The following is a 141,680-nucleotide window of genomic DNA, read 5'->3' as shown; positions in this document are numbered from 1 at the left end:
TTTGTCTAAGAAAGTGTGCAAGGATTCCAGAAACAGTCTTTTGTTCTTGCCGCTCACACCTGTTTCAAGAATGTTGGCGTAAATAGGATGTATATCGTGGCCGGTTTCCGCATGCTGTTTAATTGCGGAATTGACATTTCCATTGGTTCCGGGCTTGTGTTCGGGCCCCCGAGATTTCCAATTTCTTCTGCTTATTAAAAGCTTATTAAAATTAGATCTGTTTTAAACGTTTTTTAAAGAACTATGAGCACAGATCGCTCCAACAGTTTTATTGTTATTATGGTTTTGACCTTCAATTAAGTATTCTCTATTCAAAATATCTCAGTTGTGAAAATGACTAACCTGTGTTCTTTGTATGTCTTGTTATATGCTTGCTTTTTGTGTGTTTGATGCTATTTATTTTTCATTTTGACCCATTTAAATCTACCTAAGCCTTGTTTTAAATCGTAAGCTACAAGCCTTTGTTGAAACACTTCAGTTTTCACACATTTTGCCCCTGTTCACCCCAGTGCAATGTGAACGGACACACGAATGCATTTTGCCATTTTCCAACATTGAAAGGAGGGAAGGGGTTTTGGCACATGTTTTTGCTAGTTGCTATGATCGAAATTTGAAACATTTGCATGCGTTTCAATTAAATGTGACGAGACTTGAAGATAAACTGGGGTTCAAGGTCGGAACATGGAGATAACATACATGTGAGGTGTAATATGTTCAACTTTAATTTACATTGTGTGTATGCTGACGCTGAAAACAGTTAATGTTGAGTAAATTTTACACAGATATAATAATTAAAAACTGACAACAGACAACGAAATAATCAATATCAACATGATTGCTTTGAGGTGGGCTTTGAACCACGCCACCTGGGGACGAAATCGCGTGTAACACGTGCGCTAGTATGTTTCGTGTTGCGGATTCATTCTTTCACGCTATGTAGTTTTACAAACTTCAATGTTCTGTTGTCTTTCTATTCTACCACGTTGTGGTAAATACGTTACAAACGTAACAAAACAAACAGCTAAACAGGGCCATGTTACAAGAGATTCATCATATCCTAGAAAAGCCCTGGTCTTGTTCTAGTCCTTTGCTCATATGTGTAGAGGCATATTTTGGATTTGTTCTTGAAATATTACTTTAAATTATCTATTCCATGTAATGTCTTCAAACACAGTTACAGGCCTTCGAATCTTCCGAAATATGCGAAATTTAGAAGCTAGTCCCTCATTCAGGACTCTTTACTGTATTTCTCGGACCACAAGCAGCTCAGCTGAAACTGTCCAATAAATTAAACCTAAACATGTTATTTATCTTTAGTATTAACAATTAACAGTTATGAATATAATAAAAGCTTCGATAGCTAGGATTAATTAGATAGTTTGAGCTAGTAACAGCAAAAGCCAAGAGAAAGACTCAGAGCAGACTTCATAGTGGTGATCTGACCCCCTATAAGATTTCCTCGCCGGCCATGAGAGCTGAAAATATTAACGTTATGACTAAGGGAATTATTCCCGGTACTCAGTAGTGTGTCCTATATACATGTGTTTGAATGGTAGCAGATACATTTTTTTTTTGAAGTGAAAACGTTATAAAAGAGATGACTAATTCAAACAGATAATTACTCATAGGTTTAAAGGATCAAACGACCATGGATTTACTAACTTGACACTTCAGGAGTTTCGTCGCTTTCAGAGAAGGAATCAGACCGGCCACGAAGAGAGATCCTTCTTCACTCAGTAGAGTAGAATCTTCAGCTGTCGACAAATTCAACGATGTCAGTCTCTACAGTCAGCTTCCAGGACTCGAGTATTTAAAGATTCCAGACCAAATTTATACCAGAACAGCTCGCGTGCTTTCCAGGCGCTTTTCTTACAAAAACTTATTCAAGTCTCACTATGACACTGTTATGGATGACCGCTCAGTAATGGGAAGATTGTTATCAATGTGAAAAAATACAAAAAAAAGTCAATGTGAATGAAGATCAATTCGTTTTAAACTCATTCAAAACGGTTGTTACAATGGTAAATAAACCTAATATTTTCTCTTTTTGTATTGTCTAATGTCTCGGTAAATGGCTTTGAAACTTAATACACTGCGCGAAAAGCCAAATATTCGGGCCCGAATTCGCTCGAATACGGATCGGCGTACGCCGCGTATGCCGCAATGTTCTGACGTATTCGATTACGGCTGACTCGAAATACACCTGGAATATTCCAGAGGAATCCGGCCTGTTTTTCCGTATTCAAATTTAATACTCGTGAATGACTCGAAGTGTTCGATAAATCATACGGGCCACGTTTTGGTAGATTAATGTTGCATTAGATGTTCTTCGAAGATATAGCGATCATTTATGACTCGAACATTTTCGAATACTCTCAGTTGTTCGAGAGTTTGCGACTGAAACACGCGATGCACGACGCCACTTCTGACGTGAACGTCTTCGAATACTAATAAATACGTCAAGTATGCTCTAATTTTCGAGAATCGCACGCTATGAATACGAAAGTTATGTCACATTTTTCACAGCCAAAGATGTATTGCGTCGTCAAGAACGGGTTTTATGCAGGTAATATACGCTACCGCGTAGTTCATTTAGACAACACGCCAGTGTTCCGAAGCGTCCGACTGGAACACGAGACTCGTGCGAAGTATGAAACGTGCTCATGTTTGAATACTGAGGCATACGTGAGGTTTTAAGGTATTCTAAACGACACACTTCAAGTGTTCTGTGGTGTTCGACTGGAACATGAGACTCGTGCAAAGTATGAAACGTGTTCATGTTTGATTACTGAGGAATACGTGAAGTTTTAAGGTATTCTAAACGACACACTTCAAGTGTTCTGTGGTGTTGGACTGGAACACGAGACTCATGCGAAGTATGAAACGTGTTCATGTTTGAATACTGAGGCATACGTGAGGTTTTAAGGTATTCTAAACGACACACTTCAATTCATGTCTCCTGTTCGACTGGAACACGAGACTCATGTAAAGTATGAAACGTATTCGTGATTGAATACTGACGACAACGTGAAGTACATAGGACCCATACCAAAGCTTGTATATCCCCCAAACTGTGTTCAAACTGCCGAGTGTAACACACTTTTAAATTCCTTTGGATTCCTAACAAAACCCACCCAAAAGAAAGAAAATTACCAGGACAATATGCATGTTATCCCAACAAAAAGTAAACAACTGCCGTTATGACATCTTCAGTTCATTTCAAATAATACTTTATTAATACTGAAATAATAAGGCTTATGTTACTTGTTCGTGTATGTTTATTTTCATCAAACTATGGAAGAATTTATATTGCCAAGACCCTATTTTATGAAAAAGTATAAGGAACCATCTGAGAAGCAAAACCTAAAAAAATACTATAACATTTTGTATGCATTTACTTTTTATCTAGATGCTGCTTTGTTATGAAAAAGCATAACCATCTGAGAAGCAAAGTCTTTAAAAAAAACTATGACATTTTTTTTGCAAACTTTATAACTAGATGTTGCTGTGTTATGAAAAGGCATAATGAAGCATTTGAGAAGCATTGAAAGTCTAAAAAAACACTTCTATAACATTTTGCATGCACCTTTCTAACTAGTTGCTGCTATATTATGAAAAAGCAGAAGGAACCATCTGAGGAGCAGTCTAAAAAACGTTTATATTTTGTATGCAAACTTTAGAACTAGATGCTGCTATGTTACGAAAGAGAATTAGGGATGAATTAATGAATTGCTGCTTTGCATATTTAGAGCGGTTTTCAGTTGAGTGTCGAAAGTAATTAGACAATTACTCTGGTTTTGGTTTCGGTTTTTCTACAGCTCGAGATTAGCTGAGAAGTCTAATTGGTAAGTAATTGGTTTTGGTTTTGGTTTTGGTTTTACGACACTCAATTGAAAACCACTCTAACATCATTATTATTTGGTTGAACAATTGGAACCCTCTTAACATTACCATATACCTTTAGAAGTGTCTCACACAAAAGGGATGTAGTGCATCTGATTTAATCTGTAGATATTGTATGTAAACCCCAAATCAAATTAAAACTTATAGAGCTGGCTATCAAACTATACCAAGGACTTTCAAATAAAATGAATTGCCAAATTTTTCTAGACATTTTAGTGCTGGCGTCCAAATCATTATTATTATTATCACTTTTTGAAAGCTGCATATACAAGTCAAAGTGAACTTTGTTTCTTGTTAATTTAATTTGTTTCTCAGTTTCTGGACACAAAACACTAAAAAAATTGCCTGTGTGCTGCCATATTCAACCGCAGTAAAAAGTTACAGAACATTTCCAAAACAGGATTAAAGAATGGTGGAGTAATCATTCAAAAATCACTCTCAGAGAAAAAATACTGATTTCAAAATAAAATTAACAGACATGGATGATAAACTAGCTACTGTCCAAAATTTGAGGCAGACTCACTTTGACTTAGCTTTCAAAAAGTGATTTGAATGCTCGCATAGAGAAGCCCTGAAAAATTTGACAATTCATTTTATTTCCAAATTCTTGGTATAGATGTACGTGTAGATTGATAGCCAGCTTTATTGGCTTTAATTAGACATGCTAAATGGCGTGGGTGCAAGACACTCTGAAAGATATAGGGTAACCTCAAGACAAAGAGCTGAAAATTCAAACCAAGACCTGAGATCAGCACTAACTGTTGACAGGATTGATGACCAAAAAGTTTTACAGTCACATTTGGAAAGCTACACTGTAAGCACCTGGGTTTCTAGTGCATGCAAAAACATACTTAAGATGCCTTTGAGATAAGAGAGAGTTGTGTTGCACATTAATCAAGTTTACAGTGCAAACAAAGTATGAAAGGATGTGAGGGCCAGAGTTTGTGGGATAAAAACATTAAAAACGATTCAAGCAACAATGATCAAGGTTACAGATTATGTTTCATTTTGCACTGACAAAGGTAGGCAAGCTCTAGAAGCCTTTCATTTTTTGCTAGATATGGCGCAAACTTTTTATGCATTAATTAATCCAATCAAAATTTGAGTATCAAATTCAATATTGTTCTGAATTTTCAGCTCTTAACCTGAAATGAGTGGCTAATAGTCACTCTGAACAAACAGAATGAACTGATCAGATAACTTCATGTAGACATGCAAACAAATTCCTCCTTAGGCTAATAACCTAAATGAGTAATAAAACTCAATTTTCAATATTTACCTTTGGAAGGAATATGGTTAGTACAGTGGAACCTCGATTTAACGAGCCTCTATATAACTAGGTCCTCAGTATAACGAATGATTTTCATGGCCCCAGTGATAGTAGACTATACGGAAAAGAACCTTGATACAAAACCCTGTTATAGTGAACATACTTTGCCAATTCCTTGGCACTTCATTATATCAAAGTTTCACTGTAGTTTGACATTACTATAGCAAATTGTCTTGAAATTTGTAGTGGTCATCAATGAAACAGGGTTTACATGTACCTTAATATAATGTATGTATAAAATAACAGATGACGAACTGATCAAATGTAGATTTGACTTGACATTTTATTACTATTTAGTTTCGTACTACACAACTTGTGTGCAGTACTCATCAGATAAAATTGCCAAATGGGAATTTACATCATTACACTGATTTGAAATACACAAGCGACCATTGGAAATGTAGTCTACCCACAGAGAAAGGATATTTGTCTGAAGGTCTCGGGACTTTCTTCACTGAATACACCAAAACTTCTCCGAAACGAACTTGATTCCTCTTACTAACCAAACTTTGCGCAGCTTTACGTGTCTCTAGTCAGTTTAACTTTGCGGAACTTTACGTATCCCGTAGTGTCCAATTTGTGGTTTCGTGCTGTGTTAACCACTTCAGACGAGACGGGTCACACAAAGAGAAATCGCTTTGTAGTGATTATCCCGAAAACGTCGGTCAAAACCGAATGAGCGGAATTCGAAGTTGCAACAAAGTGTGTAAATTTCTTGACTCAAGCAAAACACATGCGCTGCGCCGACAACATGAACCAAAAAAGTACAAGTCAATCAACACTTGCAGCCAAACCGACGTCATACTGCTTGATTTCTCTAAAGCATTTGATTCTGTCCCCCACCAAAGACTTCTAATGAAGCTCGACTACTATGGTACTCGTGGGAACATGCTTATGTGGATTAAAGCTTTTCTGTCAAACCGCTCCCAATCAGTCTCAGTAAATGGCATTCAGTCTTCTTCCAAACCAGTACTCTCCGGGGTCCCGCAAGGCTCAATTTTGGGCCCTGTATTATTTTTACTATATATAAATGACATCTCTTCTTCTGTAAAGTCACGTCTACGCCTCTTTGCAGATGATTGCATCCTCTGTAGTGAAATCCGTGAAGTACAGGACTGTTGGGCTCTGCAGGATGATCTTGAACAATTGTCACTCTGGTCAAACACTTGGCAACTTAACTTTAATGTCAAGAAGTGTTATCAACTTGGTATAACGTGTAAGAAAATTCCAACCATGTTCCAATATTCATTGGCTGGCCAGCCCATTTCTAGAGTTTCCTCAGCCCAGTACCTTGGAGTCACCGTGACAGACAATCTGTCCTGGAACGAGCATATCAATCAGATCTGTAAAAAGGCAAATTCTACTCTTAGGCTACTGCGTCGTATTCTAAGTGGTTGTGATACTAAAGTCAAAGATACGGCCTATCGCACGCTAGTCCGCCCAAAACTCGAATATGCGTGTTGCGCTTGGAACCCTTTCACCAAACAGAACATCACTCAAATAGAGATGGTTCAACGCCGAGCAGCAAGATTTGTATTAAATTAGCCTGCGTAGCAAGCGTTTCCGTGGGGTTTGGAAGCAAAGAAAGACCGAGGAACGGGATTTTCGGTGTTTTGTCTGCGCGGAAAATGGGGCGAGAACCAAAAAAAAGAAGGAGGGGGGTGGGAGAGGGGAAGGAAGGAAACGCTTGCAGACAAACCCCTGGATTTTGAAAACCTCCGTTCGCCAGCGAACGGAGCTCGTGATTGGCTGGGCTAGTCCAATATTATTGACATGTGTCGATCAAAGGTATTTTAATACCTTTGAGTGCCAGACAAAGGGGGAAGACGCGTTCGAAGCTTGGTTACAAAACGCTTTAACTTTTCTCGCTGAACGAGGATTTAGTCGTCAGCTTCGACAGTACGGTAGAAATCCTGTAATGCAATGCCGACGCTTTGGTTTTTCGAAACCTGCACATTATAGCAGAAGCAAGCGCGACACAATTTGCAGCTGTTCCTTTAATTTTAACATCACTTTTTTGAATGCTACATGCGGCAAGGACAAGATAATAAACCACGGGACAGAAAATTAGCACTACTGCGTGGGAAAACTTAGTGATTTCGTCTGGCTTGTTACAAGGCAACATGTTGTCGAAAGTACTCCGACATTTCATTAAAAGCATTTTTGTTGACAGCATTTAGAACCTCTGGGTACAATTCTGAATGATTTGTTATAGTGTTAGCTGCGGCATGCCAGTTTTTGTCACATATTTGCCTTACCAAAAATTTAGTCGTCTCGTCGCGGGGAATTCTTACGAGGACATTTTATAAACAACTTTGACTTGGAGGTCGCCTAGGGGAAGATTATCTTTATTCAGATACTGGTCAAGATTATCGTTATTTCTCCTCTAAGATGTTTGAAGCCTCTCCTGCCCAAATTCCAAAGTTTGCCGAGGAGACTTTCCGTTGTTTGTTTTTTTTGCATTGCAGCGATAACAGTCGAACCGATTTGCGGATCTGGCGTTTCCAGCAAACGCTTCTTTACTGGAATTGCCTTTGTGGGAGTTGACTTGCTAACTTTACTTTGTATCGATTCCTGGACGAATGAATACAGTGATCCAAGATTTCGAATCATGCGAGCACAAGGATTACTAACGCGACTGGAATACTTCTCACAGTTTAACTTTCAGGCAGATTTGTGCTAAAACTTCACCCTTGCAGTCCTTCCTTTAAGACGGATTGAGTAGCTTGATTAAAAATTACCAAATTTAATTCATCGAGATTTCTCCGTTCCCACCGTGCGCTCGTTGTTTCAGACATATTTTGACACGTAAAGTTTATTTTGGTTCAAAGTTCACTTCCGCTACGGAAGGCCGAAGATTTTATTGGTTAATTTATGACAGCCGATGACAGCACGAAATCTCAGTGTGCGCACTCCGACATGAAAGGCCAAGTGGGCGGTTTTCAAAATCCAGGGGTTTGTCTGCAAGCGTTTCCTTCCTTACTTCCCCTCCCCATCTCCCCTCTTTTACTCGCTCTATTTTTCGCGCTGTAATATTCTTTGCTCCCGAACCCTACAGAAACGCTTGCTACGCAGGCTAGTATTAAATGACTATTCAAGATTTAGCCATGTTACTCCAATGATTGAACATCTTGGTTGGGACTCCCTTCAAGATCGTCGACTCCTCTTTCAAACTACTATGTTCTACAAGATCTTAATGGGACATGTTGGTATTAGCTTTCCTCCTGAAGTCCACGAAATAACAAGGGCCACCAGATTACTGAACAGTCGTCCTTTCCAACAAATCCGTGTATCAAATGATCTCTATAAGTTTTCCTTTTATCCAAGGACAATAGTAGCATGGAACAATTTACCTATTTATGAAGATGTTAATATAAATAATTTTAAGACTATTGCTCTTGCAGCCATTAAATCTTTTGTATAATGTATATTCAGACGTCCTAACTTATCTCGACGAGATTATACTTAATCTATTTTATTTTATCTTTTACTAACTTATAATTTTACTGTATACATACATATTGTAATTATTTATTACGTGCTTTTATTATGTTATTTTAAACTCCTAGTATAGTTCCACTGTTTAAGGAGTATACTTATTAAAGATCAAATGTACACGCCATGAATACTCTAGAATTCTATAGCTTTAATTTGGCGTCAAGATCACGTATTCGAGGATAAACGTATACATGCGCAGATCGCATATACTTTGAATTCATAGTCTAAAATTTGCTTCCAGGAGAATGCTATGCACCCGAACTGTTACCTTCTTTTATAAAGTTCTTTTTACAAAGGGTTCGCCATCATACTCTAGGATTACGACAGATGTGTGGTATACTTTAATGAAAATCCTCGAACGATTATGAACGGAGCGTATTCCACCATATTCGACACGAATATTCCAGGTGTACGTCACGTGTTGTGTGCGGCTTGAATACTCTAGGATTCTATTGCGTCACAATCACATATTCGAGTCTAGAATACTCTAGAATATTTTGGCTTTCACGCAGTGATATTTGTGTCAAATACGAAGCTTTCACACAATTCGACGCGGCCACGACAAAGGGGTCGACGAAGGAAATCAATACTGGTAATCTGAAATCGCGAGAGTCAAAAATCGTAGAACTGAACCTTTGGTGACAATAAATATACAAACTCTAGTATTGTCGGTCTCCTTGAAATGTTTTAAATGAATTAGAATTCGCCAATAAATCAGGTGTCTATTTTGGGGAAACCATTGGGCAAAAATGATAAGGACTTAGTTTTTTGTCGTGGCTCAGAGTACACAGAAAAATCATGCAACAGGAATTTCACCTTATTTCTTAGTTACGTTGATGTGACGTGGTGTTGTGAACGTCATAATCAGCCTAAGAAGTTCTTTTTAGCCATGGCACCTTCTATCGCTGCGAAAGTTTGGCATTTCACTTGGAGCTGACAGGAACTGGAAGAAAAAAAGCTCTTTCACGGTTGACTCGTTAACAACGGTTGCCACTTTAGTTACAGTAAATTAAAAGCGTCTTTTTTTTATTTTCACACTGAGAAAAAATAAACAATATACAATGATATGAAAAAGTGTAACGGGAAAATAAGAAATACAACAACTAAATTTACATACAAAGAATAACGAAAACAATGCACCAAAGAAATACAAGGTCTCGAATATTGCTTATCTCGAGGTTTCAAAAATTTAAGGCGAGCAGTAAAGCATTCGCAGCGATACATATGAGTGATGTTTTGCGACAAGTGAACAGTAGGTAATTCCGGAATGGGGATGAAGGCAAAATAAATCCAATATCCTGTTGTTGAAGGTGTTTCTGAATGTTATTTTTAGGGTCTCACCAAAGAGAAAACTCGCTGTTTGGATATCTGAACTCAATTGGCATAGATTTTTACGATTTTATTTCTCCATTTTCTCTCTCGATCGAGAAGATATATCCGGCAAACACTCAAGATAGTGTTTAACCACATTTCCAAACAAGTCCTCGAAGTTCGTCAAAAATATTCCGCTGCGCGTCGTGTTTTCAACGAGCTCGTCTCGGTGTTTTGCAAGTGAGGGCAAACACGTTCTTTCATGTTGTTATACAGTACTAGACAAAATAGATTCTGACTTTCAGAGTTAGCATTTAAAAAAACCCTCATAAATAAGGACAATTTTCTTCCAGAAAATAAAAGCGTCCTCAAGTTAGATGCATGATGGAAAAATTTACTTCAAATTGTGGTCTGCTGCATGATTTTTTGACCAAACACTTAACGAATTTCGATTGAATAGGAGATTAAATGCCGTGAAAGAGAGTAACCTACATATCTCGTCACATAAATCACGAAAGAGAGGAACGCCATACAAGAAAAGAGTCGCATGAGAACTTATAAGAGGTCTTACTGTTTCAAAAATCAATTACTTACATTGTATTAACCGAGAGTGCGGTCTTCACAGAAAAATCTCAAGACCTTGTCGTATTGACTCGGTGATAGCGAGGTCAATACGGCAAGTCCGCGGTTTGAGATTTTCCCGTAAAGACCGAACGTTCGAGGTTAATGAGTTGTTTATTATATGTTTTTTTGCTTTGCTTTGCAACGTACAACAGCTGGCGTAAACGACATGACAATCTGGTGAGTACCCTCACTTTGACACGGTGTGACCCCCCTTTGAAAAATCCTGATTACGCCCCTGATAATGCCCTAGAATTAGCCAATCAGAGTTCGCGTTATATCGGCTGCAAACACAAGCCATATAATAATACTTTCTATTCAGGTTTTGTATTTTGTGAGAAGTTTATAACCATGTACAAACACAACTGGGACAACAATGGTCAGAAAGCCGCGACTGGGTGACAGACACACGAGCACCCAGCGGGTTGAATGCCCGAGGAGGATTCCCATATGAAAAGGTAGAGGAGACCAATCTGGCCTAGACTGCGAGCAGTCTCTCTTCTCCTCGAAAGAAAGCAAAATAAGTAAGCGTGCGAGCGTGACTAAGAGCGTGACGTGCTAGTAGAGATGCTGCGAGCCGCTGTGCGAGCGAGCGACGCCCGCGCTTCTAGCGGCTAGCGGCATCGCCGTTCGCACGTCACACTCACAGTCACGCTCACCGTCACGCTCGCACGCTTACTTGTTTTGCGTTCTTCCCCGCGGTTTTCGAGGAAAAGAGAGACTGCTCGCCGTCTAATCTGCCCAGGTGTGGCTTGAACTTTATTTGACCCCTAAAAGATACAGATACCACTTAAAATGGAATAGACATGATTACCTGTCCATACTGTTCAGGAAAGGAGCCAGCGCTAGCACGACCGGACGGGAGAGACCGACGGAAATCGAACCTAAAAACAGAAATGACAGCGATTTTTTCATTATTATTTCTTCGAGTACACCTCAGAATATAGTTTGACAGATAAAGTTAGCGGCGTTTCGTCATAAACACTCTAAGTGATTGTTGTTACCGTTTTATAGGGATTGCGTGAAGTCCGGGAGACTAAGTATGTATAGCTTACACCATGTGACCTAATTGGTTTTCGAAGTCGTCGATCGATTGTAATCGGGGGTTTTATCCTGAGTTTTACCCAGGAGTTTTAGTATTAAAATCGTTGAGTTTCAAGAGTTTTGAGTCAAGTTGACAGTGGAATCAACAGTGATACCAGAATCCTTGATTTGTACCCCTAAGCGAGACGAATAACATTTCTGACCTGCCTCACGCGATGCTAGTGTTTATGTTACTCAGTTGAATGTGTGCGCTTAATGGCAGAAATGGCAATAGCTTTTAATAACCTTGACCGTGATTGACGAACAAGTTCGCTGTTCTTGGAAATGATGATCCAGAGATATTGTTTATTGTTTACCGGAAGCTCGTTTATTGTCCGTCACCTTTACTGTTTGAATTACTTGTTTGTGTGTGCCAGTCTATGCGAGTGAGGAGAACCTTGACTTGTAAACAAAAATCATCATGCCACTTGCTCTCTTTCTGCCATTCTACCTTTTACGCAAGCATTTATTACGGAGCAGATAAGCTTTGCACGTCAGATCATGCCAATTTAACAACAACAATTTATTGGTATTCCCATATAGATGGTGTTACCTAAATGCAGAATCGCTAAATAAAAATTCAAGAACGAAACAAAATACAACAGCAACCAGAAAGAAAAATAAAAATAGTTAGTTACAAGATTCTTCAAACAGATCCCATGTTGCTGTGCGTCTGTTCTGTAATAAATCACAAATGACATCAAAATGTGGTAAGAACCAAAAAAGTATTTCACGAGGCATAGCCGAGTGTGTCGCTGATGTTCTTACTACATTTTGACGTCTTTTGTGATCTTTTACTGAACAGACGCACGGTGACATGGAATCTATTTGCTTTATATGAAAAAGAAACAACAAAGGATGTTACTGACGTCATCTTTGCGTCTGTCCTCCAATTGATCATAAGTAAGAACCAATCAAAACGCGAGAGTAATTTGACTTATTATATAAATAGATATGTCACAGTATTGCTAACTTAAGTGTAAGCGCCTGTCTAAAAGAAACTGAAAAAGCTAATAGCACTGTTCTTTCTAGCCAAGATTAACTAAACTCTTACAAATCAGAAACTGAAAAATCAGATACCTCTTAACGTGGCAACGTTTGAGTGCATTGCTTGAAGCAGATTCACTAACCCATTAACTTTCACACTTGACAGCTAAAACTGTGAAGGTTTGATTGCTTCGTATGTTTGAAACATCTGTTGTTAATCGAGTGAGTTGAGTGAACTTCTCAATTCGAGAATAAATAATGACGAATCAAGAGTCAATCAAGGAAGCTTTTACAATGTTTGTATTGGAATTTTCTTTTGACGAATAAGGATATCCAGAAGAAAATAATTATCTCGAAGTTTTACATCCTCGAAAGTCAATTAATACAGGAGCTATTTTTCATACATGAACCGAATGACTGTTTATGTTGAATCCAGTTTTCCTTCTGGTTAAAAACTGAAATGTGGAAGAATTTGACCCTTTCATTATCAAATAATCTATGACTTATTCAGAATTTCATACTTACCAACCATGTAGGATTACAGGAAGAAAGTAACGAAGTAATTATGGCGTTCGATGCTTTCTTTGCAGCACGAGGTTCGCTCGACTGTGGCAAGGTGCACAAATTTCCCGCCATCTAAGTGCTCGAGCCCACGATATGAAGCCACTGGCCAGATGGATGCGTACAAGCTGATGCGTAGTATGACATTGCGCAATTTTGAATTAGGAGATAGCGCGAAATAATTTTGCTTCCTTGAACAGTTTGCAAACCGGCTTGCACACTCTCGTAATATCTTGATCATCTTGACCTCGACAGTACACAATGAGCAACGAAAAGGTAGCTTTGTGTTTTTTGCATTCTTCTATGTGTTCATTTTTAAAATGTGTGTAAGTTTCAATGCTCAACAGATGAAATTCTAAACAGGTATCTGAAGAGGCTCCTGTCAGTCCAGAAATTCACTTCGAACCGCTCGTCAGCCTTCCTAAGGTTGATGTCAAATCACTTGAGGAAGACGAAGAGGCCCTCCTGAAACTGTAAGTGTATTTATCTCTTGAAATGTTTAAACTTGAAGTTCAACTGACTTTGCAAATGCTCAATCGTTACGTGGTAATATTTGTCCGTTTTAATTTGTGAACCCAAACAGTCGCGCCAAACTGTACCGATTTGAAACAAGCGGTGAAGAAAACGAATGGAAAGAAAGAGGTGTCGGTGAGGTGAAGATCTTGAAACATGGCGATAAGGGAACACACAGAATCCTCATGAGAAGAGACAAGACGTTTAAAATCTGTGCAAATCATTACAGTAAGTTTATGTTTCTCAAAAAATTCAACTCATAATCGCCACGATGGCGATATTAAATTTTGTATTGAACGTCCTGTTTACAGTCGAGCTTTTCCCAAAGTGTTTGCTAAGCACGTTATTTTCCTGCACTGAGTCGTGGTAAGTCTCTATCAATGTAAGAATTCTATCCATTTGAAAGCCACTATCTCAAACTCCCAAGGGAAATTTAACAAAAGAGCGAGATAGTGGAGGTTATAGATAGCTAATGGCTGAAAAAGCACATCCAAGGGAAATGTTGTGAGTTCAAGTTAGTGGGAGTGCAAGATATCTGAGTTAGAGATCTAGTGATAACAATCAAACTTCGGTTCAGTTTCTGCAGCTTGCAAGAACCTATGGAAAGTATTTTTTCATTTCTTTACCACACAGTCATTCACACAGAGTTTATTATAAAGAAATGGAACAGATTTAAACTTTTGCATTCTAATATAACCTGAATATAACATGTGTATTTCTCTACTGTCCTAGTCACAAAAGGCATGGAACTTAAAACAAATTGTGGTAGCGACAGAGCGTGGGTTTGGACTGCGCTGGACTTTGCCGATGAGGAAATGAAAACTGAAACACTGGCTATTAGATTTGCCAATGCAGAAAGTAAGTATTACTAACCCTGTCAAAAGAACATCCAGTTTGACTGTTCTTTTGACGGGAACTTTGGAGTATCGCAGCTCAATATGCCAATATTGATTGACAGTTTGCTTCATGCAACTTGCAATCATTGATTCAAATTAGCTTTTCAAGCAAGAACTGTCAAGTTCTGTTTGAGTTTTGATAGGTTTTGGTTTTCACTTTTTCCAAATAAGAAATTATACTGCTTATTGTCAAAGGCATATTACAGAGTAGGAGAAAATAGTGGCAGTTTGAGTTCAAATTGGGATCCATGCATTAAAATTGAATTGCCAAGCAAATTTGAATTTTTTAGCCTAATTTCCAGTTTGGCGATCTCTACTCAAAGGGTCTGATATTTCTTTTAATCTGTTGATAAACTGTCAACCAATGAGTTATTATTTTATCTCTCTCTGTAGTATTGTTTACTGCTGTCAGGAAAAATGAAAGCCAGAACTTCTTAAGGTTATTTCCCAGAATTGCATTGTGCATCCTTACTGCGCATAATTTCACGCGTGATTAGCACGTGGGCATTAAAAAATGGCGGCTTTTTCTTTACAGCTGGACCTCACCAAAAAAGTAAATCATCATTTTCTCGCAAACGAGTATGGTGACCTATCATTTTTTTCTGTTGTTTTGAATTGACTAATAAATTTCTCTGTGTAAAATAAATATGGACCAATTCTTAGTGTAGAACAAAAAGCAATCATTGGAGACGTGAATTTAGCACGCAATTGTGACTACAATCATGGTGTATGGGTATAACACATAATATACATGGGTATAAACAAGGTGCTGTTGCTCCTAAACAAACATGGGGACCCCTCATTTTTATTTCAAAATTTAAGTTCCCATAATATAAAAAATCAATAGGCAAAGTTTGACAAAAATCTCAGTGAAGGTTCTATTTCAGTGGAATGACCTTAAAAGTGAAGCAAAACTTGCTAACGTGCTCAAGCAAATTAAAGTGAAAAAACGTTCTTGGTTAAAAAAGATTAAAAAACATAAGCGTTCTGCTATCAGTCTATAGCCTTTAAGGAATGAAAAATGTAAGCACGCAAATGGAATATATACAAAAAGGGGTGCAAAACATTTTATAAAAATAGAATACAAAAAGAAGTGTGAAAAGAGCTAAAAAATAAAAATATAAGTAAGGTCTAATTACAATAAAATGGAGTATTGCTTAGGCAGCGGTTTTGAGTTATTATCCACGTCGACAGTTTTAGCTGTGTGCCAGGGTTCTAGTGTTTTTCAAATGCAGTAATTCCCTTTGTCAATAACACAAGCATTATCAAAGTCAATGGAGTGGTTGTTTTGTCACGCATGGTTTGCAACATCTGAGCCCTTTATATAGTTTTTCAAATTTCATTGATGTTCCTTTTTTCGGGTATGGAAGCATCTTCCGGTTTCTCCTATGTAGTTCCAAGGACAGTCTTTACATTGGATTTTATAAACAACATTACATTGGAGATCTGAAGGTTGTCTGAACTTCAGAGACCGGAATTCTTGTTGAAGGGTTTTGAATGGTTTGTTGACCACACAGATTTCATTGTTGCGGAGTAATCTTGGAAGAGGCTCGGTTAGGCCACTGATGTAAGGGAGGCATGGAAAACCCTGGTACGTATCCGATGGCTTGGCCCATTCGAAAAACATAGAAACCAGTTCTTCTGGTGGAGGAACTGTAGGTGAGGGTGGCTTCTTATTGAGAATGTTAGAAATAAAAGCCGATGGGTACAGGCTGTAGCCATTAGCTTTGAACGCAGCCCTGACGTGGTTTGTTTTCTGTGTTTTTCCTTCATGGCTGCTAGGGAGGCTGGATGCCCGGAACAGAAGGGTCGAGGCTGTACTGATTTTGTGTTTTATTTCACAGTGGGAAGAGAAATCCAAGTATCGATCTGTGTGGGTTGACTTCTGATACACGTCAATGACGGCAACACCATTTCTTCTGGAAACCAAGGTGTCCAAGAAGGCAATTTGACCACTGTTTTCAAGTTCAATAGTGAAAGAAATTTTGGGATCGGAGACATTTAGAGTATTGTGAAAGGAAGAGACAGTGTCCTTCTTGATAATCATGGAAGAATCAACAAAAATTTAACAAGAGTTCAACAAGAATTCCGGTCTCTAAAGTTCAGACAACTTTCAGATCTCCAATGTAATGTAGTTTATAAAATCCCATGCAAAGACTGTCCTTGGAACTACATAGGAGAAACCGGAAGATGCTTCCAAACCCAAAAAAAGGAACATCAACAAAATTTGAAGAACTATACAAAGGGCTCAAATGTCACAAACCACGCGTGGCAAAGCAACTACTCCGTTGACTTCGATAATGCTTGTGTTATTGACAAAAGCAATTACCGCGCTCAAAAAACACTAGAATCCTGGCACACAGCTAAAACCGTCGACACAGACAATAACTCAAAACCGTTCCCTAGGCAATACTCCATTTTACTGTAATTAGACCTTATTTACATTTTTATTTTTTAGCTTTTTTCACACTTCTTTTTGTATTCTATTTTCATAAATTTTTTTTTGCACCCCTTTTCATATATATTCTGTTCGCGTGCTTACATTTTTCATTTATTAAAGGCTATAGACTGATAGCCAAAAACTTATGTTTTTTAATCTTTTTCAACCAGAGAGTGTTTTTTCACTTTAATATGTCTTATCCTGGTTACAGCTCTATTTTATGCTCAAGCAAATTTGAATTGTAAGTTACAGTTTGCCTCAAGAAAACTGTCAATCAATCAACGTTACTAAGTTCCTGTCAAAAGAACGTCTGGTTTGACAGTAATTCAGACTCCAAATAATATATATTTAATCTAATTGACTTTGTCTGGTATATTTGTTTCTTTAACAGTTGTCCTTGCTTTATGATATCACTTACACAGGAAGCTTTTACACATTTTAGAAGTCCAAGTTGTGCTATTTCTATTATCTAAATTTCAATTTAATTCTGGAAAAAAGGACATTGTCTGGCTTTCCCCAAATCCTGTTTTCGTGTTTCCACAATGTTTAAGCCAAAAACAGTTCAGGGTAAAAAATTAATAGTTTGTGCCTTCTTATTGTACTGATGTACTATTTATGACTTAACTTTTGCCAAGTATTATGATGCATGTACATGACACAAACTGAGGAAGGCAAAAGCATCAGTATTGTACATGTTTTCCTTCTTGAGTAATGAATGCTTTTAATGTTACATACAGATGCTAAGAAATTCAAAGACACATTTATCAAGTGCCAAGGAGAGTTGCCAACAGACGAGACAACAGATGAACAAGAGAGCAACAAGCTTGCGAAAGAACTTGAAGGTCTTAAAGTCAAGGAAAGTAATGATGAAGAAGACAAAGAAAACAAGTCAGAAAATAAAGACAATGAAACTGCTAGTAAGAGTAGTGAAACAGAAGAAAGTGAAACTACAAAAGAAGATAAATCAGTGGAAAGCGAGGATACACCAGAAAAATAGAGTGTTAGTAGTATTGTAGAACAGATAACATTGTATGTGTATCGCAAGTATGTCATTTTAGGCTGAAATGAGTTATTCAAGAGTAAGTACTTTGCTCTGCTTTCCAGAGCTTTGGCAAAAAGGCCTTCTTTGGACATTATATACGACCAGTAGTTGACCTTATTCACTAATGCTGCAAAACAGTTACAGTTAATTGTATGCAATCTAGACAGTCTAACTGACGTTAAGGCATTTTAAACCCTCTACTGACAACCTTTTTGTGTCTGCTTGTACATAATACACTTATTTGGACTTACAGCTACTTGTGCAGTGTTGATTAGTGACACTGTTTATTTCAGTCTGCAACTGAAAAGTGTTAAGTGACTCACAGCTCAGTTTAGCTAATCTTCATGGCCAATATTTTATTATGATTGCCTTGAATCTAGATTTCAGTTTGCACCATTCATGAGTAAGGTCTCTTTGCAGCAACCATATTAACAGCTCTTGCAGGTTGAGTAGCTTCACAATCTCATTCCAACTTGATGGATGTTCGCTGTTATGAAACAAACTATGAGGCAAGGCTAACTTCAGAAACTTTCACTGCTCTCAAGATATCAATGTTTATAAGAAAATCAGAATCAATGGCTGAGTTTTACACCCATATACACTGTACAGTATTGTACTGTAGTCAATATTGTTTTGTAATTTAAGTGGTGCACTTTGGGTGTATCTGGGTAGCACTCATTTTGGCCAACAACTAATTCACCAGTTTTCCATATTTACTTTTAGTTGTAATTTTTTTTTGATGTCATCAAATTTTAAAATTCGTAAATTCCTGATCCAGCTGCAAAGCTGTCTTTTGTATATTTTAGGACTACATTATTATATATGCCAACAGTATTACTCAGTATGTACCATTTCGATAGTTTAAGAACATTTTTTTTTTTGGAATTTCCAAGGTCAAGGATGTCATTTTTTGGATTTAATACCAACATGATATTATTAATAAGAAAGCTAATAATATTTATGGCAAACTTTATTTAATTTCACGTTATTTTCCTAGTGTTGTACACCAATTTGGTATTTGCACATACTATATAGCATACATGTAGTTTAAGTTGACATTTCCTTAAAACAATCTCTCTCATTAAGTTTTGAAAGTACCAAAGATTTAAAATTTGTACAGAATATTTTTCTCTGTTAGAACTTCAAATGCATTTTAGAATTTGATGACATCACAACAAAGTAAGGTACATTCATTGTTACCAAGTGTCATTCTCAAAACATGTCCTTGTAACATTTTGCTAACTTGATTTCTAGCTTTTCAGAACTCGAAGGAAGTATTTTTCTTTAATTAAAATGCCTTTGTGTAGATAGTTTGCACTTTCCTCGAAAACTAGATACCTTTCTTTCCTCTCAGATTAAATTTTGATTGCCCCCCTTTGTACAACTGAATTTTAGTTCTCTTTTTCATTTCTTTTCATGTCTATTGTGCTTCAGAGTATAACTCTGTTGTTTCCGAGAGTAGTTGTTGGTTTTGTTTTAGGGACATAAGTAATTTTGGGTTTGAGTTGATTTCAAATACCAGTATTATTGCTCTCCAGTAGTTTGATTTTTAGCTATTATATGATTAAGTGTATACTTTTAAAGATGTTGCTAAAATTTATGAAGCTGAATAGCGATATTTAATTTAATATGCAAAATAAAATTAGCACCTTAACTTGTTGGCAAGTACTTGGTAGAAAATTCAAACAACAATATTTTGCTCTTCTCTGCCTCCTCGGCCTGCGAACACAGACATATTTTCTATCCTTCAAACGAAGACTTATTTCTGGCTGCTGTTGGAAATACTGTCCCCTTGGCTTTTGAAAAGTCGGAAACCTTTGAAATTATTTTATGCTAAGTCTGGGATCAGGTTTACAAATTTTTTTTGACATGTACAGTTATAAGCCTGCAAATGAAGTGAGGCTGTGTTTTGTTAAGAAAACATTAAATAATGAGAGATCTGGCAGATGTTTCTCTTGGGAATGTGTCACAGGGTAGTCACTAATGGTGACAACCTTGACCAGAATATGCATCTGAATTCTAAAAATAACAAAGTTTGATGGAGAATGCACTACAAAGAAACAATTGCCATACTCTTGAAAGACCAGGTTTCTTGAGTAAATAGCACCTGATTAACTTTCTGTCTGGATTTGGGGGCTGAGCAGTTGCTGTCATGTTCTTGGGCAGGCCACTGTTTTGAGGGCCAACACAATGCTGGGCCCAGAGGGTAACCCTCCGATGGACCAGTATCCATCCAACATGGAGTAGAAATACTCTTAGTTGTCTCAAGTTACAAAAACAAAGCGGTTTAAGCACCAACCCAATGTACCACTTGGCTTCAATACTTTCTTCACCTACATTGGAAATTCTGAAATATTGAAAACTTCAAAAACTAATCCTTTCCATACAACACCCCACTACAGAAGAGTATTTTAAAACTGTTAAAAGTAGTAGTAAGCAATTGAAACATCAAAACGTCTGCACACAAATTTAAAATTATGTGGAGTGGGATCTTTTCAACCCAATACCTGCTGCTTTGTTCCTAACTAACGTAAGTTGACAAGAACACTGGTGATAAGAAAATACACATCTTTTTTTTTTATTTTTTACAAATTATTTTATTTTAAGCTCGCTTCCTTGCTTATTTTGTCAGCTTGTGTGAACCCAGTCAAACCTTAGAACTGATTCCAGGGGGCAAAGGGACTCATATGAAAAGAACAGGGAACTCATCACAAGCAGTTTTGGTACCTCTTAGGGTGCTCAGCCTCAAAAGGTCCACAGTGGGAGCTTTTGCAGTACCTTTTAGGGTATCGAGCCAGAAAAAATATGACAGGAGATACACTGTAATGTGTTGTTTTGGAATTGGTAACTCTAAGGGGTGAAACATTTCAAACCATGCCCTCAAAGCAGGATCTCGATACCCCTTAGGGGTTCTTTCAAAATTTCCAATGAGCACCCTCGTCCTTTTCATATGGGGTTCCCCCGAGAACATTGCAGAACAACATACTAGTATGTTTGAAACACAGGTTCATGATTCTTCATCATGCACTACAGACACTGAAGGGTCAGCTTAAAAAATAAATTCCATGTTGCCATGCATTTGTTCAGTAGTAGATCACAGATGACATCAAAATGTGACCAGTACTTCATTTCAGCAGGCTCAAAATGCCAGGACTGTGGGTTGTGATTGGTAGACCTGATCCATTCTCTTTCTTTCATTTATTCACGGTTTGTTGATTGCCATGGTAATCAACATTGGCAGAAGCAAAAAACAATCATATCACCAGTTAATTTTTGAACCTCACAGGGTGCATGTGATAAAAAGGTACAGGTATCTAACACTGCATCGTGCACATGTATGTAGTTTTCATAACATGATTCATTTTGACTACAAAGCCATCTTTCGACAAGACATAATGCTTTTCACAGAATAGATCTGTCTAGTCTAATTCTCTTGTTGCAATGATGACATCTCTGGACAGATCTTTCATCTCAGTTTGCTTCAAAAGGATTTGAAACTTCTTTCAATGTTTCATTTTTACACCCTGCAAAAAAAAAAATCAATCTTGTTATCTCTGTTCTGAGTTTTCAGTCAGAATGTTAATTGCTTATAACATACTGAACAGCTCAGTACAAGTCATTATTTCTTTGGAACTTTCATTTCATTTGTCCATAAAATACCATACTTCTATAAAATTAAGCTTCCATGCTCAAGGTTTCTTTTCACTGATGGTCATCGAGGGATATGGTTCCAAGCCAGTTACATGTATCGACGTTGACAGAAACCTTACATGTAGTAAGGAAAGCAGTCAAACAATCTATTATTGTCCAAGCATAACCCAGTGGCTGAATGACATACTGATAAAACCAATTTACTGATGGTTTTGTTGGGTGCTTTAGCAGTCATCTATCATTCAAATTGTGCCATTACCAATAGTTTCTCTTATGATGCATAACCCATCAGACTTGTCCATAAGTTTAGGTCAAACGCTGAGCTCAGAGCAAGAAAAATTTCAGTGGCACTTGAAACATGAATGCAAAAAGCACAAGGTAGCAAAGTGCAAGTTTGGCTAAGTTGTCTCGCTCGCAAGTGGCTTAGTTTCTCTCACCAGCTGTCTATAATAGTATTGCTTTCAGTCTTTCAGAGCATAATGAAGACCACATAATTAACATGACTTGCCAGGGATCCCAACTCAATATCTATATAGCATATCCGCATTAGAAATTCTGCGGAAGGTTAAAACTTTTCCGCCTCTTCTTCCTCTTTTTAAAGTGAACAGATACATCTGAGGGTGATTGCAGAGTGATCAAACAACCAAACATTTACTTACTTTTTCACTACTTGAACCACATCTTCATCTTGCAGTACATGCTCCTTACCAACTTTTTGTGGACTGAATTTTACAGAAGAGCCCCAAACTAATGCACTGTAAAGGGTAAAGATTGATAAATATACCAGTTCTCCATGTTGTACAAGTACATAACCAAGGAAACGTCACTTGCACCAGTTAGAGTTAATTCAAGAGAGTGGAGGAATTTCTTCTCCCCCGCTGGATGGAAGCTTCAGTAGTCCATTGTAGATCAGAGTTACCCCCAGCATTGAAGTCATAGGTACCCATTCATACCCTCCTCCCTGGCCCTGATTGAAATACACTTAACATTTGAGCACCACACCTGCCAACTTCATACATCCATGCGAGCTTTATTTTTCTACATGATATTCATTCATACAAAATTATGTTCTCTTCCGGCATGTTTTACCTTTAAATTACAATTGAATAATAATCTGTAGATAATAAAATCAAATTAAAAGATAATAATAACATTATCATTAAGAGCTAATATTAATAAATAGAACTGGCTATGTATGCAAGGGTTCCCTCAACCATAAATCACCTGTTTGTTTGTAATAGACTGGATTTATAATGACTTATGAATCGATGTTATGTGCAGGGAAATTAGAGGGTGATAAGTCTGAAATTTAGGAAATCTTACTAGTTATAATTCTGGCATGGTTATACATATGTAAGTGACTTAATAGTAGCAAAGTGTTCTTGACTAGTGACTTACTGTTTGAATTCTTTCATGATGCTCTTGTGTAGAGAGTTACAGAAATCCTCCACACTTGAAAGGCCATTTTTCAGCACCACAGGGGCCTCATAATCTGGTAGCTGACCTTTTGGCTTTGTGTATCTAGCAATGACAGAAAAAAATTCTCAAAACTCCATCTGATACTGTTTTGACACTTATGCCTTGAACAGAGACACCAAGGGATTAGTAATACATGTAGTATTTGGATAGAGTGGAGAACAATTCAGGGAGTAATTGCACAAGTTATTTCAACATCAGACACGAAGTGTGTAGCGCAAGACTGATTTGAGATTACAAGCAAGATTAATTGAATTGAACTGAATTGCACTCCACTTGGTCCAGGTACTAATAGATCGTACCAATAACAAATTTGGAGATTAAAAAACAGTCTTTTACGAATTCCTTTTGAGTGAAAAAGTCAATAGTGTTTTCTATAAGTTTTGTGAACTGTAACTAAAAGAACATTATGAAGGAAGCCATTAAAGTGCAGGTAACTGATGTGCGAGTCACATTAGGTATCCAATTACAGGTATCCAATAACAAAAGGTTACAGCTGGATACCTGTAACTAGACACCCAAGTGATTGCACACTGATTATGTGACAAATAAGCGCATGGGGATCCAATCAAGATCAAGAATTTTGTTACAAATGTGATTAAGCGTGTTATAGCTAAGGCAGGGAATGTTTTAACTTAAAGTCATTTTAAATTCAGGAAAGGAATACGGGAGTTAACCAGAGATTATAATTTAATGATTATTATATTACATGTACATTGATTTGGTCACGTTCAGTACCAAATTTATCACCAATATGACAAACTGGTGGAGGCACGGTGGCCTCATGGTTAGTATGCTCGCCTACAGATCATAGGGTTTGGGTTCAAACCCTGGCCAGGGACATTGTGTTGTGTTCTTGGGCCAGACACTTTACTCTCACAGTGTCTCTCTCCACCCAGGAGTATAAAATTAAATGGGTATCAGCATATTTAATGCTGGGGGCAACCCTGCGATGGACTATCATCCCATCCAGGGGGGAGTAGAAATACTACTAGTCGCTTCATGCTAAGGAAACTGGAGATAAGTGCCAGCCTGATGGGCCACTTGGCTCATGTGCAGGCTTTACATCAACAAAATCCTGAAAGCTATTAATAGAAAATGTTTTAAGTTAAAAGTTTCCACTCACATTCTTATGAGATTGAGATATTCCCAGGTCTTTTCAAGCAGATCGTCAAAGTTCCACTTGTGGTGAGCTGATAATGGTACAGCATGTGGGATCCTGTAGATTAAATCTAATTCTTCGATCGATATTTGATCAATTTTGTTCAGGATATAGATGCAAGGAATGTAAACCCTGCAAAGCAAAAGAGGATTTATTTAATAATTTTTTGGTATAAATTACCTTTTCCAATGACGTTAAGCTAATAAGGCATTCAAATCATATTAAATAATTTCTGTTTTAGGGTCAAACCTCTCAATGCAACATAACTGCAAATTATATGCTATTGGTGATCTTACTGGGGATGCAAGTCCAATTTTGCAGGTTGCATAACCCTAGCTCCTAAAGGAACGTAATATGACAGCCACAACATCGGCCTAACTGATCCTTACTGTCCATGTAAGCTGAACAACACTTTGAGAAACTGTCATCAATGAAAGAAATGCACTGTAACATCTATTCACAGTACAAAATGCAAGGGTTTACCCATGCTCAACAAAGCTCTACATGTATTTCAGAGAAGTACTGCTGCCACTATTTACCTGTTTCCTTCAATGACGTCAATGAGATCATCAGTGGTGGCATCATATCTCAGGGTGATGTCGGCATTAGCAATGCGATATTCACTTAAAATGGATCTCACAGAGTCAATGTCCAGCTCTGATTGGGTGCACTGTGACATAGCAACAAAAAAAGGATATTACAAATTAAAAAATATTTTACAGATCCCATGCATTGTGAATGGTCACTGCTCTTGCAAAAAGTGTTATGTTACATGAATTACCTAAAATTGGTTGAAATATTAAATTCAGATCAAGTATGACAGTGGTTCAGGTGATATTCATACATACTGTAGTTTGGAGATTAATTCCACCCTTTTCTTTCTTTCTGAATGTAATATTTGGTGGTTCCTTGTTGAGCCTGATAAAAGCATGGAACAATTAAGTCAATAAGAGAACAAAGAAAAATAAGAGAAGGCTCTAGAACAAGATGGTCGTATCAAAAAATTGCCTTCTGAACCTCAAGGTCTTATTCACTGGCCTGCAACAAATACAATTCATAAATCATGGAGGCAGGAAACATTTTAAATACACTTACTCTCGACTGGGTATTGGAACAGTTCTACATTTGCTACAAAACAACTGGCATAGTTCTAAACATGTGATAAGCCTCAGGATTCTGGTATGCAGACTGCACAATCATGTAAATCATCATCATCATGTTCAGTGATAATGAAGATAAATTATAAAAGATTTTTATTGTTACCTTATTCCAAACCCTTCAAGTTCATATTCAATAAGTCTCTTGTGCCCCAGTGGTTTCAGTACATCAAGCACAATGAAGATCAAGCTACAGGTTCTAGCAACTGTTTTGCAAATGGAAAGAAAACACACACATGAAATCCATCTGTGCTTGCAGGTTATCTACCTCTGCCAGTATGGATACTTTTTGACAAATTATTTGAATCATAAGAGAACATAGCTCAAACTGATGTTAGAAATGAAGAAGCAGTCAAATTCTTATAAAGCCAGTTTAAGTGCCACCCAAAAAGAATTTCGAAGGCTCTACCAAACAAAATAATTCAAAATCAAGTATAATAATAATAATAATAATAATAATAATAATAATAGTAATAATAATAATAAAGATGATGATGATGATGATAATAATAATAATGATAATGAGGTGAAAAGTTCAATAAGCACACCTGCGATGACCTGTCGCCCTCTTCCTTTACCATCCTTAGCACCCTCAATAATCCCTGGTAAATCAAGGAGTTGGATTTTCGCTCCTTTGTACCGAATAACACCTGGTACAGTAGTAAGGGTTGTGAATTCATAGGCAGCAACCTCTGAATACACACCAGCTAAGTTGGTTAACAGTGTTGATTTGCCAACAGATGGGAATCCTGCAAAGAAAACAGCAACAATATCAGATCATGTGTACTAAAGGCAAAGGCAGGGATTGGGCCGAGCATGGGTAGAGTATAGACGTGTTTTTGCTAGCTCCGCTCAAAATTCGTATATGGAGGCCTCTACATGGCAGAAAAAGGAGAAAAGTTCAGACGAAAAACTCATGTAGAGAGAACTGGGCCAACTTGGAGAAGTGTATCCAACTCGTCGGAAGAAGAATCCCTTTCACCGTTGGAGAAGAAAGCCAAAATCAAGTTGCACATGTCTGACACGGTGCAATCGAGCGAAGAAGACGAAACCGCCGCTGCCGTGGAGTTGGCTAATTCTGTAATGCCGAAGCTAGACCTTGTTCTGCAGAAGTTAGACAACATGGAAAAGAAATTAGACATCCTTGAGGGTTTTGTGAAAGTGGTCGATGGAAAGGTTAACAAGTTACAGGATAAAGCTGAGCAGTTTGAAAGCTTCAGCAGGGACGCCACAACAAAACTGAAGGTGTTAGATGAAGGAATGTCGTTCGCAAATACAGAGATAGAAAATTTAAAGAAGAAAGTAAAGCTTCTGGAACAAACTATCCAAGAAAATACAGTAAACACCGAAAACAAATTCAAGGGAAAGATCGAGGCCTTAAGAAACGAGAAGTTGTATATGGAGGTGTATCAAAGACGGGAAAACCTTCGCTTCTACGGCATTGCTGAATCTTTCCACCTCTCAGAAGAAAATGTCAAAGAGGTGTTAATTGGCTTTATACAGAAGGAACTTAACATCAGCGAGGCGGATTCTTTTGAGTATCAACGAGTGCACCGCATTGGCAAGCGCGACCCATCGCAAGAAAAACCAAGACCAATAATTGCACGTTTTTTGCGATACTCCGACAGAGAGCGAGTCATGTCAAGTGCAAGAAAGCTGAAAGGAACTGGTTTCGGAATATCGCCAGACCTTCCGAAAGAAATTGTGGACCGCAGAAAGGAATTAATGCCTAAGTTCAAAAAAGCAAAAGAAGACGGAAAATCGGCGTTCTTCAAAAGATCAGAGCCGGACAAACTTTTTATTGAGGGTATACGAATCTTCTAATTTCTTTGGAACATAAACTCTCTATCTAGGTATTCATAACATGTAAGCCTCATTCACACTTGTTCTTAAAAATGGAGCTGCATGCGTGTCATCTAGTTAGCGCAATGCGTGCAAGACCTATTCCATTAGTAGCGCAATTAACAGCTTTTATCGCTGGCTACTGTTTTACATACATGTTCAATTGTAGTTGTAGGTGTTATAAATGTTTTTCTTTTGTTTCTTTTTCCTTTTCAATATTAATTAGTTTTACCTTTTTCTTGTTCAAGAGACATGCAAATTTTTTCATTAGCTCATCTACTAAAGATTACTATCTCATTCTCTGCAACTGCTCGCCTTTTCACTTAAATATGTCCTTAAAAAGTTACAAAACTTAATTTAAATTTTGGTATCCTATCCTTAAATGTTCGGGGGATAAGATCTTTTGATAAACGAAAAGCACTTTTTCATTGGTGTATGAAGGATAAAGCTGATATAATTTTTCTACAAGAGACCTACAGCACATCCGAGGTGGAAAACACCTGGAAATCCCAGTGGAGAGGAGACTTGTTTTTTTGTCATGGTTCTGAACACAGCAGAGGTGTCTTAACACTAGTCAAAGAAGGGCTTGACTGTAAATTTGAGGTATGTAAACAAGATAATCTAGGTCGGTATATCATTCTAAAAGGTCTTGTTCAAGGTCAATCTTTTTTATTTTTGAATATCTATGCGCCAAATAAGACCAACGAACAATGCATCTTTTACGACGAAATACAGAACGAATTCGACAAATTGGAAATTGACACTGATTGCAAAATAATAATAGGTGGTGACTTTAATGTTATCCGCGACCCAGATTTGGATGGATCGGGAGGATCTCCAAAATTGAAAGAATCGTCCAAAAAGATAGAAAATCTATGTTTTTCTCTTGACCTAATAGACATCTGGAGAATCAGAAACCCAAAATTAAAACGTTTCTCCTGGAGACAGAAAACTCCAATGATTCAACGGCGGTTAGATTATTGGTTGATATCAAATAATATACAGGAAGAGGTTGATAAGGTCGATATTATCCCTGCTATTAGATCGGACCATTCCGCCATTACGTTGTACATTAATGGTATAGAGAACTCAACCTATGGACCGTCTTTTTGGAAATTCAATGCAAGTTTGTCAGAAGATAAAGAATATGTAGACCTAATTAGAAACAAAATCGGTGAATGGGTAGACGAAAGTAGAGAAATCGAAGACCCGCGGGTTACCTGGGATTATTTAAAATATAAAATACGCTATGAAACGATTGGTTATAGTAAGAAGAAAGCAAAAGAGAGAAGGTCAGAGCTGGTAAATTTGGAAATTAGACTAAAAGAGTGTCAGCGAAAATGTGACGAACACCCAAGTGCTGAAAATCTCTGCGATTTAGAAGTTCTCAAATCAGAATACGAACGCCATTATGATTATATAACACAAGGAGCAATCATAAGATCTCGGGTGAGTTGGTATGAAGAGGGCGAAAAGAATAGCAAGTATTTTTTAAATTTAGAAAGTGCTAAAAAGAAAAAGACATGTATACGGAAATTATCCGTGAATAATGATTCATATATAACAGACCCAAAAGAAATAATGAAAGAGATTCATGATTTCTATGAAAAACTCTATGATAGAGACTCGTATAATTTAGGTGAGAATTCAATTGATCGTTTCCTTAATGAAGTGGATACTAAAAAATTGTCTGATGAAGAGAAAATGACTTTAGATAAACAACTTACTAGATCCGAACTGTACGAAGCATTGAAGACATTTCCGAAAAACAAAACACCTGGAAGTGACGGTTTAACTGTGGAATTTTACTTGGCGTTCTGGCACGTGGTTGCAAAGTATCTCGAAAAGTCTCTAAACTTCTCTCACCAACACGGGCAACTATCAACTTCGCAAAAGCAGGCAATGATTACCCTATTGGAGAAAAAAGATAAAGATAGACGATTTATAAAGAACTGGCGACCTATCTCACTGATCAACGTAGATGTTAAAATTGCATCCAAAGCGTTTGCTAGAAGGCTGGAGCCAATCCTGCCAGAACTTATTCACCATAATCAAAATGGTTTTATCAAAGGAAGGTCTACATTTGATGCAGTTAGAACAATCGATGATTTACTTGAATTGGCAAAACTCACAAATACAACAGGTATTCTAATGGCAATTGACTTTGAAAAGGCATTTGATTCTCTGGACCATACATATCTATTTAAAGTATTGGAAAAATTCAATTTTGGACCGTATTTTTTACAATGGGTAAAAACATTTTATACAAACATATCCAGCTGTATCTTAAATAACGGCTTTACTACAGATCTTTTCTGTATCCATCGTGGTGTACGACAAGGTGACCCTCTATCACCTTTATTATTCATCTTAGCTTTGGAAGTTCTCGCATGTCAAATCAGGCAGGATAAAACCATACAAGGAATAATGGTCAAAAACGTGGAGATCAAACTCACGCTTTTTGCAGATGACATGACTTGTTTTCTAAAAGACATAAATGCATATTCGCGACTTTGTACAACTTTAAAGGTTTTTTCATTGCATTCTGGTCTCCGAATTAACGACGATAAAACAGAAGTTTTTGGTATCGGCCCACATAAACTAGTACAAAATGACTTTACTCACAAAGTGCGAAAATCAATCAAGATATTAGGTACCGTTTTTGACTATCACAAACCATCACGAGACAAAGCAAACTTCGACTCAATATTCAAATCTATTAAAAAAACGCTGAGTATGTGGAAGTGGAGGGGTCTTACCCTGATTGGTAAGATTCAAATAGTTAAGACCTTCATTATTCCAAAATTTTTGAGTAAAGCGACTGCAATCTCAATATCAAACGATCTTGTCAAGGAGATAAACAGACTGATTTTCGGTTTCATTTGGAAAGGTAACGATAAAATTAAACGGACCGCGCTTATCAATGATATTGAAAATGGAGGACTAAAAATGCTTGATATTGAATCCATGATATCGGCTCAAAGAGTGATGACCTTAAAAAAGTATCTAGGAGAGAGCAACAGCACTTGGAAAACTATTTTAGATGATTTCTTTTTTGGAAATATAGGTGGAAAACTCATCCTGTTCTGTGATTTTGAAACTAGTAAACTACCGGTTCATCTTCCAATATTCTACAAAGAGTGTCTAGAGGCATTTCGTAATTTAAAGAAATCCAAGGTAGCCACCTATGAGGATGTTGTAGACCAAATTATTTGGAATAATAGGAATATTGTGATACACGGAAAATCTCTTTTTGAAAAACATTTGTTTACTAAAGGAATTGTTAAAATTGGTGACTTGTTATCCGATACGGGTAAATTTCTTGAAAGCCCTAAAGTGTTGGAAGCGAATCTATCTCCAATCCAGTACTTCAAATTAATAGGAATTGTAGATGCCATACCAAAAGAATGGAGATTAATTATCAAAGAATCACATATTCAACATCAGCAACTATATCCTCAACAGCATTTGGATACAGTGTATATTTATATCGACGAAACCAAATCGGATCTGTTAAAAGCCTCTTCAAAACTTTTGTATAAAGGATTTAAAACAAAGAAACAAACTCCTCCAACCGCCAAAAGGAAGTTGAAGGACAAATATCCAGAGGTTATAGAAGACTGGAAAAAAATTTATTCTTTACCATTCACTGTCACACTTGAAACAAAAATTAGAGAGTTCCAATATAAATTATTAAACGATATAATTTTCACAAATGAGAGGTTATTCCGTTTTAAAATGATTGAATCACCAATGTGCACCTTTTGTTTGAAAGAGGTCGAGTCCCTCGAACATTTGCTCTTTTATTGTGATACAACAAAAGACTTCTGGCGGGCTTTTTCTTCTTGGCTTTCAAACCAGAATGTATCTTTGGACACTTTGACATTTGAAAATATATTGTTTGGAGTGTTCAACAACAACGAAGACTTTATTATCCTGAATCACTTGATACTGCTAGGAAAGTTTTTTATTTATAAATGTAAATTAAATAAAATTAAACCAACATTAACAATATTTTTAGCAAAGACAAAAACCGTTTATTACATTGAAAAAAAAATAGCTACCAAAAATAACCAACTTTATAAACATTACAAAAAGTGGGAAAAACTAATGCCATCTCTTAATAATAGTTGAGCTTAATTTGTAATTTCTCCTTCTCAGCATGTCACTAACTTACTTTCTTTTTTTTTTTTTTTTTTTTTTTCTGTATTTGGGTAGCTGCACTATTGTAAACAACGCATTGTATATTCTTTAGGTATAATTAGGCTACGATTAGTAATTATAATTTGTTGTATGTAATCTATTGTAGTTATGACGTATTGTAAGTATTGTAACTAGTGTTATGTCTTGTGTTGTATTGTATGTATTATAACCCAAAATGTTGAAAAAAAATAAAAATTACAAAAAAAAAAAAAATGTGTACTAAAGGCATCCATGGTCAAGTGTCGATCAATACCCTCCATTGATACCCTCGATCAACCCTCCATCGATACTCGACCGACACTCCATCAACACTTTGGTTGACACTTGATCGACACTCCATCAACATCTCAGTTGACATTCTGTCGAGAGTCAACTAAGTTCTGATCGATTCATACGAGTGTGTCCACCCACACTTGGCCTACTATTGACCGATTGTTGATCAAAATGTCAATAGAGTGTTGATGGAGTATTGATCGAGACGTTGATTGAGGGAATCAATTGAGGGTATCGATTGACACTCAACCACGGATGCCATGACCCACAATATCTGTAACAAAATTCTCTTTGCTCTTTTTAAATAACAGTTTGTTGAAGTATTTCTAGGAGAAGTCATGGGAAAACGTTTTTCAAATCCATATTTCCATTCTCAGCCAACAACTAGGAGTTTGACTACATATCAGCAAACTGTCAGTACAACCAGCAAAAACACTGCGGGGTTCCTGCAATGGACTAGTGTCCCATCTAGTGGGCGTAAAATACTTCTGTAGTTACTTCATTCATGGCTGAGGTCACTGGGGTTGAGTGCTGAACAGTATTTAAATGAGTCACTTGGCTCATAATATAATCTCTCAGACTGGGACAGATCCAATCCCCTAACATAGTTTTCAGAACTACCACCGAAAAAACCATCATGATCATAGTGGCACAATAATACTTTGAGCTTGAGACTGGATTATTAATGCTTACATGGCACACATCAGAATGCATGGAATTTTGAGCAGTGACAAGGTTCTTGAGCCATTTGGTACAAGCAGACATTGTTTTTCAGAAGGGTTTCACCTGACTTACCAACAAAACCTATTCTAGCATCCCCAGTCTTTGCAACATCAAAACCTGTAGAATTACAGAAAGGTAACTTAAGTAAGTTGTGCGAAATCTGCTTCTAAATGAACTTCAACAAAAAGGAAATTTGATAGTATTACAGTGTGTACATGTACGTTAAGCATGATAGAAATATGAGGAAGACGTTAATGAGTATCAGTATCTCAAGTTACTTGGTAAAAAAAAAATCACATTTCTCCCAATAAGGGTAGCACACTTTCTGAAAAAGAACCTCAATGGCAAACATCTAACAATATTGATTACCATGCTGTTTCCAAAAGTATGACTCCAAGCTGAATATAAGCTTACTACAGCTGGCACATTTAGGAACATTTCAGGTATTATGGAAGGAGGGGTGCTTTCAAAAAAAAAAAAAAAAAGACTGCCAGGGCACATAAACTTCCAAAAGGTCAAACCCAACCCCCCCCCCCCTGCCACAAGAAAAAAAAAAATCCTGCCACAACATCAATTCAACAAACACTTTCCTATCAAATTCCATTTAACGTCAAATCACATAAACAGGGTCAAAAATCTGAAAGTTTCCTATTGTAACCCAGAAAATCATGGGGGTAGGATAGGCAGTCAAAACCTCCCCATTAGGGGTAAGGAACAGAGGCCTCGAAAACCGGTCTCTACTGCTCCTCAGAATACCTCGTACCTTTTTCTGCTGTTAAATAGAGAAATAAAGAGTGGGAGAAAATCGCTAAGATAAAAATGTGTTGCTTAGCTTTTACAGCGAGGACACTCGAACCGCGAACACAGTTTGATATTTTTTTTGTACATGTTTTTAGTGACCATAGAATGCGGGTACTTCTTTTAAGAAGAGTATTTAGTGCTTTTACACTTTAAAAATGCTAACATTATACGTTACATGAAGAGCTTTTATCCTATAGTCATCAAAAAATGTTAAGTGTTCACGTTCGTGTCCCTTACACTGTATAAATAAGCTTACGTGTTGATTACAACATGATCACCGTCTCTCAAAATACTGAGATGAATCAGGCGATTCCGCTTCGTATTGACCATAAGCGATCGAACATGACACTAACCCTCTCCTGTCGCACCCCCTCCGCCTTTTGGTGTGATCAGCTCCCTTCGTAACTTGGCCAGTCGTGCTTTTAACAATCCAAGATGGTGGGCTGTCGCCTTGTTCTTCTGTGTTCGCGCCATCTGCAATTGATCGAAATAACGCACGTCTAAGACTTAACTGAGAGACGATTTGTAAATAAGACACAAGATAAACACCTCGCTTTCTATTTCCGCGATTTTTTCAAGGATGCCCATGATGAAACACGCGAAAATAGTAGAGGAAACACAAATCTCTGATTTTTCTCTCCATACACGTGAGCTGGTACTATATATGATATGTGTACCGGCAACACGGAAAACCGCTGACAAGTATTTTTCATGTTCGCGTTCCGGCTGACAATTACACAAAATGAAATGAGAACGAAATGAAACGGGACGACCGCTTGCGGTACCACCCACGTGATAAGAATCCAGCGCTTGGATCCTTTGGAAAGGGTTGCTCTTCTACACCCTAAAATGGAAGCAATAATGGAATATTCCATAATCTTCAAATGTATACCAAAGACAAGAAATTGAGAGAACCATTTGGCGATTTTCGATCTCGATTTGCGCCCACCCTCCTCTGGACCATCTGTACCTGTATCTCTCCGCCGGAATCTATACCACGCCACTTATCTTGAATTTTTGGCTATCCTACATTGAGGAACCTTTATCCAAGTTTTACTTGTTAACTCTCGAGAGAAGTTTTGCAGCCGGGAAATGTGTTTTCTTTTAATTTACTGTAACAACGAAATGCTACGGTAGCGTCGTTTTTTTGTGCCGCGATGCCGCGATCAGAGAGCGGACTGAGCCGAGAGATTGACGTTGAAGCGGAGGACGGAACAACCAATCAAATAAAAGCGCGCGCTTAGAGAATTCAATTGTGACGCTGAGCGCGCGGCTAAAATCTTCAGTCGCACGGAGATTATTCTTGCGATCGGGCGCGTTTTGAAGTGCAGCGAGTGAAACGTTAGAAAAACACGTCTTTCTTGACCATGATCGTTTACAAAGCAACAGTGTGCTTTACACTGGTGATTTGTTGTCCAATTCATTTGTTGTTGACTAACTTTGCCGGAAAAATCCAGTCAAATCAGGAAAAAGGTAACAAAGAAGGGATCCTTGCATTTTCAAAGCATCTTTGATGTTAAGTTACTGTAAGAAAACTGTTATCGTCGACTTCCACGGCTGTTGAGAGAGCCTGCGTCTCGACCAGTTTTGACAATATATTATCATTTTCGTTTAGTTTTTCTCTGAAGTTTGCTTTGTTTTGAAAAGTTTCACCCTTGAATGACTGAGGTTTTTTAAACTTTTGACGTCACAGTCACTACAAAGCGCGCGCGTATCGTGACGTCATCTCTTGTGAAAAGCGCGAGCTTACACTCGTACCCAGGAAATCCGCTTGGAATAATGATGCCCAAGGGTTAAGCCGAAGGGAAGTTCCCATTAGGTAGGGAGTAGAGGGAAGGAGGACCCCTAAAAGAGCTTACTTGTGGAAGGCGAGCCGCGCAATCTCGTAAAAGCTTTAAAATTAAGTTTTTATTCTGGACAAGCAAGTAGATTTCAGTGAGGCCGAAGCTCGTAGTTTTCGCAACAGAAGTGTCACCCTTAAAAGTAAAGTAAAACGCTATATTTTAGAATGCACAATTTTAGTTTTGTGAATAATTTTACCTAAAGCTGATCGCTCGTTTAATTTTTCTTCAGGTATAACAGGTCCCCTCTCTATCCGCACGTTTCGTATTTGCGTGTGGTTATTTGTTCTGTGGTATTTGTACCTTTTCCTCAAGTATTGTTACTCGTATTACGTTCAGTACAAGTGAGTATATACCAGAAGTCCTGATATAGCTATAAGATGTTCAGCTTTCTTATACTATTCTGTCATATTACCTCAACGGATATTCGAGAATACGAGAGCCGAGAAATTTAAAAGGCGCGAATCATAAGCGAGTGACGCCAGTATATTTGCTACGAGCGTCTAAACTTGGGTATTTTATGTCCGAGTAGAGGGTGGCCTGGGCTTTTTTGTTTGCCTTGTGATATAGATTTTCAAGGGCACAAATGACTAAAAAATACTGGGTTTGTACACTCTGATATCCAGACCTAGTCACATTAATGCCAATACTAGTGGACAGATATAGAGTGCATGAAAATCGCAGGAAAGTTAATTGAGCAGAGCGACATTGTGACTGGTATTGGCTTGGTATCTCGTATGGCTTTTTGATTGATCTCATGCTCCTGATTGGATATAGCATGATACCTGCACGCTTTTCTTTAACCAATCACAAAGCTGAGTAACGAACCACTTGTCTTATTGATTTATGTCAATTCTTACTCAACCAAACGTTTTTTTCTTTTCACTAGGATTCGTTATGCTCCAGGCTGGTCTGCTAAAACTCAGAAGATGGGTTACAGTGTCTGCCTGGCACCTGAACTGCCTTACATTGATAGCAGTCGCCAGTTCTGGCCTGACATCGACAGCCACGTGACCAACGAATCGGCCAATCCTATTCTGTCTCATTCGGAGATCCCTGACAAAGAAGAATCAATTCACCTTCAGTTGAACTCTTGTAACCATGCCAAACCACTGTGTCTGAGCGGCAGTGACTGGGCCCGAATCCATGGCTTAATGAACCTGGCGCTCGCGCAACGTCAAAGGCGTGATATTGTCGGGCCCAGGTCACCTCTGACTCCATTCAAGTTAACAGGTGAATAATTTAATTTCTGTCCTCTTGAAAAAAACATTCAGTCTCAAAATTTGTGTTGTCTTATCTTGACCTTTCGCACTTCTGTATGGCTTCCAAGTATCTTGTGCATTCTGTAGTTTTGAGCTTTTACTTGATGTTATGATCAATCTTTTTTCGTGCGTCAGTGAAGCAAAATCACCTAGACTGACAACAACTTCGCCCTTAAGAACGATTTTCATGTTTTAGCCAAGAAAATAATCATATCATAAGCACAGTTTTGTTCACCAATTTCGTTATCTCGTTAACAAGTGCTTGATAAAAGATATAACTATTACGATATTGTGGTTAATGTTGTTTAATTTGTTTTATTTTAGGACCATCAAACTCGGTTACACGATGCCACAGTGTAATGGGCCTGGCGCTAGCCCAGCGTCAAAGGCGAGATTTTATTGGTCCCAGGTCTCTTCTGGTTACAGTCCTGTTATAAGGTAAGAAGCTATGGTAACTTATTATACGTTGTTGATTAAATTATGAGGTGATATTCCGCAACGACTTCCTGCACCCTGCAATACGATAGACGATGTTATTTGTTGTTTTGCTTTGGACTACGAATCAAATCCGTGTCGCAAACAGTCGCATGTTACAGTCGTAAACAAGGTTAACAGCGGGTATCAAAAACCACACCAAGCTCTAAGAAAAAATGAAGTTAAGTCTGCATATGAGCCAAGTGGCTCATCAGGCCGGAGCTTATCTCGGTCTCTGTAGCATGAAGCGACTAGGAGTATTTCTACTCCCCCCTGGATGGGATGCTGGTCCATCGCAGGGCTACCCCCAGCATTAAGTTCGCCGGTACCCATTTATACACCTGGGTGGAGAGAGACACTGTGAGAGTAAAGAGTCTTACCTAAGAACACAACACCATGTCCCCGGCCAGGGCTCGGACCCGGACCTCTCGATCCGGAGTCAAGCACACTAACTATGAGGCCACCGCGCCTCTAAACAAGAAAAAAGATAAAATTCGCCCAAAAATCATGTGACAATTAACAAACATATCCTGCTACAGTGTTTCACAGATAAAGGGATCACTGAAAATTAATTGTTTTCATTCTTTCTTTCAGATTTTAGTCTGCACCGACAAGACACTCTTAAATGAAGACTCACTTTGTACATATTCCAGTTTTGACTAAAATTTTTAAGGAATGAAAAACGATTGTAATTCAATATTACTTTTATAATTGTGTGTAAGTCTGTGAGTTTGTGCTGTGCGTGGTCTTGAAGTGTGTATGTGTGCGGTCTGTGTCTATGTGAATAAAATAAAAGATATGTTTTTCTGTACGGCTTGCCTGATTTCTTGGTCACGTATAGCTATTTCGAGAAAGGTTGTCCTAAAAACGCGACAATGACGAAAAATATTACGGTTAGTGGCAGAAGGGGAAAGCACAAAAACATATGTCCGTTTTCTTTTCCTGCAATCGCCTTCAGAAACACTGAACTTCAGCTCAATAAGCGGCAAACCATCACTACCCATAACACCTTTTGGCACTGTCGTGTTACGCCAACCTTTCTTGTAACCATGCCCCACTGTAAAGGCTGGTTTTCACTAGAGCATAAGCACAAGCACAAGCATAAGCATAAGCAGAAGTGAAAACTGCCACGACATAAACATAAGCATAAGCAGAAACATAAGAAGAACGAACCCACTTATTTGTCTTGTGCAGTTTTCACTAGTAACGCGCTCGACATAAGCATAAGCATAAGCACAAGAAAAACGGAACTAGTTCGTTTTTCTTGTGCTTATGCTTATGCTTATGTCGAGCGCGTTACTAGTGAAAACTGCACAAGGCAAATGAGTGGGTTCGTTCTTCTTATGTTTCTGCTTATGCTTATGTTTATGTCGTGGCTGTTTTCACTTGTGCTTATGCTTATGCTTGTGCTTGTGCTCATGTTCTAGTGAAAACTAGCCTTAAACATATATATAAATAAAGCCTCCATTTGGCGCGAAAATATGCTCGGATATTTGTCAGCGGACATTATCTGTTCCGGGAAGCGAACAGTTTTCCGAGAGCGTAGCTCGAGGAAAACTGTGAGCTTCGAGGAACAGATAATTTCCAAGGACAAATATCCGTGCATATTTTTGCGCAAAATGGAAGCTATTGTGTTTGTTATCCTTCAAATATTTTTCGCATTACGCGTAGTTTTGAAAATTGGGGAATGTCATCATATACTCCCTGGTTTCAGCTGGGGAATATTTGGTCACGTGACGCGTTTAGACCAATTGCGCGTGGGCGAAAATATTTGATGGATTATAAGATGGCGTATTTTAGTAGCCAATGTGATTGTCCAGACTTTTGAAACGCTGACTTTACAGATCATAGCGAGAGAGAATTAAAGAAGTGTCAAGAATGGCGCATCTTAATTTGGCGTAAATTTTTGGAGTCCGTCTTTCCTATCTTAACAGTTCATTTTCCTTTTTGTTTCACCTTCTACTTTTGAGTTTTCCTCTATTCTAGAGAATTTTGTGCGTCGCAAGAAAAAATTACTTAACGTATAGTGGTATAGCTCCTTTAACGGAGATGAGCGTAGAAATGTGCTGCTCACTTGTTAGTGTTGTTCTGGTTCTCCGATACTCCTTTTAGCCTCAACGAAAGCATTACCTTATCTAGCCTGTCAGCAGGCTCCAGCTGGAAGGGTCTGACCGCGGCTGGAAGGGCCGAGAAAGAACTGGGTTAGAGTGAAGTGACCGAGGGGGGAATTGGGTTGGGGTTCAGCTATTCTCTTTTTACCCGCGTTCTTGTTGCCCCATCCTCGAATACAGCGCCCGTTCTCAGGTAATTCCCAAAACAAGTGTGAAGTGCAAACACGTAGGGTTAAGTGTTCTTGAGCCTAGTGACTCACAGAAACTGCGCTGGTTTCCCCCAATCTCTGCAGCAGGTAACGACCAAATGTACTCCTACTTCCCCGGATAGGATCAGCAGTCTATCACGGGCGTGCGAGTTTTTGTCATCGATTTCATGAAACATATTGAACCGTTGTAAACAATGGGAAGACCTCTGTGCTAAAAACTCTTCAAATCGTTCTATGAAGTGCATAATAAAAGCAATTCCTCACAATGGTTCAGTTGAAAACATCTTTTATTTGGGAAACTTAAACTTATCATCAATTTACATTTTATTCTCAAGTGAAAAACAAATCCCCAAACCACACAAAACAGCGCATTCAGTTCAAAAAGGGTTACTAGAAAAATAGACTTCAAACTTTCAATGCTGATTCAACTCTTAAAGTTCACTCGTTTTAAAAACTAAGTGAGAAAACAGATATATACATAATGTACAAAAACGGTGATATAAAATTCTTTATAATAAATAGGAAAAAAATCCTTGTTCTAATGACTTTTGGCAATACAAATGAAACTTTGTGTATAGAGTCTATGTAATATATCGCACAAGAAAAACCGTGTTTGACCACATTTCCAAACACCGAGAAAAGAGTTACGACGCGTAGCGGAGTATTTTAACGAGCGTCGAGGTGTTTGGTGTTTTTACCAGTTTTGAATAGGTTTTTTAATGTTTTTTTTTTCTTTGCATCTTTCTGTTGCCTGTAAGATTAAGGATGTCCTACTTTATGTAAAGCACTCCGGTGGTTTATACTCGGCATATCGTAAAGGGCAAGAGTAATGCAACAGAAGCTACTATCGGAGACAATTTGATTTTCCCAAGGCGCAATGTTAGCAACTAGGGATATCTACAATATCCCTCCATGCAGGAGTGGGGTGGAGCACCAATTTACAATGCCCCGGTTGAATGGACAATAATGCAAAACGGTCTTTCGTGTATCTCCAATCCGGGTATTAGTTTTAACTAGCATCAAAGCGAGACCAACAGATCATTATCATAATCTCGGCATTGGACTGGAACCTAGCTTGCTAGTGCCACATGAGCCTCCACCGCAAGCTAGTTCCAGTCCAATACCGAGAATACGAAAATGGTCCCTAGCTTCTCGATTTGGTATAAAACTACTCGGTCACTTCCGACCTAGTCCATGTATTCTGGGGCGAGGGCCGTCCCTTTCCCATATCGGTGACCACTTCACTCTTGGCTTGCGGGCTCACCACTTTTCCAGGGCGAGTTTCGCTCATCTTTTCAGTGTGTTCAATCAGCGACAAACAAACAAATGCCCAGTTAAACAGATACTGAGCAGGCAATGAACCGTGCTTCGCCACCGCTCCTTGAGGCACATCTGTGAGTAACAAACAAGGGAAAAACAATTAGTCACAAACAAACAGGCCTTGAGGCATATAAAGTTGCCTTTGTGACGGCGCCCTTCAAAACTTGTCACGTACGTCATCTTTCCGTGAGCAGTTTTGAACTCACTGCACTATAAGTAAAAATTCTTAAAAATTCTCACACAGGCTGAAAGAAAAATAGAGGTTATGCTCTGAAGGTAACTGTCATACAATAGAAGGTAAACCCACTTCAAAGCCAACCACAACTATCACAGTAAGTCAAAATAGGTTAATAAAAAAACTCAAAGTGAAAATATATAGCCTAGGCCAAATACGAGCATTTCGCCAAACTCGCTTGCGCCCCCGGCAGCTCTCATCGAATCTCGTACTCTCTCGGCGTCTGTCGTCGACTCTCGTGCTTCCTTGGCGTTTGCCGTCCACTCTCGTGCGCTCTCGGCGTCTGTCGTCAACCCTCGAACGCTCTCGGCGACTCCCGTCGCCTTTCGTGTACTCTCGTCGAATTTGAACCTGTTAAATGTTTGAATCTTTGAAAGTTTTCTATCGCTTAACCGCCTATAAAACTCATGAAAAACAAAGAAAAGGAAGGGCACTACTTACCCTGAAGCTTTCCAGCTAACGACTTAGCGTCTACACCGATAGAATTCTTCTTCGCTGTGGGATCGTAGGACGTTATAAGCTTAACCAGGTCAGGATTAACCATCTGTTTACACATACTCCACTCGTTGAACTTCTCCTGTTGCTGTCGATCCGTGTAGAAGATCCCTAACACGGCTTTCAGGATATCGTGAATCACTTTAGGCGGATCCTTATAGCTCTTGATCTCGGCAAAGGCTCTGCAAATTTCAATAAAGTCGCGTTTACACTAGATTACTGTCTTCTAAGGAATGTCGTTAAACTAACACCATGGCAATCCCAGAGCCACACGATCACTTTGGCGGCAATCGCAAAATAAACCAATAACTGACATGCAAAAACTCTACACGCGGCAAGCGCGGGAAAAATTACGAGATTTGTATAAGTTTCGATCAAATTGGCTGCAAATATATCTGTTGTCTTTGATTGGTTGAGCACCTTGTATGGGAATGTCAACCTATAGCAGAGCACAAAAACTCGTAACCAAAGCAACTACCTTTAGAAACGTAGCGGTAATATTGAAAGTGTTATCGAAGGAAATTAAACTATATAAAAATTTGAATAAGTAAATTACCTGGCGTCCAGCCTTCCCACGTTCTCTCTCAGGTCCAGCAGCATAAGGCGGTCAAATAGCACGTCAATTCGAGCATCTTCGTACTCCTTCTCCACCTCTACATACCCAAAAAGCAATCAGTTAATGATAATTATTAAGTAATGACGAACGTAGGTGCTACATCCTATAGAGTAAATGAGCACGAACAACAGAAAAAGAAATCAGTCATGGGCACGAATTTTCGAGAGGTACAGAGGCTATTCTCACTCTGATAGTCACTAAAAATGCTGCGGTTTTAATGAAACGTCAACTCACCCAACACAATGTTTTTCTCGGCTCCGCCTGTGATCTCTCGCGCTACCTCTCTATGCGCCTTGGCCAGCAGTTTGAGCATGCGCTGTATCTCCTTGTTCTCGTGCGGTGGAAGAGCTTTGAGGTCACCAATGCTAATGTCAACCACAGCAACAGCTCTCCCTTCCCCATCCCTGAGGGGAAAGGCCATGTGACGCTCGCCGTACGCATCTGCAGTGATGGTCTCTGAGCTCTCTACACATTTGAACAAGTAGTCTCTGAAAATAATACGTAAGAAAATTTGCTCAATAGATGGACAACTGTTTTCTTCACATCTGACCAAACAGGAACATGTTCCTCTTACTCAGCCATGAGTATAAATATTTCTTTATAAGTAATGTTAGTTCACTTATTTTCTTCTCACCTGAAGAGATTGTCTCTTCTATCCAGTCTTGGTGGATTTGTATAGTGCTGACTAACCCCGTTGTGAGCCAAAGTCATCATTCGGCGAAGAACTAACCCGTCAGTAGGCTAACGACAAAACAACAAGGGAAATTAAATAATGAAAAACAAAAGTTTAGATAGCGTTTGCAAAGCCGAGTTGAACAAACAGTCACGCTTGTTGTTACACATGTCAAGGTGATATTTAAACACTTTATGCTCACCAAGTCGTGGTTATAGAATTACTTGTAAACCTTAATTAAGCCACCAATTTTCAAAAACCACCCGGAAAGCATTAATTTCTATTGGCTAAGGGGTTATAAGCGTTTCACACAACCCGGTCAAATGGTACAAAATCAGCCATGTTAGGATGCAAGTGGCACCAATCGATTGACTTTCCTTTGTTTTGGAAGTCCCACTATATCCAACTTGCGTCCGAGCGTGACTGATTTCGTAGCACTACCAGGTCGTGCAAAAGGGCCCCTTAACGCGGGACGAATGTTGGAATTTCGTACTATTCGGCCTATTTCTGACCAGAAAAAAATCCTTTACCTTCAATCCAGGCTCCACCATATAGACATTGACATTCTGTACATTAGGACTGCGCCGCAAAATCCAGGAAACTGCTGACTCAGCAACTCTGAGCGTTTTCCGACGGATGTCCACAAACTGGATGGCTTGACTCAAGGCCTTGGCCACGCCTTGGAAGAAGCTGATCTCATGCGTGATAAAAACGGGTTTGTGAGGATCTGCCAGTGTGTCAACACCAAGGACGCCGATCACTCGCCGCTCGTGATCTTTTAGAGGCAGAGCGATGAACGAACCGTCTCCTCCCTGAGAGAGATGACGAATAAGAGAACAGTCATTACGATAGCAAATGGTCCCAAGTTTTCAAGAACCGTGAGCAAAATGACGTGATATCGCTTAGGTAACTGCTTACAGACGAAAAAAGTTTCTCCGTTTCCGTGTTTCTTCAAGGCCCGTTCCAAACTACGCCAGAGGAATTTGAAAACGGAGGTTTCACTATGAAAATGCATCAAATGTTTTCCGCCCACAGCACGCCGGAGGAATTTAAAAACGCATGCTCAATCAACGGTCATTTTGGATTTGTGTTTGAGGAAAAAGCGTGACGTCGTCGTTTTCGAAAGCTTCGTTTTCAAAAAATCAAATCTCTCCGGTTTGAAGAGCGTTTTTGAAAAGCTCCGTCTTCGTGGCGGATTAGTGTGGACGGTAGGTCTAACCGTAGAAATAAAGCTGTGTTTTCAAATTCCTCCGGCGTATTGTGGTAGGTAAAGTCTGCATACGAGCCAAGTGGCCCCACCAGGCCGGAGCTTATCCCGGTTTCTGTAGCATGAAGTGACTAGGAGTATTTCTACTCCCCCCTGGATGGGATGCTAGTCCATCGCAGCGTTACCCCCAGCATTAAGTTTGCCGGTACCATTTATACACCTGGGTGGAGAGAGGCACTGTGAGAGTGAAGTGTCTTGTTCAAGAACACAACAAAATGTCCTCAGCCAGGGCTCGAACCCAACCCGTTCGTTACGAAGGCGAACGCACTAACCATGCGGCCATCGCGCCTCCCACGGCGTAGTGTGGACGCTGGATAAAATTTCATGTTTGTGAGGAAAGACTGAAATAAACATGAGCTAAAGCAGAGTACTCCTTTGATGTGGTCAGACTTATCAGCCTTCGATCTCAAATCCTAAAGCTCTCAATTCTTACCTCTTCTCTTCGGTTAGGATTCCAAATTGTCACCCCAGAGTGGGTCGCCACCTTAGGCACGTGAATGGGTTTCCCAGAGTCCACGGCAGTCCAGCTTAAAGTTTTCACGTCCCTGTACAAAACCTTCCCCAGCACGTGCGGAATATCGTCTACTGTGCAGGACACGTAGCGCAACAATGTCTCTCCACGATGCAGCTGGTTCACGTCGTCATTGTTTTCGAGCATGCAAACTGAAGAACTCACGATCTTTCCTCGTCCATGTTCTTCCGCGTCTTTGAAGAGAACATGGTATACCGCGCGGTAGACTGGATCTAGTTGCGCGCCGCCGGTCTGCGCAGCAGCATCGATCATCGTCATCCATCGCTTTCGTGCATCACCGCGCCTGCGCTCTTCGAAAGACCGCTGTGGAAATGAGTGCAGAGATCTTGTCAGAAAAACGAGATCGAGACCTGGATGAATTATTTGTTGCCGATACACGTACCGCAGCCAGATAATCAAAATGTTTGTCGTAAACACGATTTTTGCAACGCTATAAAATTCTCTCTCCACACCCAATGAACCCATCAAAGTTCACATTTAAGTTTAAGTTTAATAATACTTTGTCATACTAGTACAAGTAAATAAATCACAGAAATTACAAAAAGTACATGACTGGAGAATAACTGGGGGAAACTTAATTCCCTTACAAAGAATATTCTCCGATATTAAACATTCTAAAAAAATTAAGAAGTGAAATTTACAATTTAAGTGCGGCCCAAAACTAGCTTAATTAAACTGCGTACTAAAATTGACACTATAAAATTACGAAATAAGATTTCAATACAGCCCAAAGCTAACCAAATTAAATTGCATACATGTCACTCACGAGTTACATCTAATTTAAAATTGACACAAATGATCTAATAGATAGGATTTAAAACTGCTTAATGAAGGTGCATGCGGAGACAAGAGGACCATTTTGTCAAATCCTGATTAAAATCCTAAACGTCTACTCAACCTATGATAGACTCTGACTCAGATTCTATCATAGGTTGAGTAGAAGTTTAGGAAAACTCCGCCATCATGGGTTATTACTTTATATTATTACGTCATATTACTTCATATTTGACAAAATTGTGTGTGTTTTGGTGACTTGTTATCAATGAGGACACTTTGTGATGCATATCATAAGGAATTCGAATCTCATTAGCGTTCACCCCTGGACATATCTGTCATGGGTCGACTTCAACAGTTGAATTTGGTCCATCTTTGAAATGAACCTTTTTCGTTTTATCTTCTTTATCATCGTTTTTCACCCTGCTTGAGACGTTTGATTTTGTTGAAACTTCCGAATTGAACAACTCTTTCCTGTAGAAAATGTACATTATTTCACCCAATTTCCTCCAAACTTACTAAACTTGACTCTGAAGATGACTTCCGCCAGGGTGGCGAAACGTCAGTCACCAACAACATGCAGTTTTTTCAGAACTACCCACACCCGGACGATCACACTATACGAACTAAACCTTTTCTAGCAGAAAACCAAAAAAGCTTTGAATAAATTGACTCCAACAATACAATTCGGTTCGTTCCAACAGAACGGATGTAGGAAATGCAATACGGGCTTAATACGGTATCAAACCTTACCTCCACGCTTGTGGTGAGAAAGTGAATCAGTGACTCAAACACGTCCTCCTGTGGAAAAGACTTCACTATGGCATCAATGCACTCACGGAAAGAACGCTTGTTAAGTGTGCTGTTCACCTGACCAAACACCTTCAGAGCTGAAATTTTACAACGACAAATAGAACATTAACATCCTTTTAAGATCGAAACGTTAGAGCACAGCCCACGGCAATTGATCGCAATAGGCCTCAAAACTGGTATCTGGAATTTTATTGGGGAAGCTGGAAAAATACTTGGGGAAAGGTAACTCAACAAGAGACATAATGTGGGGGACTGGAGGGGGATTGCATTCTGCGGTGGACTAACATCCCATCCAAGAGGGAAGGGGGTAGCAATTATTCCTAGCCGCTTCATGCTACAGAAACTGAAGTCAGACGCCGGCCTAGGTCAATTCAAGACTTGGCCAGTATCGACGATTAAGTTTCGTAATTTTAGTCAGTTGAAGATAAACTGGCAACTCGCACCTTCTTTGAAGTTGTCGATTCCATCAGAGCGCCATTTGTTCAACACAACGTGAATTTCTTCTACCTCCAGATAACCAGAAGCGTTCACATCCCACAACTCGTACAGCTGATCAACTTGACGGCGCCTCTTGGCTGAACGAGCTTCCATGCGAGCCTGTCAATACAACAAAACGACCAATACGTTAATAAGCTTAGAGTTCTTAAGAGAGCGTACCGCTTATCATCAAAAGAATACATTGTAGTCCTAAAACTTTGTTGAACTTTATTCCTTTTGGCTACAACCTGGGAGGCGCTGAAATATTCCTCTTATAAAACTCGAACTTCAAAACACTAGCTTGGACTTTGAAAGTCAGAAAATTGTGTTTGATTAACGAAAGCTCTTTTTCTTGAAAAGTTACAGTTCAACCCCTATAAGACGGCCACCCTCGGGGAAATGGATAGTGGCCGCTTAAAGGGGGCCGGCCGTTTGATAGGTAAAGGTAAAGGTAAAGTCTGCATGCGAGCCAAGTGGCCCATCAGGCCGGAGCTTATCCCGGTTTCTGTAGCATGAAGCGACTAGGAGTATTTCTACTCCCCCCTGGATGGGATGCTAGTCCATCGCAGGGTTACCCCCAGCATTAAGTTCGCCGGTACCCATTTATACACCTGGGTGGAGAGAGACACTGTGAGAGTAAAGTGTCTTGCCCAAGAACACAACACAATGTCCCCGGGCAGGGCTCGAACCAGGACCGCTCGATCCGGAGACGAACGAACTAACCATGAGGCCACCGCGCCTCCCGTTTGATAGAGGTACAAACAATAGAAAAGCCCTCAACGGGACTTTGATTACTGGCCGCTTAATGGGGGTGGTCGTTCAATAGGTGGCCACTTAATAGGGGTTCGACTGTATACGCATGTTATGGCCGTTTCCCTTTTCTTAATGATAAATCAAAGTGCACTCTCATTGTAAGCTATCACATCGGCGATCATGAACAAGAGTAGGGTCGAACCCCTATTAAGTGGCCACCTATTAAACGGCTACCCATATTAGACGGCCAGTAATCAAAGTCCCGATGAAGGCTTTTCTACTGTTTGAGCCTCTGTCAAACGGCCAGCCTCCTTTAAGAGGCCACTATCCATTTCCCCGAGGGTGGTCATCTAATAGGGGTTGAACTGTAAAAGGTAACCATGTTCAGTCTTTATAGCTCCGCTCGCCATGGCTACCTACACTGGCCACACTAACAAACTAAACCATACACACACCTTGTTCATCCTCGCCATTCGTTCATCATCTGTTTCGACATAACCGGCTCTTACAAAACGGACAAGATCATCAAACACTTGTCTGAAAACGTAAAGCAGAACATTAAAATGTCGTCTTCACTTGTTAAATCAGATTCATGTTACGTGACACATATGCATCAGTCAATGGTTCCAATATAATAAATGACAGCTATAACAATTGATGTAGTGATAACTAGTTGCAACACCACCACTGTTCACGACCTATCGCGTTGCATTCCTTGGGGCAATCTGTTGCCCCAGGGGTTGCCTCAGGGGTTTCTCAGGGCTTGCCCCAGGGTCAGAAGCACTCCCAGTAAAGGGTTTCAGCAATGACGATGGCAGAAATAACCACATGCCTTAAACGTGAAAGTCCCCTCCGGCCCTATTGCACAAAGTTTCAAATTTATCGAACTCTTCATGTAACAATTTATTGCCATCTGGGACGTTTTTTCATGTTGTCATCGTTTAACCACCATGCAACTTTTACGCCTCTGACAACAGTTCAATTTGAAGCACGCCTTTCTACAGTGTACTGTAAGTCGATCACAGATTCAGGACTTACTTGATTGGAGTACTTCCAAGAAACTTCTCCAGTAGATGTATAAACTGTGGCTGGTTGAGTGAGTTTTCATCAAATGCTGATCCTTCAGTCACGGACTTGGGTCTTGGTAGTGTGCTGGCCGATGTCTCTGTGTCTTCTTGATCCGACATCTGATCATCAACTAATTGACATAGCAATGAGAAGAATACAAATCATATACTGCTTTCATATGATGCTGATGTGTTGCTGGGGTATTGTACACTTGGCACAGGATGAGGACCTTACAAAGATCTTGGTACAAGCTTAGCAAAGATGCCGACAAAAATCATTACACAATCCTCAAAGGATAATTTCTTGCAAAAAGCTTGCTCTCAAATTTACCTTCAGGGTCGCTATCAGTGCTTGAACAACTTTACTTTGTTGTATTAAAATCATAATCTAGTGGGTAGATAGCTTGCCTGGGGCTTAGCCTAAAATGTCAATCATGTTTCGCCTTCAGCCTAATCCCCCGGCAACTAAGCTGAGGGTTAGAGATGACTGACACTTCAGGCTACATGTAAGTGAGCACGAAAAGTTACTCGCTAGACAGGCATATCTATTTGTCCTAAACGACCAAGCCCTGACCCTTAAGATGCTCAATAAATGTAATTACTATAGGAACCTCCACAGGTAATCGGAAAGAGCTGTAAAGATCCTTAAAGATCTTTTCAAGATTTCACCAGGGCTTTATAATGCTAATTCTTTCTCAATCATTGACGAGCAAAAGATACATAAAAATAATGATCACATCAGACATACTTTCATCAGGGATTGACTCCAACAACTTCCTGTCTTCTTCTTCATCATCAATTATTTTTTGTTTTATTCTTTCTTTCTCAGCTTCTTCATCTTGAACTTCACCTTGATCGTCATCACCAGCTTTCTCATCTTAAAACATGCATTCAAACCAGAAACAAAACCAAGTAAAATATTTCACTTAAAATTGTCATGCAAAATTATTAGTGCCCCAAACCGAATGAAAAAATCATTATGGGGCAAAGAAAGGGTGCAAATTCAGTACAATTTAGCTCTAGCCCTTCCAAACTGATAACAAAATTTTCTGGTCCAGAAGCGAGTCATTGATTTGTACAAAACAAGTGCAGTCACAAAATGCACCCTGTTGATGGACTAGTAAAGTTCTCTTGGCCTGACTGAGCTATTAAATCTGAATCTCTATGACTGAGTTACTAAATGTTACCTTTGACATTGCACCCTTGTTAAGAATACTTTTTGATGTTGACCTCACCTTCTTTTTCTCCATCACCCTCTCCATCTCCAGGTTGATCCTCAGCATTTTCAACAATTTGATCTTCTTCTCCTCTGTTACTTTCTTGAGGTATTTCCTCTCCTTCTGTTGGTTCGTGAGCTGTTTCTTCCTCCGCAGCTTCTTCTTCTGGTTTCTCTCTCTCCTCACTTTGTGGCTCTTCTGATGTTTGTTCAGGTTCTTTGGCTGTTTCTTGCAGTGGTTTTTTATCAGGCTCTGCTTGTTCTGTTTGTGGTTTTTGCTCTTCATCTGTGCCTGCTCCTGCATCCTGTTTCTGGTTAAGCTCCTCATCTTCATCACTGGTTTCTTCTATCTCCAAAACAGGCCCTGAATACAGAGAAGTTGTTGGTTAGCTTGGGTTAACATCTCTACATCCACTGCAAGTACTTCATTAACATGCCTGTAAATATTATCAGCCAACTTTCCAAAGTTGGATAACAATATGGATCAAAAATACAGATAATTAATATTGTAATTGTAACTACTGTTGATCACCTTTTGACATTTGAATAACATTGGAAGTCCACCGAAAAATTCTAGAATTCAATGTACATTTAGTAGCCTAATAACTACTGGCGAGTGACAAACTTACACTTTCTTGGATTACGTAGAGAGTTCCTCATTGGTTCAACTGCATTATCATAAAATGAACATAGAATATCCAAAATACGCTTTCTGTCGACATGGCCAGCCTAAAGGGAAAGAACAAAAGAAAGAATAGTTATGTTCATGTATCATGTCATAATCATTTAAAATGCCACACATTTGCCAACTTCTTTTCATATACCAACTGGCAACTACTACAACCAATCCTATTGAACACCTCATGCTGGAGCGGAGCATAGGCTAGTGATGGGACCCCTTCATACTCCTTTGTCTCCGGCCATACCAAATGACAAATGATACACATAAACATATGCTGAGGAGAGTGCTGACTGCAGTATTAAGTGCAATTTTCATCAGTGCCCTGCTTATCCAAAATTGTGATCAAGATTAGATTCAGAAACTGGCAAAACAGGAGTGTTTTGTGCTAGGTAATCAAATGGGCTGTGGTTTTTGGTATAAGTCTAATAAAGATGAACATTAAATAATAAACAATCAAGGCAGGTACATTGTAGACACAGTTTTTTTTTGTACAACTTACATTCTTCATGTCACAACTCAAGAAAAGGTTCCTCAGAGTAAGTCTACAAGGAAAAAGACTACTGTTAAAAACTCTTCACATTCCATGGGCGGGCAAGATGATCAAACTTCCCTCCCCTTGATTGGCTACCCAAGCGGGCAAGATGGCAATATCTTGCTGGCTCAGGACCACCCTCTGTGTCCCACAAGAAAAATGTCCCCGAAAGTCATATAATAAAACCTGTATTGACCAAGCTTGTGTGGTCAAGATGGCTGGATATTGGCCTCATTCTTTTTTTGCGAGTTAATGAACCTCTACTCCGTCTAGTCCATAAACATGCAAAAAAAGAACTTGGCCAATATCCAGCCTTCTTGAATGATCAAGTTGGTCAATAAACCATATTCTGGACACTTCAGTTTGAGATAAACTAAGTGATGGTCTGAAAAGGTAACAAACATAACTATTGAACATAACTCACCTCATTGCTTCTTTCACAGTAGCTGCTCTGTAATGTGCTGCACAGCGAGTTAAGTGGTCGATAAAGGCATTGAAAGCTTCCTTGGAAAGATTGCCAGCATAAGGACGAATGTACTATAAACAAAACACAATAAAAGTAAACAGATTGCAATGTTTTTCATCCTGATTGAAGTAATTGAAGGGATTTAGATTATTCTATGATGTTTACAGGTAATGCAAATAATTAAATGAACATGTCGTATGTGTATAATATCTCTTACATCTTTAAATTGCTGCATATTGACCATTTTACCACTAGAATCTGTCGGCTCAAGGGGAATAAGAAAGGATGCACCTGCCAAAATGAATAAATAAAAGATAAGTAAACAGTGTCACATCAAGGTAATGCTGAAAAAAAATTAACTGTGACAATAAAATCAATTCAACACTGCCACATTTTATAAGGGGTGGCAAATGGTCCTTCAAAAACCATGGGTCTTGCAAAATTTTCATCAAATTTCAAGCGTCTCACAATCTTGTATTTTAGAGGTTATGTGCATCTTGCAGTCACAATTTTTGCAAGCTCAGAAAGTCCTGAAATATTGATTTTTTTTTTATAAATGACTTCTGAACGTCTTAGAATCCTGAACATTGTGAGCTTGCATATAAAACACTTTGAAGCAGGGATTTCATTAATGTCTTCAGCAGGAAGGCAACAGGTTTTAACAGGTGACAATACTTTTTGAACTGAAATTCTTTACAGGAAAAACTTTCCTCTAGATGGTCAAACCAGGTAGACAAAATCGTTCTCATGGTTCAGGTCAATTTGCCCTGAATGCCCAACACTTAATGAAACCCCTGTTTTAAAGTCTCAGTCTCACAATCAAAGAAGTCAAACTATCTTGTGCTCACAAAGAAAAATGCTAGTGTCACCTTCCCGCAGAGTCTTGTATTCACTATTCACCACCCCTTTTATAATTTAATTAGTACCTTTCCTGATTTCTTCTGGAAGATTTGCAGCAACTTCTTCAAATGATTTTAGAACATTTTGAACCTATTTAGTAACAGTGCAAAATTAAAAAGTTACAGTGTAGCTCAGTCTTCAAAAGGGACGTGGTTCACAACTGCTAAAAAGGGTTGAACTCTTACATGTAACTCTGGTATTTGTGGCATACCCAGGGATGGGGAGGCTAAACAAAGTCATATAGTGGGGAATCCTTGTCCCTATGTTTACCCTTTTGTATGTTAATTGTACCATTGAAAGTTCACTGCATTTGAGTTCACTCCAATGTACCAAAGAAGATTACTCCTGATATTACAAGTTTGGTGGCAAATGACTTTGCTCCTAACATTAAAAACTTGTTTCCTCAGTCAATAAGAGGGATCTGCCAGAGGTGAGTTTTGCTGGTCTATGTAACAGGTTGCCAGTTGAGAGTTCAATCATAAATTGCTCCTGTTTGACTATGAGTAGTCCCTCTTCGCTTAGTCCATTGTGTGTGACATGAATGAAAATCTGGGGACCAGAAGCACGCAAAAGGAGGGAACCTCCTTTTGCACGCTTCATGTCCCCACGATTTCTTGCCCCCATTTTTTCCTTGAGGTTTTTTACCATCAAGCTTGATGGACTAAGTGAAAGAAGAACTACTTGTAGTCTATGCCCTTGTATCAGCCCTTAACATCTGATCCACTGTTTGTGTATAATCAGAATGTGTTCACACTTTAGTTTTATGGCAACTATAAACTTCCACTGATCCAAGTGCTAAAAACTCACCTAATGACAAGCTGGAGTGGGATGGCAGATATTATATACATTAATTGGGAACAAACTTGTAGGATACAAACTTTTGATGGTGCAAAACCTATAACAGACCCCTTTTACCCTTATCTACCATCCGCCCCCTGTCTAAGCCTTTTAAGTCTGGAAACAATAATTACTACATGTACATACAGTTGAACCTCCACTAATGGCCACCTCTCTACAATGCCCACTTTTTTTCATTGTGGTGGATGGTTCATACATTCACTTATATTTCAACCCATCTACAATGGCCTCCTCTTCACAACAGCAATGGCCAATTTTAAGCATGTCCTTAACTACCAAAATAACCTCTCCACCAAGGCCATCTCTCTATAACGGCCCCTTTCATCTGTCTCCAAGGTGGCCACTGTAGAGAGGTTTGAGTCTGTATATAGTGAATTGTGGATTCATGATGGGAAAACTCTGTAAACTGCGTTTATCATAACTGATAACAGATATATTCACTTACAACTGATAAGGGAAGAACACCATTCCAGTCAGCAGTCCACTCAGGAAACTGCTCCTCCACAGCAATAGAACGACGGCGGTTTTCCATGTTCTTTTGGTGCTCCTCTTTTTCTCTTGCTTCACGCCTTTTCTTGGCATCAGCCTTGAGCTTAACAAGTTTGTTGTCTTCCATTGAAAACACCTCCTTTTTGAGGTCTTCCACTACTTTGCGGATGCCCTTCGCATAGGGTGAAGCTTCCGCAAAGTTACTATACTTAGGATTATTTCTCATAAGAAACTGTGCCAGGTAATCAATGGGATTAAAATCTGGACAGAAACCCTCAGAATCCGCCAGATCTCTCTTTTCAACCTCAGTCAACAGTTTCTCAACTCCCAAAATTAAGGTTGGTAAAAGATTTTCAACCAAATACACTCTCACATCCGAGGTAAGGTCGTTGTCATTAAGCCAGTCTCTAGCTAGAACATCCAGAGGAACTGTTCTAGCAACAAGACGGGAAAGCTCTTTAGATTCAGCATCTCGTTTCTTGCGCTCCGCTTTCACCTCCATCAGCCTACGGGTGATTTTTTTCTCCACGTTGCCTCGCCACCTGTTTATCGCGCTTCGTGTAAAAGCCCTCAAAATTGGAGACGCCATACCGTCCGTTTCCAAAATATGTTGACTGATCACATCAGAAACCGATAACGCTCTCGATCTTCCTTCAAAATGCTCGGGCGACATGCTCTCTGATCTTGCAAGAAAGCCTTCTTGATCGGCGTCCGTTCCTAAATCATCCACTTCAAATTCGATCTCTGTGGCGTTCAGAGGCTCTTTCGATAATGCTACTGCTGCAGCCATTTTGCTAAATGCACCCTGAGTAGATTCTGATTGGAAATCCTGGAGAAGTTCTAAAACAACATGAGAATTAATCACTGTTCTAAGTTCGAGAATGTTATGACTTCAAACATGGCGGAAAAAGAACAGTTGTCTGTTTCTATGACAACTCTTTGACTAATTACCACGCCACCCGCTACTCGGCCGCAAAATACGCCTGGATGTTTCTGCCTGAAGTCACGAAAATTAACGTTTGCTCGTAAATCTGATGCTTTGTACAAACTGGTAGCGTTCTGATCACTTTTGTTAAATTAAAACGGAGTGCAACTGTGAAAGGACTTAGTTTCATCAGGGATCGTATATATTTGGTGAAGTTTTAGGTGGAATTCCAACTGTTTATACTGCGTGTTGACACGTAAGCTTACAATCTAATTTTGCCCAAGGCAGAGTGTGTGATTTTGCAAATAACTTGTGGTCAGATGTCTTCTGCCGATTGCTTCTGTGCTATGTGGCAGTCCCCAATTCAGGGAGCACTGAGACCGGCCATGTGGATTCCTGGAATTAGGAATCTACACTGCAGAAATGAGACGTGAGTATAATAATTCAGTTTTTATAAAGTTTCCTTTATCTCTGCCAGTTCTCTGCATAAATTTAATCATCTTCGGCTTGACTGGCTAGAATATTAGAAAGAATCCAGACACAGCGTGCCCACTCTTATCACTTTATTAATGATGTATTTTAGGTTAACTCTTGCAAATACGTACTTCAGTACTCTTTTCTCCATTGACTGTTAGTTCCACTTCGTCATTGTATTGTCAGCTAGCCATGAGGTTCAGTAAACTGTTTACCTTTCAAACAGAGACTGAGGACTCAAGTAAATTGTCAAAAATATAAATTAAAATATCTAGATGTTACATTTACATTTTGTAATGTTTCCTATTGTTACATAACGTAAAATTATAAAAATGTAAATGAACTGATTTAAGATATAAGTTTTTCCATCAATTTTGAGAGGAAAAAGTTTGAATTAAATTGTTATTCATACTACTAAATCATTATTCATACTTAAAGGTTTGAATTTACCTTCACAAAGTTAAAATTGTTTTGTTTTATCTCAATTTTTTTTTTTTTAAGACATGTCGACTGGCTGGAAAATGTGAACTGTTAGGTAAAAAATGAATTTTTTTATGGTTGTAATAACATAGTAATTCATAAGCAGATCTCGTCGTCCCTTTCCATAATATGCTGACTGACTACATCAGAAAGGCCATCAGGAAACGATAACGCTATCGATCTTCCTACAAATTTTTCGGGTGACATGCTGTCCGATCTTTTTATCAGGATCCGTTCCTAGATCTCGATCTCTGTTGCTTTCAGAATCAGAAACTCTTTAGATAATGATAAGGCTGCAACCATTTTGCTAGAAGCACCCTGAATAGATTCTAACAGGAAATCCTGGAGAGGTTCGAAAAACAACACGAGAATTAATCAGCGCTCTGCCTTCAGAATGTCGTGGCGGAAAAAGAACAGTTGTCTGTTTCTATGAGAACTGTTTGACTAATTACCACGCCACCTATTACTCGGCCACTAAATGCGCCTTGGATGTTTTTGCCTGAAGTCACGAAAATTTGCATTTGCTCGTAAATTCGACGATTTGTATGTTGCTATTACCGGTAGCTTTTTATCCGCTTTAGCTTAAATGAAACGGGATGCAGCTGTATAAATAGGGCTAAAGTTTTATTAGCTTTCATTGGAGATCGTATCGTTATTCGTATATAGCATTTGCTTGTGGATCTTAAACATCTTTAATAGTTGGACCTCCAACTGTATTGTTGACACGAAATTGTCCAAGAGCGAGTGAGTGATTTCGCAAAGCAGTTGTGGTCAAATGGCTTCTGCCGATTGTTGCTGTGCTATGTGGCAGACCCCAATTCAGGGCGCGTTGAGACCGGCTATGTGGGTTCCTGGAATTAGGAATCTACATAGCAGAAACGAAACGTGAGTATGATAATTCGGCTTTACTTTTGTAAAATTGTTGATTGAGTTGCTTCTTTCTTTAACTTCGGTAGTTCTCTGTATAAATTCGATTATCTAGCTTGAAAACTAGGACACCAGACAGAATCTAGACATAGCATTAGCCCATGGTTATCACTTTATTAATGATGTATTTTGGGTTAACTTTTGTAGGCACGTACTTTTACAATTAAATAGTTTATGTTTTCAATACATTGCATTAAGCTTAATTAAAAAGTAACCTGTTTGGTACTGTGACTGTGAGTTCCAGCTTTGTCATTGCATTGTCAGTTAGTAATCAGGTCCTGTAAACTTTTTGCCTTCCAAACAATGATTAAAATAAATCGTCAAAAAATTAATGTTCAGTTTTGTAAATATGTTTCCCTATTGTTACATATAACAAAGCAAAATGTAACAACACTTAACCAAAATATAATTTATAAGCTTTTCATCAGTTTTAAGGAGAAAATCGTTTCGATTAATTCATATTAGAAGTGTAGAATTTTCTTTCACAGAGCTGACAAGTTGCAGTTCATCATTTTAATTTCTAAAACTTTATTTTGTTTTTAATTAAGTTTTATCTCATTTTTTCTTTCTAAGACATGTCTGACAGGAAAATTTGAACTGTTAAGTAAACATTGAATTATTAATGGTTGTAATAATATATATATATAATTTATAAGCAGATCTCATCTCAGTCAAATTTTGTGGAGAAATCAAGAATATAGGCCCTACAAATATATTTAAGTTAAACGCTGAATCAATTAGTGGGGTCATTTTCACGAGTTATTAATGATCATCATGATCCACAGACAATCCTGAGATTGACAAAAAGTAATAGTAACTTAATTGATGGTAACAGTAGATGGGTGTTTGTTTGACATGTGATATTCCTACTATCTTTTGTAACCCTGAAAAATTTGTGGGATATCATTACATTGATGAACTAATATTATTATGAATTATTGTCACATGACAATAATACAAGTGAATATATGAAAGATCATATATTTTAACCGCAGAAAAAGTCTTTATATCTTTCTCTGCAGTTCAAATATACAATCTTTCATATATTCACTTGTATTCTTCATCATCTATGGGTATATTGCAAACTCACAAAATGATCAGCTCCGAGATGGCTTGATAGTTCAGTTGGTAGAGCACTGCACCGGTATCGCAGAGGTCATGGGTTTGAATCCCGTTCAGGTCTGAATATTTTCAGTCTTTAATTTCACAACTGCCTAAGTTGTGTGCATAACTGCGATGATCAATCATGTCTTCACGTGACAATAATGTTGTCTGGTTTCTTATGCATGTTCTCTTCATTAAAAGTTGGGTCATACCAGAAGCAACTCCTGAGGTGTGTTTGGAGCATGTCATATCAGCTGTAGCAATACTTAGCGAAAAGGAAAAAATGCACATCAATAAGGTACGTTCATGTACATGATGATGATGGTGTTTACGATGATTACGCATTCTAAAATATGCGTCTTGCAGAATTTTAGTCAAATTTCTTGGGTCACCTCATCTTGAATTTTCTTGCCGCATTGTCGATCTCGTTCCGAAGGCTGAGATTATATCATTGAGTCTCAGGCTCAGAGGAAATATAATTATGTAAGTCTCACCATCTTGTAAAGTTTGAGATTTACCATGAAGTGATTGGCTATCCCTAATATTGCGGTTAGGTTGAATTGATGAGTTAAAAATCAAAATCATGCTAATGATTTTTACCAGCTGCAAGCAGGCTCTTTGCAGGAAAAATGAAGACTGATGGGGTGCACGTGGGTGTATAATAAAATACATAGTTCGATTATAACTATCATTTGTTGCCTGATATTTAGATGCTGAAGTTTCCTAAGACTTTTGATCAGGACTGTTACTGGCATGGGTTCATGCTGCATACTAATAAGTAAAACCTGTTTAGAATGATGAAGACTAGGTTGCGGTTAAAATTGTTTGACATCTTTTTCATAATTTTGCATTGTTGTCATTTTGATTTTCAGGTTCGACCAGGTAGAAATTTTGTACAAATTTTTAGCTATACAGAATATGAGTGGCTGGATATTGTAGAAATAGAGTTTCAACCAGGCCAAGAAAGGGGAACGCTTGCAAAGGTCAGTAATAAAATGAAGTAAAGCCTTTGCTATGTTAAAGGTATATGGATGTATGCTTCATGGTGGGGTCAGGACCCGGGGGGGGGGGGGGGTACTCCCAGAAAATTGGGTTGGGGGTGTGCACATCGCTTCCCAAACCCTTGCTATATATTTGTGACCAAAATCTGCATTTTTCACGACCCTATTTATGACATGACCTTTAAATCAATACCCTGTTTCAGACCTGCCTTATAATTAGTTTCCTAGTTCAGACCAATGTTAAATCGCCATAAATATAATAAGCAAAGGGGTTTTGTTGATGGTCTTATTGATAATGATCAAAAAGTAGCTTCTTAAAAACATACCCAGTTATAACAGGACTTGAGTGCAAAAACCATACCCTATTTATGAATAAAATGGCCAAAATCAATAACTTAATTATGACCACAAAGGTTGAAAAACTATACCCTTTGGGGCTGCTCATACCTATATAGCCCATTTCAGGGAGTTCTCCCCCTCTGGGGGGTCAGGTTTTGACTTATTGGGTATTCATTTTCAGTCTGGGCCAAGATGAGTATTACATTTGATATCAATAATGTTCTTGTCATCATATAATAAATTTTTGCTTTCCTATCATGTTAATAAGAACATAACTCATACTAATGTATATTTTATTTTTGACAGGCAAGGTCATTTTCTACTGGTCTTCTTCCTCTTATGATTCCATTTGCCTTTCTTCTGAACATGGTAGGAGTTAAATGATCATGAATCATGTGATAATCAGTTTAAAATGAATATTCTCATATCAAAGACATTTTCAAACCCGGGGTCAATCCAAATTATGTGAGCATAGTCAAAACTTTATTTGACTTCTAAAGATACCACTTTGAAACAAACTGACAATTTTTTTTATTATTTCTCTTCGTACAACCCTAAACGATACCTTGATGGCTAAAAATAGTGGCATTTCATCCTGAACATCCTAGGTTAGTGCAAAATTCCTGATTTACGCCCCTAAACGAGATGACAAGCATCCGCAACCTTTTCACTTGCAAGTCCTCCACAGCCTTCAAGTTCGTTCAAGTTCTTTTGAGATGCAATGTTTTGCCATCTACCCGTCCCTTGAGAACTTAATTTCTATTAACCCTAGTATATTATACATCCAGTGAAGGAACATTGTAGTCACAGAGCTAGCTGGACAGAAATGTTAATAAGTTTTAATATTACAGTTCACCATACTACATGTACTTAGATTAAAAATTCTTATTTATTTAATCAAATATAATATTAATTGTTTGATTTATCTTTGTTCTTCAGATATTTTTCTTTGCTCCTTTCTACGACAATAAGTTCAACAAAATGAGGCTGGAGAGAATTCGACAACACATGAAGCTCCACATTGAATTGGCAAAGGATGAACCTTAAAGTTATATAATTATTACCATTTACATTTTAGGATTTAAATTTCTTGCTTTGATGTCAATTAGTCATTGTCAAAATGATGTCGAGATCTGGTAAGAGTCATTTACTCCTGGGTTAGCTACTATTTTTAACTTTTACCATATAGCTAATAAGTTAAAAAAAAAAAAACCCTGAAGGTCTCAAATTATGTTGAGCTCAGATCAGGTTGTCGTCACCAAAATATAATTAAGCTTTATAAAACTTAACATTTTATTGAGCAATGATAATATGGCAAGCATCCAAGCTGTGATCTATTAAAACAAATATATGGGGAGGCTCTGTCAAAGACTTGTAACATTTTCAAGCTGGAGGTATATAAATTAAAAAGGTAGAGATTTCATGGGTTGTAGAATGGGATAGGGTAGAAAATAGTTTGTTTTCTGAGGAAATGTTAGCAGTGATGTCACACCAATGATCTTTTTTTGTACCTGTTTTGAATGTAGTATACCAAACATGACAGACCGTATTTGACAACATTCCCAAACACCAAGAAGGGAGTTGGAAATACGATGCAGAGCAGACTATCTTTGACAAACTTCAAGGTCTTTGGAAATGTGGTCAACTCACAGTCTTGAGTGTTTGATATATCTTCTCAATCGAAACTAAATCTAAGGAGAAAATGGAGAAATAAAATTGTAAAAATCTATGCTAATTAAGATCAGATATCCAAACACTGTCACAGTCATGATTTCGTTTGTTTAAACTTGATGAATTGTTAATGAGTTTGAGAAGCGATTATTTTTTTTAACTCAATAGATCCCAGTTTTTTTTTTTTTAGCTTGAACTGCTCCTGGGAGCCTCGGTTGCTTCATAGTAGTTTGTGACAGATAAGCATACTTGATATGAGTTTAGAGTAATAGAATAATATGAGTTTAGAGTAATTTTTAACTAGGTATACAATCATACAATGATACACTAAGACAGCTTATATTAAGGAATCTTGTATTCTGTTTTAAGCTGTCCTCAAATTCATTGGATTGACTTGTTCAATGTAATGTAATTTGGAATTTTTATTAAAGATTAAAGATTAAAGATTAAAGCATGACACAGTTAATAATAGTTTCTTATTGCAAAACGAACCACTTTTGAAGTAGTTCCATATGTTTTCTATAGGTTTTAGTTTTGGTTTATTATATTAATGAAGATATTCTAGATGGAATGAAAGAGGCAGTGTCTCAGCTGATCGTGGAAAGTTTTCTTTCTTTATCATCCATATTATATATTGCCAAATGGCACCCCAAATACTGACACAGGTAAATTGGACTATTTACTGCAGGACTATGTAGGTTGTAATGTTTTAAAAAAATAATAAAGAAAACTCTTAGAGTGCAAAGGCTTGTTTACACCCGCCTGTTCACGTCAAGAAACCTGGTTGCCGAATGCTGACAGATTCTGACTATACTAACATCCTAACATGACACATTCAATGTGAAAAGATAATTGAACATATGTCAGTCAGTCCTGGGGGGGAGGGTTACTCCCATAAATAAGCTATACGGGTATGTGCCGATGTGAAGGGTGTGGTTTTGAGGCAGTTTAGTATGGGATAGGGTATAGAAATCAGACAGTTTCGGTCTAGAATAGGGTATGATTTACCGGAAAAGTGGCCAGTGTGTGGATGATTTAGTCTAAAACAGGGTTCTTTACCCAGGGTTGTATAATAGAAATTGAAACTCGGAAGACGTTTTAAGGAGGCTTGTAAAATACTCGTTTACTTAACGTATGTCGGAATACGATAGTGATAAAGTTTTTGCATTCAAAATAGCTAGTTTGGGATAGAGTACGGGTTTTTGATGGCTAGTCTAGAATAGGGCTGCAAAATCAAGCTGATCATGGTCTAGTGCAGGGTAAGGGTTTTCAGTGTTCTAGCGGCTCACCCCTACCCAAAGATTTACAGAGTACCACCCCCGGGAGTCAGTCATCAGCTGATGCAGAAGCAAGTATCTAGACTTTCAGAAAAGTCCATTGTCTTGTTTGTCTTCGCAGCCTAGTAAAACATCGAAGATCGCTTCGATGTCTTAGCTATGCGAGAATTTATAGCAAAGTCATCGGCTGAATTCTTCCCATGGGAAAACTCTGTGGAGCATAACTGGAATGCATTCAAAAATGCTGTAATTAAAGGTATTTCCCAGTATGTTCCACAAAAATTGTCCATGCCAAAGTACAAGCTGCCATGGATTACTACTGATATTAAAAGAGAGATGCGCAAAAAGGATCGCCTCCACAAAAAAGCTATTCGCTCTAAAAACCAGCAACATTGGAAAGCTTTCAAGTATCAACGAAATCGAGTGGCAAAACTGGTCAAAGAATCTCACAATCGCTATTTAAACGAAGTTATTGGTGATAACCTGACCGAAAACCCCAAAAAGTTCTGGTCGTATGTTAAACATAGCAAATCTGAAAGCCTTGGAATCCCCCCACTCAAAACCGAAAATGGGGTGAGTATTACAGACAAAGACAAAGCAGAAACTTTGAACTCCCATTTCTTTTCGGTTTTTACCCATGAGCAGAAGCCTCTTCCTCAAATTGGCCTGTCACCATTCACCTCGATTGAAGATTTGCTTTTCTCGCCTGATGGAGTTGCAAAACAGCTAGCCCAGCTGAATCTTCACAAAGCTTGTGGGCCAGACAAACTACCTGCAAGAGTACTCAAAGAGATCTCACAAACAGCCTCTACGTGGCTCGCTTTCATCTTTCAACAATCATTTGATCTTAATGTCGTCCCATCAGATTGGTCCAAAGCCCTCATTACTGCAGTCTTTAAGAAAGAAAATAAATCAGATCCATCCAACTATCGCCCAATTTCGTTGACTTCTATCTGCTGTAAAGTAATGGAACACATTGTTCTTAGTCATATGGCTAAACACTTATCTAGTAACAACATTTTGATAAACGAGCAACATGGTTTCAGACAGCGGTTTTCTTGTGAAACTCAACTGATATCAGCTATACACGATTGGGCCAAGTCAATCAACACTTGCAGCCAAACCGACGTCATACTGCTTGATTTCTCTAAAGCATTTGATTCTGTCCCCCACCAAAGACTTCTAATGAAGCTCGACTTCTATGGTATTCGTGGGAACATGCTTATGTGGATTAAAGCTTTTCTGTCAAACCGCTCCCAATCAGTTTCAGTAAATGGCATTCAGTCTTCTTCCAAACCAGTGCTCTCCGGGGTCCCGCAAGGCTCAATTTTGGGCCCTGTATTATTTTTACTGTATATAAATGACATCTCTTCTTCTGTAAAGTCACGTCTACGCCTTTTTGCAGATGATTGCATCCTCTATAGTGAAATCCGTGAAGTACAGGACTGTTGGGCTCTGCAGGATGATCTTGAACAATTGTCACTCTGGTCAAACACCTGGCAACTTAACTTTAACGTCAAGAAGTGTTATCAACTTGGTATAACGCGTAAGAAAATTCCAACTATGTTCCAATATTCATTGGCTGGCCAGCCCATTTCTAGAGTTTCCTCAGCCCAGTACCTTGGAGTCACCGTGACAGACAATCTGTCCTGGAACGAGCACATCAATCGGATCTGTAAAAAGGCAAATTCTACTCTTGGGCTACTGCGTCGTATTCTAAGTGGTTGTGATACCAAAGTCAAAGATACGGCGTATCGCACGCTAGTCCGCCCAAAACTCGAATATGCGTGTTGTGCTTGGAATCCTTTCACCAAACAGAACATCACTCAAATAGAGATGGTTCAACGCCGAGCAGCAAGATTTGTATTAAATGACTATTCAAGATTTAGTCATGTTACTCCAATGATCGAACATCTTGGTTGGGACTCCCTTGAAGATCGTCGACTCCTCTTTCAAACTACTATGTTCTACAAGATCTTGATGGGACATGTTGGTATTAGCTTTCCTCCTGAAGTCCGCGAAATAACAAGGGCCACCAGATTACTGAACAGTCGTCCTTTCCAACAAATCCGTGTATCAAATGATGTCTATAAGTTTTCCTTTTATCCAAGGACAATAGTAGCATGGAACAATTTACCTATTTATGAAGATGTTGATATAAATAATTTTAAGACTATTGCTCTTGCAGCCATTAAATCTTTTTGTATAATGTATATCCAGACCTCCTAACTTATCTCGACGAGATTATACTTAATCTATTTTATCTTATCTTTTACTAACTTAAAATTTTTATTGTATATATACATATTGTAATTATTTATTACGTGCTTTTATTATGTTATTTTAAACTCCTAGTATAGTTCCACTGTTTAAGGAGTATACTTATTAAAGATTAAAGATAAAGATTAAAGATGCGAGTAATGCGTCCCTGAAACTCATAAGGTCGACTTGTGCCAAATCTAGTAAGTACTGGTTAAGAACGAAACATGTAGGCTCAAATTCTAAGAGTCACAACCATACGAAGAACTACCTATTAGATGTGGCCAAAAAATATGTGGAAACGTAGCCCCATCTAATGCAGCAGCACAAGACCCCGAACACAGATAAAAAGCTACAACATTTTATGATCTTTGTACAACAATCGGGTCAATCGCTTAAAAAAAAAATTATAATAAGAGGGCAATCACGACTACACGTCAAATCCTTCCGCCAAATGTTTAAGAAGTCCTTAAGAAGCTCATGACAACCGTAATTGATGACAACCTGATTTGAACCGTAGATACTAGTATGTGAGTCTTATCTTAATTTGTTTTGTGAAAACTAGAAGACTGGTCTGTCGTTTATATTTCTCCGTTCTCTAGTGCTTATCAGTTTGATCATTCCTGATTGATAGGTTGAAAATATTGTTTCTGCACATTAGATCTCTACTATTGATATGGTAAGTTTATCACATCGGGTCTCGGGTGTATACCTGGGCCACGTGGGGATCTTCACCAGTGTGTTCACGCGCGACGAACGAGAAAAACTGGACGCGAATTTTGTTTTGGCCGGTGAGCGGGAAAAACAGTACAGCATGTCCAAAATGGCTGTCCTAGATCACTTTTGCTTTCGTTTTCTTATCGATTAAGGTCCAGTTTGGCTAAATTGCGATCAGTTTATCTCGAAATAATTCATAGTTTGTTCGCAATTAGCCAAGAGGACGTGCATTGTTTAGAAAACAGCAGTTGCATGTGTGGGAACCTTGGCCACGATCAAACATGGAGACGGAAGAGGGGCAGTTCGTGTACACCATCAATGGCGTAAAAGTTGCTTTCCCTTGCAAAGCTTATCCGACCCAGCTCTCTATGATGAATATGGTAAGTCTTAACTAAATTCTAAGTCTTCCGAGATTTGGAAAGCAGTAAAGTAGAATATTTATTTCGACTATTAAAAGTGAAATCGAAATTTGTGTATAGCTTTCAATCTTGTTGGCTTTTTACGTTAATTAAGTTTATTTTTATCTAAAACTATGACACTAAAAGTTTAATATTATATGCCATTTACAACTTACGATAAATTGGGTTCCCGAAAGGGGATTTTCACAAAATTACAATTTCCCAAAGGGGGTTATCCGAACCAGCTGTCTATGATGAATATGGTAAGTCTTAACTAAATTCTAAGTCTTCCAAGATTTGGAAAGCAGTAAAGCAGAAGATTTATTTCGACTATTAAAACTAAAGTATGGTTGCAAAACGTAACAAAATCAAAAGTGAAATCGAAATTTGTGTAGCGTTCAGTCTTGTTGGCTTATTACGTTAATTAAGTTTACTTTTATCTAAAACTGTGACGTTAAAAGTTTAATATTGTATGCCATTTACAACTTACGATAAATTGGGTTCCTGAAATGGGATTTTCACAAAATTACAAATTCCCAAAGGGGGTTTCTGGTAGAAAGCAGGAACTCCTTGTTTCACCAGCCGATTGTTCTCTGGGTGCTTAGTAACGATAAGATGAGAAAAGTTTACAGAGATGAGGGTCGTACAGGGGGTCTCTGGCATGGTTCACGAGCGGAAAAAATAGCGAATCATGAATCACGGATATCAAAATTTCATTTTCTCAAATCACAAAAATAAGCAAGTAAGGTACCCTTCTTATTAACCTGTTCTTACACCAGAAAGGGTGATTGAAGAAAGCAAAATCATGGAAGGCTAAGTAAAGGCTCCATATTGCACATCACATACTTAAATCACTTTCAAGTCCTTTCAATAGACGACTCTAACCATTCAGAGGACTTGCGTCTCAAAATCACGAAGAATAGAGTGGTGAAATCACCAATATCGGTTCATAATTCAAGTTCTTCACGTGTCATGCAAAACCTTCAGGTCATGGATCACGAAGAATAATTCTTAAATTCACGTTTCACGGAAAATAAAATCAGCAAACCACACATCACGAGAAAACCCCTGTATGACCCTCAGAAATGTATCATGAAGATCAAGGTGAATGCTTATTGACACATATCACAACAATGGGTGACATTTCCTCTGACCAGACCTGACCTGACCTGACCCTGACCTAGCCATAAATTTCAACGTTTATTCCAACACGAGGCGCTGTGAGACAAACTCACAGTTCCAGTTACTCCGATGGACCTTGTAAAAGTAAACTTAACTGCCGTAGAAACCATTAAAAACTGATTGACCTTGGTGAAGTGAGAACTCGAGTAAAATTTGGTGGCCCTCATGGTTTACACTGAAAAGCTACCTCTGCACATGCTCAAAACAAATGCCTGCGCAGGGAATGCAGCTGGGAAATGCTACGCCCAGTAGTAAAACACCCATTACTATTAATTTAAGCTTATTATTAATTAGTTACCAAGGGTGCTGGCCTGAATTTCAGCCATCTATTCTGTTCGCACACTATGATATGTGCGAATCAAATAGATGGCTGAAATTTTTGTAAATTGAATTGCTTGCCACATGTATTTCAGGCTACATGGGCACTTAATGGAATCATTACAGTAGTTATTAGGATACTTAATGCACCAGGCATTTCTGTTTCCCACTCCCTTACATCCTCTCCGATGTTGTATATTGCAAATATTCTGCTGTCCAACATTTAGAGGGCAGATGGGGCTTGTCTGTCCAGGAAGTGTCTGAATATCACTGAGGTTATCCTGAATAATACTCACAATCCTGGCCAAACAAGAGGAGGTTCATTACTAAAATTTCCTCCCCTCCTCCCCCACTCTCCCAAAGCAATGTTGAAATAGTGGGTCTATTCTGGATGGATCAACATTAATATTATGTTAGGGATGGGGAGGGAGAGGTGAACAGAAAGAACATATGTGGGCAAAAGTGCAAAATGTCCCAAGGCTTTTGGTCAGGATTGCAGGTTAGCCTGTTTATGGCTAGCTCTCAACAATTTCAATGGTTGCACATTATAAGGCTAGTGACTCATACACTCATTTGACTTACAAATACTTTACTCCCATGTTAGTATATGCAGGGATATTTTCCCCATCTGTTCTGAGAAGTGAATAGTTTTCCAGGGACAAAACTTGTGAAAATCTGTGATCTAATGCTTATGCATATTCTGAACATTGAGTATAGGTACAATGCACTTGTCTACTTTCATAAGAAAAACTACTTTTATAAGAAAAAACTTTTGTCTAGATGGTCACACTAGGCAGGCAAAATTGTCCTCATTGTAGGCCAATTTGCCTGGTGCCCAGCCCTCAATGAAACCCCTGTAAAAGGAGAAAACAAAACAAAGTCCACACACAAAAAGTAACAAGAAAATGATTTTTTTTTTCGTACATTTTCCATGTTCATTGATTCAACATGCTCTTTGACTGATACCCTCTTGTCGCTTCACAGATTATTAAAGGCATTGAAAGGCAACAGAACTCTCTCTTGGAGAGTCCTACAGGAAGTGGAAAGAGTCTAGCCCTCTTATGTTCTTGTTTGGCCTGGCAAGCAGCAGAATATGGTAGGTATCAACTTTTAAAGAAAACAAATATATTGTAAACAGTACTGCAAATCTTTGTCACAATCAATTCATTCAGTCCCTCTAAAACTACTTGCAGCTTTAGCTGAGTTGTTGAAACAACAGTTGCTCAGTAGACTGTTGGTAAAGACTTAGTATTGACCAAATTTTAACTGTAACTTGTGTGAAGCAATGTCTCATGGCCAGTACTTGGTGAATATACCATATTATACTAGCCTACCACTTGAAGATAATTTTTCTTCTTTACTTTGCAAACAGATAAGAAGGTAAAACTTGAGGAACAAATGAATGGTAAGTTAATTTCATTTTGCTCTGGTCATGAATGAGGCCCATATGAATCGCACAAATTATTTAGAAATTCTTTAATAAATTATTCTGCAGCTGAAGTATTTGATGATGGATGCTGTGGTAAGATATGTGGAGATGAAGAAAAACGTCTCCCAACAGGTGTAGTAAAAATTTTATTAGTCAAACAGTTATCATATGAATGATTGTGTTGTAGAGATGTTGAAACATGATGAAGGATAATTTAACTCATTATGTGTTGATGGTGATCAGGATTAAATATTTAATAAGTACATTACCCAACACTGTCACAGTGTTTTATGTCGGGACCATTATTGTTTGAAGGGGTGGCCAATCTTACAATATTTTTTGAAGAGTCATCAGAATAGCCTGACAGAGTGTCACTTTTCTACCAGCGTAACTGATAAAGTGCTTTTGATGACTGACTTAAGTCATAATAACATGTTCTTACCTCTACTGGTTCCTTAGATCCTGCAAATGCCATCAAATCTGATTATTTCCATCAGAGTTACACTATCCAACCACAAAAAAGTGTTAGCAATACAGAAGTACCACTTAATACAGAAGCAGTGGCTACTCCAGTGCAGTTGTCAGGTTGGTTAAAAAGCATATTCATGTAGTGTGAGTTCCCCTTTGGGCAATCATGCAAAAGGGAGTTAACTGCCAGTGGCCAGGCAACACACCAAGCAGTTTCATTAAGGGCCAGGCGCTGGGCAAATTGACTGGTTGTGAGGGCGATTTTGCCTGCCTGGTTTCACCATCTAGAAGAAAGTTTTTCTTTTATTAGAAGTTCAGTTCAAATAGTTTTGTCCTCCTGCTAAAAATGTTAATGAAACCCCTGCATGGCCCATGTAAAATTTCAGTTCTACAGATTATTATTACTCTCTTGTGGCATGTACAGGTAGATTATTTTAGTGTTGTATTTTTATCTTGTCCACCCTCTCATCTTTGATTTTGTGATGGTGGCAGAAAACATTTATTTCTCTATCTTGTTGTAGCCTGTCCTCATTTCTCAGGCTGTGTTGTTTGTGTTGTTAGTGAGGGGAGTTTGGCCAGAGAAGCAAGCACTTCATCCCTAATTAGACACCTCACAACCTGCTTTCATACCCAATCCAGAGAAATGTTTGAGATCCAAGAATAGTACTGTTCATTAATGTTGATGAGAACCAAACAAGGAGCTCTTTCTTGAAGTGACTTATCCTTGGCAAGAACTATTGGAAAGATAATAAATTTAATTGGTGTTTACAAACCAGTTTTGCGGGTATGGGCATTAATTATTCATTCATCAAAAACAAGTTTGCTCTCTGAATCTTTTGGTCACAGATCTGAATGAATCACTTGCCTGGAGAGACAATGAATCTGGGAGCCCAACTGATGACGATTTCCAGCAAGCAAAGAAGCGTTTCAGAACGCCAGGAAATCAGGTAAAGTGCAAACACAAATGGACCATGGCTGGATTTACATGTATTATGTTAGAAATCATTCCAAATGGTTTCTACAATTAATGAATTTCATTTTTGAAACCGTGATTTTGTTTTTATTTCAGTACATGGTAATTGTCAAAGTAGCATAAAAATACCTGACCAAAAACAAGTTTAATTTTAAAGCAAAGCATACCTTTCATGAGTTGTAACAATGTTGCCGTAAATCCTCGAATTAGGGCCTCACCTCAAATAAGCACCTCCTCCAATCGGCCAAAATTTAAAATAAGTGCCTACTCTCGAATAAGTGCCCCCCTCCCCTCCCCCTGGTTTATGGAAGAGTGCTGAGACAACAAAAGATGTATAGTTTTGGTCATGTTCAATCACAAGCTGAAGTGATAATCGACTCGTTCAAGTACTGCACATTGACCATCACAACAGATGGTAGTAAAGATCTGCTGATTCATTGCTTAAAGCCCAGCCAACCTTGTGCAGCAGGCCTAGACTGGCTAAAGAGGTTACATTACATATTTCTTCAAGACAGACAGGATCCTTCCAGGGACTGACCCATACATTTATTACGAAAAAACCTGATCACATCTGACCACAATTTGAGAAAAATTAAAAAAGCACCCCCCCACTCCATGCAGTGTAATAACTTCAAATTTAGGAATTCTGATTATGTTTATTTTATGCATGGTCAGTACAAACCAAATACAGGTAACTTTGGAATAAGCCATGGAACTGGTATGGTTTTATAAATCTGTCATAAATGGTTTGAGTCTTTCAATGACCTTTGGAAAACCTAATCAGAAGCAATCCTCAGAATCTTTTGATCATGTGTTCTAAATGCATCCGCAGTCGAGTGTTGATCGACACCTTCAATTGATACCCTTGATCGACCCTCAATGGGTACTTGATTGATGCTCGATCAACAATCCATCAATACCTTGGTGGACAAGCGATCGGCATCTTGGTCAACAGTTGGTCAAGAGTCGACTTATTGTTGATTGGTGCATATGCAGTTGGTTGACACTCGGCCGACTGTTGACTGACTGTTGATAGAGTGTCAACCAAGAATTGATTGGGATGCCGATCAATTGCTGATCAAGTGTCGATCACAGGTCGATTGAGGATATCGATTGACACCCGACTGCGGATGCCCACTTAACTAGAGTACACATGATCCAAATCTTGTTCAGAGTTAAACTGTCTTTGGCTTTAGTTCTATTCAAATTTTCCCATTATAGAGTCAAAAAGTTCTTACAGTAGACATTGCTTTAATAGGCATTGTCATCATCTAAAAAGAGGCGTGTCCAGACACCCCTTGGAGGGTCAGTTGAAGATGGAGATTGTGAGCCTCCAGAATGGACCATGGAGTTGGCAGTAGGCAGAGCAAGGGAGAACATTTCTCCAACTGCAACTGATAGCAATGATAAGAAAGACAAATTATCCCCCGATAATAGTGGCAAAAGTGATGCCAAATCAGAAAACTTAAAGTAAGTTGACTAGAGAGGAAAATGCAACTATTTGTACCTGTCATGATCAGGGCTGCCATTAAGTTATTATTCACCTGTAGCCTTGATCTTCACACCTGTAGCAAACTTGTTTCTTTTTGGATGAATTGTATCAACTACAGGCAAGTTCACCCATAACATCAAGGGCCTATCAAACATTCTCAGCCATGGCAGCTGTTATGGGGTTATGGTCCTTATTGACAGCCCTGATGATATCCATTTAAAGTGTTTTTCGCCATGACCATAATTTGCACATACTGTGTCAATGAAACAATTTGATGAGTAAGACTACATTTGTATGGCTTGTCAGTCTTGAGTGGATAGCTCTGTTGTGCACAGGAACTAAACATAGCTGAGTTGTAACAGAAATCATTTTTTGCAGGGTTCCAAAAATTTTCTTTGGAACTAGAACACACAAGCAAATAGCACAGATTTCAAGGGAACTTAGGAAGACTGTGTACAACAAAGTGAGGTATGACTATTGAGATTAGGCTTTTAATTAATGTCTCACAGGTTCGAAATGTCAGGTTTTCTGTTGATCAAGGAGATAAACTAAGCAAACTAAGGATATAAACTACACGACAGAAATTGAAACAAGAAAGACAATTTAACAAAAATCAAGCATGAACTCTGAATCCTGGGATTTATAGTTAAATTCAATAGCTAGCCATTCAACCACTACACCTTCCATGGTTTATAATAATTTTTTTTTGTAGTGACTGTGTCATTAATTTGAAATTCTCCTATATTTAGGATGACCATACTTTCCAGTCGGGAGCACTCCTGTGTCCATCCAGTAGTTTCAAAGGGGAAAAACAAGAATGAAGAGTGTAAAAAGTTACTGGATGGTTCAATGGTTTGTAGAAATGTATTTTTACCCAGGTTTACAATAAACGTATTGACAGGAAATAGATAAGTAGAAAATCAAGCAACTCTGTGCATGCCCATTAAATGTGTCCAGTTCTGTATACATAATAATTTTATTATTATTATACATGAGCATATCTGGAACAGTCGTTTAATTCAATTATATCTTTTTAGAATCATGAGCCCCTTGCAACCTCTGCAATAACTTCTCAACTCTCATATCTCCTTGATGGTGAAATGAAAACATTAAAATAAACTTGCTCTTTGGGTAACTGTTGCTTCAGTTAACTAGCCAAGAGCTGTACGGGTGTAGCCCAAAAGTTAGTGGTCTATTAATTCCAAGCCACTCTTACTATCTTACGATAAAAAAAGCAACACACCCTGCCTGCCTGTTCGCCAAACTGGATCAAAAAGTTTGTCCTACACTAGGTTTTTGAGCTATTGGATAGTGTTTCCTATGCACTTCATGTAAGTGTAAAAATGTCCAACTAATTGCCATGTTTTGCTTGGACCAATGGTGTTAAGAAGGTCACCCTGCATATGCATTTAAAACAATTAATGAGTCACGCAGCATGGTCGTTATTGTAATTCTGAAGCATCTTTTAATGTTATTTAGGGCACCACTTGCAGGTATTATCAGAAAGTTCACACCATCCGGACCCAAACTAGTCTCAGATATCATGGTCTTGCTACTGCCTGGGATATTGAAGACTTGGTCACTCTTGGAGGTCAAATCAAGGTACAGTTGTCAACGCTGTGGTCTAAGAAAAATTATGACGATCATAAAGGTTCTTAACCATGAAATCCTGGGTGCCCAGCATTTTATAAGCTTATATGAAAAAAGTAAGTTTCCCAGTCGCCCAAGGGTAAAAGGTAGTCACCTGTGGCACCTGGGCACTTCTAGAGCACAGCTCAGGTTGTAACACTCTTTATACCCAAGAGGAAATGACGTCAAAATGTTGTTTGAAACTATAGAAAGGATATCACATGAAACTGGGAAATTGTGTGGATGAAAGTGTACAAGTCATGACTGCCAAAAATAACTCTCTTAAGCTTTAGCATAAGGGATATTTGGAGGCCTGTAATAAGAATTTGGGGTACTGTATGGGAATGTTTGTATGAAATACGTATTTTACAATAGTCATTGACAATCTGTTACCCCAAACTGTATACCAGTCACTACAATCACTGTAAGTACACATACATTCTTGTTTTCAGTTTGAAAAAATTGTTTGCTTATGTCATTGTATTGAGGACTCATAGTGTCACCTGTTTTATTTCTATATTAACCTGTTTTCTTTGTGCCTCTTCCTTACTTGTAATTTTGGTGTTTCTTGTTAAGCAAGAACATGACAAATTATTCATAACCTCAGGTGGTTAAGGTTGAATGTTTTAAGTGAATCCTCCGCAAAGTCACTCTTTCGTCAATCCAGTTCTTCAGGTTGTAGAACCAAAAAATTTTCTGTTTTAATAAATTTATTCTTTTAGTGTGTATAATGTTTTGATGTGCTCTTGCACATACTCATCACCATACTAAATATAATGCTCTGATGTGTGATTTAGGCCTGTCCATATTATGCTGCAAGGGAGCTAATGAAGGAAGCTGACATCATTTTCTGTCCTTACAACTATCTCATTGATCCTAAAATCAGAATGCAGGTAAGGCCATTTGTATTCCATTTCACGTTTCAGCCACTCTCTCAGTTTGTGTTGTTCCAGATCATAGTTAATAGAGGGGACTGGTTATGAAGCCTGGCAAACATCAAAGGAGCAAACAAAGAGGCCAAGATTTATGTTGGAAGGTCCACGACCCTGCACAATCTTTTGTTTTGCAGTTATAAACTATGCATGAATTACATAACCAACAAGTTTCTATTGGTTAGTTCCTCAGTACGGAGTAAACAACAGTACTATTGTGTTTTGTGCACGGTCAAGGCCAAAAAAAGTGAACAAAAACATACAACAAAGAACTTTGTCTGGTTTCATAACCATTCCCCTCTATTAACTATGTCCAGATAGATAGATAGATAACTCTCGGGAGAAGCCAAAAAAAGTTTGAAATAGTTGGGGTTAGAAATAGCCAATAGTAAATAACTGATGAGCAAATCCAACGGAAATATTTTTAGCCCGAAATAATGGGGAATTCAAAGTAACTGAGTTTAAATTATCAGGGTCTGACTGTAGTATACAATTCCCTCTGAATTTTGCTCTAACACATAATTAACCAGGCTTCACTTATGGTAACATAACATAGCATAATGGTTTATTCAAGATACAATTTTAAATATTGTAATAAAAACAAAATAAAATACATAATGAATATGGAGAAGCAGAGGTTGGCCCTATGACGTTTCACCTTCAAAGAAAAGGCAGGTAAGGTAAGGTAGGTCTCACAGTATTCTGAACAGTTTGATGCATTTATCTTTTTGTTTCAGATGGAAATTAGCCTTAAGGACCAGATAGTGGTTCTGGATGAAGCACACAATGTAGAAGACTCAGCACGAGATGCTGCCAGCCTTACACTGACAGCTGTGGACTTACAGAACACATTAGATGACCTTGATAGGCTAGGTAATAAAATGAAAATAGTATTGCTATTACTTCATTTGGATGGGCAATCTGTGGATGGGTGGTGGGTGACTTTAGGAAATGATGGCAATACTCACATCTGGTTGCATCCTGCATATTTGTGACATCTGCAGTCCCAAGAATGATATTTGATGTAAACAATTACGTTCAGACCAGGTCATTATTGTGTACTCTTGCAATGTTACAGGGTTTGTATGGGTCCTGGAAAACCTGGAAAGGCCCGGATTTTTATTGTGGCATTTTCCAGGACTGGACAGTCCTTGAAAAACGCTTATGGTCCTGGAAAGTTCTGGAAATCTGTTTAACTCAAGTAAAAAAATGGGATGTGTATGGCAGACAGTAAGGAGAATTGACATTGTGATCTTGGGAGTGAAAGGGTTAATGTGAATTTTAGACTCCTGGAAAAATCATTCTGAGTCCTGGAGAAGTTCTGGAAAAGTCCTGGAAATCTTTTTCTGAAAAAGGGTATGAACCCTGATGTTAGCTTTCTAGTGTGTTCATTTATAAATCTTTATTAGAAAAGTGGTCTAGAGGAACAATTTACATGAATTTAATGTGCATTGGACTAGCATTCAGGAGCATTAGCACTTACTGTAAGCATGAAGCATCAATCATTTGCCCTCAAGTTTATATGTATTGTATTGTACTTTTTGTGGAGGTGTGGTGGTGTCGTGGTTAGTGTGGTCGTCTCTGGATTGAGCATTCCAGGCTTGAGCCCTGGCCAGGGACATTACAGTGTATTCTTGGGCAAGACACTCAATTGTCACCTTAATTCTCTTCATGGTCACCCAGGTGTACAAAATTGGGTACTGGCGAATTTAATGCTGGGGGTAATCCTGGGATGGACTAGCATCCCGTCCAGGGGGGAGTAGAAGTATTCCTGGTCGCTTCATGCTACAGAAACTGGAGATATGCGCCAGCCTGATGGGCACTCAATCAATGGGATTGTACTTTTTTTAGACTTTGCTTTTATAGGCAACATTTGAAATCAACTGAGCACCAATTGAAGGTTCTTAATTTAACCTTTTGTAAATATTTTATTATCTCTTTAGTGCAACTGCAAGTGTTCACAGATCACCATAAATCTTTACATTTGATGGTAAATATATATCAGGGATTTCTTTATCTGCATTCAGGATCACCTAAAATCATTGGTAATGAGATCTTTTCAGGTTGAAACTTTTCCACCTGCATTCATCATTTTGCTTCTAACACAGGGAATCATAAAATAATATAAGTAAGGGATAATAAAAGGACATCACCTCTCGTCAGTTGGGGAACATGTTATGCTCTCTAAGAAAAAATAATATCAATGAAAAATATTGTTTAAATGAAAAAAAAAAATCAAAATCAAATCATTATACCAAAATAGTTAATTAGTAACGAAAATGTGATACACAAGAGTGTATTCTATCAAACATATTAGTTTAAAATAATTTGTACATCATTACCTTTTCGTGAAAAACTCAAACATGATCGTTAAATTCTTGACTTTGAATGTTGGAATTGATCATCTCAGGGAAGACATCTAGAAATATGATACCAAGCTAAGTTATCCCAACAAAAACCCTAGAATCTGTATTAATCATTGAGGAGAATTTTGCTTCTGACTAAGTCAATTTGTTTTTAATCTGAAGGTGGGAAGCTTTCTACGCTGGATACATGAAAGCTCTGTTCATTTGAGAGAGCGGAGCTTTGAACAGTCATCTAAAGTCTGGTCTGGAATGGAAATCGTAGGAGCTATGGAGAAACAAGGAATCACACCAGGAACATTTTACATTTATTATGTACGTGTATGTGTACTTGGTTAAGTGTCAATCAGTACCCTCGATCAACTCTCGTTCAATACTCGACACTCCTTCAACACCTAGGTTGACACTCGATTGAACTCTTGGTCGACAGTCGACACTTGACTAACTGTCGACCAACTGTTGATCAAGTGTCATCGAGTGAGCATCAATAGGGATGTTGATTGAGTACTGATCGAGATGTCAATTGAGGGTATCCATCAACGGTATCAATCGACACTCAGCTGTGGATGCCTTTGGTACACCTGATTCAAAACATTTTACTTTGCAAAAACAAAATGATGGGTAGATTAGGGCTGGGGGGAATTAAGTCTTTTTAGGAGAATTATTAGTTGCAGTGAAATCTGTTCACCCAAGCTCTAAATATATTTTCAAAACATTCAACAGCAAATAATTTGTTATTTTTGGTATGTCTTGCTGAAATTTATTAATATTTTTCTGTTTTTGTTGGAAATTATCAGGAGCATTTTCAGTATCTTATGACAGCCATGAAAGATCCCTCCAGGTAAATTGGAAAATATGTTAATTCATCAGTGGTAGAAACTACTCTCACCAATAATCTTTGTTTGTTATATGGGCATGCTCTACCTTTACATTAGCAATCTTAACTCTGCCATCTTTTATATCGCATCTGAAAAATGCCTACTTTATATTTAAAGTAGGTTTAGTCTCTTGTCAGTTTAAACACTTTTCTAAGTGTTATTTATAAGTTTATTAAGAAATCCTTTTTTATTCCTAATTATTATTTTAAATGCAATTTATACTAGATATGCAGCACGTCTGAGTGTACACCATGGGATATTCCAAGAGTCACATGTATTTTCTTGGTATACACTCAAGCCTTTCTAGGCAAGTGTGTACACAAAGAAAATACAAGTGACAAGTGGGATATATATATGTTATTGGCTGGCTGGGAGGTCTGTGTAGTGAAAAACTGTGATTACTGTACCTACTGGATGAACTTTGAGACACTGAGTCTTTCTATATAAATCTCAATACGTTGTCACCGGGAATTATCCTGGCAGCTTGCACAAGAGTACACAGTTTAAACAATTTAGCTTTAAAATTCTTCACCCTCCCTCCCTTGGAGAAGGGCTTTTATTTGCTATTTGCCAATAAACTGGGGTCACTCCTTGTGGTTTGGTTAAGTCTGCGTAGTGACTTGCCCCAAGCTTTGGCATTGCTTGTGTCTTGCCATCTTATATCCTGACCTTTATCTTGTCCAATCCAGCCTGCGCTGTACTGGGGAGATAAGAAAGGCTCTGCCAATACTCTTGTTCTATTCCCATATTAGTGGGGAATAGGTGAGGCTTTTATTTTGTGCACCTATCATGAAGTTGCGTCAAACCTGCCACAGGGTTGTGTCTCCCTCAATTACATCTGTTATTTATTTACTATGTGTTTACTCTTTCTCCTCTGAAATTAAGTTTTCTTTTTATCCTAAAAATGGTATTTAATTAAAGGGCATAGAGTTAGTTTACAATATCCTTCCCTTTCCACTTTCCTGTCATTGCATTTTGTCTATCACTATTGTATTTAAATCTTGTATTGGAGAAATAAAAAATACAATTACAAGTTGTAAATTTCTGTACAGAAGTTGATTCCATTGCAGTAGTTTGGTATTGTGAACATCAGCTTTGGACAGGTGGGTAAATTTAGTTTCCATGGTTCTTCTTTTGCAGAGCAAGTGACAGCCCTTCTTTAACATCTCATAGTCTTTCTCTTCTGGAAGGAATATTTCTGATTGGCAAATTTATGATGGGAAACAATATGCAATATATCGCTGATTACAGGTAAATACTGCGAGTTCCCTTTTTTGAGGAATAGATGTTCCATGGTTGTTTCAGGGAACATAAGGTCCTAAATTAATACTGCTCTTTTACTAGATGTGCCATATTGAAAACATCAGTTATGGTCAGAGATGCAGTTTTGGTAAGTAACAATTTTGTTTTCTATTCAGTAATTAGATTATAAACTTGTAATTTTCTTTGAGTTGATATTTGACAAGGCAAGGTTCAGATCAACTATCACCCTGTAGAATCACAAGCCAATAATGTAAATGTTTTATTTCAATTCTAACTTTAAGTAGCGACATGTAAATTTTCCGAGTACAATAATTATTGTACATCAGTGTTAATATGAATGGTAACTAAGCACACAACTGTAAAATGGTCTTATCCCAGGAGTACCACTTTTCTCTTTTCTTTGCTTGTAAATGTAGCCTGGAGGATGGAGGAGAGCTCATGGAGGTAAGGATATAATGTGTTCTTACTTTAGTTTTTACAAAAAATAACAAAAAATAGTGTTTCGTTTTATTGCAGACTTGACTAATGTGTAGTAATTTTAAATCAAAACAGGAATGAGGAAGGAATGGACTCATTCACTAAACTTTTGGTGTTTGAACCCTGCTGTGGTAAGTTAAGTTATTGACATACATGTTTATGATCCAGCAAAAATTTTTGCACCAAATGGAAGCTATTGTTTATTTGTCAACTCACAGAATTTCTGAAGAGCTTTTGAAGTGTAATTGCTGTTTTTTCCTCTCTAGAAAGTAGAGGTGAAAAGCTTATCAGAAAATTTATTGCCAATTGTGCCACAATAATAATATGCTAGTTGCATGTGTAGTTGTTGCAAAAGTTTGTCACGCAAACCTTTACACTAGTAACAGCAACTGAGAATTGACAGACAGACAAAATGCTTTTAACTTGTCTGAACGCAAAAATATCTACAGTGTATGTTAGCCACGGGTTAAGCATGGCTACTTTCAAACTTCAGTAACAAATAACTAACTCACTTTGAGCAACAGAGTTTGCAAAAAAGAAACCGTCAAACTTCTTACCTTTGATGATTAAACATAGTGATACCCAGTAAGATCATGTTTTTTCTCAATTTACTGATTCATCCTGAGGTAAAACCCAAGGGTAATATTATTGAAGATGGATGTTCCTTAATTTTAGACTAAGAGAGTTTTTTATTTTTCTAATATAATTGCTTGAGCAACTTTCTGTTCAGCATAATTAGTCTATGTCCAGCTTATTCCATCTTAAGTGTCTGGCTTGTTTCTTTCATTTGAAGGTTTTCTCTGAGATTGGTTCGGAGGCACGGTGTATCGTCCTGACATCTGGAACACTGTCTCCAATGACATCCTTCTCTTCTGAACTTGGAATCAAATTCCCAATCCAACTGGAAGCTAATCATGTCATTGCTAATTCGCAGGTCAGTATTAATATATTGCTGAAACATTACAACTTACAGCAAAGTGTTCTTTGCATTAATTTTGACAGGGGAAGTGTAGGAAAACTTAGAGTCTGCAGACTTTATCCTTTATTTGACTGAGGCAACTATTTGTGGAGGTTGGTGTGGCCTAGTGGCTAGGGCACTGGCTTTGTAATGCGGGGGTCTCCTCCCTGCCACAAGATAGACTTGTGTTTGGTGGTTCCGTATTGAACTTTTCCACGTCTTGTAAATAACCAACAGGTCAGCCTCAATGCAGCTGGGATTTTTAACAAGTTTTCAGTTCTATTTACAATATTTGCTTGTTCATTTATAGTGTCCCCGATTAGCACAGCAGTACTACATACCATAGATATTAGAAAAGTCGAGCATGCGCAATATGTAGCCATATTAGCCCATGGCATCGCTGTTTCTTTAGTTAAGAATATAGAGCGAGCACGTTGATTTGTGTGCATGTTAGGGATGATGAACAGCAATGGATGGTGCAAATTCTCCGTACACTTGCTGGTAAAATAGTGGCCTAAAATACAAGTACAATTGAATAGTTATAACCAGTGTCTTATTCGATAAGGGCAGACATTTTTGTCATTTACTTTTAGCCTGATTGTGGTAGTCTGTCAAAGAACCTCTCTCCACCCAGTTGTAAATGGTTACAGGGAAGCTGTCAGAAATACCAAGTTACTGGGAGGAGGGGGAGGGGGTGAATTTTTAATAAGCAAGGACCCAGTCAGAGATGTGGACACACCGCGACTTTATTACTGTAACAGAAACCAAAGTCAAGCACTGGCTCAATTGCATACTAACTGGGACTGACAGAAGAACAGACATGTTATTTATGTATTTTGTTTAACAAAGAGTTGATTGTTGGTTTTTTAGGTGTGGGTTGGAACCCTATCAGCGGGACCAAGTGGTTCAGCTATTAATGCCAGTTATCGTAGTGCTGAGGTATGCCGTGAAACAGCATACCAATGTTTTTCTGTTGTTGTTGTTGTTATTTTTTGTACTTGACTGGAGTTGTGGCTGTCTAAAGACTGCTTTGTTAGGACTGAGAGTTTGCTTTGCGATACTCGTGAACAAGACAATTTACATAACGCTTTTTTTCCTCGCTGGCCAAAAAATAAGATACAACATAGATAAAAGTTAGTTGACGAGTAGAAGTTCTATAAACTTGACAGTTAAAGTCTTGTATCTCATCCAAGGATAGTTGCAGTAGTTTTAGTCTGTTATGGTGTAGAACAAGAAGACAGAATGATATGAGTAGATAGAGTTCATGAAACGATCAGTGCTTTGATAAATTATAAACGTTCGTTACAGACCTTCACCTTTCAAGATGAAGTTGGCAAGATGGTACTTAATGTTTGTGAGGTAATGGTTTGTGTTTTGTGACTGTTTTATTAAACGATGACTTATGACGTCATCGTTTAATGCTGGCATACGACATTCCTTATTTGGATAAATAATGTCGCGCTTAGGTCGCGCACGATTTATCCCGAATGGAAGCGAGGAGAACAGGGAACTAAACCCGTTTCCTTGCAAACCGCCATCTCGATTTTCGGGATCGAGTGAAATCGTTTTTCGGCAGCTTGTAACATCGACAAAGTGTTGGTTAGATTTCCAGTTGTTAAACACAGGTATCGGGACTGGAGTGATTGTTGTGTTTTATCCATTGTCTTCTAGTGATGTATAACCATCCGATTGTTTGGTTATTTTCCAGTTTTCTAGACAGAATTTTAGAAATGGCAGTTAAATGTCATCGCTTCTGCGTGCATTGCGTGTTGTTTATTCCCTTTGTGTTACTTAGATCTTGATTAAGATCTTAATTCTTAGCCATTTTATTTAATTTGACATACATGTCTGTTTGTTATTGTTGTTTTTCAGACAGTACCACATGGTGTACTCTGTTTCTTTCCATCGTACAACATGTTGGACAAGCTCAGCAAACGTTGGCAGGTAAGATGGAATTCCTCCTTGCAGATTGCCATACATTTCCTTTTCGAACGTTCAGCGAATATAAAGGTAAATCTGGCTTTTTGGCTTTGCATTGATGTTTTAAAGAGAGGTAAGATGTGCATCAATCTTTGAAAGAAAGTTTATTTTTTATTTTTGTCTTTTGCAAGAGAAAGAGACCGAAAGCAGTAAAGTGTGCTTTTACAGAAGTTTTTCACTTTTCTCTGCGCGCAAATTCGTCCTCTGCACTAGAGAAACGTGTCGATGTAACTCTACAGATATTTCATATGTGTAGGTAGATAGTTTTTGTATCGAATTCTACAAGTTCCTTGAATGGGAGAGGAACTGAGAGTGTGAAGCGAGAAGTTTGCTTACTCAAGGTTCATTCACAATGGTTATTTTTTGTAGTCAACAGGTCTTTGGTCCAAGCTCTTGGACAGGAAAGTACTTGTCAGTGAACCACGCAGTGGAGACAAATTAGGTTTGCAAGGATTGCTCTCATTTTCCTTTTCCGAAAAAAAAAAAAAAAAAAAGATAAAAGATCCGACATTTTGTTCGTGGGATTTGAATGCTCTTGAACGTTTGTTTAGGTATCCGGGCCTCATGTAGCTTGCCCCATAGTCTGACATGTCTATGTCCGATACTAAGACAGTTACTTACATTATTTACGATACTAATACAATTACTTTACACTATTTACGATACTAATACAGCTACTTTACATTATTTACACGTATACAACAACTTTACATTCTTTAAGATACCAATACAGCTGCATTATACTACTGTATTTTTGCAAAACTGAATACAGAGCATTTTTTTTATGTATTGTTATGTATCACCTTGCTAAGTTTGTTTTCCATTGTGACCTTGAATGGAGATTTTGTTCGACTAGTTTCATTTCTACGTTCGGTGGTTTAAGCATTTCCAGCATAAGCATTTTACGAGCATATTTGGCAGTGACGTTCGCAGAAGTGAGGTTGTGTTCATCACTGTTATTGAGAGTTTCTTCTGAGTTAAGAATTGACCTTTTCCATACATCAGGGATCACGAAAAGGAGACCATCATACGTTAGAAAGTCCACTGACAAACCATATTTTTGTTGAAAATCGGATCTTGATGAGAAGTTTCTGCTTTCGTTTAAAAGGAGGTATTTGGGAAGGAGAAAAGACCCGGCACCTGAGTCTCCTTCCCTTCTTTACCTCCATCCCATCATCCCCTGCGTGTCTTACTACTTTTTCACAAGAGATGACTCAGGACGAGTCAGACACAATGCAAACACTTCGGAAAGCGGTCAACGCACCTTTACGTATAGAGCAACTAGTATATGGAATAGCTTAGATAAAGTCACTAAGGAAATTAAATCCCGAAAGACATTTAAAGCTGCCGTGAAAAAACAGCTTCGTAGCAAGCCTTAATTGACGTATTGTTTTATATCATGACATTTTGATAGCGTTTTATATACTAGAGTACATTGTTTTTCTTTTTATCATTATTAATGTAAATAGTTTCTGAAAAACCTTTGAGAGGATGAATCTATTAAAGTTTATAAGTGATTAAGCCTTGAAAACCCAGCTGATCCGTTTTGCGGGTTTTGCTTGTTGACACAGGCAAATTTAATCAAGGGCTAATAACTTGGTTTGTTTTGATTTGTGCTCCCTTGCGTACAGATCAAGGGCCAGGGAAGGGGACGCTATCGAAGACCTAATTCGGCGATGTCAGCTGCCATAGAAATCAAGACAGCCATTACAACATTTTTTTCATAGTTACAGTATCGACAATGGTATTCCAAAAATGTTTGACAATTGTCGTGTTCTCAATTTTCAGAGTTTGACGACATCATGCACCAGTTCTACCATGCTGTAAGAACCAGTGAGGGTGAAGAAAGCGATGAACAGTTAGGTAAACAGCGTCTTATTATTTACATTTTTGTCATACAGTGGGGGCACGGTGACCTGACGGTTAGAGCGCACGCATCCGGATCGAGCAGTACGGGTTCGAGCCCTGGCCAGGGACATTGTGTTGTGTTATTGAGCAAGACACTTTACTCTCCCAGTACCTCTCTCCACCCAGGTGTGCAAATGAGTACTGGCAAATTTGATGCTGCGGTGTAACCCTGCGATAGACAAGCATCCCATCCACGGGTGGCGGGGGGGGGGGGGGGAAGGGGGGGAGGGGGATAGAAATACTCCTATGCGCTTCATGCTACTGAAATTGGGGTAAGCACCGGCCTGATGGGCCACTTGGCTTGTATACAGACTTAACCTTACCATGCCTTGCGCGAAAAAGTTCTTTCAATTCAAATGATGAAGTCTTTAAAGATATCAAGTCTTAAACGATATCGGGTGAATGGAAACTTGCCCCAGTAGTGCAGCTACCATATTTTTAATCACTGGGCCTTGTCAGTGGCTGCTAGAATAAATAATTTTCTTAGCTTAAAGAAATATTTTCATTGATTGAAACTTAAACTTCATGGTCTACTTTTGTTAAGTAATATTATATAAGTGTACTGAAACTTAAAATATTTAAACAAATAATGAAATAATGGCTGCGCATGAAAAAGGCTGCCACCCGATTACAAATTTTGTCGTCCTGTCTTGGAAAAATCTCTTAATTACAATTTTGTTCTCCCGTCGCCAATATTCATCTTGGTGTTCTAGGAACGTTTGATGTACGGGCATAGGTACTAAGGGTGCGTTTGTTTAAGGAAATCCAAGATTGGATTCTTAAATCCGAAAACGGGTTTTGCGTTTCTTTACTAAACAGATCAGTCCAAGATCATTCGGATCTTGGTGCATCAAAGGAACGGAAGGACCCTTGCCCAGAGTGGATTCTTCGGTTCCTTTCATCCAGTTGCTTGTTGTCTAAGTCCGAGTTTTGACTAGAAAAAAGCTGAAAATTGGAGACTTCTTCCGTTTTAAAATAAACTCTCCAAACATCAAACGTTCACTACAGAACTACAAAGTGAGCAAGTGCAAACTTATCCAAAAAAAATTCGCGCTAACTCTGGCATTGAAATAGTATTCTCAGGATCTCATTGGCCGAGCTAAGTTGTTAGACATCTCTGCAGCCAATCAGAATCAGGGCGGCAAATGCATTTTCAGCCCGCGCATTTCCCGTTTGGCCCACAAAAAGGCGCGTTTTACAGAGGGTAGTTTATCATTTGACCGCGCGTATTGATAATAATAATAGTGTACTAAGATAGAAAAACACTTAAGGTCATTCCCCAGTATTGCATTGCGCATCCCTACTGCGCATAATTTCACTCGCGATTAGCGCGCACATTAAAAAATGGCGGCTTTTTCTTTACGGCTGGACCTCGCTATAGAGGTAAATCGTCATTTTCTCGCAAACGAGTATGGTGACCTATCATTTTTTTCTATTGTTTTGAATTGAGTAATAAATTTCTCTGGGTAAAGTAAATATGGACCAATTCTCAGTGTAGAACAAAAAACAGTTCTCGGAAACGTGAATTTAGCAAGCAATCGTGACCACAGTTATGGTGCTATTATAAGGATTTATATGGGAATAAACAAGGTGCTGTTGCTCCTAAACGAACATGGGGACCCCTCATTTTTATTTCAAAATTTAAGTTCCTATAATATAAACAATCAATAGGCAAAGTTTGACAAAAATCTCAGTGCAGGTTCAATGTCAGTGGAATGACCTTAAGAGATACTAATAAACAGTAAAGGAACAATGATAGTTAAGGATGGAGAAGATTAACAGGGACACGCCCAAACCATGATGTAGTTCCTTAAAGACTGTTTGTTTCAGGATTGTGGGACGTGCTGGCCCACCCTTTCTGTTGGACCTTTAAAGATTCATCAAACATATGCTCGATATCGTCAAGTTCCACTGTGTTATGACAAACGCCATGAAGGATTGGACTAGTCTTGTTAATGTCGTTATCGGGGACTTTATATTGGCACGAATTTGCCCCGTCTTGGACTTCGTGAATGTCGGATTCCAAATCCTCGATGAGAACAAATGAATGTTCGACGGCATTTTCAGTGCAAACTGAGTTGTATTGCATTGGCTAAGCAGCACTTTGCCCGGTTGTTCGGCCTTTCTCGGGGAGACTTCGGGCATCATTCGACACACCTTTTGCTGCTGTTTCGCGTTGATCGACGGCACTTCGGGCATCATTCGCCAGATCCTCACCAGCTCTTTCGCTTTGGTCGGGGACACTTCGGGCAGCATTCGTCACACTTTCCCCAGCCGTTAGATCTTGATCGACAACACTTCGGGCCGCATTTGTCACGGGAACCAGCTCAGTGGAGACTGCCAACGATCGAGAAACTCATTGCATGTGCGTAGAAGAGATTGAAACCTACCACTAGGTATGTAAGGAGCGGTGGTTTCTAAACTGTCTTCTCGTACTTCATAGACGCGAGAGCGGTCTCTGCTGAAACAACTTGTCGTGCCCTCATTTGCCACTTCGACGTGGTAGCGTCGGCACTGACAATTCATGCATCGTGAACTTCGCAGAACGTAGATGATCGGTTTGGTGGCGCATTGAAACCAGTACATCCATAAAAAGACACCAGTTAGTAAGTCAGGGATAGCGTCTTTTCCAGCATCTCTTCTCTGCATGTTGACAATGAGCACAATGACGATAGGTGCGTTCAGTCCTAAGTAGATCACTATGAACACGATCAGTGTCCAAGCTGAGTGAACAAAGGCGGCCATCGGTAACTTTTCCTCGTTGGAAAGTAGCCCTGGGCTGACTTGGCGTCGGAGGGAAAAGAGGAAATTAAAAATTTTCCAAAAGGAAAACAGTATGATCAATACACCCAAAGCTTTCACGAGGAATTTTGTAATGCCAGTAGTAGTCCAGTGTTCAGCGGTGTTGATGAAACACAGTCCGGCGAACTCAGCGTAAGTAAATTTTTCGCGCAACATGGGCGCGGTGAATGGAATTGGGAAGATCCAGATGAAGAACAACAAAGCAGTAGCCTGTCGTTTTGACAAACTGGGGAAACGTCTTCGATAGATGGCGCGGCAACGTGCGTACACCATGCACCGACACTAAGAAACGCGACGTTGGCCAAGCAGGTAGAAAGCATGGTGTGTATGGTACAGAAAATACTGCCAAATACCCATTGACCGAACACCAGGGAAACAAAGACGAACGGCATTATAATAAGGCAGCTGGCCAGGTCAGCAGTGCTCAGGCATGCTACAAAAAAGTTCAGAACTGGGCGATGCACGTCGCCCAGTAAGGCGGTGTGAATAACGCGCCCATTGCTGTACGCACCGACGACAATGAAAAGCAACAACGAGGCTGCTTTGACAAAGCCACTGTTTTGTTCAAACGACGACTGAGTTGTGTGGCTCGTGCTTAGCTGTGTGGTGGTGTAGTGTCTTGTGAATCAGCAACAATTGCTGGCAGGGAGAAACGTTTAGTCGGTATTCTTCACTTTCAAATTTCTAAAGTCAAATGTATGCCTCGCGTTAGTTTCAATGAAAAATATCTTGATGCAGATTCGGCAAGTCTTTCTTCAGTTTTTGTTACATTTCTGTTCTCAACGTTTGTCGTTGCAAAGGGAATCTACAAACTCCTCCACTCTTATCCGTACTTAGCCTTGCTTAGTTCAGTCATTAACTTGGAAATTGTTGACCGACCATTCAATGCTATGTTAATTTTTTTTTCCCTTTTCAATTGGTGAATTACAGCGTTAAGAATACCGTAATGTTTTCTCCAAGGTTGCCGTTTCTCTGTTCATCGCATAAGAAGCCTCTCCGCGAGTACAGCTAACTACTCCCCCTGTACTAAGTCAATGCTTGAAAACTGTCCTCAAGACCTCTCCCTGATAAATATTGTGTACAAATGTTATGTTTCTGATTTGAGTAGCAATAGAAAACATGTTTATCGGAGTTAATTGATGTACGTAAGGAATCTCAAGAAATGACTATACAGTGTTATTTACGTCATGGATTTGGCACATTTCACTTGTTACTTTTCATAGCGGTACCTTATTTAGCAGTTATGGGCGCTTTCCATTGAACCAAAACTTCCGGAACTTTCGAAACGGCGACAAATGGTGGAATTTTCGGTCGAATGAAGAGCGCCCTGTAATCATTTGGCAGTGTTACCATTTCACTGAAATGATGTGTATTAAAATGGTAAGAATTTAAAAGTTCCTCAATTTTATTTCGCTGTTTTTAGCGAGAAAAAAGATTTTAGGTTGCAATGTCTTCTTGATCTTGTCATTAGTATTACAAATAGCGTATTATTTTCATATATAGCTTAATATTTTCATATATAACTTAATATTTTCATATATAGCTTAATATTTTCATATATAGCTTATTATTTTCATATTTCATATTTTTCACAGGAAAATGGGCATTCTAAACAGTGATTGGTCAGAAAAGACTATTACGACACACAATTTACATGAGCCAATCACATAGGATGCAATACAAATTCAGAAATTTGGCTACTTGCGAACTCCGAGTGTAAAGCGCCAAATGTTCTACTTTGTTGAATTTTTACGTTAAACATTAATCAAGTTCTCGTAGATTTAACTTGTATGAGAACTGAAGATTGTTACCTTAAGGGGTAACTCCACTCAAATGTCCTCTTCATTGATAAACCATCTTAATCTTATTATTTGAGACGGAAGAAAAAAAAACGTATGTGAAATTTTTCTTTGTACCCGTTGATGTGTAGACTCAGATGATGACTCCAGTGTTGATGGAGGTTTGTTCCTGGCCGTGTGCAGAGGAAAAGTGAGTGAAGGACTCGACTTTGCAGATAACAACGCCAGAGCCGTCATCACGGTAAGAAATCGTTTTTTCAAGACCTATAAAATTTCAGAATTATTTGTTTGATATACAGTCGAACCTCTCCACAACGGCCATCTTAGGGAAAGTGGAAAGTGGGGTGGCCGTTATGGAGAGGTAGGGGTGTAATATGACACTTGTATTTGTTTGGGGGTGCAACAATTTTTTTCTTTAAAAAATGCTTATTGTAGCATGTAAGTACGCAACACAAACAAAATATATTATTAAAGCAGAAACCAAACAGAAACAGAGACCAACGACGCGCGGTATGGATCAGTGTTTGTTACGTTTTACAGTAAACAGGGATTTTGTATGCACTGATCCTTCGTTGATTAACTGGCCGTTGTCCGGAGGTTGTTTTGGCAGTTAGGGGCGCTTTCGTGGCTGTTGCTTTTTCGGAGAAGTGGACGTTGTTGATAGGTTAAAATAAGTGTGAATGTATTGACCGTCCGCCGGGACAAAAAAAGTGGCCGTATAGAGGGGTCGCTTTTGTCCACGGATGTTTTTTTCGTACGATCTTTTCCTTCGTCGAGCGCGCTTGAAAGCGGGCGTGGAACGCGAAAGAGCCCCACCCCCTTGCGTTTTGGATCGTTCATATCCCACGCGCCAGATTAATATTTTGCTACGCTTGCGATCGCGACGAACTCGAGACAAGATAGATTGTCTGTGGACAGACTAGTGGGACAACCTTTGTCGAAACAACTGTATAAGAAGAGTCGGTAAGGTTACAAGCGAGTTGGGTATTATATCCGGAGGAAACTTACAACCTGGGGAGAAAAAAAATACTTGTTATTGATTTCCTTAAAATTCTCTTTATTCTTTGGTTGCCATTATATTTACTCGTTGAACTTGTGTACTGCTTTACAAACAATACTTGTCGAATCGATGAGCACAACATAGACCGTAGTCGCCTTCGCAGCCGTTATTAGGGTCGTCACGCAATGCTTCTCTCTAGAAAAGCGTTGCGTGACGACCCTAATAACGGCTGCGTAGAGGATTACAGAGACTGGGACTGAAAAAACTTCTGCGCAGTTAAACGAAACAGGCGATTGTTGATGGGGCTTTAAATGTAACAATTTCAACCAACACGCACTTAATCACCAGCTTCTTATAGGTGGATGTTTATTGTATTTATCTGACCGTTTAAAGATCCTTCTAAGTTTTACATCTGAGGATGAAACGCGAGTATGTAATGTGTTTGCCATAGTTAACGGAGGGAAATGGTCAGGAAGGCCGGTAAACACCAGAGAAGCAAACAAACAGGCTGAGATTTATGTTAGAATGTCCTTGACCCTGTACATCTTTTGTTTTATGCCCACAGACTATGCATGAATTACAAAATCGCAGTGCTTCAATTGGCTAGTTGTATGAGCACACATAACCACCTTTTGTATTTTGTCAGGTTTTGTACAGGGTCAACCCCCAAAATAGCCAGCAAAAACATACAACAAAGAACTTTGCCAGGTTTATTAACCATTTCCCTCTATTAACTATGGTGTTTGCAGATGGCACTTTCAGGTGCTGTTGTTCTCGTTAATTTGCAAAGTGAAGTCGTGAGTTTTAATCTCAAGCTTGAAGTTTGGCATTTTTTTTTTAAGTGAGAGGGCTATTTACATTGTGGAATGAGCATTGCGTTTGAGGCAGGCAGCTTGAAGTGCCTCATCCAGGTCTCTCTCAACTTGCTGATTTATGTTCCAAGATATAATGTTTAATTTACAGAGTTTACAGTTCGGGTGACTTAATGATCTGCGAATGAAAGGCACCACCACAGCGGTTATTCGATTGCTGATCAAATCCAGTTTCTTGAGTTTGCAATGTTCGCTCTCTAGTGTTTCGCAGAAGTGTTTAACGCCTTGGTTAGTAATTTTCTGACACTCTATTCTCAACGAGCTCACCTGGCTGTTTTGGTGTTTGAGTGTTTCACAGAACTTCAACAAAACCGCGTCGGTCCAAAGTTCCTCATCGTTGAACTTCAAGCTGGTGATTTTGCAATTCGCGTGTTCCAGTGATTCACACAAGTGTGACAAAACGTGTTCAGTTATTTGCAATGTGCCAAGTCGCAAGTGAGTGAGCTTACAACTTTTGGTTTTTAGTGATTCGCAAAGGAGGACTAATGCATCTGGACTGATTAAGTCGTTCCAATTAAGGCTCAACTTCTGGAGTTTACACTTGTCCGCACTGATAGCTCTTATCAATGAAATCAAACCCTGGTCAGTGATGTTGTTCTTTCGTAGGAGTAATTTAACTGGGCCTCCTTCCATCAACAGCTTGGCTAATTCTTTACATCCCCCTTCTCCTAGAGAATTAGCACTTAGGTAAAGTGAGTAATTCACCCGCTCAATGTTTCTTAAGAAGTACACAATTGCTGTGCAGTCAACAGGTGTTATTTGGCAATTCCACAGGTCAAACGAATTGCGAAAACATCTGTTTTGCTGAAGCTGAGAAGCTGCGCTCTTCACTGTAGCATCGTCATTGTACTCGTACAAACACTTCATCATGAGTAAAGCCATCTTTTTATTCGATGGATTCGACAGCGAAGAGTCGTGAAGGCACTTTACAAAGCTGCTGACTGCGTCATTGTGCTGCTGGCCATGAAGTAACCCAGCAACGAACTGAATGACCAAATGCCACTTTGGATCTTCCGTGTTAGACGTAATAAATTCCTTAAGGTCATCGGGCTCCATCTTCGTAATCTCTCTAGCGGCCAGAAACTCCTGTAAAGTTAAATGAATGAAGCAAAAACGTTGTTTGAACTCCACCGGAGACAACCTGCTGTCAGGCAATTGATTCAGCAAACCACAATGTATCATTCCTGACACTTCTTCTGAGTCGAATATCAGTCGCCCTTCGGCTATTCCTTTTCTTGCTAACGACCCGAGTTCTGTCAAGGTCTTTTCAACCGAATCTGAAAAGCGTTCATTTCCCCGAAATGGTTTATCGCGAAATTCCGGGTGATGCGTAAAGATGAACAATCTCAAAGCTCCTTGGTAGACTTCCGTGAGCCTTGTCGGTAAGGTGACGATTTCTGATCCCAGGGCACAAAGCTTGATTAACGCCTTGAGAAAGAAACACAATATGCGACAATTCACAGGAATGTAGCATAAAGACAACAGGTTTAAATTGCTGTAGATGTGCTCCCATATTTGTGTTGCTGTCGCGCTGTCTCCTTCACAGTAGTTGTTCACATACTTCTGAACTTTCTCTTCTGTAAAGCCCATTATTTCCACAGTCCTGTCAAACAGTGGGACCTCAACACTTCCCAGCACAGTCGGCCTACAACTTGTCAACACTGTTGCTCCAGGAAGGAGTTTTCCCTGCAGAAGTTTCACGTATAGTGCTGATAATGGCATTTTCTCGCTTGGGCCATTTCCGAATCGTGCCGCCTCGTTGGTCGTGCAGCTATCGTGATCCTTAAATTCGTCGAAGCCATCAAATACAAGAAGTATTTCCTCAGGATTATCCAACAGTTCTTGAAAAACCTGATCGTCTCTTTGACCGGCTGAATATGCTGTGCGGTTCAGCAACTGCCGAAAGGAGATCTGTCCTGATGTTTCCGAATAAAACGAACGAAACTGGAACAAGAAAGCGTACTTGAACGTTTTGCTGTTATCGTGGAAAAGGTGCCCTTTACTCCAATCACGCAGGAGTTTCTGACAGAGCAAAGACTTTCCGATCCCCGGGCGTCCAACGATGAGAATTTTCCGTGGGTTTTGAGTGTCTTCGTTGGACAGAAACAACTCTCCGCGCGTTTTGATCGCAACTGATCCATGCTGGCTTTCAGGTTTTAAATAGGAGTCGTATATGAGGTGTCTTTCGCAATCCTTCAAAAACTTCTCTTTTGCTCTTCCGGTGTAAATGATTACGTCCAGAAAGATGTCATCTAAGAGTATGTTGCCTTCCTCTTCCTCAGTGCTACAGTGAATCAGTGGCTCTATAAACTCTGTTTCTTGTAAGATCAGTTTTTTCATGGATTTCCTGAAGCCAGCTGGCGTCACGGCAGTTGAGCTTTGGTAGAAAAAATACTTTGAAGAGAATTCTGAATCGAACGTAAACTTACTACTATGTGATGCACGTGCTAGAAGGTAAATGATTTCTCCGAACACAAGACAGTTGAAAATGATGTTAGCTATCCAAACCATCCTCATACAGCTGTTCTTTTCAGATGCAACAGAATTGTGGCAGTTTGATGTGTGAGAGAGTGTTTTTGAAGAAGCGCTGGTATTGAATGATCTCACCGTTGGCAAAACGCAAGCATATCCGGTCGGAAAGCCACCTGGATACAACACAAAGTTTTGCATCAATGTAAACACAATTCCTAAGACTAGGCGCGTCGCTAGATGAAGGAAATAAATCGCGAAAACTCGACGAGTTCTTATTCTTGGCCTTGGGCGAGGGTTTTCCGCATCGGGTGCCATCGCGGCTTGTAGCCGGTCAACCCGAGATTTCACACAACACCACGAGTAAGCGAGGCACACCACGACCACGGCAACAAAACTCAAAAGGACATACAGATACAATGGCAGTGGAGAATTGTACTGTTCCTCGTACTTCTCAAAGCATTGAGCTTGATGAAAATTCTTGTCAGGTAGGGTACCTTGGAAATCGCAAAGGAAAGTTCTCCGTTCGTTGAGTCTTACCTTACTTGTGATTCCTACAAACACGGCTCCTGTCAAGAGAAAAAGGACTGCTACAATGTAGCCAAACAAACTGAAACGAGAAGGAGTCAGAAACTCTTTTAGCCCTTCCATTTTGACCAGAGCGTGTGGCGTAGAGAAGTGGTTAAATGGCAAGTAGACGTAGGTACAAGAATATTAAAAAATTGTTATAAAAACGTCAAAAAACATCCATGCAGAAAGGATACCGACTGTAGAAGAGACAAAACAAACGTTGGAGACGAAATAGCATTTATAATGCTGTCTGAAAAAAATGCAAATTTTGAATAATTGCTTGAGAGTGACGTATGTAAAAATCTAAGAACTGAATAAATGGAATAAATGGGTGAAAATGAACTTGTCCGTCACTTTCTTCGATATTCTTGCAGTGTATATCGATTAATTAATTAATTAATTAAACATTCGGTTGAAGTAGTGTCGAAACATTTACTTCCTTTGAGAGTTTTCGAAGAAGAAACTACAACATATACTAGAGAAAACATCTGCCACGCGGACTAATTAGTCCGCGTGGCAGATGTTTTCTCAAACAAGACTTCTGTCCGGTGTGCATTTGAATATTAATCACAGTAGTTTAAGCCCCAGGGCCCCTCTACTAGGCATATGTTAGAAGCGGAAAGGGTCTGGGGAAGCCCTGACCTTAGACTGTTCTTTGTTAGTGTTTAGGCAAAACGACACGAGTTCAATTAATTAGTCCATCTGATACTAAATCTAAAATTGTTGAAAAAATAGACAAACTTTTCAGGTTCAATATGTGTCGACTCTAAAAGAACTCGGATCGAACGCGATCATTTTTTGAGTTCTTGAGAATCCACAATCCTACTGAAAAGGTTTAGCTTTAAAATACTTCACCTGTTCTGGGCTCTCGCTCAGTGGGGACGATCGAAAAAGCAGGCGGGCGACGAGCGGGGTCCTTTTCTCTCTTGGTCCCGCTCGTCGATGATCCCGCTCGTCGCCCGCCTCCTTTTTCGATCGTCCCCACTGACCGAGAGGCTAAAATAGGTTACGTTATTCGTAGAAGTAGCGTACTTTTGACACGAAGCACGAAACCAACCAGTTGAGGTTTAGAAGCACGCTAAAGCAAGTTTCACTTTTCCCCTATAGATTGGAATACCTTTTCCAAATGTGAAAGACATCCAGGTAAGGTACACTCCATTCTGTTAAGAAAACATACCAAAACTCCCGCTGGTTCACTCTGTACAACTCGTCCTTCCACACAACTGCAGTTGGAAATTGTTCATAACCAAACACATACCAGCTCAGTCTGCGGTGCTTGTGAGTTGGTATACCGTGAAATGTGCTGCGTGTGTCTTTAAATGTATTAAAATGAGCCTTTAAGTTACCTTGTTTGCAGTCTCTTAAATTAGTGGGTAAAACGAAGAAAAGCTGGCGAAAACGAAGGGATAATTGTGATGATGGCGACTTAAGGTCATTCCACTGAAATAGAACCTGCACTGAGATTTCTGTGAAACTTTGCCTATTGATATTATAGGAACTTAAATATTGAAATAAAAATGAGGGGTCCCCGTGTTCGTTTAGGAGCAACAGCACCTTGTTTATACCCATATAAATCCTTATAATAGCACCATGATTGTAGTCACGATTGCTTGCTAAATTCACGTTTCCGACGATTGCTTTTTGTTCTGCACTGAGAATTTGTCCATATTTATTTTACAGAGAGAAATTTATTACTCAATTCAAAACAACAGAAGAAAATTATAGGTCATCATACTCGTTTGCGAGAAAATGACGATTTACCTCTATGGCGAGGTCCAGCCGTAAAGAAAAAGCCGCCATTTTTTAATGCGCGCGCGCTAATCACGCGTGAAATTATGCGCAGTAGGGATGCCCAATGCAATACTGGGGAATGACCTTAAGTTTTTTCCATAATTTATGAGTCTAGAACGAGCAAGCCTTTAGGTACGTTTTCACTCGCTTCTGACGCCTTTCACAGTCTAAGATTCAGGAAGACAGGCTAAGACAGGAAATCCATTACGTTTGTCACAAGTCAGAAAAAAGTCAGTGAAAACATCTTCAAAGTCGAGGGAAGAGTTTGTCTCCATTTTCATTGCTCTCTCGAGTCCTATCCGGTTTCGTGCCACTTTTCCCGAACACCAACTGGAATTGAGCCTAAGCTAGAGTCAGGGAATTAAGTGTCTACCGAGGGAAATTTTAAATTTCTTGTTAGAGTCCACAACAGTCATTTCAAGGTTTCTGTAGGTTACTATGAACTTTTGATAAAAAGCGTTCTTTTCTGTCAGGATAAAATAATCCGCAAGGGGGCAACCTTGGGCTTTTTTCATCGGAATAACCAATTTATAGTTCGGTGCTTAACCGATTTTTGAGCAGAACCGAGGTTGTTATCAATGATATTAATCTTGCTGCGTTTGAAATGTAAATTCTTTTATTGTCATGCTCAAGTAGTTTGTTATCTCTTTCATCACAAAGTCAACCCTCGATCACATTTTATAGAACTGTTTTATGGTCTATTGCACACACCCCAGTGGCACAAAACGTCCGGCTTAAAAGGAGTCTTCTGCAGAATGTTGTAATGTCCAACACTTGTTTTGCTTCATGTTGCGTACTGATTTTCAGGTGGAACTCAAACGGAAATACAACACGCAGTATTCAGCCAGTCGAGGACTGCTGACGGGCAGTGAGTGGTATGAGATCCAGGCCTACCGTGCATTAAATCAGGTCAGACTCGCTACAGTGCTCTTCGAGTAATTCCGTTTAATTTTCAAAATTGTAGTTATGACAATGAAATCCAAGCGATAATGGACCTTTTGTTTTATAGCTAACTTTAATTGCTTGTTATTTTCCTTTTAACACCTCTTTTTTTTCTTTATTCATGTTCACAGGCTTTGGGAAGGTGTATTCGTCACAAGTAAGTTCATCTTGGTAAAAACGAAAGAGAATTTCAAAAAACTATATAATAAACTCACGTAACGTGGTTATTATTCGAAGAACACCGTGCATTTAAACTTGGTTTTGGAGCGCATATTTCTATATTTGTAGGGGTGGAAGGAGTATTAATGCACTCTTGGTTTACTCATTACCTAAACGTGATGCAAGAACTGCCAAGCAGACTCAGAGCTTTTTGATGTGCGAGGTTGTGCTTTATGATCCTGCTGTCAGACAATCAAAGTAAACATAAGCATGTTACGAGAAAGTTGGGGTTAAAACTTAAAAAATGTTCAGATGTTCAGCAAAAAAAATATTAAACTTTTACTCGGTCAAAATCAAGTGGGCGAGTGGGCGAATTACTTATTACCATCCCCGCGGTACGGCGAGTATTAAATAGCCGGAATTTAAAATACTGTACACCAATATCCAAGAGGAGGGGGTTATGGCTCGAGATAACCGAGTTGTAGTTAGACCGCAGTCAATAAAAACAGTTAACAAATCTAAGGGAAATAACGGCTTTTGTCCAAGGTTAGGTTTTCAGCCTTGCCTTTCGAGGTCAATCAGGCTCCAACCAAAGGGAAATTTTGAGAGAACCTAAACCACGAAGGTGGAATGTGGTATACGCGTTTTTTCTCATGCTTGTTTCTTCTCAAGGCTTCGCTCCCAGCTCAGGTTGACGTCGTTGTTGCGCTTTTTACAGCTACACTTATTTGTTAGGCGCTTCAGTATACCTTTAGGTGGGCTTTTGCTTTGATGCCTCATCAAAGTGAATAACTCTTTTGTTTTTCACAGACAAGACTGGGGAGCCATTGTTCTAATAGATGAACGGTTTAACAAGTCTCCAAGGTACATCAACGGTAAGGAGCTGTTATGTGAGTCCGAACGTTGAAGAATTTGCTCGCGGGTAGCGGCCGTTTTTGACCCTATTTCGGCCCTAAAAGCTAGTTACATAAACTCCCTTGCTAAAATATGGAATTAAAACGAAAAAAGAGCTGTCCATATGTGAATATACACGTTTTCAATTGTCAGTCTTCAACGTATCGTCTTTAAAATCACCATAAACCACCAATCCAGTATACCACTATAAACAACGTTTGAACACATGTTCTCCTAATGCAAAAAACTCAGATGCTCTAGGGTCAAAGCCCGCGCCCAAATCCCGCCACAGCCAAATGAATGCCCCATAATAAGAACCTTATGCATATGGATTATGAACTTGGTTACGGCTTAATTGGGAAAAAGTGCTGTAACAATTTTCGCCTGTATGGTTAGCATGTTTGGTAGTTTTCACTAAACATACCTTTTGATCTGATTAACCAGGGATATCCAAATGGGTGCGCAAGAGAATTACACAGTACAACAACTTCTCCGCGGCCATGTCTTCCCTGAAAGAATTCGCATCTGCACGTAAAAGAGAACCGTGTCCCGCCAATACCAGCCCCTGTTCTGTTAGCCAACTGAGCAGAAGTTCTGTGGAGACTCCAGTCAAGGAACAGAACGTTCATGCTGATGTAAAGCCATCTGTAGAGCACACTTCACTGCTTGACAACCGCGGAAACCAAACTAGAGGGGTTGCACTGGAACAGAACGTTCACGCTGATATTAAGCCATTTGTAGAACACACTCCACTACCCGACAACCGAGGAAACCAAACTGGCGGGGTTACACTGGAACAGAACGTTCATGCAGATGTTAAGTCATTTGAAGAACACGCCCGACTACCTGACAACCAAGAAAACCAAACTGGCAGGGTTACTCTGGAACAGAGCGATCTTTGTGCAACTCCTTGTCAGTGCAGTGATGCAAGACCTTCTGTAGAGGCTACTAACGCTCATGGAAACCTAGCCGTTGGGTTTACAGTAGACCACAGCGGCAACTGTGCAACTCCTCCTCAAAGTACCGATAGTAAACCATCTGTAGAGTCCCAACATGTAGGTAAGGTCCAAGGAAACCCAGGTGATGGGTTTACACTGGAACACAGCGTTCATTCTACCACTCCCTTTCAACGTATTATACTATCTGCCAAGCAGCGTTCACTTAGCAACATGCAAGGAAACCAGACTTCAGGTTTTACCCCTTCTTCTAATTTAATCCAATCAGCTTTCTCTGGCGTCACTTCTAAAGGTCTGTCTTTCAATGCAGAGAGAGTGGCATCGAAACTTGATAAATTTAAACGGAAAAACGTTGATGTCGACGGGAGTGAGAGGAAGGTTTTCAATGGAATGACTTTGGTACTTGACTTTAAACCCGTAAATGGCGAGAATTTCGTTACGGTTAAATCTAACGAGTTGAAAGTGGATGGGAAAATGGAGAGTCAAGAATCTGATAGTGCATTGAAGAAGAAACCTGAAAGCGACCCACTCGCTAGGGAACAGATGTCCTCTCCTCTTCTCTTTGCCACTCCTCAGTCCACTCCTTCACCTTCACCTGTCAAACAGGAAATGAACTGGATGACACCCAGGGAGGGTGAGGAGAGGACAAGTTTAAACTCGTCAAACTTGAATCTCGGCGCCGAGGAACCAAACGCAATTAAAAATGTAGGAAATGGAGAAGGTAGTCTTGGTAATTGTTCGATTACTTTGTCAAAGAAAGGCGGTGATTTTGGTAAATCCTCATTGCTGGAAAACACAGGGGTTCAAGGCTTCGTCGCGGTAGAAAAGCTGTTAAAGTCAAAAGAAGCTGATGCGAATGCTCCAGGTCACGGAGGGGATGGTAACGAGTTAAACTCAGAGAAAAAGCCTCGTGATATCCTTGATGACGTAAAAGACGACTTTTCTCATGAAAAGGCAGGATTAGAAAATCGCTTGCAAACGAAGGCGCCGCATGTTGATCGTAATACTGAGTCGAAAGAAACTGTGAAGGAAGGTGTACTGAATTTATCGTCGTCTTCAAGGAGAAGCGAGCGTCCCTGTAATAGCGTGTCTGAGATGCCGAGCAATGTTCGACTTGGTCGGAGAAGAAGCACAAGGCTTAGAAGATTTTCAAACAGCAGTAAAAGCACGAGGGAGGAAGAGAAAGTAGCATCTGAGGTAAGAGTTTCATCCTTTCGATCTGGCAGGCCCACCAACCCGGATCAAAAACTATTTCAAAACTTAAGACTGCAAGATGAGCAAAACAATGAGTTGAAAGCATGGGCAATTAATATTTTAGCGGGGGCAACTGAAAATTGAAATTTACTAGCCCACTGGCTGCCCGGATAAGGTACGACTTTGACCCTCTCTGTCTTGGCGGTCCTGCCTTCAGCGTGGAACAAAACTTACACAAGCCCATTTATTGCATTAAAAATATAGGAATTTTTTGAAGTTACACTTCAAAGTCCTACGTGGGGTAAACTGTTATCCACATTGCCTGTAGCACATTAGCCTTATACTGACATTAGTGTCTTTCGGTTCAGGAAAAACCCAAAGATGAAAGTGACAAACCTGTGCTGTATTGTGCCCGTTGTGGTGGCAGCCTTGTCACAGGTGAGGTAGCTATGCTGCTTTCTGCTAGAGAGAATCAATTGCACTCTACCCAAATCTCTGACAGAGTGCGACTTCTCTCCAGTCGGAGTTTTCCGGATCTGTCAGTGCATTAAGGTCATATAACCCTCCGTCATAATTTCGTATCTAGCGTGTCTCTTTTTGGGGGCAGATTTTAACTGATTGCCGTTGGAGCAAAATCAAAGCATGGACAGTAAGCTAAAAAAAAAAAAAAATGAAATTCGGCTTTTCTCAATTACTCAACTCCACGCTCCTTTAGATTTCTTACTGCAATTTCTTTTTGAACTCCTGGCGAGAAAAAATAATTTTTTTGTGTTGTTTTCTTTTTCTCTAAGAATCGACTGAGCCCTTTTTCAGCGACATTACGAAGCAACTCCACGTATCCTTATACACTATTTACGTGAAAAATTTCCAAGTGCTCGAGCTAGTCTTTGGTTACAGAATACAATCAAATGTACTCCAATCTTATTATCCTCGCCGTAATAAATTAAGGAGTAACTATTAAAACATGATTCTCTTCGATGTTTTCTTACCCTCAATGCTGCTATATGATATATTGACCAGGTTCTTTTCGTCCGAGCAGGTTCCTTCGCTTCTAACTCCTTCACAAGGCATATTCCTGACGTATTGCAGAGTTCCTTTCAACAGACAGTCGACGAGAAAAACGTTCTTGTTATCGACAAAGAGACTTGTACAATGTCAAACCTAAGTTCTTTGATTGACGCGAAGAACGATCACTCTCCAGGTAACAACTCCTTCGTTGACTTAAACTTTAGTTAAACTACAAGAGTTAAACGGTGTTATCAAATATTATATGTGGCTGGGTTGCCAAGTCGTTTAGGGGCTCTGAATTTGAAGTGTGGTTCAAATTCTCTCCCCTGCCACTACATGTATCTGGATTTGTTCTAGGGCGTCTTGGGTGCAAATCATCCTCCGCGCTTTGCAAATAGTCCTATAATGGGCAAGTTAAACCTCCTACATTCCGGGATTCTGAGCAAGTTGATCTTCAATTATCAGTGTTTGTTCTTTCATTTTCGTGATTGTCGTATTATGAAGGTGTCCGTCCGCATTATAGAGTTAGAAGTAACAGGAATTCTGCTTTCTCTGCGACTAAATGAACTGTCAGGCGTCCGTAAGGAGAGGTCCGACTGTGGTAAACTGTTAAACTTCTCAATGCTGGATTCCTAAAAAGTTTAAGTTCAGTTTTCAGTTTTAGTGTTCGTTCACTTTCGTGTCTACAATGAAAAGAGTAGTGCTCTGACCCCATAATACCATAATTTTATTTGTTTTGTAGCTCGTTTGTTTGTTTATATGTTTATATAATTTTTTTTTTTTTTTTTTTCATTATTAGTATAGACATAGACAATCACATAGTTTATTTTGCTTGGTTGCACGCTTAGCACCTCTTGACAAATCAAGTTTGTACCGAATTGATTGTAGGTATGAAACTAAATAGTCTCTTTGTACCGGAGTGCGGCAGCTGCTACATTCCCCTGGTCTGCCGAGTGTGTCAGACTACGAAAGGAGATTCACGGATCGTGGGATTAGAAGTGGTGTCGTTCGGATCATTCTCTGAGCAACAACAATGTCAACCGCATCCTCTAAAACAGGTGGTGTGCTGTGCTATGTAATTTATAAATAGTATAACAAATATCAGTCTCGGAAAGTTTTTTTTGATGAAACATTATGTGAAGTACCCAACGGTATAAGTAATCCTGCCTTCAGTGGAGTCTTGAGTATTCTGTATTTTGTCCCTTCTTACCTAAACAAATTTTCCATGTGATTCTGAGGGAAACGAGTGCTTGAATAACCACTTATTATCCGAGAGTGAGGTCTTTACGGGAAAATCTCAGACCGAGACCTTGCCGTATTGACCGAGCGATAGCGAGGCCAATACGGCAAGGGCGAGGTTTGAGATTTTTCCGTAAAGACCGCACGTTGGAGGTTAATAAGTTGTTTATTTTATTTGGCTTTTTGCTTTGTTTTTGCAGGCCTGTATTCAGCCTGTAGGCATTACCCGAGAATAATGCCCTAGAATTAGCCAATCAGAGCGCGCGTTGTATCGGCTACAAAAACAAGCGTAAAGCCATATAATACTGCTTAATGGTCCTTGAATTTCCCTTGAAAAAGAGACCTGACTTAGGTATGAACCATGACTGAACTAGTTTTGATGAATCCGACTTTCCGCATCAAGGAGTCCCTCCTGTTGATGGTTAAATTTGTCTTATACTGGTATTCTGAGTTGAAACAGCTTCCAATCGTGATCACTGACGCTTATTGTTTTCTTTCATCTTTGCTCGACAGGTTTGGTTTTTTCCAGGTCTCGTCAATGTTCACTCACCAGCTAGCGAGTGATCCGAAGTCAAAGAGGGGCTGGTGTATTTCAGCAGTGCGACTAGGCTTTTCTCAATGAATAGTGAATAAAATGATTTCATATTTCTTAAAAACATGCGATGGTTACTCCAGTCGACCATCTCATCAGTCAGTCACTTTATCACCAGCTAATGATGAAGTGAAGTCTGCAACAGGTCTAAGTCTGCGCTTCATTTTGCATGATAACTTGTAGGTGGTTTTGTAAGTAGTAGCGTCTGCTAAGCCACACTTCGCCTCTACCCGTTTATACTCAAGCTCCTGGGTAAAGAGAGGTCCTGTTCGAATAAAGTTCCTGTCAGAGAGAACAACTCCTCAATCCCGGTCAGGGCTTGTACCCAGAACTGTCGAATCGGCGTCCAGGGCACTGAATGACCATTAGCAGCCACACCTCATTATTATGGCCTTCCTGTTATTTCTGTTCATCTTAACAGTGTCAAACCCCTTATTGGTAAATTTCATTCGAGGCTGTGTTTGTATTTTAGCAATGTCATGATATACTATAGAAGAAGAGGTGAAAGAGGGAGGGGAAACTAGTTGCTACCTTCCCTGAGTGTTTGTTTGCCCCCACTCTCCCTTGGTCACCCAGAATTATTGTTTCTGAATTGGTTATATCCAGGTTATAATCATAAGTGTTGGTGGGTTTAGCAATATTGTACAAATGAGCAAGCAAATATTGCAAAAACGTGCAACATCATATCTGCATCTGAATTATACATTGATATAGAATTTGCCTTGCACGAATTCATCCATCCATCGATCGATCTAAATATGGACATTATTTTGTCTTTGATATCGAAGTTATTTTTTATCCAATGATCAATTTTCTTGTTAAATCTTTTCCGTTAACCCAAGCTTAAGGTGGCTGAACACAGTTTTTGATACCTGTGTTTCATTTACTTTTTTCTCTCAAACCCTTGATCCCTCGGTCGTCCAAAATGGCAGCAAGCAAGTTAACAACACAGACGTTGATTTTTTGATGGTTAAGCTGACATATATGCCGTTTCCATGGCAACATGAGTAAATATAAACAGGCCTTTAAAATCGGAAGTGTTTATTTGTAACGATTCTCACAAGGTAACACCATTTTGCTAATAATTTAACAGAGATCTTTAATTATCCCTTGTTGAAGGTTCACTGGAATATCTAGAATTTCCTTTGTTAAAGTTAATTCTTTTCAGTAGTCCAGTTACTTATTTCCTAATTATAAAGTTTTTTTGTGCCAAATTTCGTGAAGTTCTAATGAGTGGTTCTGGAGAAATAGGCGTATTTCCGAGAGAGCAATTTCAGTCAATCGCAATTTTTTAACTTACTGCGCATGCGCTGCATTTAACTGGGTTCTTTCGGTAACAAAGAAAAAGCTGAGAATTGCTGGGTTCTTTGCATCGTTACCTTTTCTAACATATCGTAATAACAGACTAAAGCCATCAATACACTGCGTTCCATTATAGAGAAAAATAGCACAGATAGTGCGGGTGTTTAGTAAATAAAATGATCGCTCTATTGACGGCATGTTTGTTTTTTGGGGTTTTTTTGCAATCCTTGTACGCGCGCTGAATTGCATCAGCAAAGGCGCGCGCGAAAACTGTGTTCGGCCACCTTAAAATAGACTTGTATGTTAATTGTACGGCAATTGCAAGGAATGTCATCCCTCATTCCCAAGCATCATGCCAAGCAATTGTTTTCCTGGTTGTGCGCACAAAGCTCCTTGTTGGCGCGTCGTTAAAAAAACTGTAGCCATTAGCCTTGTACGCAGGCCGTTTTACTGTGAAACTGTAACGCAGCAAGGGCTTTACATGCAATTGTTATGTTGGGAATGGAAACTATGTGGGAGGGAGTGGCGCAGAAATTCTTCCTTAAGGGTGACAAACCTATGCGTTGAGCAATGTTTAAACACATCCATTGCTTTACTTCGAAAAAGTGATATCCTTAATTCAAGCCCAAGGGTTGTACCCTTTGTTACTGTTTCTGAATTCTCTATAGGTCAGTTATTCACGCTTAAAAGTACTACTTTTACGTAAATTATTAACTTCAAATCGATGAAAAACAACGTCAAACAATATCTCATATTGTAAGCCACTGCAAAAAGAGTTCTCGTAGAAATAGATCAAGGTAATCGTGAGCAGTCGGGGCCACTTTGAAAGCCGGCGATGCAACCTACCATACTCGCAAACGCTGTAAGAGCCGGTGAGAGAACTGGAGTTTCATTAAATTCAGTAACTCATTCATGAATTTTCCTGTTGCCACGTTTCCTCCAATGGCGCAACTCCGTACTCCGCTTTATAAACACATACAACCCACAATCTTCTACTTTGCGAGGTGAACGCTCGTAACGTCTGCTCCACATACTCCCTACGGCGGTAAATTTACCTTTATCAACTTTATCAACAGCGCCTGAAAGCCTAACTTGATTTCCAAAGCTCCCGGCCTCGAGTACAGTCCCGAATTCCCGAACAGCATGCGCAGCTGTCAAACTTAGTGAACGCTTGGAGCCAAAGGCGATGCAGGAGTAGTAATTAAGTGGTTGTTCCTTGAATCAGAACGATGCTTATTGATCTTGAGGGGTGGCGGTGGAGGGGTAACCCAAAAACGCTGACCCCCGGTCCGCGGACACCCACTACGGACCGGGGTCCGCGGACTACCTATGGCCGGTCCACGGACCTACCCTTACGGACCCCCTCTACGGACCACCCCGCAAAATAGAATAAAAATAAGAAATAAATATTTCAGTTATCGGTTGTCTAATAGATCGTGTCAGCGAAATTTCGAACATTACATTTTGCAAATGTAACATTCTTGGGTTCACTGGCTCGGGCGCAAGTTATATCATTACACATTGCCATTTCCTTTGCTGTGGCCATACTGTATATGAAAGACCGTGAAAGCCTCCAGGAAGCCTCCGGGAAGCTTCGAAATTTGTGCTCTTTCCCCTCCACCGTTTTGTTCAGCCCACTCTCACAAGCATTCGTGAACTCGTTCCAGGCTTCATAATTTGCTCAGCGCAATTAGATGTAAACAATCTTGAACGACTTAAAAACACATCTTTCATAGCCAGATTGAGCCACGAATGGAAAGTAACAATTTTCCTTCTTTTTGCCATCGGCATCTCCTGACGCAAATTCTTGTTTTTCGGCCATTTAAATTTCAGCTTTGAGGCTTTTTTTAGGGGGGTGTTAATTACATTTGCACGGTATAATACTCGAAATTTCACCAACACAAGTAATCTACTAGACAACCCATAAGTGAAGTATTTATTTCTTTTTTTTTATTCTATTTTGGGGGGTGGTCCGTAGAGGGGCTCCGTAGGGGTAGTCCGTGGATCGGTCTATAGGTAGTCCGCGGACCCGGTCCGTAGTGGGGGTCCGCGGACCGGGGGTCAGTGTTTTCGAGTTACCCGCGGTGGAGGGGAATATAGGTGCAAAGATTTCGTTAGGAAAGTTCTTTTTGGTAACGACAGCAATATTAAGTTTCAACATTTATTCCAGGTGAATCTTACGCAGAGGTAGGCATTCTTCGATTTCACGTTATTGTCTTCGCAATAACATGACTGATACAGCGGTTGCTTCTGTTTAACATTGATCAATTTAATGATGGCAAAAATCAAGGTAGCGTGATAACTAAAGCGTGAAAACGGAATTGAAAGGAGGAAAACCGTTGTATTGTGAAATACAAACAGATTGGGGTTAACTTTTCCTTTTCAACATCGTTAACAAGCAACCCTATGTGTACCAGAGGGAGTTTCAAGCTTTGACCAATCAAAACAAACAACGTCCTATTCATAGCGCGTCTTCGAAAAAAAAAACTACCTTTTCTTCGAAATATATCTGATCTCCTGTATTATGGTTAAGGTTGGGTAGGAATGTCTACAAAAAGGATGGGTGTGCTTGAAAAGTATACAGAAAATTCTATTTAGAAACGAGCAATATCAAGTTTCAACATTTATTCAAAGATGCACTTCATTTCACATTATGAGATATAGTACACCACCCACTTAGAATATAATTAGTACACTTTTTAAGCTGATTAAATACATGTCCAAATTATATCTATTCACATTTTAAACTCCTTAGTGGGGTTTGTCGTCGTTAATTATCTAAAATTAAGAAGTCATGAGAAAAATTGCAATTGGATTATGATGAAAATTACAGTGGAAAACTACGATAAAATCTACAATAAACCGACCCATTACAAGAACAAATTTAAAGCTTTGACCAACTACTCTATGAAGTCACACAGCTAATTTCCTATTACCGCACCTCAAGGCAGTTGTCAGTCGATCAAGTGATTAGAATAAGAAAAGTCATCAGTTATTTCTCTCTCATCAATTAAGGCGGGACTTAACCTAAAATTCTGAAAGAAATTCGAAGTTTTGTTTTTTACGGAACTCGAATCTTAAGGTATTGAAGTTTTATTTTGACAAGTACTGTTACTGTAAGTTTAAAGCTCGTTTTCTCAAAACGAGTTATTTTCGCCTTCTAGAAAAGATATCTTGAGAAGGATTTATTCAATTGAGCTAAAATTTTCAGGATTTGTTGTTTTTAGTACGTTCTGTGGGATAAGCATAGAACTTTTCAGTCCAGTGCATTCTGTCAAAGTTATGTATTGAAACGTATGCTAGATTTTCTGTATCAGATTTAACTGGTCATCATTTCACGTGCTTTTAACTTTTCAAAAATCTCTATGCTTATCCCAGCAAGCTGTTTGTCTTCTTTTGTAAAATGTAAAAATTATTCCTTTTGATCAGTTCTAGTATGAGTTATCTTTTCTCAAGTAAGCACTGGCATTCCCCAGCAGGTGGCAGATTTAATCAGCCGGTGTCAGGTTACAATACAGTTATAGGGTACGGAAATATTTTTTTCATAATCTTTGCTTTTTGAGCTTTTTAAGAATGTATACTTTGCCATGGGTTGGAGTTAACTCTTAGCCACGAAAAAATGTTTGAAACATGGTGTGTTTTTAAGTGTTTTTAAGTTAAGTCCCACCATAACATCAAAACTTGAACTTTGTGTCCTTTAGGGAAATTAATGAAGAAACGCACTGTTGAGACGAGAACTTGACACTTAGCTTTCTGGCATACCTTTCGGCATCGCCCGTACGCTGTTACGTGTATATTATTTGCCACGAATTCTCATTAGTTTTGGTTTTATACCTTAAACAATAAATTTTTTTCAAAACTCCTCAGTGGGGCTTGTAGTTGTTAATTATCGAAATCAAAAAATCATGATAAAAATTGCAATTGGATTGTGACAAAAATTACATTTAAAAGTACAATAAAATGCAATAAAATCTACATTAAACCTACTCATTACAATAACGAATTTAAAGAAGGAAATAACAATGTCGCTTTCACCAGCTACTCTATCTAGTCGTGTAAAATAGTCAATAGTTTGATTTGTGGACTTTCTAAATGCTCACAATTAGTTGTGGAGGCTTCTCCCCTTTTTTATAGTATTTTAGTATAATTATTTTATATCCTGTGTGTTCATTAATAGTAACTGTTGAAACTTAAAATCTAATTACATTTCACTTAACATTACAAGTTGCACTATCATCTACAATAATACTTCAGAAATAAATTATTCCACACGTGTCGACACGCAAATCAATGACCATATTTTGCATTTGTCAATATGCGCAACATTGATGTTGGTTTGTGTTTTTGTTAGCTCTTCGTTTGTATAATTTCTCAGCATATGCTAGACAACTGCTCAAGCTCACTGCTGAAATAAGTGATCAAGAGGCTTCAGTCGAAATGATTCCGACATGGCATAATTTATCACCGTGAAGAGCAGCAAATTTCCTATTACCGCGCCTCAAGTCAGCTGCCAGTCAATCGAATGAAGAGAAAAACTGAGCTAAGTCAGCTATTTACCTCGCATTAACATCAAATTTTTAGAACTGAAGCTTTGTATCCTTTACAGAAATTTATAGTTGTTGAGAGGATAGCAAGACACTGGGCTTTGTAGCGTTGTTTTCGGTTTGGCCCACACGCTGTTACATGTATTTGCAACCAATTCTAATTAGCTTTGGTTTCGGTTTTACGACGACCAATTGAAAACCGCTCTCTAAATGTCAACATGCATACACTCTTTCTTTTTTATAAGAATGTATTTTATATGAATATCGAGGATGAAATTTGCAAAATGTTAAGAATATTTTAAAAAACCCGAGGCTGAGATTTTGAAAGGAATATTTTTTTGTGTGTGAAAATATTGAAGGGGCGCAGCCAGGATAAAACATGGTAAAAACTTAAAACGATCTCGGGCTGAAACGATTGAAAAATTACAAGCTTTCGACTGCCTGAACTAGTCGTCGATGAATAAAAATGCGTGAAATTGTGGAATAATAAAAATGCAAATTATGAATGCATACGCTATAATCTAAGAATATTCACAAGCCTAAAATCGGGGGAAAAATAAGAATATTCAGCCTCAGCCGGAAAAACAATATTCTTATATATATAAAAAAAAAAAGAGTGCATAATCAACGATAGGTCAAAGATTAGGTAATGTTCATTATTGGGAAATTACCGAGATAATATAAAAGCAATTCTCCTAACAAGTACTCTAATGACTGTATGGAAACATTAGAGAGAATTTCAGTGTTGACCAGCTGGCTTGAAGGGGCAGTATAAAGGGTTAATCAGTAGATTTAGAGTTCACCTCTCATTTTAGCGAGATCAATTTTAGTTGTGACTGATACCTCGTTATTTCTTGGCCCATGGTAGTCGCGTCCTTTTCCAGCCTCTCCAATTCTGGAAGGGTAGAGTCGCTAAGAGAACTGTAGCTCAACCAGCTGTAACCGGCAGTACCGATAGCAACAATACATATAGGAATGCTCACCCCACTGAAGCTAGCATCACCGAGAACACCACTAGATGGAGGAGTGGCCACGTTAGGAGCTGGACGAACTATAACCGAACCCAAGCAGAGGAAAAATCCGCCAGCAGCAACATAAGGGGACCATCTCTGATTGCTTCCGCCCGTTTTAATATCCTGGCGAATGGCTTGAGTCAACTCTTGGAGTCCTGCAGCGTGGCGACCAATCTTTTTCAGCAACTCCTCGGCGATCTTTTCCAAGTTAGCAGTGTTACCTTCTTCCCACTGTGGAATAAGCTCGGTATCTATGAAGTCTCTGAACGGTTTCATTTCTTTCTCCAACGCTTCAAACTTATCGCGGTAGATCTTAACGTTTACCTCCAAGATCTTTGCCTCGTCGTACAATAAGAAGCTCTTGTAAAGGAAATACATAGACAGCAGAACCAATCCTTCTGTCCATGCTTCGGGAAGTACTTTATCTATCACCTTCGGTAGCTGTTGTATGATGCCTAGAATTTCACTGTCTGGTTTCTTGACTTCATTCAAGCAGTCGGCAAGGTTGCGCACAAACTGTGGGTCCTTACCCAGGGGAAGTTTTGCCTCGAAGCCATTCCAGGCCAGCGTTACAGCAGCGCAGCTTTTTGCCTCACTGGATACTTGTGTTGGAGACGTTAGCAAGAAACCCAAGATCAAAACAACGCTGACGCCTTGAGGAATCATCTCAGATTGGTGTTGTGTGGTTTTCAAGTTCAGGTGTGAATCGAGCAACTTCTGGTATGAATTATGAAACCGCCTAGTGAAGCTTTGAACAGTGGAGAAGTATAACAACAGCAGCCCCTACGACAAGAGACAAGAGGGACTGCGTGATCGAGACCTATATACAGGTTGATCACGTGTTAAGGGGATGTAGCTGACGTGTATAAAATGCTGTGAAGCTCGTATATCGTTTGTCAACAAACGAAATTGAAAACGGGAAAAACCCCTTTGGACCTAGGGACTTTTTCATTATCTAGCCACCCAAGTTTCGCCCAATCAGGAAAAACCACGTACTATTTACAGCGCGTCTTCCAGGAAAAAAACAACTTTGTTTTGATCCATCTCCTTTATTACGCAAGCAGAAAAGAATTCTTTTTTATTAACAAAATAAGTTCCGGTTTTCCCGGAAACCATTTTTAGTTGCGCCATAATCGGTATAGTTTACAATATTGAGTATATTACTTGCTAATACATGATACTCGGCATAAAACAAATGGAGCAAAATTGAACAAAAGGAGCGACTCGGAGATAGCGATGTAAATGACAGTAGTAAGAATACGAAGTGGACAATGCTTGTCCAAGTGTCGTTTGGAAATGGGAAATGAAGTTAATTAAATTTCGGGTGAATGCTCTTGTGTATAAATGATTAATTCAAGTCGCACGCGCACGTATTACTAAGAAAAATGTGACCTGCGGTGATAACTGTAGAAAGACTTTTTGATTTCACGTTACGATAGTGCAGTCATAACGTGATAGACCTGTATTTAAAACTACCCAGTGATGACAAGAAGGTTCAATATTGTTTCTCGACCTTTGGAAGCGTGAAAACAAAATCAAAAGGGGGAAAAACCCCTGGTATTGTGAAATACAAACAAACAGGGTAAATTTCGTTTTCGAGCTACCATGTGTCAAAATTTAGTGGCAGGAACGACCAATCAAAACAAAGAACCAAGAGTAAATGAATTTACGATTTCTAGTGCGTCTTCGAGATCGCAAAACATGATGATCTCCTGTATCATCGTGAGTGGGGGGGGATAGGAAAGTTTAGAAATTAAAGGGGGGGAGTACTGTACTTACATGTAGGAATTTTAAACTTAGGTCAGCAGAGCTTTTTTCTTAATCGAAAGGAGGAATCATTATACTTCCTTCGTATATTTCAGGAGGTTTCCTACGCTGCTTACCCTGTTGTCCTTCAGTTATATTTAGCTCCATGAGGTACCAAAACGGACCACTGAGTGGTATCCTAACACGTTTTCTAATTTCACTAAATCATCTCTTCAGGGAGGAAGGCGGTGCAAGAGCAGTCATAACAATAACTGATTTTCCTTGAAAAAGAACGATGCTAATTGGTGATAGTGAGGGAGGGGGGGGGGGGGAAAGTGGAGGAGACTGAGGGTAAAAAGCGCGTCTTCGAAAAAAAAAACCTTTCCTTCGAAATATACTTGATCTCCAGTATTATGGTAAAGTTTGGGTAGGAATGTCTACAAAAAGGATGGGTGTGCTTTAACAGTATACAGAAAATTCTATTTAGAAACGAGCACTATCAAGTTTTAACATTTATTCAAAGATGCACTTCATTTCACATTATGAGATATAGTACACCACCCACTTAAAATATAAATAGTGCTCTTTTTGAGCTGATTAAATACATGTGCGAATTATATCTATAAGCTCCTTGTCGTCGTTAATTATCTAAAATAAGAAGTCATGAGAAAAATTGCAATTGGATTATGATAAAAATTACAGTAAGGAAAGTACAAAATCTACAATAAACCGACCCATTGCAAGAACAAATTTACAGCTTTGACCAACTACTCTATGTAGTCATGCAGCTAAACTCCTATTACCGCACCTCAAGTCAATAGATCAAGCGATTAGAATAAGAAAAGTCATCGATTATTTATCTCTCATATGTTAACATCAAACTTTTAGAACTGAAGCTTTGTGTCCTTTAGGGAAATTAATAAAGAAACGCACTGTTGAGACGAGAATAAGACACTTGGCTTACTGGCATCCTTTTCGGCTTCGCTCGCACGCTATTACATGTACATTCAGTGGCGGATCTAGGGGAGGGGCCCACCTATCCCCCCCCCCCCCTATTTTGGGTAAAAAAACAACAACAAAAAAATTGCAAAGGGAAGAAAAGTCGGCAGGAGAGGTAAAAAGCAAAATGCCCCTCCCCCCCCCCCCCCCTCCCCCCCATAGCTCAAGGTCTGGATCCACCACTGGTACTTGCCACGAATTCTCGTTAGCTTTGGTTTTGTACCTTATACAATAATTTTTTTTCAAAACTCCTCAGTGGGGCTTGTAGTTGTTAATTATCCAAATAAAAAAGTCATGATAAAATTTGTAATTGGATTATGACAAAAATTACATTTAAAAGTACAATAAAATGCAACAAAATCTACAATACACCTACTCATGACAACAAATTTAAAGAAGGAAATAACAATGTCGCTTTCACCAGCTACTCTATCTAGTCGTGTAAAATAGTCAATAGCTTGATTTGTGGACTTTCTAAATGCTCACAATTAGTTGTGGAGGCTTCTCCCTTTTTCTACAGTATTTTACTATAATTATTTTATATCCTGTGTGTTCATTAATAGTAACTGTTGAAACTTAAAATCTAATTACATTTCACTTAACATTACAAGTTGCACTATCATCTACAATAATACTTCAGAAATAAATTATTCCACACGTGCCGACACGCAAATCAATGACCATATTTTGCGTTTGTCAATGTGCGCAACATTGATGTCGGTTTGTGTTATTGTTAGCTCTTCGTTTGTATAATTTCTCAGCATATGCTAGACAACTGCTCAAGCTCACTGCTGAAATAAGTGATCAAAAGGCTTCAGTCGAAATGATTCCGACATGGCTTAATTTATCACCGTGATTAGCAGCAAATTTCCTATTACCGCGCCTCAAGTCAGCTGCCAGTCAATCGAATGAAGAGAAAAACTGAGCTAAGTCAGCTATTTACCTCGCATTAACATCAAATTTTTAGAACTGAAGCTTTGTATCCTTTACAGAAATTTATAGTTGTTGAGAGGATAGCAAGACACTGGGCTTTGTAGCGTTGTTTTCGGTTTGGCCCACACGCTGTTACATGTATTTGCAACCAATTCTAATTAGTTTTGGTTTCGGTTTTACGACGACCAATTGAAAACCGCTCTCTAAATGTCAACATGCATACACTCTTTCTTTTTTATAAGAATGTATTTTATATGAATATCGAGGATGAAATTTGCAAAATGTTAAGAATATTTTAAAAAACCCGAGGCTGAGATTTTGAAAGGAATATTTTTTTGTGTGTGAAAATATTGAAGGGGCGCAGCCAGGATAAAACATGGTAAAAACTTAAAACGATCTCGGGCTGAAACGATTGAAAAATTACAAGCTTTCGACTGCCTGAACTAGTCGTCGATGAATAAAAATGCGTGAAATTGTGGAATAATAAAAATGCAAATTATGAATGCATACGCTATAATCTAAGAATATTCACAAGCCTAAAATCGGGGGAAAAATAAGAATATTCAGCCTCAGCCGGAAAAACAATATTCTTATATATATAAAAAAAAAAAGAGTGCATAATCAACGATAGGTCAAAGATTAGGTAATGTTCATTATTGGGAAATTACCGAGATAATATAAAAGCAATTCTCCTAACAAGTACTCTAATGACTGTATGGAAACATTAGAGAGAATTTCAGTGTTGACCAGCTGGCTTGAAGGGGCAGTATAAAGGGTTAATCAGTAGATTTAGAGTTCACCTCTCATTTTAGCGAGATCAATTTTAGTTGTGACTGATACCTCGTTATTTCTTGGCCCATGGTAGTCGCGTCCTTTTCCAGCCTCTCCAATTCTGGAAGGGTAGAGTCGCTAAGAGAACTGTAGCTCAACCAGCTGTAACCGGCAGTACCGATAGCAACAATACATATAGGAATGCTCACCCCACTGAAGCTAGCATCACCGAGAACACCACTAGATGGAGGAGTGGCCACGTTAGGAGCTGGACGAACTATAACCGAACCCAAGCAGAGGAAAACTCCGCCAGCAGCAACATAAGGGGACCACCTCTGATTGCTTCCGCCGGTTTTGATATCCTGGCGAATGGCTTGAGTCAACTCTTGGAGTCTCACAGAGTGGCGACCAATCTTTTCCAGCAACTCCTCGGCGATCTTTTCCAAGCTAACAGTGTTACCTTCTTCCCACTGTGGAATAAGCTCGGTATCTATGAAGTCTCTGAACGGTTTCATTTCTTTCTCCAACGCCTCAAACTTATCGCGGTAGATCATTGCGTTTACCTCCAAGATCTTTGCCTCGTCGTACAATAAGTAGCTCTTGTAAAAGAAATACATCGAAAGCAGAACCAATCCGTCTGTCCGTGCAACAGGGAGTACTTTATCTATCACCTCCGGTAACTGTTGTATGATGCCTCGAATTTCACTGTCTGGTTTCTTGACTTCATTCAAACAGTCGGCAAGGTTGCGCACAAACTGTGGGTCCTTACCCAGGGGAAGTTTTGCCTCGAAGCCATTCCAGGCCAGTGTTACAGCAGCGCAGCTTTTTGCCTCACTGGATACTTCTGTTGGAGACGTTAGCAAGAAAACCAAGATCAAAACAACGCTTGAACGAAAGCGGAAGTGCGTGATGCCTTGAGGAATCATCTCAGATTGGTGTTGTGTGCTTTTCAAATTCAGGTGTGAATTGAGCAACTTCTGGTGTGAATTATGAAACCGCCGAATGAACCTTTAAACACCGGAGAAGTATAACAACAGCAGCTCCTACGACAAAGGACTAGAGGGACTGCGTGATTGAGACCTATAGACAGGTTGATCACGTGTTAAGGGGATGTAGCACGCGTGTATAAAATACTGTGAAGGCAAGCTCGACAAACAAATTGAAAACGGGAAAAACCCCTTTGGGCGTAGGGACTTTTCCCTTTTCTAGCCACCCAAGTTTCGCCCAATCAGGAAAAATCACGTCCTATTTAAAGCGCGTCTTCCAGGAATAAAACAGCTATGTTTTGATCGATCTCCTTTGTTATGCAAGCAGTAAAGAATTCTTTGTTTCAGTTTTCCCGGAAACCATTTTTAGTTGTACCATAATCGGTATAGTTTACAATATTGAGCATATTAATTGCTAATACATGACACGGCATAAAAACAAATGGAGAAAACTGAGCAAAAGGAGCGACTCGGATCGAGATAGCGATATACATAACAGTAGTAAGAATACGAAGTGGATAATGCTTGTCCAAGAGTCGTTTGGAAATAGGAAAGAAAGTGAATTAAATGTCGGGTGAATGCTATTGTGTAGAAATAATTAATTCAAGTCGCACACTTCTTACTAAGAAAAATGTGACCTGCGGTGATAACTGTAGAAACACTTTTCGATTTCACGTTACGATCGTGCAGTCATAACGTGATACACCTGTATCTAAAACTACTCTGTGATGACAAGAAGGTTCAATATTGTTCCTCGACCTTTGGAAGCGTGAAAACAAAATCAAAAGGGGGAAAAACCCCTGGTATTGTGAACTTGGCAAGCAAACAGGGTACATTTCGTTTTCAAGCTACCATGTGTCAAAATGGCACATGGTACACAAAGAACCAAGAGAAAATGAATTTACGATTTCTAGTGCGTCTTCGCAAAACATGATGATCTCCTGTATCATCGTGAGTGGGGGGGGGGGGGATAGGAAAGTTTAGAAATTAAAGGGGGGGAGTACTGTACTTGCATGTAGGAATTTTAAACTTAGGTCAGCAGAGCTTTTTTCTTAATCGAAAGGAGGAATCATTATGCTTCCTTCGTATATTTCAGGAGGTTTCCTACGCTGCTTACCCTGTTGTCCTTCAGTTATATTTAGCTCCATGAGGTACCAAAACGGACCACTGAGTGGTATCCTAACACGTTTTCTAATTTCACTAAATCATCTTTTCAGGGAGGAAGGCGGTGCAAGAGCAGTCATAACAATAACTGATTTTCCTTGAAAAAGAACGATGCTAATTGGTGATAGTGAGGGAGGGGGGGAAAGTGGAGGAGACTGAGGGTAAAATAATGAGTTTAGAAAGATCTTACGTAACAACAGCAATCCGTGTTAAGTTTAAACATTTATTCAAAGGTGCATTTCACTGCACGTTACAAGATAGATAAAACCACTACTTAAATAAATATACTACTTTTTGAGTACATATAAAAACCTTTCATTCAGTCTACTCATTGCATTAACAAATATGAGGCAGGAAATAACCATGGTGCTTTCATCAACTACTTCATGTAGTTATCAAAATAGTCAAAAGTTAGGAATACAAATATTTGATGTTTGGAGTTTAAAATGCCCTCAATTAGTTGAGGGGGATACCGTCTTTCACTACAGTATATAGGTACAATTATTATATCTCATTCTGTATAGAGCGGTTTTCAATTGAGTGTCGAAAGTAATTAGACAATAATTACTTTGGTTTTGGTTTTGGTTTTACTACGGTTTGAGATTGGCTGAGTAGTCTAATTGGTAAGTAATTGGTTTGGTTTTGGTTTTACGACACTCAATTGAAAACCGCTCTATTTATTTAAAATGGTAACTGTTGAAACAATAATCATCAATAATTATTGTTACATTTCACATCTGCACTTCATGTACACTACCATTGTTAGTCAGAACCTTACAACCATACAATAACTTTGAATAATAGCAGTTATATTGCAGAGAAAATTTGCCGGAAATGGCAATCAAGTGAAAGCACCGTGCTAAAAGGTTCACACATGCTTGCTAATTCACAACAAAATTATTTTAACACTTGTTAATACTTTTTACTCTTTTTTGATTTTTTTTGCAACTTTTCAATTATTGTTTGCTTTGTGTTTTAATTTTCAGTTTGATCAATTATTTTCAGTTTGATTTTCAGTTCAGTGCAAATCAATTCAGTTCCATCAGTCAGTCTGTCAGTCAGACAGACAGACAGACAATCAGTCAGTCAGACAGTCAGTCAGACAGACAGTCAGTCAGACAGTCATTCAGTCAGATAGGCACATTCAATGTGTAGTTTGCATTTGTTTGGCTCGATAATTGACTCGGAACTTGTACCAACGTGCTGTTTGTGATATGGCTTGTACTTTTTTCCCGCGCTTTGGTTTTTTGTGTTATATATTTTCTTTTGCTGCAATTGGCAAGTTATGAGTGACTACTTGGATTTGGGTTTATAACATTCATTGGAAAACGGCTCATCGTAAACCAAGAACAAAGTGAACAGGATTAATTTAGCCTGTAAAACTAAATGTCAAATTTGTTCAGAAGTTACTTACGTTCATTCATATGGTGATGGTACACTTCAAAATGACTGCCTTAAGAGCTTGCCTTGCAATCGCTTTTTCCACAGTTACATGGAATGTTGCAGAACCCTATGTAGATCCTTAAAGTTTTAAAATGCAAACTAACCAGTAAGAAACAAAGCCCCTCTATAAATATCAACATGTACAAGCAGTAATAGATCATAAGAATTTAGGAAATGACCATCATTGCGAAATTGTCTAGATAGTAGTGTCCCGGGGAGGAGGGGGTGTACTCTCAGAAAAATTGGGTGGGGGTACCGGTGTGCAACCCGCTTCCCAAAACCCTTACCCTATGTATGACCAAAGTCTGCGATTTTCCCTACCCTACTTATGACCTGACCAAAAATTTGATACCCTATTTATGGCCTGACCCTTAAATCAATACCCTGCTTCAGACCTGCCTTATAATTAGTTCCCTAGTTCAGACCAATGTTAAATTGCTGTAAACATAATTTGTGAAGAGCTTTTCTCGATGGTCTTATCGATAATGATGAAAAAGTAGCTTCTTCTCAAAACATACCCATATCAAGACTAGAGTGCAAAAACCATACCCTATTTATGACCAAAACGGCTGAAAAACCATACCCTGGGCCGCACATACCTATATAGCCCATATAAGGGAATACCCCCCCCCCCCTTCCCCGGTAGTGTCACTAGTTTAAGTAACTTGCCTTGCAGGTTCTACAATTAAGGGTTGAATGGAAAAACGAGTAGGGAGAACTTCAATACTGACCACAAGAATAAAGGGGCAGTATAAAAGGGGATAATCAGTAGATTTAGAGTTCACCTCTTAGTTCTGCTCTCATCTTGGCGAGATCAATTTTTGTCTGATAGCTCGTTATTTCTTCGTTCATCTTTGTGGAGTCCTTTTCTAGCAACTCCAACTTTGGGAGGGTTTTGCAAAGAGAACTGTAGCTCCACCAACTGAAACCAGCAATACCGAGAGCAGCACCACATACCAGGACCGAAATTTTTGGGTAAGGAGTCTGGACTAAGTTATGCACACAAAGGACGCCTCCGCTAACAGCAAGGAAAGCGGAAAACCTTTGATTACTTCCGCCCTGAATGTAATCCCGACGAATGTCTTGAGTCAACCCTTGGATTTCTGTAGAAAAGCGACCCATTCTTTGCAGCAAATTCTTGATGAGCTTTTCCAAGTTAGCAATGTTACCTTCTTCCCACTGTGGAATAAGCTCGGTGTCTATGAAGTCTCTGAACGGTTTCATTTCTTTCTCCAGCGCGTCCAACTTGTCGCGATAGGTCCTTACGTTTACCTCCAAGATCACTGTCTCGTTATACACTATGAAGCTCTTGTAAAGAAGATACAGAGAAAGCAGAACCAGACCTTCTTTCTTGGCAACAGGAAGTACTTTATCTATCAGCTCCGGTAGCTCTTTTAAAATAACTTGAATTTCACTTCCTATTTTCTTGACGCCATTGAAACAGTCGGTAAGGTTGCGCACAAACTGAGGATCTTTACCAAGGGGAAATTTTACCTCGACGCCACCCCAGGCCAGTGATACCGCAGCGCAGCTTTTTTCAGCTCTGGATGATTGTGTTGGAGACGTTAACAAGAAAACCAAGAACAAAACGAGGCTGAAACGAAAGCGGAAGTGCGTGTTGTCTTGCGGAATCATCTCAGATCATTGTTGTGTGCTTTTCAAGTTTGATCGAACAACCTCTGGTATGAATTATGAAACCAGAGTTTTCTCAAACAGCGGAATAATTGCAGGAGATTGAACAACAGACAATAACAACAGCAGCTCCTTCGACAAAAGACAAGACGGAGTGCTTGATATACAGGGTGATCACGTGTTAAGGGTTGCAAATGTGATGTCGTGTCACGCGCGCGAAAATTATGACAACATTCTAAATATCGAAACTGAATGGACCGAAAACTAATTTTTTTACATAATTTCTCGTGCGCTGATTGGTTCATTTTTCTCATCAATAACAGCAAAGGGATAAAATGTTAATTTATGCAAACTTTCAAGTTCAACTTTCAGCGAGAAAATATCCGGCTGGGAAAACCCCTTGCTGAAATATGGAAGGTTCGCATCCACAGCTCATTCACGTCACGCATTCTTTTCTTCAGGAGAAAAGTATTCTAAAGTGTTATAGCCGCCACTAAGTTCCACTAAGCTTTTAATAGTGGTATAAATAACGATAGAAAGAAAAAGAATTCGACAATTATCGAACGAAAGTGGAACATTAACTCAGTTTAAGTTTGGGTGGAAGTTATTTTCTCGAAGTAGTCGTGCACGCGTTTCTCAGAAAAAAATGCGTGACCCGAGATGGCTGAGAAAATATTTTCGCGTTACCATGGCGTAGCCATAACCTGAATACAGTCACCTCTATCACTGTTTGGAACTAATCAGCTCAATATTGTCTGTCGACCTTTGGAAGCCGAAACTGAAAAAGGTAAAAACCCTTTGTATTGTGAAATACAAACACGTAGGGATTTTACCCTTTGAATTTCATTTTCGAGTTACAAAATGTAAAAATGCAGCGGCAGAAGGTTGCAAGTATAATACTGACCAGTCAAGGCAAAGAACGTCCTATTTATAGCGCGTCGCCTCGAAAAGCTATCTTTCTTCGAAAAATATGATGGTCTCCTGAGAAAGAGGGGGCGGGGGTTGGGGGGGGGGGGAATGTCTATAAAGAGTATGGGTGTTCTTGAATTACACAAGAATTCTCTCGGCCCGTTAAATAGCAGTTCGGATTGTAAAAACTCCTCCAAGCTTTTCGCAACTTAACATAAAACACATGACAAGTGAACTGATTCTACAGATTTTATTTTGTAACATGCCAAAAGAACCCTTTGTTATGTACAAAACATGTTTCGGGTTTCCCGGAAAAGGAAGAGGTTATTACTAATACAGACATATGCACCAAAACAAATGGAGCACAATTCATCAAGAAAAGCTAAGGCGCGAGGTTGTCGTTTTGCAGCTGTTTGTTAATTGTCCCCAAATAATGTGAATTGTATGGTTTATTTTTGATTGGAAAGCCCAGGAGGTAGTGTCAATGACTGAATTGTAAATTTCGTCCTGTGTTTCTACTTAGCGGAATATATTCCATATTTCTTTCTAAAACAACCGATGAATTTATATCTTCAATTGCAAACCGGCTTTCCATACAGTGTTAGAAGAGATCAACTGACTGATCTATGCAGATGGAGGGCTTCTATGCAATCTACATACTTTTCTCAATAAAATTATATACATTATTTTTCAGTAGAGCTTGTTTCTCAATCCAAAGAAGAAATCATGATATTTTCCTCGTATATTTAAGGAAGTGTCCTATGCTACTAACTCCTATTGTCCGTAAGTTATCTGGCCTCATCAGGTACCAAACAGACAACCACAAAGACAGACGTGAACTCTTGTCTGTTAAATTATTTAACGTCATTGTCAACAACGAACAAAACAAACTGGCCAATCTACTTCCTCCGCTGGCCACTTCTCACACTCATGCAGCGTCTGAGAAACGAGAGAAGTTTTAATATTCCACTATTTCGGACTGATCGCTTTAGAAAGTCTTTTATTAATAGCCATGCTTTGTAAATAGTTTTTAAATTACCTTGCATAATTTTTAGTGTAATTCACTAGTAGCCTTTAATTTCCAGACGTAATTCAGTCGAATGACTGCTAAGTGTGTATTTTTTAATAAACCATTTATCTTATCTTATTCACTAAATTATATAGTTTCCTGGTAATTTAATCATGAAGAATGCTATGGCTTCAGACTTTGACTGGTTAGTCTTTTCACATTATTTTGGTAACTTCTGATTTGCAGTCCTAATTTTGTTGCACACAGTTTGGATCAAAACTACTCTTGATTTATTATCCTTTGGAGAATTTGGTTTCGAGTTATCAAGTCCTTTTTATTCTTATGAATTCACCTCTAAATAAATTTTCGAAAGGGTATCCAGAAATTAAAATGATGTTATCACCGTCAGGTGTAGGAGAAAGGGGCTGCTGGTCCCGTACCCGGGGTTATCCCCAGGAGTGAGGGAACACTAGTCCCTTTCCTGGGCTTCACGCTTGTAGAAAAGCCATAAAATGACGGAAAGAAACAGAAATGAGTTGGAAATCCCAAAGGAGATACCTAGAATTGGTTTCTGCTCAAGAAGAATCCGATATTCTTCGATTTCGTTGGCCATAATCGTCATGTCGTCCAGTATTGACGTTAACTTGTAGATGGTGCTAGTCAGGGAGATACCACTGATGCCACTGATGACACCTGCAGCACATGCCATGCTGTCAGGAACATTTCCAATAAAAATCGATCCTACACAGACCGCGATGGAGGCGACACCGTACACACCAGCCCACTTCCTACTGTTGTGACTTTTCTTGAGGTCTTCGTAGATGACTTGAGCGAGCTGTCTGAGGGTTGCATGGAAGCGTCTTAGTTTTCTGATTTGCTTTGACGTTATCACATGCAAAGTGGCGCTGTCCAGGTGTTCCCACAGCGGCATCAGCTCCTTGTCTATCAACTCTGTGACTTGGTGGAGTTCCACCAGCAGCAAATCGAACTCTTTGCGATAAGTCTTGAAGTCGATGTCCAACCGCATTGTCCGATCGTACAGATCAAAGGTTCTGCAAAGCAGATAAAGAGGCACGAAGGTCGACAGTTCTTCTCTCTCGGTAATGACTGATGTGGTTTTACCCAGATGTGATGCCTTGCAAACAAGATCTCGTACATCTTGTGGCATGTTTCGAGCTTCCTTCCATATCGTGTATAGTTCCTGTATGCAATTGATGAAGTTCTTCAAGAGTTTCGCATCTAGGAGGTTAGTCTCTTTCCAGTCAGTCTTAAAGACATACGAAGCTACCACTATGCACCCTTTTGGAACGCTCACTTCGGGTGTTGGAGACGCAGGCGGTACGAAAACGAAGGCCAAAACTAAGCCGAAGCAAAAGCGGAAATACTTCCGGCTTTGTGGCAACATTTCCTATGGATGTTATATGTGCTGTTCCAAAGTGTTCTCGGCGAGTGTCCGGAGCATATAGGAAATCGCTGCCAGTAATGCTGGGCCAACGGCAGAGTTACTGGAGTTTAATGAGACATAGGCAACAACGACAACTTCTAAGAGAAAGACCCCTCTACTTAATTAAATACTGTAGATTGATCACGTGTTCGAGCCGTGATTTAGCTGACGTAACATGTGTGGCGAAGAGCTGTTGCCTTTCTGGCTTAATACCCGGGGAAGGGGTGGGGGGGGGGGGGAAGGAGGGAGGGAGCTCTTTACTGGGATGTACATCGTACCTTTTATTTCCAAGTCGAAAACACAGATACAATAGTCCACTCACAACTTCTATTTTATTTCAACTGTACAAACAAGCATTTAGCTGCTCTAATCCCATTCATGTGCTAATTAAAAATTTCATTACTATACAGCAGTTCTATTGACGTCAAAAATTAAACCAATGTATTATATTTCTCTACAGATAATAAATATTCTGAAATAAATCCTATCCTCGAAGAAACGGAAAAACATATTGTTGAATTTTTTTTCTTACTTGTCGTCATGAGATCTTCCTTTCTAAAAATTTACAATAAACCACAAAAGCAAGAACTCAAAATAAATATAATTAATGACTTGAGCATTGATTTTTTTTTTTGTTACAGTTCATTACAAACTCCTCTAAAAGTAATTCATTTTAATAATAACTAAACGACAATTAAAATGTTATTGCTGGTTTTACTCCTGTGCACGATTGAACATTGCGTTACATCTACGTCACGCAATACAGGGGCGGAGATTGTACAAGGAGGGGTGGCTGGCACCTTGGGATTGCAGAATCAATGGGGCATGGCCCAAAAATGTTGCAATTTGAGAATTGGAACCTAATTTAAAAATTTTACACCAGAAATACTAGCGATGCCACAAAGTAGACATTACCCCCCCTCCCCCCCACTCCCTAAGTCCGCCCCTGCAATAAGGAAAGTCGACCACTTTGTGCAGTACCTTTCAATCACTGGCAGTAATTTCTCTGAGTCCGATGTACGGGAAAGAGCAAAGAAGGGTACGGAGAATTTCTATGCTGACTACAGAACGTAAAGGGACTAGAAAATAAATAATAAAACTGTCATATACTCTACTTAAATATTTGTGAAATGCTAACCACTATTCAGACGCTACTTCATTTCGGAAGAATTTTTTTTACGTTCTTGATATTTACGTATCTAATATTTATTTGAATTGCTTGAAATTGCTGGTTAATCAGGCAGTGCACTTGTTTGAATGAAAAAAAAAAACAATCGTTCATTAAAATCTTTGATACCAAACCGTTTTCTATCTAATGTTTAATACTATGACATTTTCTCTTAATATAAATAGCAGTTGTAAAGCAAACTGTTAAATATTATATTGAAGAAATAATGACGTCACAATTGGGAGCTCCTGTCATGATTGAATACTGCACGCAGACCTTAGCGTTACTTACGTGACTTTGCGTTACGGCAAAACGAGTCACGCAAATATCGGTATCTGAAATAAGTGATTTCCAGTCCGTATTGCCCACTCTCGAGGGTTTATTTACGTTTTTGTTTTGATTGTTTTAATTCGCAGCCACTGTCATGTAGTAAGGTCAAAACTTTATGATGACCGCCATTATGGATGCCAAACTTAATGACCTTTAAGCTTCGTTCTTTCTGATATTACTAGATGAAACAACTTTTTAGCTGCAGGAATTAAAGAAACTGTTGGACAAAAGAATTTAAAATGCCAAAAAATATAAGGTAAGCAGTTGGTAAAGAATAACATTAATTCGCATTTCATCGAGGATTGGAGTGCTGAGACTGCGCAGTACGCTTTGGAAATCATCTTTAACGTCCTTTGAAGAGATTTCTTGTCGTAATGAAGTTACAAAGGGGATAGACTCCTCAAACATGTACAAGCTACTGAAGTGGTGTGGGCTTCTGTTAAACAACTAATGAATGAACAACGTGAGTTGTTTAAATAGATAGGCGTTCTATAGTGATTCAATCAGTCCCCAGTTTTCTTTGCACGACTATTATTTTTGCTTGTCTAAAGGAATGACGCTGATTTGGACTATGACCACACCTGATAAATAACCTGATTATAAAAGTAACTTATAGAACTTGAAGTGAACGCAACCATACCGGCTTGAGGACGCCCAAACTCTTTGCACGGATCTGAACGCTAAATATATAGAATGTTAACCGCTTATGGCCACATGTTCTTCTCAATGGTAAGGATATGGCGGAGGGTTTCCCGGAAAACCAGCATGAAACGTCGTAGATATGGTCAGCGGTTTGCTGAAATCATCTCTCCCCAGTCCATAATCGGGTCGGCAGTCCTGACGTAAAATGTCAGGATACCCGTTCAACGTCGAGTGCATATGCGCATGCGTAGTAATATGACTCGCTGTATGGTGAATTGTATGCTCATTGGGGTGTCCAATGTATCCCGGATGTGGAAGTGGCCGAGGAGCATGGCACGGATGCGAGAGCGCATTCGTCGAGGACAGCGGTGTGAGAGAGTTAATTGAAAGGCTGTGCATGTAAGGATGTGGGGTCAGATTCAATGTTGAAGATGTGGTCAGCGGTGTTGTCGCCGCAGGCCTCTCGGAGCAGAAAGATTGCTGTCGACAGCTGCTCTGAAGCGATGTGAAGGCGCAAGATGACTCGAAGGTTTCTGACAGTCGACGAGGAAACACGACATGTCCAAACGCGCTTCCTGTTAACAGAACAAACAACCAGTAAATTTTCCACAATTTAAGGAGGCACTTAGATTAGAATAACCTAATTTTAACAACTATTTTAGGTTTTTGTCTCAGAATGAATATATTAGGGGGGGTTTTTTTTATCTCCCCTGCCCTCCCCCCTGTTTTTTCTCTTTTTTTCTTACCCTTTAGTCTTGCAGTGATGGATATATCCCTTATATGGGTGTAGACCCGTCAGGATCAGTTGTAGTTCAGTAATCATAGCTCACCATGGAAAACAGTCATTGCCTACAGTCTAATCTTACACCGCGTTGCAGGCAACCATCTTGAATTCGCCTAATAGAGAGCTGTTTTTCTATCTGATTGTGTTCCACGTTGGCTTTTCCAAAGATACGAAAGAGCGAAAAGAAAAGCTGATTTGAGATAGGTCCACTCAGGCAACAGCAGTCACTTAATCTCTGTTTATGCCTAATACCCTGGCTGATGATATTAACCTTTAGTCTAGCTATGTTACAGCCACCCTCCCTGAAAGAAAAAATCGGATCGAACGCATCAGGATTTTTACCCTTTGCTAGATTTTTCCACCGGCATAACGTAACAACTGAAATCAGAAACACGTTTTGTATCCCTGGCGTTCTGTGAAACGGAAAAGGATCAACTTATACCCACGCAGTGATTACAAGAATATAGGAAGTTGATTATAATAAGGCTTTCACGTTAACAGGAAAATTTAAACTCGCGGATTACTCTCTGTGTGGTACGGAAACAAACAAAGTAACAAGGTATTCGCATTGTCGACCGCGCCCACTTACCCGTGTGCCCCATCATCGGGGGAGGGGAGGGGTCGTTGATGTCCGGGAATTTTGGCGGAGAGTCCTGGAATGCGCGTTTACCGGATTCACCGCTTGACGTTGATCCCGCGGGGGAGATGGAAAGGCAGTCTGTGTCGTTGTAGTCGTCTGGGGACTTTCTGAAATGCAACAATGAGAATATAATTTCAATCTATTGATTTTATAACAAATTAAGTGCCAGCCGTGGCTAATTAGTGTGCTTTCTTCATTATCTTCGTATAAAATCAACTGATTAAATGCTCACGCCAGGAAAAATGTCTGGTTACCGTATATGAGAGCAATTCTCCCAGGTGAATGAAAGTAAATGTATGAAAACTAGTGGGAAGAATTTTGACATTTCCTTCGAAACAAGGGTTCCATTGGGAACCTATTACGCACTCAAAAGAGGGACAGATTTCTTGCTTTGTATAGCTAAATTAGATTAATATTTCGGTGAGTAAAACCGGTTCTTTGAGGTGAAACAATCAAGTTAAGAGTCTGGAACTAAAGGTTTTAAAAGTACATAAGTGTGAATTTAATTTGCTGGCGCCTCGGGTTTTGTTCTTGTTTTATTGGTTTATCTGGTGACCGCATTTGCCTATTTAAAGCGGCGCTCTCTCGTACATATATTTCAAGCATTCTGAAGAGAAGCTAAGAATTACTACGTGCTAAGAAATGTGAAAATAATGGTTTGATAGTCTGTGAGCAGTTTCCCTTTTCCAAACGAACGAGAAGAGGCAAGCGGCGATACCGCGAACTTTGTTTGCGTTCTTCCTCGCAGATTTTCGCGCAAAAGAGAGACTGCGCGCAGAGAAATACGCGGCAAATAACAGGAATTCCATCAGGATGTGAGTACATTGTATTTCTGGCAATGATGAGGAAGGAAATGTAGTGGTTTAGAATATGGAGAAATTGAAAACTTGAGACTCACTTATCTACTTTATCAAAGCATAGTTAATTGAGGGGAATGGTTATGAAACTCGACAAAGTTCCTCGTTGTATGGTTCTGTTCTCTTTTTTGGCCTTGACCGTGCACAAAACACAAAAGAGCTGTTTACTACTGACCGAGGAACTAACCAATATAAATGTTTTGATTACGTAACTCGTGCAAAGTGTATGAGCGAAAGACAAAAGATTGTCCATGGTCGTGGACGTTCCAACATAAATCCTGCCATCTTTGTTTGCTACTTTGGTGTTTGCCGGCGGGCTTCGTAACTATACCCCTTTATTAGCTATGATGAAAGTTTTGTAAAACTTAAGTTGAAACAATGAAACTCGGGACTTTATCGTTTCCCTTCGAAGATCTCAATTCCAAATCGGAGAACACGTTTCCTGTAATTGTTACTTAGCAAACACTTGTCCGGAGATACCGGAGCAAAAGATGCTGCACAATGTGAGAAATAATCTGTTTGCATTTGCCGTTCACCGCCGTTTTGCTTCCGACACAAATTTAAACCCTGTATTATCTGATTTAGCTTGGGAATTAAGCGGCTGCTTACAAATTCCAGCACGTGTTCCCATTTTCGAATGTAATAACCGGATAAAAACCTGAATATCATGGCCTACACTTGAAAACGAAATGTCGTTACCAAAACCGCAGACAAGCCGCGGCAGGGTTTGATGAGATGAAGGCGACTAAAATTCTAGACTGATAATTTCCCCAAACTCTTATATCTCGCTGTCTTTCTTCAACTAAAGAAACCGGAAAGCGTGCTAGTAAAAAGTAACATTTTTGTAAGTTTTCCTGGTGCTGCTTGCATACCTAGCGTTAAATGTATTTAGTACCCATTGAGTTAAATATGGCAAATGATCAAAATGTTAACGTAAACTCCTCGCAGTGTTCCCACGTACCTTTTCATTGCAATATGATGCATGGTGCTGTTACAGCTTCCTCGAAAACCTTTTGCAAACGGGTTGTTTTCGATCTTCAGTTGAGTTATCTGTAAAAGATGAAAACGCATCCCCAGTTAGTTAGCTGTCTGCCTGTTTTCTGAAGAGATTTCAACATGCTACGTGCCGTGATCTCATCAAATATAAAGGAGGCAAATTATGGGCGGAAATGTCCAATTAGGGTGCGGAAAAATTGCCCAGTACCAGTCTTAAATGTGGAATTAAAGCGAACGATTTTAGTCAAATACTCCAGAATATGCTCATCGAGCATCAAACATGCAATAACATTCGTTGGAAAGTAAAAGAGAAATATAAGCTTTTAATCAACATCATCACCTACAAAAGGTCTCTTTCACACAAAAATGCTAAGGCTGTCGTTTCTATTACACTTCCATCGGCAAATACTAGACATTAAAAGCTGCGGATTGCCCAGTTTGTGGTTTTCCGTGCGTAATTTTCGTTGAACAGAAAATCTCCTTTGTAGTCTACTTGTGTTGCAATCATGTCGATTGTTCTCCATAAAAAGTTCCAAAAGAGTGAATCATTTCTCCAGCAAGTTTCTGTTTGTCGAGAAACTTAAATGTCATGTTCCGATGGCTAAGTCGCAGTTGTACCACTTCGATGGCAAGTTGTACGTGAACGAACTTCGTGTACACGGGAAATACCCAGGAAAAACAAACATGTTATGCGGAAAGCTATTAATACGACGAAATTAGCGGTTAACCGGTGCATATCATATCTTTGTGCAGCGAGCATTGCAAACCGCATGAAGCAATCAAAAGCGCCGCCTTGCAACACTAAAACTGCAACACTTCAGCCCCGACACGCGAATTTCACTTTACGAGACAGTTTCTTGACTTTCGCTAACAGAGAAACTGTCAATTCTCTAGAATGAAATTTCTATGTATTGGAAGACTGTTAAATAATTAAACTGAATTATTAGAGTATCACGGAAAGTTTCTGCAGCCGCTTTAAGTGAAATTAAACTTACTCTCGTCAAGAGCTGAGTAAATTATTTTTCACTTATACTAGAGCTATTGTGAAAGAAATCGGCTTGACAGGAAAGGTTTCCGCTCTCAAAGATAGAAGAAAGTTTGATCTTGTTTGCTATCTAAGAAGCCTTTACTGACTGCGATAAATCGCCAGGAAGGAAATATAATTCTTAACCTTGCTTTATCAAAGTGAATTAAGTTAGGAGTTTTTTTCTCAATAAAATATGTTACGCAGTCTATTTTTATATTTATTTGTTTGCGCGTTTGTCTGTCTATACCTTTGTTTTTAAGTATCTGTTTGGATATTTGTTTTGGCGACCTTAAATTATCAGTAACTCATCGTCAGTTTCGAATGATTTCATGTTCTAGTATAACATTCTCTCATCTCCTAACTGATCTGTTTTATAATAGAAAGAGCATAGAGAAAAATAAATCATTGTCATTCACTGATACATTTCTGCTGTTTCTAAGTTGGAACATTGCTCTTGTGGGTCAGCCTCACCCTGTTGTAGGTTCACAGCTTTTGTCTCCCGTCTCCACAGCTGTAGAAATTAGGTTTAAAGTCTCGTGGCATTGGCTTTATACACAGACAAAAAATAAATGAGAACTGCCCACTGAAGAATTGCGTTTAGATAGAATCTTCGCGATTGTAAACCCAAACATTCAAACTGGTGAAAAGTAATTTTTTGCGAGAGAAAACCAAAACCTTGGTTCGTCGCAGTAATCTTGCTAAGTCTTTTCTGTTTATCAAAGCCCTGTTTGGCTTTCTAATTTCTTACATATCCGAAGATAACTGGTGAAGTTAAAATCAATCAAGAATATATAGGTTTCTTTTTCTCCATGTTCAAATGGAGCCTACAAATAAAGCCGTTTACCTCAATATCACGCATCGGCCAATGGCCATAGAATACGCACGCGGTAGAGCAATAAAACTTTTCTGCATAGCCTGCGAGAGCATCCATCTTTTTCGGTTTTAGTCTAAAACCTATCAAAATTTGGCTATTCAGGTTTGAAACGAATGCCCTCACAGGGCAAGGTTTGGAAGAATCAAAGCAAATATCTCCATTTTGATACTGATATCAAATGATATTATCGGTTGAAAACTTTGCTGACTTCAAATAAACTCCACAGTTAATAAAATGAAAGCGGTACCTTTATTTGGTTCTCCAACAGGAAATTCATAGCCTAGCTTTAAAAGAGGGAAGCCTCTTCCCTGATATTGGGATTGAGTGCAAAATGCTGTACATTTATGTAAGTTTACACTCGGTTTCTTTTATATCCAGAGTATGCGCATGAGAACTCGTTCTCAATTTATATGGACAAAATGCTATGTACAAGAACCATCACCTTTCCTTACTTTATTGCCGTGTTATTTTATGTTGTTATTACTTTTTAGCTCTCTTCCACAATGTTCAGGTAAACTCAGTTTGCGAAAAAACATTCTTTCGTTGCTAAGCTTTGTCTTTGCCAAACAATTTGTTTTCAACTTGCGCTAATATTGCGAAGAATGCGCTTAGGTTGATGAAGTACGCTATCGAGGGCGAGGTTTGTTTCAAGCAAGTGAAAAAACAATCCGACAGTTTTCAAACTACCGAAGTTCACTCAACTAGTAGCTATTGCTTATTTCTTTCCTAACAGAATTATCCACTACTCTCTCTATATGTTATAGTGGTTGATCACAAAAACTACCCTCGTATTGAATGGGTCGCCTGGTCACGCTCACTCGCCCTGAACGAGTCTGCAAAGCTGCATATTTTTGCGGCACACTTTTCATCCACACCTTATCAAGCTAAATCGTCCTTTTCATTGCTTAAATGAGCTATTTGAACTCAGCTGTAAGTCATTAACAACTTGCACTCACCCTCGGGTTTTGATAGGCAGTCACTCCCATGAATTGAGTCTCAGGAAAGACGAAGGTGTAAAACGAACCCTTTCTCAAACCGTACGGGCTGTAATCCTTGGCTGGGATGATGTGAACACGCGGCTGGTACTTGTGCATGGAGTTCAGAATAACCTGTAGTGTATGAAAACAAGATTGGATGTTAGGTAAAACCTCCATTCACAAGAGTGCGAGAGGCCTAGTTGAAATATAAGCACAAAGAACCGAGAACACTGTTGGCGTTCAAGGTTATTAAAGTAAATTAAGTTTTACCAGCTGGAAGAACAAATGTGATAATGATGAGACGAAGAACCACAAATATTCTTTGAGAATTAATTTCTTAAAGAAACGTTTGTTTTTTTTGCTTAATTTGATGATGAAAGTGAATGCGTTTCGGACGCCAATCAATTGTTATGAAATGTTTCAATGGGTGTTAACAGTTGAAGAAATTTCATTTCCTTCGAATTGCTTTCAGCTAAGATTTATCATGATTGGATTTTGAATATAACAAGTCAATATCTGAATAGTGTTTTCATGGATGTGGTCGAGGACGTTTCGAGTTATAAGAAACTACTCTTATCCAAAAGGTTCGCAAATGGCTCAACGTTTGCGAAGATCACTGACTCAAAAATGTCCCAGTTCTTTCCTCATGTTATCATACTGAAACAAGACTTACACATCAAAAGAATTGTTACTTTAGAAAGCAACGTGAGGCTAGGACACTCTAAAAAGCTGAAAAAGACTTAACATTTACTGTGCCAAAGCCATGACACGTACCGAATAGTCTAAAACTGTGGAGCTACTTTACCACGAACCGATAGGGCGTGCTTGTCAAAATAACAAAACAGCAAAAAATTCTATCGTTTTTCATTTTATCTCACACTCTTGCTCCCTTACTATCCAATTCATTTGTTCATTAATTAGAAAAGAAAAAATAGTCGAGTTTTGCTGCGATTTGTCGCAATTACCTACTGTGTTTGTCATTAGTTTTAAACGTTTTAAAAACCACTGATCGTCTTATCTCGCGTTCCAATCACAGTTTGACCCCATTCTCTTGGCCATTGTGATTTCTAAGTGTTGATTTTCATTTCGAAGTTAAAAGCTTTCACAATCACTTAGGAGGGGCGGGGTAACTCGGCCCCCAAATCACTTGTTAATATCCTCACGGCTGATGTTATTGTCAACTTGTTTACATCGTTTTTCAAATAAGAAACACAAAACTTAAATTGTCATCTCGCCAGAACGTACGAGCGGCGTTTACGCTAAGTTTATCGCGAATACATGGTTCTGTCAAGTTAGTCAGCGCGCACGAGAAAAGAGCCATTAATGAAATACCCCTTTCACTGGTAGAGCTTTCTATCCGTTTTTGTGACCAGAAATCTATTTTCCAAAGCTCTTTGGTTTCTCAACAAAGGCAATTAAGTCTTTTGTTTCTATTCTACGCATTTCAATAGATTTAGCGTGAATGGAGGTGTGCAAACAAATGTTCCGTTTGTGACGACCAGAGACAAAATCGTTCACTCCCTTGTTTTGTGCAAAGTACGGTATTTCAAAGCACGTTAGCGTTAATTATGGACCCTACGTTAATCATACCGTTTAGATATCGAGTATTATTTGACTTACATCTAAACAACGATTTCCTTTGAGAATAAAATGTCACATAGCTTTGCAACAGCTTAGTCCATTATATCGTCTTCACAGCCAAGTTTTTCTTATCTCCATACGCCCACGCGATTCACAAATGGACACAAATTTGAAATAAAAATACCTATGACTCTCTTTTTGGTGTTTCACTCAAGATGAAACATTTACTGACGAAATGCAGCTACGAAACAAAATTTTATGTTCATATGTTGCACATCTTCCATCTCTTGACAAAGATCAATTCAAAAAAATTCGAGATTGATTTTATGGAAGCGAGCTAAGACACTGGATGTTTGTCTTAGTTCTTAAAAGTCTTGACATTTCAGATGTTTCCAAATGTTTTGCCTTTAAGTAGTTTTATATACACTGTAGTCGAGACACCGCCAAACATTTTTATGCAGTGAACAACATACTTTGCTCTAAATGTTCTGATGTTAGTTGTTAGGGTAATAAAAAAAATCAAATATTGTCCCACTGACAGCAGTTTATAAATTCAAGAAAATACACAGTATTTCAAGATAAGATCAGTCAACTTATCATTTTGCCTTCAATAGTGGAGAGCCCTTAAATTTCATTCAGTAAAAAGCATCATATTTTTATTTCAAACGACAGGGTCTTGTTTTTTCCTATCTGCGTGTTCCTGTAAAAATAACCTTGAATTGTCGGGAGGAAAAATATATAAAGATTTTCGTTCAGCTTTTCTCACTACAAAGAATTTTATCTGAGCTTTTCCATATTCTAAGACTCCCATATGTTAAAAATCTGAAGACTGTTGTCATGATCCAAGGCGATTTGGGGAGGACCATAAAGTTAGAACAACCTTTTTCTTCTACTGATTTTAATTACATGGTCCGGGAGGGAAAATTCATCACCGAAGAAGGCTGAAAACATGAATTGACAAAATAACTTACGTGTCCCATTTGATCCATATGATTGTTTGTCAACTTCATCTTCTGAAACGACACAACTTGTCTCATCCACTGTGAGCCGGTCCCTGGTGAGTCAGGATGAATAAAGATTCTCGTTGGCATCAGGGGCTCTGCCTTGCCCGTCACTGACCACTCGGAGTTGTGAAACTTGTACCGGTTATCGTCTCCTGGAATACTGTCTAAGACCAAGACGTATTCCTCCTTGGGGTTTAAGCCGCTTATATTAACTCTAATTACGGGAAACATACGTCTGTGGACAAAAACGCAAAGATTTAATGTTACTCTCTCTGCGTTAGGAAGAGATTTAGGATGGACGTAACTGCTGTGAAGTGTTTTGTGTTGAGAGGTTTCTGTCCCATTGCCATCAGCTTGTTGGTTTTGTAAGATTTCTTCGACAACCTAGCGAGTTTATTAGACGAGACACACTCAGTTAAAGTCGCCGCAGTGGGTCTGTTTCAGTGCATTCCAAACTAAGTATTACAGTGTCTTAAAAAAGGGAACTCATTTAGAGGGAAGAAATCGGGCGTTTAGCCTTCAGAGACTCTGCCCGTTCCACCCCGCACTTAACGCATTCACGTAGGATATGTTTAGCTTTCTCAATTTACAGCATGGCGCGACCCGAAACAAATATTTTTATAAACTGTGAAGTATCTTCGAAATGGGTTCCACAATATTGAGAGAGTACATAGCGCTAATAGAAAAAGGATGGAAATAAACACTTCGTTAGAACGTTTTGGAGGGTTTGACAGCTGCGTAAATCGAATGAAGTTAAACGATGACTGTTGAAACATGAACTCTTATCATTACACATGTATTTCACGACAGCGCTGTCAAACTCTTTGAGTGTAATTATTTGTTTGCTTCGACCTCCCATTATTTGGTCCAAAATACAGGCGTTTGGCAAATTCAAGTGCAAACTAAGAGTTAGAGTAAGTGACTGGTGGATTCCTTGTTAGCAGGTTTTTCCCGTCTGCTTTGATAATCGGTGGAGACTTTTCGCATTATTTTGGGCGGAAATCTGAAGAAATATCAACACAAGAGAGTTAGGAGAATGGAGTGTACTTCATTTAGCTGTCTCATCTTACCGTCCTGTTTTCGTAATGATCATCTCTGTCCCTATCTCGTGGAACTTGTCCCAAAGATCTTTATTCTCGAGTTCGACTTCGATGGTGTCCGACCTCAACTGGCCGTGCGGGAGAGCTGACGAGAAGCCGAACGCCATGGTGTGGATTTGAGAATATCCCGACTGAACTGCTTGGCTTGGGATTGTGGTCGCTGCTCCGTGCATTTCCTCGTAGAAGTTTGACGGATGTGAGTACGGGATGAGCGATTCAACGTGACGATCTGGCAGAAAACACAATCAAGAAGTCGGCTTTGGTTTTTAGATGCACCACAGCATGTGACTCAAGGCATGTTTGACGGTACTATTGTAATGTAACTCAAGGAAGCCATAGGGTCGTTACAATTTCCATTACGTCAGGAATATAGGAAACGGCGAGCTTTGCACGGCAGACAGGCAGGACGCCAATAAAGCAGATAAAACGCAGCACGATTTTAAGGCTACTCACCGAAATCGAACTCTTGTCCCTGAAGTATGGAACTGGTGCATCCCGCCAGAGCCAGTCCGGCACGTGTGTTGAGCTGACCTTCCGGGCTTTCAACGGATGTCATCATAGTACAAGAAAAGCTTAACGGCTCTCGAGAGCTTGGGTGTTTCTAAATGCAAAGCTAGAGCGAGAGTTTTGTTGGCGCGATATCACCAAATTCGCCTGAGCGAGTGTATGTCCAGCAAATTGCGTGGTCAGTTTAATCGCGCTGAGAGTTAACCTGGCACAGCGCGCGGTTGACCCAAGACCCCGACGCGAGTCAAACAGATAAACAGCCCGGCAAGTTCGAGGATAGAGTTTTGCTGTTGTAATCAATCATTAAACGATTTTATTTATACACCATAGAGACCTAATGTCGCTCACTAGTGGACATTCATAAATCACTTAGGCGTACTGCTCAATTACTGTAATGAAACTATTAGCGAGGCGATTGGCCGAGCAGCTGTCAAAAGCCCATCAAAGTTGTCTTCGGAGCCTAATAACGCATGACGTTTTTGTCATTTCCTGTTCGCCTTTAAATAGCTATTGTCAAGACAATCAATTTGCCGCGTGAAGAAGGCGGACTTGGACAGCCCATAACAAAGAACATTACACCAAAATTATCCGCGAAAGAATTACTTGGATATTTTGCTTGAAAAGAGAATTACACAATGAATTTGAATGAGAATGGCAGGTTGCTTGAACGCGCACATAATACTGTCAAGACAATACAGAAGCGATTTTACAAGGTCAACATAACCAAGTATTTCCGGATCTGTAGATGCTCAGAAAATTCTGACAGTTGAGAAAATTCAACGAGTCCTCTGGGAGCATGAACGCGGCCTGAAATTAGGACAAAACAAAACAACCATATCTCAATTTGTTTTGTACTCGAGCTGAATAGAGTGCACTCAACCACAACAATTTGTGTAACCATGCTAACACGACCATTGTCTCGCGTTAGCGTTGAAAAACTAATCAAGAAAACCATCATAGTTTGAATACTAATTCTCTACTCAAAAGAGAAAAAAATTACCCTTTCGAAAAATAAAGATAAACGAATTACGAAGGAAAGGCCCTTGATTTACGTCAGTTCTTGTCACTGATTGACACATGCCTATTTACATCCTGGACTAAACCAATAAAGATTACGTTTCTCCTCACGTACTCCTTACCTGCTCTAAAAGCTTCCTAAAAACGTGTTTTAGGATTTATAAAACGCAACTTTTGGAGTCCAGTACTAAAAAATGAATAAGGAATGGGAAGTTTTTGTTTCACGAACTGCGAAATAGCTACTTTCCAGACCATGTTATATTAAATATTAACAACAGAGCAGTTCACCCACAAATTTGCTACGCGGTTTTTTTACCCGCTCTAAAGTTTTAAAAACTTTTCAAAAAGTTCGGACAATTTTTTCTGTTAAAAAAAAAGGATTAACTTCCAAATGTTTATCACTCACACGTTTCGCAAAATGACTCATGCTAATTTGTGAATTGATAGGAGCAACAAAACAAAGTGAATATTTTTCGTGTTGAAACAGCAAAAGGAAACGGAGAAGACAGAAACAAAAGCGCCCCAGACGTAACAATAGTTAAAATATACTAACCTCCCGGTATAGTTATGGACGGAATTTTTTTTTTTTTTCTTCCCGCCACAGAATATGGGCTCAGAAAGTCCCGCTGAGAAAGTATTTAAGCTGGGTTACAGACTGTTCAGTCATTACTTGGTGTGTGGCCAATTCAGCTGCAAACCAATTCAGCGATATCACGATGCACTCATTTTTAAATATCAACTGAAGTGAAGCTACCAAGCAAGGGCGTCAAGGATGTCTCATTACCAAAGTAAAGTGTTAAAAAAAGTTAAACCGCAGTTATCGGCGCTCGGTTGTAACAGCTGGCGACCAAGTGGAAATCAGTTAGAATTAAGAAGGCTAGCATGCTAAAAGCTTTAACCCACGGATTAACCAAAAATGAGTTAGGGTCATGGAAAACCGTTTCAAAGACTTTAATCCACTGATACTGATTTATATAATCCCTTGTTTGCGTGTTACCATCTAAAACGAGTGAGCTGTTAATAGCTGTGGCGAATCGAAACTGTTAAGTAACTCAGTTATTCCCCGATGTCCAGACTTTGAATAATCTTTGCACCACGCGCCGGACGGATAATGTTATAAAATTATTTAGATTTGCAACTTTTGTTTTTTGTTTTGTTCAGCACGGGTTTTTTTTTTAATTTTAGCAGGCTCTCGACGGAAACTAATACGATCATCAAAATTTTTGCCATTCTGCCCCCTTGTTTTGTTTATTTGTTTATTTGTGTTTTTTTATGCTACAACTATGCGGTTTCTGACACGTAAGGGCTATGAATTGATTTATAATGAAGGATAACAGCATTATTTTCATAAGCCATCAACACGATATCCTATATTTCTACGTCATTAAATTCCGCGTGGACTTTTAAGTGCCTACGCATCTATTTTGACCCTGAACAAGGGAAAATCTAGCTCGTTCAAGTAATGTTCCTTCATTGAGTCCAGGTGCAATCGTGTAAAACTACAAAAAAAAATGGAGCTACTCCAAGTTTTTGCCGGGAAATACTTTTGAGAAACTTCAGTTACGAATAAAGCACACACTCGATAGCTGTTTTCTTATCAACAATGGTGAAAGGTTTTCAGTTCTCTTTTTGTTTAAGACAAGTTGATTACAGGAAAAATAACATTCCACGAGGGACCGAAAGTAAAACACCTTAATGAGTCATTCTTGTAACGGAAATAACCCGCAGGCCTCATGTCTTAGCTAATCCTTGTGATTTTGCTTCTGTTAAACTTTGCACTCTAGATTATTATACATAAATTTAAACCTTTCAGCAAGACCATTATTTGACGAAACAGGAAACAATATAAAAGACACTTTTAAAGCCCTCCTTCAAAGTAGACAATAGCCACTTTCAGCTCCAAAATATTTTCTTAATCCTTAAACCTAAATAACACGCATTTCTGACATAGTTTACTTTTGTTTTAGGGAGTAAAATATAGCCTTGTGGCAATTCAATATATCTTATTTCCAAAGAAATAACTACATTTCATGATTCCGTGTAAATTTGGTTGCCACTGTACTGTTTGCTTTCGCCCCCTTAAAGTTTAATCGCTTTAATTTGGATAAATCTCTATTATGAATATTGTTTGATTTTCTTTGATATTAATAGACAAACTCATTAACGTCGACGACAATTAAAAGAGTCTTACGAGTTACTTTGGTTACGAGGGTATTCGCGAAACAGAATTTTAGATTCATTTAATCAAGAGGAACTAACGAAGTATTTACTAAGTAATAATTTGTGAGGTAATTTTACGTCGGATTGAAAAGGTTACAAGAACGAAAAAAAAAAGGTTTCCTGTAAGCCACGACACACTTCTTTCAGACAGAGGTCATTGGTACTTTTTGCTTCACTGACGTGAATAACAACAAATCCATGCTCCTAGCTCGTGGTCTGGTATTATATTATTGCTTGTGTGGGTATTCCATTAGTGATAAGCTGTTAAAACAATACACTTTATTTCACCTTTACTAAGGTATTTTGCCCTTTAAGCTTAAGCCAATTTCTTTGATAATGGGTACTTGAGTGAGTGACAAACATTACATGTTTGGTGCCTAGGAAACCAGGATAAACGCTAAAAGGGTTTATAAGAAGAGATAATCGTATTATTCTCTCACGTGGCGTGCATATTTCCACATCTAAAAGTGTAAAAATATACGGTGGCCGATCTGTTTAAGGACGCTGTTGATGACAACACTGAAGACACTCATCCGTCTTCTTCAAAATTCTAATTTCAAAAAAAAACTTAGTAAAAAGATGGAAACTGTTAACAAAACGTAGAACCTCCAGTTTTACCGAGTTTTTAAATTACCTTAGTGACGTTTCAAAAAGTCCTGTGGTTTCGTGCAGGTTGCCGAAAGAGGTTATTCAATGCTCTCTAAAGGCTGATCAAAACGAGACGGTTTTACTTTTATCACGAACTAAATTCGGTTTATTGTGCGGCCATGCATTCGCTCAGCCCTTGCATATAAGAACTCTTCAGTTGGTGAGTATTCGCTTCGTATTAACTTCACTTACAAGCAACGTGTTCCCAAATCATTCGAGTTTGGCCAAGAGCTAAAAGAAAAACCCAGACACAGGCCAGTTGCGTCGGAATAATCAAAGCTTGGCTGAGAACATGCATTCTTTTATTCTTTCCTAATGAAATTTAAAATGGAAATGTGGATTAAGCCCCATACTGTGCAATTAATGTTTGACGGAAAGACATCTGTCCCAACATGCGTTGGACTTTGCATGCCAAATTACTTTTTGCTAGGAAACCATATTGATGGTGTTTTGTTGGGCGCGTGCCGTTGGGGTTGATTTCTCTATTGACACGCGTACGCGTGCCAAGACCATTGTTTTATTTACAAGTAAAAGAGACTACAAAGAGATCTCAAAAAAATTGTCATTCGACATTGAAGTGAAGTTAGACTAGTTTATTCAATAGAGTTCTGCCTGATCTAATGATATTTGGCTTTTACGTGTTTTTGCTTGGGAGACTGTTTAAACACAGCCTGTTTTTTGTGATCTATGTTTGGCCTTTTCATTGGAAGGAAACAAAAAAGAACAAAAGGGCTTTTGACGAGAGGATAAATGAAACTTGTCGGCAGCACTTGTTAAACACAGTTCTACTTCATTAGTTCAATGATTTTGCTATGCAAGCCGACTACCAGTGAAATAAGTGTTTGTTTGTGCGTAATTGTGTCCTTTGTGGTAAATGTTGTTGTCAATAGGCCAAAAATTAGCCAGTGTATAGAGACTGTGTCACTGAAACAAAGAATTCTCACGTACGCGAAACTCGCCAGCTTTGCAGGCAAGCCAAGAATGAAATCGAACTCGTAATAGTGTGAACTTGTGGCATTGAGAGAAAATTCCACCACTCACATCAACTCTCCGAGTTTTCAGTTCAATGGTACTTTATTTTTCTTTATCTTTAGACAAGAAACTATGAAATAGTCTCTTGCTTCAGAGCAAAGGCATTTAAACTGTTGAAAAACACGGAGTGTTGTGATCTTTTTAATAGAATTAAGAGTGGACTTAGTAAGTCAGTTTCTGAGGCACCGCCGTTGTAGCCAAGCCAAAACCTTGTTGTTGGCACGTACCAAACTTTCCAAGTCTGGTCTCTTTTCACACCCAGTACGTTAATGTTACAGGTTCAGTTCTAATCCTAAAGGCCCTTTCACAAAAGAGCTAATCTGTTAAAAGAAGACGTCTCAAACAGTATTGTTACCTTGCACTAAGGATACCGGCAAACAAATTTTAATGATTTTTTTTTTCAGATACGCTTATGAACAACTTTTGCCATACTTCTGTCCGAGCAAGGTGGTTTCTGTTTGCGGCCTCCCAAATCTTAAATTCTATTAAGCTCGTCACGAAGGTTTTTCTGTTGATCTTTAGGCCTGAGTACGTGACATCACGTAGTAGCCGAGGGTGTTAATGTTAAAGGAAACATTGACAATTAGCAGTGGTCTTCTTTCCTCGCCGGTTTCACAAAACTTAACTTCACCTCAAGTTAGTTTGTCGCTTAGTTCAGCAGTAACTAACTAAAGGCATTTGCATTCTTCTCTACTGTCGGCTATTTGCAGTGGACTTACAAGTTACACTGAATATTTGCGGTAGCCAACTTGATATGAATTAATGAGGAAAAGCGCTACCTCAGTAACATTTTGATTCCAATAGACGCCTTTATAAGATGGCAGTTACACACACTTTGCTAAAGATGGTTTATTTTTGATCAGCTGAAGTGACCTGAAGCAAAAAGAAACGATTTTAATTTGGATGCGACACACTGCTCCGTTTGCTCACTTTGCTGTTCGAATGTCGTTTAAAAACAGTCCTGGAGTAACATTTAATTGACCAAGACTTTGTTCTTATATCGTTTGCTTTACTCTACAATACTAAGGAGTATCAGTTGTCCTAGTGGATGGATTTATTTTGTTTTTCCTGTTTTGCATTGTTCATCCAATTCATTCATTCATTCAATCATCTTTCGTTCGTTCGCTCGTTCGTTCAATCAGTCATTCATTCACTCATTCATTTGGTGAGTCAGTCAGTCAGTGCATGAGGCAGTCGGGCAGTCATTTACTAAGTAAGTAAGTCAGGGTCAGACAGACAGACAAGAGGAGATTCAGTCATCCATTCGCTCGTTTCCCGAAATTTCAACTAGAGTAGATCTTGATTTCCATAGCAGCGTAATCAGTGACCTTAAAATCAAACCTCTCTGATCATAGTTAACTATGCTCTGATGACACTTCAGTTTGCAAAATTAAGTTTAGTGTAATTCAGCTACAAAAGAAAAAAACCTCATCTGCTTAAGTTGCCATATTGGTATGGGAAGTGTTCACTGAAATTAACTTTAGGTACAGGTAGCAGGTGAATTTCTAGTGCGTTAGATTAGGAGCAGGTTCCCTCTTATGCTCAGAACATACACACTGTATGTGTAAACCTGTCACTTTGTCCTCCTACTTTAGGGCAAATGTGGCGGGAGATTGTTCGAAGGCGGCACACAATATTAATCAAAATCATTCAATCAAAACTTTTTTATAATGTCTAGTGTTCTAGCCAGACATTGGGTCAGCTAATCCGGAGAGAACCGCTATGAAGCCCAAGTACCGCATAGGAGAGGCAGAATAACTGCACTGGATAACCACATTACAATCCCGTTAATTGCTTTCAGTTCTTCAAAATTTGATGTTTTTAACGAAATAATGGTGTAAAAAGGGCTGTCAAAACGAGAAAATGACTTACTGATTTTTCTTTGGGTCAAAAAAAACGTGGCTCTAATAACTACAATAGGTGTTCGTAAAACGGAGTTCTAATGTACTTCGACCTTCTGGTCTCTGTACTTGGGAAGTCGGGTTGTCCTAGAGTTATAATCAGCCTGGGGTACTTTGGGACTTGAGCCTGAAGTGAGCCCGGCCTCTTTACTGCTTCTGTTATCTCGTCTGTTTAAAGACAGTACAAGAAAAATAGTACGTCCAGAACATACAGCAGGTGCTTCAGCAAGGGGAAACATGCAGGTATACGTTAGCGTTTGACTTCCTTTCTTCTGGCCTGGGTTCCATTTCTTCCGGGATTCATGCGTGTGTTGAGTTTGAAGTTGGTTCTCTTCCCGTCAAGGATTTTTTTCTCGAGTACTCTGGATCTCCTCTCTTCTCAAAAACTAACTTTTCTAAATGCATTTACGATCTATCTAGGCGAAGGACCGCACACGCACACTAAAACCAGCTACGTGTTTTTATCTCCGGAAACGCAGTAATTATTTTTAACACGCGCTAAAGCAGACGGTTTGTTTGGACACAATTCATCATGTGCCTGTCTTTATAAAGATAAGCAATAAAAAACGCTAGAACTATTGATTGTGTAAGTGCGTACAGGCTGTCTCTGCATCTCTGGTAGCCGGGCGGCAAGTGCAACTTATTATCACATCCTACCCTTCCAAAAGACCAGTCGCGCGCTTTTCCACCAGTTCATCTGCTCTCAGTCGCTCGCGTTGCCAGCACACCAAACAGGTGACCCCTCGCAGGCTAAAATATTATTCGCGAATCACATAAAATAGATCAAAGAAGCTGACGACCCGATTAAACTCTTAAGCCCATTGTCTCTTAAAAAA

At 39.0% G+C, this 141,680-nt stretch overlaps 12 protein-coding genes and 2 pseudogenes across 19 annotated transcripts in view; 5 read left to right on the top strand and 9 right to left on the bottom strand.

Annotated features, from left to right (window-relative positions):
• LOC110052607 (nitric oxide synthase 3-like) overlaps window positions 1-2,644 on the bottom strand; it is a 60,772-nt gene extending 58,128 nt beyond the window's left edge. For 3 of the 4 annotated variants that reach the window (XM_089279185.1, XM_089279184.1, XM_089279181.1), the window contains exon 1: window positions 1,663-2,643. The gene's annotated coding sequence lies outside the window, so the exon portion shown is untranslated. Of the gene's footprint in view, window positions 1-1,662 lie in introns of all 4 variants that reach the window. The other variant, XM_089279182.1, reaches the window with a different exon arrangement.
• Window positions 2,645-13,424: 10,780 nt separating this feature from the next.
• Window positions 13,425-19,839, top strand: LOC110052612 (ran-specific GTPase-activating protein-like). Its single transcript, XM_020758757.2, has 5 exons — window positions 13,425-13,570; window positions 13,658-13,767; window positions 13,878-14,035; window positions 14,540-14,665; window positions 17,881-19,839. Exons 1-5 carry the CDS (start codon window positions 13,556-13,558, stop codon window positions 18,138-18,140), a joined length of 669 nt encoding a protein of 222 aa, XP_020614416.1. The 5' UTR covers window positions 13,425-13,555; the 3' UTR covers window positions 18,141-19,839.
• Window positions 19,840-20,755: 916 nt separating this feature from the next.
• On the bottom strand, window positions 20,756-34,150 carry LOC110052611 (developmentally-regulated GTP-binding protein 1-like). Of its 2 annotated transcripts, XM_020758755.2 has the most exons (11): window positions 34,023-34,149; window positions 33,827-33,947; window positions 32,745-32,789; window positions 26,180-26,380; window positions 25,738-25,837; window positions 25,323-25,392; window positions 25,014-25,144; window positions 24,439-24,606; window positions 23,235-23,357; window positions 22,496-22,591; window positions 20,756-21,709 (listed from the first exon to the last, which is right to left on the bottom strand). In XM_020758755.2, the coding sequence occupies exons 1-11, from the start codon at window positions 34,059-34,061 to the stop codon at window positions 21,703-21,705; spliced, it is 1,101 nt and encodes a 366-aa protein (XP_020614414.1). In that variant the 5' UTR covers window positions 34,062-34,149; the 3' UTR covers window positions 20,756-21,702. The 2 variants fall into 2 exon arrangements, with proteins under 2 accessions (XP_020614414.1, XP_089135397.1); XM_089279271.1 differs by lacking the exon at window positions 20,756-21,709 and having other exon boundaries at window positions 22,492-22,591; window positions 34,023-34,150.
• On the top strand, window positions 26,432-27,720 carry LOC149097028 (uncharacterized). Its single transcript, XM_089279272.1, has one exon. The coding sequence runs from the start codon at window positions 26,511-26,513 to the stop codon at window positions 27,453-27,455; it is 945 nt and encodes a 314-aa protein (XP_089135398.1). The 5' UTR covers window positions 26,432-26,510; the 3' UTR covers window positions 27,456-27,720.
• Window positions 34,151-34,629: 479 nt separating the features above from the next.
• Window positions 34,630-37,029, top strand: LOC149097027 (uncharacterized). Its single transcript, XM_089279208.1, has 4 exons — window positions 34,630-34,946; window positions 35,547-35,658; window positions 36,204-36,547; window positions 36,901-37,029. Exons 1-4 carry the CDS (start codon window positions 34,841-34,843, stop codon window positions 37,011-37,013), a joined length of 675 nt encoding a protein of 224 aa, XP_089135334.1. The 5' UTR covers window positions 34,630-34,840; the 3' UTR covers window positions 37,014-37,029.
• Window positions 37,030-39,639: 2,610 nt separating this feature from the next.
• On the bottom strand, window positions 39,640-54,435 carry LOC110059776 (EF-hand calcium-binding domain-containing protein 5-like). The gene is made up of 19 exons (XM_089279690.1): window positions 53,492-54,435; window positions 52,215-52,278; window positions 51,506-51,579; window positions 51,247-51,359; window positions 50,790-50,832; window positions 50,238-50,337; window positions 49,628-49,972; window positions 49,141-49,269; window positions 48,364-48,523; window positions 47,781-47,862; window positions 46,539-46,692; window positions 46,036-46,172; window positions 44,410-44,811; window positions 43,240-43,521; window positions 42,671-42,777; window positions 42,271-42,524; window positions 41,977-42,073; window positions 41,367-41,602; window positions 39,640-40,762 (listed from the first exon to the last, which is right to left on the bottom strand). The coding sequence occupies exons 1-19, from the start codon at window positions 54,323-54,325 to the stop codon at window positions 40,539-40,541; spliced, it is 3,837 nt and encodes a 1,278-aa protein (XP_089135816.1). The 5' UTR covers window positions 54,326-54,435; the 3' UTR covers window positions 39,640-40,538.
• Window positions 54,436-54,514: 79 nt separating this feature from the next.
• LOC110059774 (uncharacterized) lies at window positions 54,515-61,201 on the top strand. Of its 2 annotated transcripts, XM_089279692.1 has the most exons (6): window positions 54,836-54,890; window positions 55,436-56,299; window positions 57,647-57,743; window positions 58,318-58,428; window positions 59,092-59,154; window positions 59,725-61,201. In XM_089279692.1, exons 2-6 carry the CDS (start codon window positions 56,190-56,192, stop codon window positions 59,830-59,832), a joined length of 489 nt encoding a protein of 162 aa, XP_089135818.1. In that variant the 5' UTR covers window positions 54,836-54,890; window positions 55,436-56,189; the 3' UTR covers window positions 59,833-61,201. The 2 variants fall into 2 exon arrangements, with proteins under 2 accessions (XP_089135817.1, XP_089135818.1); XM_089279691.1 differs by lacking the exon at window positions 55,436-56,299 and having other exon boundaries at window positions 54,515-54,890.
• A 3,567-nt stretch (window positions 61,202-64,768) lies between these two features.
• On the top strand, window positions 64,769-101,708 carry LOC110059772 (Fanconi anemia group J protein homolog). 2 transcript variants are annotated; one of them, XM_089279390.1, is made up of 35 exons: window positions 64,769-65,089; window positions 67,592-67,703; window positions 67,980-68,012; window positions 68,103-68,168; window positions 68,496-68,621; window positions 69,351-69,451; window positions 70,736-70,947; window positions 71,348-71,437; window positions 71,719-71,821; window positions 72,449-72,571; window positions 73,396-73,491; window positions 74,268-74,403; window positions 75,474-75,520; window positions 76,059-76,208; window positions 76,691-76,734; window positions 77,912-78,022; window positions 78,116-78,161; window positions 78,451-78,478; window positions 78,587-78,642; window positions 79,305-79,445; window positions 80,340-80,408; window positions 80,778-80,828; window positions 81,342-81,413; window positions 81,819-81,891; window positions 83,238-83,312; window positions 88,090-88,199; window positions 93,977-94,012; window positions 95,468-95,569; window positions 95,734-95,759; window positions 96,572-96,636; window positions 97,100-98,808; window positions 99,174-99,243; window positions 99,845-100,006; window positions 100,702-100,871; window positions 101,566-101,708. In XM_089279390.1, exons 1-35 carry the CDS (start codon window positions 64,991-64,993, stop codon window positions 101,614-101,616), a joined length of 4,761 nt encoding a protein of 1,586 aa, XP_089135516.1. In that variant the 5' UTR covers window positions 64,769-64,990; the 3' UTR covers window positions 101,617-101,708. The 2 variants fall into 2 exon arrangements, with proteins under 2 accessions (XP_089135516.1, XP_089135515.1); XM_089279389.1 differs by lacking the exon at window positions 64,769-65,089 and adding an exon at window positions 65,326-65,370.
• LOC110059770 (nucleotide-binding oligomerization domain-containing protein 2-like) lies at window positions 89,296-93,203 on the bottom strand. 2 transcript variants are annotated; one of them, XM_020766492.2, is made up of 2 exons: window positions 92,840-92,908; window positions 89,296-92,475 (listed from the first exon to the last, which is right to left on the bottom strand). In XM_020766492.2, the coding sequence occupies exon 2, from the start codon at window positions 92,345-92,347 to the stop codon at window positions 89,813-89,815; it is 2,535 nt and encodes an 844-aa protein (XP_020622151.2). In that variant the 5' UTR covers window positions 92,348-92,475; window positions 92,840-92,908; the 3' UTR covers window positions 89,296-89,812. The 2 variants fall into 2 exon arrangements, with proteins under 2 accessions (XP_020622151.2, XP_020622150.2); XM_020766491.2 differs by having other exon boundaries at window positions 89,296-93,203.
• Window positions 101,709-105,556: 3,848 nt separating the features above from the next.
• LOC110066128 (uncharacterized) lies at window positions 105,557-109,347 on the bottom strand (annotated as a pseudogene).
• A 1,401-nt stretch (window positions 109,348-110,748) lies between these two features.
• LOC149097026 (uncharacterized) lies at window positions 110,749-114,097 on the bottom strand (annotated as a pseudogene).
• Window positions 114,098-115,311: 1,214 nt separating this feature from the next.
• Window positions 115,312-118,379, bottom strand: LOC149097025 (uncharacterized). The gene has a single exon (XM_089279319.1). It carries the CDS (start codon window positions 118,178-118,180, stop codon window positions 117,320-117,322), a length of 861 nt encoding a protein of 286 aa, XP_089135445.1. The 5' UTR covers window positions 118,181-118,379; the 3' UTR covers window positions 115,312-117,319.
• Window positions 118,380-119,322: 943 nt separating this feature from the next.
• LOC149097024 (uncharacterized) lies at window positions 119,323-121,693 on the bottom strand. Its single transcript, XM_089280219.1, has one exon. The coding sequence runs from the start codon at window positions 121,498-121,500 to the stop codon at window positions 120,565-120,567; it is 936 nt and encodes a 311-aa protein (XP_089136345.1). The 5' UTR covers window positions 121,501-121,693; the 3' UTR covers window positions 119,323-120,564.
• Window positions 121,694-121,852: 159 nt separating this feature from the next.
• On the bottom strand, window positions 121,853-135,959 carry LOC110066149 (uncharacterized). Its single transcript, XM_020773352.2, has 7 exons — window positions 133,973-135,959; window positions 133,490-133,748; window positions 132,387-132,654; window positions 129,814-129,966; window positions 126,922-127,010; window positions 125,053-125,210; window positions 121,853-124,254 (listed from the first exon to the last, which is right to left on the bottom strand). The coding sequence occupies exons 1-7, from the start codon at window positions 134,076-134,078 to the stop codon at window positions 123,761-123,763; spliced, it is 1,527 nt and encodes a 508-aa protein (XP_020629011.1). The 5' UTR covers window positions 134,079-135,959; the 3' UTR covers window positions 121,853-123,760.
• Between the last annotated feature and the right edge of the window lie 5,721 nt (window positions 135,960-141,680).

The sequence above is a fragment of the Orbicella faveolata genome, unplaced genomic scaffold (genome assembly GCF_042242905.1).
Source record: "Orbicella faveolata isolate gen_17 unplaced genomic scaffold, um_ofav_v1 contig_47, whole genome shotgun sequence".
NCBI lineage: Eukaryota > Metazoa > Cnidaria > Anthozoa > Scleractinia > Merulinidae > Orbicella > Orbicella faveolata.
This window is presented reverse-complemented; position numbering and strand designations above follow the sequence as displayed.

Coding starts and splice junctions, on each gene's coding strand:
- LOC110052612 (XM_020758757.2), top strand. Junction 13,768..13,877: donor GAAGAGGCCCTCCTGAAACT/GTAAGTGTATTT, acceptor GAACCCAAACAG/TCGCGCCAAACTGTACCGAT. Junction 14,036..14,539: donor AATCTGTGCAAATCATTACA/GTAAGTTTATGT, acceptor CTACTGTCCTAG/TCACAAAAGGCATGGAACTT.
- LOC149097028 (XM_089279272.1), top strand. CDS start 26,511: ATGGCAGAAAAAGGAGAAAAGTTCAGACGAAAAACTCATGTAGAGAGA.
- LOC110052611 (XM_020758755.2), bottom strand. CDS start 34,061: ATGGGCATCCTTGAAAAAATCGCGGAAATAGAAAGCGAG. Junction 25,838..26,179: donor AGGGCGACAGGTCATCGCAG/GTGTGCTTATTG, acceptor TTTGCAAAACAG/TTGCTAGAACCTGTAGCTTG. Junction 22,592..23,234: donor ATCATGAAAGAATTCAAACA/GTAAGTCACTAG, acceptor TACCCTTTACAG/TGCATTAGTTTGGGGCTCTT.
- LOC149097027 (XM_089279208.1), top strand. CDS start 34,841: ATGATCGTTTACAAAGCAACAGTGTGCTTTACACTGGTGATTTGTTGT. Junction 34,947..35,546: donor CCAGTCAAATCAGGAAAAAG/GTAACAAAGAAG, acceptor ATTTTTCTTCAG/GTATAACAGGTCCCCTCTCT. Junction 36,548..36,900: donor GACTCCATTCAAGTTAACAG/GTGAATAATTTA, acceptor GTTTTATTTTAG/GACCATCAAACTCGGTTACA.
- LOC110059776 (XM_089279690.1), bottom strand. CDS start 54,325: ATGGCTGCAGCAGTAGCATTATCGAAAGAGCCTCTGAACGCCACAGAG. Junction 50,338..50,789: donor TGAGTTGTGACATGAAGAAT/GTAAGTTGTACA, acceptor CTTTCCCTTTAG/GCTGGCCATGTCGACAGAAA. Junction 48,524..49,140: donor GGAGTCAATCCCTGATGAAA/GTATGTCTGATG, acceptor TATGTCAATTAG/TTGATGATCAGATGTCGGAT.
- LOC110059774 (XM_089279691.1), top strand. CDS start 54,781: ATGTCTTCTGCCGATTGCTTCTGTGCTATGTGGCAGTCCCCAATTCAG. Junction 54,891..57,646: donor CTACACTGCAGAAATGAGAC/GTGAGTATAATA, acceptor CTTCATTAAAAG/TTGGGTCATACCAGAAGCAA. Junction 59,155..59,724: donor TTGCCTTTCTTCTGAACATG/GTAGGAGTTAAA, acceptor TTTGTTCTTCAG/ATATTTTTCTTTGCTCCTTT.
- LOC110059772 (XM_089279390.1), top strand. CDS start 64,991: ATGGAGACGGAAGAGGGGCAGTTCGTGTACACCATCAATGGCGTAAAA. Junction 75,521..76,058: donor ATAAATCTTTACATTTGATG/GTAAATATATAT, acceptor TTTAATCTGAAG/GTGGGAAGCTTTCTACGCTG. Junction 98,809..99,173: donor AAGAGAAAGTAGCATCTGAG/GTAAGAGTTTCA, acceptor CTTTCGGTTCAG/GAAAAACCCAAAGATGAAAG.
- LOC110059770 (XM_020766491.2), bottom strand. CDS start 92,950: ATGGAAGGGCTAAAAGAGTTTCTGACTCCTTCTCGTTTCAGTTTGTTT.
- LOC149097025 (XM_089279319.1), bottom strand. CDS start 118,180: ATGATTCCGCAAGACAACACGCACTTCCGCTTTCGTTTCAGCCTCGTT.
- LOC149097024 (XM_089280219.1), bottom strand. CDS start 121,500: ATGTTGCCACAAAGCCGGAAGTATTTCCGCTTTTGCTTCGGCTTAGTT.
- LOC110066149 (XM_020773352.2), bottom strand. CDS start 134,078: ATGATGACATCCGTTGAAAGCCCGGAAGGTCAGCTCAACACACGTGCC. Junction 127,011..129,813: donor CTGCCTATCAAAACCCGAGG/GTGAGTGCAAGT, acceptor CATCTTTTACAG/ATAACTCAACTGAAGATCGA. Junction 125,211..126,921: donor CATCATATTGCAATGAAAAG/GTACGTGGGAAC, acceptor GTTGCATTTCAG/AAAGTCCCCAGACGACTACA.